General features: G+C 44.4%; 4 protein-coding genes, 1 long non-coding RNA gene and 2 other non-coding genes across 12 annotated transcripts; 1 reads left to right on the plus strand and 6 right to left on the minus strand.

Annotated features, from left to right (window-relative positions):
• Positions 1 to 9,440: 9,440 nt before the first annotated feature.
• Positions 9,441 to 11,976, minus strand: irf2bp2a (interferon regulatory factor 2 binding protein 2a). Its single transcript, XM_056435435.1, has 2 exons — positions 10,873 to 11,976; positions 9,441 to 10,560 (listed from the first exon to the last, which is right to left on the minus strand). The coding sequence occupies exons 1-2, from the start codon at positions 11,699 to 11,701 to the stop codon at positions 9,842 to 9,844; spliced, it is 1,548 nt and encodes a 515-aa protein (XP_056291410.1). The 5' UTR covers positions 11,702 to 11,976; the 3' UTR covers positions 9,441 to 9,841.
• Positions 11,977 to 12,955: 979 nt separating this feature from the next.
• On the minus strand, positions 12,956 to 26,082 carry LOC130207048 (uncharacterized). Its single transcript, XR_008834225.1, has 2 exons — positions 25,714 to 26,082; positions 12,956 to 13,250 (listed from the first exon to the last, which is right to left on the minus strand). It is a non-coding gene; the product is annotated as an uncharacterized LOC130207048 (long non-coding RNA).
• Positions 26,083 to 39,113: 13,031 nt separating this feature from the next.
• tomm20a (translocase of outer mitochondrial membrane 20) lies at positions 39,114 to 41,506 on the minus strand. Its single transcript, XM_056435439.1, has 6 exons — positions 41,338 to 41,506; positions 40,949 to 40,995; positions 40,782 to 40,863; positions 40,332 to 40,474; positions 39,945 to 40,015; positions 39,114 to 39,650 (listed from the first exon to the last, which is right to left on the minus strand). The coding sequence occupies exons 1-5, from the start codon at positions 41,459 to 41,461 to the stop codon at positions 39,971 to 39,973; spliced, it is 441 nt and encodes a 146-aa protein (XP_056291414.1). The 5' UTR covers positions 41,462 to 41,506; the 3' UTR covers positions 39,114 to 39,650; positions 39,945 to 39,970.
• On the minus strand, positions 39,780 to 39,911 carry LOC130207672 (small nucleolar RNA SNORA14). Its single transcript, XR_008834321.1, has one exon. It is a non-coding gene; the product is annotated as a small nucleolar RNA SNORA14 (small nucleolar RNA).
• On the minus strand, positions 40,138 to 40,269 carry LOC130207673 (small nucleolar RNA SNORA14). The gene has a single exon (XR_008834322.1). It is a non-coding gene; the product is annotated as a small nucleolar RNA SNORA14 (small nucleolar RNA).
• A 1,138-nt stretch (positions 41,507 to 42,644) lies between the features above and the next one.
• arid4b (AT-rich interaction domain 4B) lies at positions 42,645 to 99,631 on the minus strand. 5 transcript variants are annotated; one of them, XM_056435430.1, is made up of 24 exons: positions 99,610 to 99,631; positions 96,546 to 96,594; positions 77,246 to 77,356; positions 67,910 to 67,975; positions 67,227 to 67,317; positions 66,410 to 66,489; positions 65,933 to 66,024; positions 63,408 to 63,546; positions 62,135 to 62,214; positions 55,511 to 55,587; positions 53,825 to 53,967; positions 53,625 to 53,697; positions 52,825 to 52,919; positions 52,619 to 52,716; positions 52,108 to 52,306; positions 51,767 to 52,005; positions 48,766 to 48,948; positions 47,684 to 47,768; positions 47,387 to 47,594; positions 46,001 to 47,260; positions 45,740 to 45,850; positions 45,353 to 45,595; positions 45,045 to 45,191; positions 42,645 to 44,888 (listed from the first exon to the last, which is right to left on the minus strand). In XM_056435430.1, the coding sequence occupies exons 2-24, from the start codon at positions 96,549 to 96,551 to the stop codon at positions 44,743 to 44,745; spliced, it is 3,972 nt and encodes a 1,323-aa protein (XP_056291405.1). In that variant the 5' UTR covers positions 96,552 to 96,594; positions 99,610 to 99,631; the 3' UTR covers positions 42,645 to 44,742. The 5 variants fall into 5 exon arrangements, with proteins under 5 accessions (XP_056291405.1, XP_056291407.1, XP_056291404.1 ...); XM_056435432.1 differs by lacking the exon at positions 99,610 to 99,631 and adding an exon at positions 98,722 to 98,824 and having other exon boundaries at positions 47,459 to 47,594; XM_056435429.1 differs by lacking the exon at positions 99,610 to 99,631 and adding an exon at positions 98,722 to 98,824.
• Positions 98,990 to 121,459, plus strand: ggps1 (geranylgeranyl diphosphate synthase 1). 2 transcript variants are annotated; one of them, XR_008834221.1, is made up of 5 exons: positions 98,990 to 99,549; positions 102,145 to 102,237; positions 106,212 to 106,282; positions 114,329 to 115,201; positions 120,932 to 121,459. XR_008834221.1 is itself a non-coding variant. In XM_056435438.1 (4 exons), the coding sequence occupies exons 2-4, from the start codon at positions 102,165 to 102,167 to the stop codon at positions 115,130 to 115,132; spliced, it is 948 nt and encodes a 315-aa protein (XP_056291413.1). In that variant the 5' UTR covers positions 98,990 to 99,549; positions 102,145 to 102,164; the 3' UTR covers positions 115,133 to 115,872. The 2 variants fall into 2 exon arrangements, 1 of the variants encoding a protein (XP_056291413.1); XM_056435438.1 differs by lacking the exon at positions 120,932 to 121,459 and having other exon boundaries at positions 114,329 to 115,872.
• Positions 121,460 to 121,896: the final 437 nt, after the last annotated feature.

Below are 121,896 nucleotides of genomic sequence, written 5' to 3' on the forward strand. Positions count from 1 at the left end.
CGACAATCATCAGAGACATCAATCTCAGTGCTCATGTCTGTGCCCATCGCTCAGCCTGTTACTGTCAGCAATTCCACACTCCCTCAGGATTCCCACCGCGCCATGTGGCAATGAGGGTCACATTGCATTCTGGGAGAAACTCTCAGCTTAGATCCCCTCTGGGCACGGCCCCGCCTCCACACAACCCCGACAATCTTGCCCGGTCTCCCAAAAATGCCTTGGCCTCCAGGGCACCACACAACCCAAAATAACAGGTCACATCAGCACTTTCATCTGCGTCCCCGAGCAAGCTCAGACACTGCAGCAGCTGTTAGGCCACTCACAGGCACAGATAGAGTTATGAAAAGTACTAAGGCGGTATAGTTGGCACACCCCCTTCCCCCTCCAGTGATACGAGCACAGACGGAGCCAGACTTGGATAAGAGTGCCAGGTTAGGTGTGGCTGGCTGAGGTGTCCTTTAGCTGTCCTTCAGCTACGCAGAAACCCAAAGGAAAAAGGAAACAATTTACCTTCATTGTATCGTAATCAGACTATCATGCGGTTATTTTTAAGCTAATCACTGGCATTGAAGGTCATATGATCAAACCTATTAACATGTTACATGTTGTGTCGTCATTCATTTAAATGATGGCCTATGAATAAAACCCGGAATATAGGCATAGCTGGGGACAAGTAGAGCGATAAAGGGTGAGCAATTTCTTGCTGAGGTCACTGTAAACAGCTTATATTACAAAGTATATGCCTTAAACAGAGCACAATACAGGCTGTTCCAGAGTGACAGATTGCATCACAGCACTAAGGAAACATTAAGATAAATATGTTTCTCTTTCACTGTTAAATGGATGGGGAAAGCAGTATTGTGTCCGCAAAGAGATAGAGAAGCTACTCTGATCAAGGTCACAGCTTGAGACAGACTGATTAGGTTTCTGAGGCACTTTGTGGCTCAACAGACTAAAACGCATGACTTATGTTGCAAGTTGTGACTTTGCAACAGAGCCACCGCTCTGCTTGATGTATCTGAGGTCATTCATTCACAATGCCTGATGGAGGAGTATACCCCCGCCAGTAATAACTCACAGCCAAGCTGTTTGCTGCAGGATACAATCATCGACCTGATAACATGTGCAGTGAGGGCGACACAATTCACACCCTGCAGAGCCCATGAAGGACATATTTTAAAAAGACAAGGCAAAATTCATTTATTTATTCTCTCAAATACATGATTACATTTTCTTTTTAAAGAAAAATGCGTGAAGTAAGTCTTCATGACCACCAACAATAACCTTGATCCAACTCTTCTTCTCTGCTAGTAAACCAGCTCCTGTGTGCTGCAATACCTGTAAGTGTCGTTTCACGCAAATTAGTAGCATTACTGGGCTTGATCACCTGTGAGATTGGCCAGGTTCTTGTTTGGGAAGCCATTGAGGGATTGTGCCCATGTTGTTGCATTATGAGCAACACTCCTTCTGGCTGAGGCCCCTGTTTCAGAGAGGGGCCCTGAACTCTGTGTGATGCTCCTCGCTGGACAGGAGAGCAGGATCATTTCGTTGAGCATTTTTAATCAAAAGGGAAAAGGGAACAATGTACAGACATGGTGTTCTCTTGGCTGTGTTGCTGTGGGTGCTCTCCTTGTTTCCCTGGCAACGGACACATTGGCATGCTGCAGTGCTGCTGCTGTAAGTTGGCAGGCGGCCAGGAAGCACCCTGCCTCCACACAATCTCACATTCTATCTGTTGCCAGCACTATCACTCCGTCTTCATGCAATTCCCATCTCACTTTTGGGTTCACCATCTTTGTGGGTTTCTGAGACCAGCTGAATGCCAACATGAAAACGAATGACTCGGGTGGACTGCGCTGTGCGTGTGAGGGAAAGAAAGACAACACGTTGGGGAGGGGGGGAGGGCGAAAACCAGAGAAAAACATGGAGGAGGGAGGGGCGGCGGCTGTGCCATGAAGTGCTCGCATGTTAAGATGAATTGAGGGAAAGGCGAGCCTCGTGTTATGTTACGAGAACATAGTAGTGGCTGGGGGGTTGGGCTCCACATCAACAGATGGATAAACCCGGGGGAGGAATTTGTGCCAAGCGCCAAATGTATCAGCGGCTTGCTGGGGCATGAAAATGTCAGGTGTCAGCGGCGAGCCACGCGGTCGCTACTATTCATACAATCCACCATGTGCTGGTTGTACACATAAGGCCTTGTGAATGAGGATGACGGGGGTTAAGGGTAAGGCGGCTGCCAGGGAGAGCAGGATGGATGAGCGGGTGACTCACCTCTTTACCAGCTATGGATACAGTCAACTCGAGCGGAGCCTCCGTGGCTTTATGTGCTCAGACAGGTCGGGCAGGGAAATGTCAACACCGGGGAGGCTTGATCATGGATAACAACCTCATGAGGGCTAGCATTATCTCATCTGCAGAAAGGCTGTACTTAGACTCAGGAGTGTTGACAGCGAAGCATGCCAGCGAGTGTGCGCCTTCGCTTTGCTGCCACTGTCTTCACATAAATGACACACGCCGACAATTCAGAGGTTTCTTCTACACTACAATTAGTGATTGGCTGGTGAACAAGTAACCCCATCAAAACACATCAGTTGGCATTTCATTGCACAGCCTTTTCCAAAGCCCTCGAGGTCGATGTCAACTGCGTACTTGTCCAGACAAAGCCTTCTAAACCCGGGATTTCATTTCCACATTGTGCCCCGGTGTCCCCCTCATTGTTGATTTTTCCACTATGTGCAAGGCCTGTTAGGCCCACGTCAAAAGAAAAAGTATCCGCCGTTGACGGCTCGGCCATTCTTGTTATTCATGTCATGCCTGGTGGTTTAGTAGGGCAGGGTGCAGAATTTTCCAGAAGCAGCTGTGTGCTCGTGAAGCTGACAATGCACCAGCCCAAAAGGGTTTCTATCTCTCTCCTTTCTCGCTCCAAAACCCTCCTACCCCTCCCTCCCCCTCCATCGGCATGCTTGGCTTGTTGCCGGGACTTACTCAAGCTCACACTCAACCAGAAATATCCGCTTCCCTCCCCCCCCCCACCCACACCTCCTCCTTCTCCCCCTATCCTCCTCCTATTCCCTGAACATATCCCTCTGGCTCAACAGAGAAGCTTCCATCACTCCAGATGACATTGGATCATTTTTCATCTCCCTGCACATTCTAGCCGAAGAGGAGGACAAGGGAGGGTTGAGGTTTCTGCTCTGTGATTATATCATGACAGAGCAGCAGACATGTATACAGTATATCGAGCGCAACCTGTCATTAGCATACTTTATTTGATCATGGCTAATTCCAAGTGTGCTTTTGTTGAATCCAGCCAACGGAATGGCCTTCGTGCCAATACATTTGGGAATGCTTTCTCTTTCTCCAAGCGCTCCAAATTTGAGATCCACCTTGAGCTATAAAAACCCTTATTCACTGTACCATTATCCCACCGACACCTGTTGTGACACGCTCTGCCCGAGTTATCAGATACTCCGAAGGCTCTGCGAGCGGTCTAAATAAACCAGCCCGAGCGACACAGTTGTGTAATACACTCGAAGTCACCGGCTCCAATAATAGCACACACCTGTCAAACACAGGCCTGGCTTGTTCTCTATGTTGACCTGACCTTCTCTCGCTCCTTAACTCCAACTCAAATGTTCCATGGTTGGGAGACAGCGTAAACACTTCTCGAGAAAATTATTTCCAACACGCGCAGACACAAAGAGAGGGAGGAACAAGAGGCGCAGGTAAAGGCAAGAGAATAGAACATTTTGACAGGCAAGGGAGGGTGAACAAAGGCGATAAATGCTTTACTCTGCCTCTGCAGAGAGTGTGCACTGGCTGCCACTATAAAGCCCTGATTGACAACAACATTAGCACTCAGAGGAGAAATTGCTCCCACTCACAGTTATGTAACATACAAAGAATATAAAGCGAGATTGTGGATGTGCTTCTATGTGTGTGTATGTGTGTGTGTGTGTATACACCCGTCATATTTGCAGATAAATACAGAATAACCGAAAGTGGTGTTCTTATCTTCTGACAACTGTATGCCTTCAAGGAGATAAAAGATGAAGTAAACACACTGAGGATCTCTCAGGAATCCTGGCTATATGCAGCACATACAAATTGTCCCAGACCATTTTTGTGACTCTTTGTTGTTTGGCAACGCTGCGGCAAAAGTGTAATAGTGCGGTTGTGATGGAGGCAGCTGATCTCGTTGCGCACACACACTGAGCTGCTGACCTGCTGATAATTGCCCGTGGCCCTACGGAGGAGCGAGGGGAAAACAGACAGGGACTCGAGGAAATGAGCATCCCGTAACACATCGCCATGGAAGCCGAGGCGGTCATCTCTTCCTCTTCCCAGGCCAGCAAAGCAAAGACAGTTTGCCTTCACATGGATCTCTGCACCAGCACGTTGTTTGAAATGGTGTGCTTATCCTTCGTGTGGTGGCGTCAGGCGCATTCTGCGTTACCCTACATGGACTTTGTGTCATTATTCATCTTACATGGCTTTGCACATATATGGTCATCACATCCATTTGAGTCGAGGCTCTCAGATGACTAAACAAACACCTCGGGAGTCACCTGCTACCCCCTTTACACACACACACGCACACACGCAGTCAATCACTATGGTTGCGTCTGTGTTTTTGAAAGGGTCTGGCCCACTGTATTTCTTTAAATGCACGCGGCAGGTTGGGGAACCGTGATTAATTTGCGATTTGCCAAAGCAGTGAAAGTGCCGAGCAGCACAGAGCAGAGCTGTGTTATAGCTGCTGTTTACTTTTAGTGCGGCTCAGATTGATGGCTGAATCTAACTTTAGCACGCCGTGTCAGAGGTGGCAACAAGCATCTTACTCCTGTGACTGGCATGCCCCTACCCTCTGTCTGGAAGGTAGAGCTGACTTAGTTTTACACAATTGGATATCTGCAAGGTTATTTTTTACATTTAAAATGTCCTACAGTTAGTCCTGGGCTTTATTCTACAGCCATACATCTCGATTGCAGGAGATAACACTCTGCCTCTCTCGCCTCCCATTTTTCATTTGGCATAGTAGCAGCACGCCATCTTATCAGCTGATCCTGAGCCAGAAGCTTAGGAGTAGTTGCTCAGCAGAAACAGGAGAGATTGTGCTGGGCTCAGCTATAATATGAGAAAAAGCCCAAATGCTCTTGGATCAGTCCCATGCTTTGTCCTCATCTCCACGTTGCCTCTTTCCCTTGTTCATTTTTCATCCTCTCTCCTTTCATCTTTTTGTGCTGCGCCCCCTCTCCTTCCTCTGCATTCTGCTCACTCTCTATCTCCACCTCACTCTCTCTCTCTCTCTCTCTCTGCTCCACTTATACGATTTGGCAGCACTCCAAGATCTGAGAAAAACATTGGAGGCATAGCCTCGTTTAGATGTCTGGTAGAAGAGGGAGGCTGAGAATGAGCGAGCGAGAGAGTCCTCATTTCCATTTCACAGACTTGATTCATAGCAACACCACAGCAGAGAGGAGAATATTGAGAGTGTGAGCGTAACCGCGGCAAGGAAGGACAAAGGAGGGGAGACAGATCTAGATATGCAAGAAAAATATGGAGAATTTGATTGACAGGGTATGGCGACGGTGTGTATAAAGATGTGTAGGGGCAAACAAGTGCGTGGGTCGTGGAAGAAAGAGACCAAAATATCTTAGAGGTATATCTTAAAACATGCATTTTGTTGGTGTGACCTCTTAAAGACACCGTTTTTTGTTTCTCGCTGATACTCAACATAGAAAAAGGCAGCTAGACAAAAAAAGATTCAAGCTCATTGAACTCCAGCACAACAATTCACAAAGGCCGTTTGCAGTAATTGGGCCTCGTACCAGTCTGAGAGCAAACCAATTTGGCACTTAGCACTGTAATCAGGCCTTCATGGTAACCAAGCCGGACCAGTCAGATGTAAAAAAATAAATTAAAAAAATTCAATAAAAAACTCTGGGGGCCAAGCCAAGAGTCAGAAGGGGAATTTTACACATCTTGCGGATTCAGCCGTGCTCCTCCTAATTGCTGGTTGGAGCTCCAGCTTCTCCCCCGGTGCCGAGAAGAGAAACTGTCATTACTAGTCTCGCAGGAGCCCGAGCCCGACTCCAAAGGGAAACTTTGATTGATGAGTAGGAAAAAAAAGAGGCAGAGAGGAGCGTGTCCTCGATACAACATTTGCTGTGACCTTGTTTTCCCTGACAGGTCTAAAATTAACACCGTGGATCAGTTATACTGGGAGGGGAGAAATGTGGACCAGATTCTGCTTTTGGCTTGTCCCTGTCTCCGCTCGCTTTCAGGGGATTACGGCAGCACGAGCATGCCTCTTGATTTATTGTGCTAAACATAGATTCATTAGTGAAACAGCTGGCTACACCGAGTGCTTCACTGTCTCTCACACATCCCCTCCCTCCACCCACCGACTGGGCCGTGTTCAATGTCTTAATGTAAAATAGTTGCCCCCGGGTTTCCAATGCACTTCAATGTAGGTGCTGTCAGCGCAAGTGCCATGTTCTTTCTAACTAAATGGATGTCTACAAATGTGATTTGTAAACATTTCGAAAGTATTAACATCAAATATTAAACCAGAGTAATTGAGCCCGAAACATCAAACACATGCTTATCTGAGCGGGCTAGACAACCAATATGAACTCTGTCCAACCCAGTTATGGCTTCACTATCACATCAACATCTTCGTGTAACACTGCATGCCAACCTACAGTTTAGTCAACCATTAAAAGGAGAGGCGGGGAGGCAACAGACTCTCTGCGTCACTTCTCTATTATTGCCTGTAACACTTAGTTTGATTAGCAAGACTGTGTCTCGTGAATCAATCCGGTCAAAGCGGTCAATGTGGAATTTTATGACCATTGATTAGGCTGCGTGTTGCAGCAGATTGATAAAGAACATCTGGGTCGGGCACCTTGCTTAGATCTATGCTAACTTTATGACTAAGCTAAACCCTCGAGCCGCTTCAGACAAAAGCGACGATAGTAAAGCAGCAGGAGGAGGAATCTAAATTAATCTTTGCCTCAGGTGATACTAGTTTCACTTGGACTTCACCTGGGTCCATCTCAGATGCTATGTCTTACAAGGTTTATCGTAAAATGGTTCCACGGTAAGAGCATATCAGAATCGAACAATGCTTGTCTCATAAGCTAGGAGCTTAAACATGAAAAAACCCTCAGGTTTTCAGAGATAGAAAACAAAAAGAAAAGCCTGTGAGTCAATAAACACACACGGTTGCTGCATGATTATACTGACAACAGAGGAGAGTAGTCATATAAACAAATATAAATATATATGGTCATAAATATTCAAGTTGAACTTCATGCCATCAACTCTGTGTGACCTTGTCTTCGCGTGACGGTTGTTTACTGAAATCACTCCATAATGTTCCCTCCTGCATATAAATCGACAGGCGGCACCGGAGCATCTGCTAGCTGTGTGCCGTTTCTCTGGTAACCATGCAACACCAGAGCATTGTGTTATGACAGAGCCACTTCCAGGGACACATTATCACTGTATTAGATACGGCGCAGGCTATTTTAGTCGGCACTGAACAAACAGGTATTGGCTCATATAAATCTTTACGGGAAGAGAGAGAGAGAGAAAGAGAGAGAAAGAGAGAGGGAGAAAGGATCTCTTGTGCGTCGTTGCATCATACTAGCCCGGCAACTAAAACCGTCCTTCCTTGGATGTGGCAATTTCAATTTGGCTCCCAGCAATACTGTCATAACAACAAGTAGGTCAAAGTGCCGCCAGAAAATCCCTGAGAACAGTATGTGCGATGGAATATGGAGTGGGTGTGTTGTCGGTGAGCACGTTGAAGTGTGAACCTTTATCTGCGTTCAAAGTCCAGCTGATAAGATAACCCTCCAAAGAACGGAAAAGGGACCATAAACAAACAGATGCCTTCGAAAAAGCATACTCGTGGAAAACAGGTTTCTGGCGGTCAAAAGCTCCTCAGCCTCAAGTGACATTGGGAAAGCTGTTATTTGCTCTAAATGTCTGGCTCAGTCAATCGGGGGACAAGAATCGCCCGCGCCCCTCACAGTAGTGTGCAAAGGCTATGTTTTCATTCAACGTTATGAATCAATCGGTTAATCAGGACACCATGCAGCTAATTACAGAGCGGGTAATCCCTGTTAAGACTCTGAGGTGCTGACCAAAATACATTTGAAACACAGTGAGGTCAATGAATCCCGAATCGAGGAGCAGGTTCGTGGGCACCAATGGCACTGGAGCACCAAAAGAGAAAAAAGCATCAACGTAAGAGCCTTCTATGGGCATTTTATCACCAAGAAATCTGTGAGACATTGCTGAATTTCGGGGGATGCACTGACGGATCGGTTAAAAAAAACGCAGGATGTCTGAAAAAACTACGCTCCTGCTTACAACACCAATCCCCCCTCCTCCGCCCTCTGCTAGATATGAATCTCCATGTCAGTGTCCGCTTGCTGCAGTGTCAGCAGCGAGGGAGTGAGATTTCTTTGTCTGAGGGAGCGAAAACAGTCTTGAGATTGCTTCTCCTCTGCAGACACAGTAACTGCAGTTTGGCACATAACGACCCCACGAGGGGAGTCTGGCTGCCTACTTGCTTTTACGGAGACAGAATTGCTGTTTTTATAGCCGTGCGGCCATGAATCTGCAACGATTAAATTTGCATCTGAAGAGATGCAGGCCGTGGTTGGTATGTAGGGCAGCAGCAGCGATATTGTTTACTCTGAAAGAGCACACGTTGCATACCGAGGCAGAAATATGCTCCGAGCTTCGTGAAGGCATGTCGTAGCCTCGGTGACGTTGGAGGTTGCTGCAGTGCTAGTGTAGCCAATTCATGCTCGGAATGTAGTTTGAAATGCTGATTTTATTCACGCATTGTGGTTTTGTAAACTGCTCTGCGAATCAAAAAGTTGTATCACGGATAACCAGTTTTAACTTTTTTTTTTTTTTAAACACGTTGATAACGTCAAACACAATTTAGCACACAAGCTTGAAAAAATGTGGCACTTGGTTTGGAAGCTCAGAATGTTATTCAGGGTGGTACATTTCATCTGTATGGTGGCACTACGTGGATACACTATGGTATCACGTTGAAAATCACGCACTGACTCAACAGATTTCAGCTGACTGAACATGACGTGGCACCCATTTGTGTACACTGCCATCAATTACAGGGATGCACACACTGGACAAAATGTGGGACGGAATGGTACTTATTTTGGTGGATTGAATATAATTATTACCATGAATAATGAAAAAGGCATGTGTGCAGAAAAGGCTGCCATCCCTGCAGCTTGAAACTGTAGCCGACTTAATGTTGTGCAGCGTAAATCAAGTCTCCTGAGGCGTCACAACAAGCCTGCAGAGCAGAGAGCCCCCGACCTCGCCATCTGTCCACAGGTCGCGTGTAACTTATTCACTCAAATGAAGCAAGCTCAGACAATAAGTTCATACAAGATCAGAAATTGTATTTGGCAATTTTTAAACAAGTGCATACAAGTACAGCTAAAAGCATTTCAGTTTTGCCAAGTGCTCGTAGAGTAGCATTAGTCACATTCTACGTTAAACAGGAACTGCCACCAGACCTAGAAGTACATCAAGAATTTTGTTAAACATCAACAAAGAGGAACGTAGTCCATTATAATGAGTACATACCTTTATCTTCAAAAATATAGAAACACAATGTATTCAAAAATCAAAAATTATACAACCATGTTTACGAAGTATACTCTTCCCTTGGGTCCAATATGTACAAGTCCGTTAGTTTGTTTGAATGGTATGTATGTGATATTTATATATTTATACTCATATTTTTGCATCCCCTCCCCAAAGAAGTGTTCAAACAAAATCATGGGTCCCTCTCCTTTTTTACTTTGACGTCTCCTGCAAGGATGGTGGCGATTTCTCCTTGCATGAAAGCCCACGGTACGTTCGAGCCAACCAGGGGACATTTCTCTCCACTTGGACAGTACACTTCACCCGTGGCACCTTGCTGCTTTATGCTTTCCCTCGAGCACGGGAAGCAGAACTTGTGCGAGGGCACAGACGGGCACTGAACAAAGTGTGTGTCCTCCAAACGCTCGTGGCACAGCGTGCAGCACAGGGGTATGCTGCCGGGTACCGAGGAGTCCGGAATGCTTTGGGGGTGCACTTGGTCCATGCCTGGCACGTGGGGTGTACCTGCACCAGATGCATCTCTCTGCTGCAGCCGCCTCTGGTTCATGGAGGACGGTGACAGGGGGCTGTTGCTGTTCCTCCGAGTGGTGGAGTGGACTTGGTTGGAGTCCTTGGGGGAGCTGTTCCCACCTGCATTATCCGCCGCCATGATGAGAGCCGCCATGGGGGACTGGCCGTTCTGGGCCGCCTCCGGTGGGGTGGTGCGGGAGTGGGGGGATATCGTGGAAGGGGGAGCGGCGAAGCTCGGCGGGGGAACTGGAGGCATTTTCAGGCCGTCAGTAGGTGGTGGTAACCACTGCTGTCCTTCTCCGTTGAGCTTGGCAGCTGTCCCCTCTCCGTCTGGTTCAGGAGAGGCTTTTCTCTTCATGCTCCGGGGGTGCTTTCCTCTGTCTGGAGGTGGGAAAGGGTTAAACAAAAGTAGTTGAGGTGCACTGCTCAGACATGGCTCAACAATTACACGGGTGGAGAGCAGTTTTGCTGTTCCCTGCTGCACCACAGGCTGCAAAACCATAATAACCTAAATATTTCAAATATATGTGTTATGCACCTTGCATTGTTGCAGACCTACTACTAGAATTATAATTGTGCACGTTATAAACCCATTCTATGTGCACGACTGAGTCATGGAAGATAATTGAAAATAGAAAATTGCACGAAATGACAACAATATGTTTTGATATTTCAACATCACTGGACGCCTACCTGACTTGGAAGCCGGGGCGCTGGTCTCATAGCCCATAACCCTTTGTTGCATGGCCGCATGGTCCTTCTTGAACCTGTTGTCGAACGTGTGCAGAGCCATCAGGTCCCTCACCGTTTTGCCCTTCCCCATCCAGTCCGGGTCAGCCCGGTTTTTGTGGCTGTCGGAGAGCTCCGGCGTGAGACTGTCCGGCCTGTGCTTCTCCTTCCCGTCTCTGTCGTGCTCGGTGCTGGAGACCGAGGCGGGTCTCTTGCCCATGTCGGAGGGACTACCGCCCGCCAGTGCGGAGGGAAGCCCCATCTGGCCCGGTCTGCCGTTGACTGCGTGCACGGGGGGCATGTTCCCGTTAACCAAAGGCACTAGATTTGGGGGCACCGTGCTATTCCTGCGCGGGTTGGGGCTCTGGCGGTTCAGCTCTGGCGGCTCGTCGGGCTTAGGAAATCCATTGGGGACGGGGATGCCGTTCGCCTGCCTGCTAGACTGGTACTCTGGACCCAGCCGGGGCGGGCGGTCGGAGGAGAGCGGGTAGCGGTCCAGTGGCTGCGGCGGCCGGGGGTCTCCCGCCGCGGCGTGGTTGATCGCCTGCATCTCTTTGCCGGGGAGCTGCGACTTCCCCGGCCCGGGAGACCTGCCCTCCTGAAACCCGTGAGCCCTCTTGAGCTGCCGCGCCGTGTCGATGACAAACTCAATGCGGTCCGCTCCCTCGTAGTTGACACATCCCCTGCAGACGGGCTCGGTAAAATCCCAGATCATGGCCCACGGCATGCGGGGCAAGTCGCATAAATAACACGACTGCCTCCTGGAAGAAGCTGCGACCGCCGCGGACGACATAGCGCTCGTCGTCGACCCCCCGAAAAGAAACCCAAAATGATTTTCCCTTTCCCTGCTTTTCCTCCGAGCTCCCTTTTTAAAAGCCAACCAAAGAGCACGTTCCGGGTCGTCGGAAAAAAAAAATTACAAACGCGTCTTCTCCCCACTTTTAGAGCAACAAGGTAGAAGTTTTAGAGGGAGAAGTTCATGTCGGTGTGTACTTTACTACGGCGCTCCTCTATCTATCTCCACCGACTCTCTACTACTGGCTCAATGTGGAGCAGTGACGTCACCGCGGAGCTCTAAACGCCTGCTTCCACTTCAGTTTCTATTGACTTGATTTCTTCGACAGACCCCCCCCCCCCCTCTCTCACACACACACATCCTCCTCCCCCCACAGTTTACTGCAGCCTCTGTCAGTCGCTTCTTTTATTTTTTATTTTAATTTCATCACTTGAACATCGGCCAAAACTGCACCCAGTTCAGTCTCACCGCCGCCTCCGACTGGAGGGAATAACCCACAGCTCCTGTTATTATGATCAAACCTGCACAAATATGGCACCGTCGATATCAGCCTGCCTGCAGCGAGGGAGATTTTTTTTTTTTTATGAACAAACGTGGCTGTAGGTTAGCAGTAGACCGCCAGGGGATACATACAAAATATATAAAAAGAGAGTCGCCAGCTCCTCCAGTTGACTGCTGCTTTGTCCTAAATTCAGAGCATTATCCGGTTGAGGCTGCAGCTTGTTTTTCTCACTCCTCAGCGCCTCGACGCCATGAGCTGCTGCTGCTGTGAAAGGGATGAGGTGGGTCGACCCTCGGGAAAACAAGTGTAACCCAATGTAAAATTCTAGAAATATACATTGAACCTCGAAAATGTTGTGCAGCAAAAATTAACCGTGTTTGGTTTGTTTGTTAAAGCAACACATACTATTTATTAAGCATATTTTTAGAATTATAATTTGTATTTTTTTGTGGCCATTTTTTCGTGTCCGTGTACCAATATGAACTCAACACGTAGCCTACTGACTTGAGTTTTTATCACCGGTTAGACAATAATTTGCTGCCCTGTTAATAAAAAAAGAGAAAAATCCGCCTCCGTTAGCCAGTAACCAGGAAGCTCTGTCATGAGGTGGGGATTTCCAGCCAGTGCGTTGTAAGCTTCAATGGATCAGGGTTACACATGAATATAGCTCTGCCCACATGCGCCGAGGAGTCACTCATCCAAATCTGCCACCACTAAATGAAATTACACAGGAATGAATCAGCCAGTCGTACTCCTTTTTGTTTTTATTTGTTTTTAACTAAGCTCATAATCAAACATACAATCCGCAGTATTAGTATAGAGTTCTAGCAAGATTAATGATTAGACTATTATGTTTTACATGATGGAATGAAGAAAAACTGTTTCTAGAAACGGGTCATATGCCAAAAAAAATCCCCTGTTGTAAAAGTGTATGTTTGAACTGGAGGAGTGTCCCAGCAGTTCAGATTCCTCCCTCTCATCTGGGCTCATTCCAACTCATTGCAGCTTAGCCTCGGGCTTTGGGTGAGGCAATGCGTCTGTAACCTGCAGACACAAAGCAGGATATGTTTGTGCAGGTCCATGTGACTTTGGAAAGAGGAAGCAAGATGTTTAGTCACGTACCCTCATCAGCCTCACCCATCTACGGGACTTCAAGCCGATTGGCTGTGAACAGAGCAGCACGAGTGGCCACCAAGCAAATACAATGGCGGTGCCATATGATTTAATGGGATTGTTTTGTCACACTGAACAATGCAACACAATAATATCCCAGCGCTCTCAAGTTTTGAAGACAGGCAAGAGTGACATTTCCATCAGCACCCATCAGCACCTGGGGGGGTGGGGGGTGGGGGGGGGTGCTAGTGAGAGTGTGCTCACCTGTGCGCGCATCACGGCTGGGCGTTGCGCGCGCCGGCATCGAGCCGAGAAGAGTTGTTGACTGGGGACGGGGGGGGGGGGGGGGTGAGCTCTGCGGCGACCGCGATCGACATATTGAGCACCCCTGCATTCAAACATTAAATAGCCGAGTTTTTTTCAGCGTGAGAAATACGATGTGTGGCGGGAGTGCGTGAGTTAAGACCGAAATGCGTGAGTCTCACGCTCAATGCGTGACACTTGAGAGCCCTGATATCCCCTTTAGGACATCACATGGTTTGAGTGGCGTCAGTTTCTCTGACTGTAAACTACTGTATAAACACACTGTTTCCCATCGCCGCTTTCTCTGAATCCTTGTTGGGTGAACAACACCAGGAAGTGTTGCAACGCTTTATGACACAGTACGCAAATTACTGTTTGTGAGGGGCAAAATAAACAAATTCCTTCCTTGAGATTGGTGGGAAACCGTTGCCTAATGCTTTGATCCTCTGGTTTCCACTCAGCCGATTGTTGTGCAAGCAAATAGCGACACACTATTATGCAAGACGGAGGCATGCTGGGATTCAATTAAATCCTAAATGACCCACTTCTATAATGGGAAGATCTGTTGATTTAAAATAAAAGCTGCAGCAGAGGCACCGTTGTACTGAGCGGAGAGGAAGTCAGACATGGACAGATGGCTCTGACTGACAATATAAAGCACGTATACAGACGGCCATCGCATGTGAGCCACTCAGCCAGGTAGCGTACATCTGTAATGCTGTTTTAAACTATTTATTTTTCCGAGGGGTATGTCAAATGAAGAGCGAAAGGTCGGTGACGGCCAGGGGAATACCCAACATGTGACAGCATTGCAGACCTGATGAGATGATGCTATTTTTCTTCTATCCCTTTCTGAGCCTGTTGAATTTTATATTGGCCATCTTTTATTCATGGGAGTGAATCATTACAAATTATTTTTGAAGTTTTCTGCCTAATCCAAACACAGCACTGGATGTTTTCTTCGTCCTTTTCGTCCCTGTTTTTGTCCTCCATGAGAACAGCATTTGTTTTATATAACCCTCTTTCAACACAATTGCTGCAGAGAGCACCAAACTCCATTGTAGCATGTTGCACAGACATAACAAAGGGAGGTCAATGCGAGACGTGTAAGGACGTATTACTGCAGTTTAGCAGTTGTTGTAGGGACCCACCTTGCAGATTAATATAGCTGCACAGTGGCAGAGGGTGGAGGATGTCAAGAGGGTGAATGTAAGGACTAATGTGCATGAATTACTGAGCTCCTGAATGTCACAGAGACAGGTAACCATGGAGATTATCACAGTACCCCAACTACCATATATATCCTGTTCACACTGCTATTTTTAGCCACAGATTTGCTCAGCAAGGATTAGAGTGCAGATAGAATTTGGGGAGCTGTGACGGATAACGCCACAACATCAATCTGTCAAATTAGCTGCATCCTGTATTTCAATGTTAACTGGAACTTGTTTTATTGATTTGTCTGAATGGATTAACACCAGATCCTGGGCGCACGTCGTAGAAAAACGATGTGCAACGTAAGGCGCAGAAACACAATTTGGACATTTTGAAGGAGTCTGTTTTGATTTAGGTTTAAAATGGTGGAATTCAAATAAAATGGAGGGTCGACGGCGAAAGTGAAAAATGTGCTGGGCGGCTGGAATCTGGGGGCTGGAGGCTGCAGAGGTGATGTCATTGGACCAGAGCAAGAGGCGAGTGAAAAACAAGTCTCTCTCTTTATTCTGATCCTCTTTGCAGTCCCGGGGGGGGGGGGCTTGGCAGTCGGCCAAGGCAAGGGCTGCTGGGAAATGGCAAAGGATGCCAAGCAGGCCCCACCGCCAACATTAGAAGCTCACATCTTTGTTCTCAGAAACCTGGTGTGCTGCCAAAGGCCTCATTTCGGCTCCATGGCATGATTACACTGGATGTAGGCCAACTACTGAGAGCTTGCTCGCTCGCTCTCCCTCCCTCCCTCCCTCCCTTTCTCACTCTCTTTATGCACCCTCCCTAGGCTCTCTCTCTCTCTCTCTTGCTCCCTCTCTCTCTTTTTCCACTGCCTTCAAAAGCTTTCTGCCAAACATGCAGCAGTTGCCATGGCTGCAGAGAAAGGAACATAAAAAAGTGAGTAATGAATCAGGCTTGGACCCAGATGTGCCACATGTGTATCCATTTAGAAAAAAAAAAGATGGTAACATATCCCCTTAATCTGCCGAGCTCGTCGGGGACAGACAACTCAGTAAATAGCAGAGGGTAGGGGAGGAAATAATCCCCAAAGAAAAATGTAAATGAACATTGTTTTCACATCCATTTTTAAACCGAAGGTAGTTGCAGAGTCTGCTTTGGCCAACAGGAACAGAAAGATCTGAACTTTGCTTCTGTAATGCTTAAGTAAACTTGCTTGCATTGTGAGCTGACGACATAACTTCCCATCCAGTGGAAACCCCCGAAATATTTCCAGACATTGATGTAAACAAACCTCCCCCGGCCTCTTGTTGCAAAATCAGCACATCGTTAGAACTGGTCGAACCCGTATTTGAGATTAGATGGGCCAATTCACGAGCTACTGTCAGAATATGTAACACCTGCATATTTAAATAGCTTCTCACTTATTGCCCTTAAAAGGCGGTTTCCCTCCTGACTCATGGTTGTTATGTTTAGCTTAGTGAGCTGAGCTGTGCAATCATTCCAGCTTTGTGAGCGACTCAGTCCAAATGTTAAAGATGTCATTCTGCTGTAGGCGCAGATACACACGTCACGTACTATCTTTGAGGACAGGCATGGACACAATGCGTTCCCCAACCCCTTAACCTAACTGTAACCATCACAACTAAATGCCTGACATCAACCCCACACAAATGTCCTCACTTTCCATAAATGTCCTTGCTCTGAAGGTTTACAACTCAAACTGGTCCTCACAAAGATAGATGTACAAGTACACACACATATATATATATATATATATATATATATATATATATATATATATATATAAATGGACTATAGTAGCACTGCACTAGTTTCTGCATGGCAGGTTTGTTCTTACACCTTGATAGATCCTTATGCAAACCCCCCGAGAGATGCATCCAACTTAATTATGAGCACCGTCACAGTAAATACGGCAGTATGAATATGTATGTTCAGTCGGTGCCTGAATGCGTTTAAATGTGTTACAGGAACGTTTATATTTGGACACATAGCTTTTTTCCCCTCCAGCTTCGTTTCTTGACAAAGGTTACATTTCTTTCTTTTTCTTCTTCTTATTGCGCCAAAAAACAAAAGAGGTGTATTTCCCGTGTGTTATGTAACCTCTTCCTCTGAGCCAAATAAAAAACTTTCCCAAAGTACGCTTATTTATTATCGGAGCTCCAGTCTGTTTTTGAGCAGCCATGCTAGAAAATGAACTCTGACATTCCTCGGCACAGAAGTTCGCAACAGTGGACCCGGGTGTTGTATAATTCACTTGTCTTTTTCACATCTCTACCTTTTCTGTCAATAGTTTGAACTCCCATGTGATTTGTATTTACCTCTTTGCATGTATTTATTCAGTTGGATAAAACTCTGGTGAATAATACCTACAAAATATGTGCGAACATGCATATGTATTACTCCTTTATTTAGAAGATATTTCAGGGTTGCGACTGGAAGAAGATCAAAGTAACATTTGCCTTGAAAGCAGAAGGGTATGCAGAAAAATGTCTGTGATGTATAGAAAACAAAATAGCATGACTGAGAGCAAAGGAAACTAAAAATAGCAAATACTGACCCAATTGAAAAACCTTGAGTCTCGTAATTTTGGGGGAAATGGTTCATAGATAGCACGTAGCTTATCCAGATCGGGAAAGTAGGATAAGTAAGATCATGGGGAAATGTGGCTGTGATGCATCGTTACCTTCGCATTCTGCGGAAGGTTATATTTTGATCGCTGTGTATTTATTTATTTGTATGTGTGTGTGTGTGTTATTCGCATAACTCAAAAAGTATTGAACCGAATCGCATGCAATTTGGTGGGATGATTGGTTATTATCCGGGGACCATTTGATTAGATTTTGGGATCGATCGGGTCAAAGGTCAAGGTCATGAAAAAGTCAAAATCTTCTTTTTACCATCAAATGTTCATACATAATTCTTTTGTGATGTTTACCACAATATCCGGTATCAAGTTACATCAATTTACAGTTCCCCACACTCTCATGCCAAGTACCAAAAAAGTGGCTACGGCGAAGGTATGCGCTCTACCGAGTGCCCGTTCTAGTTTACTTATGTTGTGGTTGCACTTGGACAATGATCTCTCTTCAGTTTTCCCGCAATTAAATTCTAAACACATTTACTTTAAAACAGCCCTTTTTTGGTCGTGGTCATAAATCTTTCCTGCCCTCCCTTTGATTGTCTGGTGGTTTATGGAGGATGTTTCATCATGTGCTGCGAGCGTCCGTGCAAGAAATGTCCTTCCTCCCCTATCCATAAAAGTGCAAGTTGTCACGATGGTGTGGCATTCATTATCCGCCTGTGGTTTCGCGAGCCTGGCCCCTAAGCAGCTGGGCAGCATCGGTTGTCACATTCAGCCTCCCGCCGCGGTGAGAGGTGGGAGGGCAGAAGATGAGCGCTGTCCTCCTGTCTGTGTGATGAAGCCCCCTTAACCACAGTGTCTGGGCATCTGGGCGCACGACGCCTCACCTCCCTCATCCACATCAAAGCCTCGTCTCAGAAAACAGCTCGCTGTGAGGAACTGGAAGAGAAAGTAGAGCTGGAATGACGAGTGCAACCGTGTGCGTGTGAATTCACAGTGGAGGATAATCACGGTGTATTCCAACTTGGGTCTTATTTTTTTTCTAGCTTTGGCCATTAATTGCCTTCGGTAGCCTGAGGTTGTGTTTTCAGTTCGGTTTGTCAGCAGGAAGTACGAGAAAAGAAAAAAAACACTGGCCCGTTTTTTTTATCTTGAGCCTCGGAGAAAGGGAGTCGCATGGGCCAAGGACGAACCCATTACACGTTGCCGCGGATCCGGAATCACAGGGCGGTAACGCAAAAGAGTCTTCACTTTTGTTAACATTGCGAGATAGGACATCTGTCCTTGTCTTCTATAACATTTTCCTCACAGCATGCTTCGTTTAAATCTGGAACATGTCCACGTAGCAACAACAACATCTAACAAAGCAAAAAAGGGAAAGTCAGATCTGTTGCGTCCTGGTGATGTCTGCTGTGATCTCTTTCAGCCGACACACAGGAAAACTCGTATGCAGGGATATGATAGGTCAATCAAGAACCCGGCCTGTAAACTGTGATGGATGTTCACAAGCAACAGTTGGGGTAATAATATTCCCATTCATCCAACCGGGCATTGGTTTAAAACTACAGGGGCTGTGACAACTGTGGCTGCCCTGTAAGTAAATGAGGCTAATGTTGTCTTTGCTAGCAAAAGATGGCAAAAAAATAGCGAGCCATGCTGAACAAATGGCTAATCACAACAAAGTGTTCGAGGAGTAATGCGACGCAATTGTATTCAACACCGTAGATGGAAGCATTGCCCATCGAGGCTGCGAGGCTGTATTTTTATTATTATTATTGTTTGGAAATGAAAGTGATGACAGCTTCATTCACCGCAAGCGATCTGTGACAAACCGGCTTTGCATCAAATATGAAAGATGTTGTCATACATGTGTTGTATTACTCCCAACAGGCTCATAGTGGATAGTCCAGTCATAGTCACCACAACAGGCTCAGCCATAGTAACACTGTGGGAAGCACATGGGATTAATAGCAGAGCCTTGACGCAACAGTTAAGTCCCACGAGCGAAGGCAGCGCTGTGGGAAAGTTCAGCGTCCTTGAAGGAGCCAGATAAGCCGGAGGTGATATGAACCCCGCGTGTTTGTGTTGTGCACATTTGTAACGACTACGAGCTCGCTGCTGATAGAGAGCCGTCTTACGCCATGTGTTCACAGAAAAACCCGCCTGTCTAAAGGTCACGTGGAGCTGCCTGGGTGTGGTGAGCGCTATCTGTGTGCTCTCAGTCGGTGATGGTAACAGAACTCTGGGTGCTTTACACTGTTGACATACAGGTTTGGACAGAGGCTGTTTTCAAAACAGTTTTTTAGAAGAGATCGTTACGTCTGCCCCTCCTTATGGTGAGTGGATGTGATCCACATTGTTCAGCGAGCTCACAGATGTGTAACTTGACCTTGCTCTATGCGAATCACTTTAAAGTTCTCTCTCTCTCTCTCTCTCTCTCGGAACAAAGAGGGATAAAGTTCACCTCCAGCACGTTGCCACACAATGGCAAGGAGGAGCCAGACGGCCTTGATGCGGAAATGGTTTCCCACTGACTGACACATCTGGCTACACCCAGGGTTGCCCTGAAGAACAATCCTCCCCCCCCCCCCCCCCCCATTCAAGACTCATATTTTCTCTCATCAACAAACAACTTTGCAAAGACTTCATTCCAGCCTTCATTCTTCTGCTTTCTCCTCTCCTGATAGGAAGAAGACGAAGAAGAAAACAGCACTCTCATCGATAGAAAATGTCGTTGCCTCACGACAAGACGAGCAAAGTTCACCTCCCATGTGACCGCAGCACTCTCACATGATCCTCGCCAAGTTAACCATTTACAGCGAGGGGGAAGAGGAGAGGCTCATTCTGGGTAAACGGGGCGCTGCGTGTGTTCTGTTTGAACGCGTTAACCCGGCCATCCCCTGCCTCGCCCCTCCGCTCGTTAACACACAACATGCAGCAACATGAAACTCGTCGGTCTGCAAGTCATCCTCCAGCGAGACAAAAGCTGCTTCCTCCTGCCACTGAACAATGCGTGCGGGGCGGTCAGAGCAGTGCTCCCATTATGAAACCGCTCTGTCACAAGACGAGCGGCTCACAGGAATGCTGTTGTGACACCTGCACTCTGTTGACTCAAGGGTTAAACATTAGACCGCTTATACACACACACACACACACACACACACACACACACACACACACACACACACACACACACACACACACACACACACACACACACACACACACACACAGACAGACTTTAGCTGGCAAAAGGGCGGGAGCTTTAACGGCTTCAGTCGGCAGTTGTGTATTTATCTTTCCACTTTGGGCTTGCTGCATCCTCCGCCACCTCCCAACAGTCATCCGGCTTATCAAAGGAGAATTCCTCTCTCTAACTGCAGCCAGGTGCGCCTCGGTGTAATGATTCACACAGATGCAACACTCGACTCGTATGATCGGAGATCGGTCACGTGTGTGTTGAACGTCATGCACTGATCTTTGGCTCGGTGCTGGTGCAGAGGGTTCAGCAGGAGTTCAGCACGGATTCATTATTCACGGGTTCCGGATGGCCTCCTCCCTCTGAAAAGGTCCAAGTGCTTCGATGTTCTTCCACTGGTTATCACCCAGTTACATTTCATTTCATTTTTCTTTGGATGTGGAGCAACAGAACTTGAGAGGAGGTTTATGTATTCATGCGCTCAGTGGGGCCAGTGTTTAACGTTAGCGCAGGAAACGCATCGGTGTCGTTCTTTACAGAATGGTGTAGGCTACTCGGTTTAACGTGTTGGCACCGCTTTGAAAAAATAAAAATTCTAGGAAAGCCGAGCCACTTGGAAATCGCATGACTTCCTGAATCTAAATCCAGGCCGAGTCATCAGACTGAGTCTGACTAGCAGCTTTCATTGAGGGGTGTAAACACTGAATGTCAGGCATGTTTGCCAGAGCCGGTGTTGAATCAGGCATTAGCACTCATGTAATGCCTGCAGTGAACTCAAATACCCCGGCAAAGCCCCGATTATATTTTTCTCCCTGTCCTTTCATAGTACGCTGTGAACTGGCGGGACTCGTGAAAGGGCCTTTGCACACTCTCCACGCTCTATTATTGTTGTTTTCCAATGCAGTCTGCATTTCCCTCCAACCATACAATAACAGGTGGTAGCTTCAGGCTTTTGGTAACCTGCAATTGTGAGCGGAAGTGCGCACACAGCAAACAGGAAAAACCGAGCAAAGGTACGACACCAACAAGGGGGGAGAATCCAGAACAAAATCCCCTCTCATGTCACTTCAAGCTCTGTTGGCGGACCGTGACCTCATCCAGAGTTTACACGCAGCCGCCTCATGCTGCTTTGTTATCTTCAAAACTTGCAGAGCGGCACATTCCAGTCCTCGGCGACAACGGAAAAAATAAATAGCGTGCAAATCCTGCTGCGCTTTGAGAAACGCAAGAAATGAATACTTCACCAAGTGCGCACTGTATTTCAAAAAGCACAAAAAACAACATCACACATGCATATGCAAACACTTTTACAAGCTCAAGTGCAAAGACGTATGTTAGGTCAGTTGTGGACTCTGATTGGAGCTTTGCATGTCTGCTTACTCAGCAGCCTGCACCTAGCTCAGCTCGCTTTCAGTCTTTTTTTAAACAGACCACAGGGTAGTAAATAGCTACGAGGAGGATCACAGCCTTCACAGCTGATTGGCTTGATGCTCGCCCGACATAAACAGGAAGCCGGCCGTGCGAGTCAGACAAAGACGAAAGGACCAGAGACGAGCAGAATGCGGTGGCAAGACAAAGAGAGCATGTGTAGAAGGAGCCTGACTGGTTTAGACGAAGAAAATAAAAGGTATTTCTCTCTGCACCGTGTGGCTCATTGGGGAATGCTACTGTCATTCAGCTCTCTGCGTCGTCAGCAGGCAGCGTGCAATGATAATGGCGATGACGTGTATTTGCAACAATAAGGACAGGAGACCATAACATGCCACTCATAAGCTGCAATATATTCATTCTGTGGTGTCCTATCATTACTCATTACATGTTTTTGCGTGCACTTTGTCGAACTGGAAGAGTGTGAATGAGATCAACTTGACATCAGACTGCTGCTATGAATTTAGAGACCACGCTCCTGCATTTATTTTCACTTTTTCAGAAAACGATTGTTGGACTTCAGTTTCAATTAAATTTAGTTTTAAATTACATCTATTTATTTATATATATATATATATTTATATATTTCAGTTTCAATTAAATCCCATTTATTTATATTTACAGTTTCAATTAAATCTGTACACATAGACATCCCTGCCCCAAAACCTCACATCGGACCAGGAAAAACTCCCAAATAACCCTTCAGGGGGAAAAAAATGGAAGAAACCTTCAGGAGAGCAACAGAGGAGGATCCCTCTCCAGGATGGACAGATGCAATAGATGTAATGTGTACAGAAGGACAGGTTGCACAACTTCTGTATTCTGCAAGTGAAGCACACAATGACTAAAACAATTTCACTTCCCAGTAATTCAGCATTTTCGGTTAAACACGACACAGGTTCCGGTTTTACATCGGCTCATAAATGTGAGTATTTTCAGATAATGTCAAGAATATACACATAATTAAGAGCCGTCGCCGACAGGAGTTGATAACGTCCGCTGATTGCGTTGAATTCTGTTATCTCATGTTAATAGCTAACTATTGTGTAGCCTCTGCCAGCGCTGCGTGCACAGCGCTGTGCTGTTGCATGCTAGTCAGAGGGCACAGGGTGGAAATAATGAGTGACATATCAGCACTGCTACCCAAAGAGCTTTTAGATAAACACCCCCCTCCTCCTCCCTCCCTCCCCCGCCAACCTACTGTCCCCCACGCCTTGCTTTGAAGGTCAGATGAGAAACAAGAGAGAGCGCCAGCGCCACCTCCAACTGACTGGTTCAAACAGGCCCTGAGAGGAAGGGGGGGGGGGGGCGACGTGTGTGTGGGGCGTGGCCCACTGAGCATGCCCAGTGAGGAGGAATGCCATGTGATGGCAACACAGTGGGCTCTCCCATCTGCTGATGCAGTGTGCACTTCTCGCCCCGGGCCCTTTTCCATCCAGTCTAGTGAGCAGCCAGATCAATTTACTGGGGAATGAACACAAAGTCAGCGGCTGACACACATAGCCACACATTCTTCATGTACGACAACAGCTCAGCGACGCAGGGCCCTGCACTGCAGCAGCCAGTGGAGCACGCATAGGAATTTACTCATGCATACCAAAAATAATAATAATATAGTGAGCTTGAATCAAAAGGATGATATATTATTCAGGGAACTTCCTCTCTGCACAATGTTTTAATCTCGCTGCACGCAAAGCTCAAAAACCAGGAGAGTCAATATTCTCTCTCCTCCATCCAAATTACGGTAACATCCTGCTGACTCATTCGGTCCACACAGGCGGTGAGGTGCCTTCATTTATCATCGTGGCGGATGTTGATGGCCGCTGATGGCGTTTACGGGATGAATGGCGCTGACTGACATTTTCATTGTTGAGCCGTGTGCCATTTCGTCACTCCCCTGTTGCGCTAAAATGCCACAACAAGAAGCATCAGTTGTGGGGAATGCTATCATCTGTCTCCCCACACACACACACACACACACACACACAGTAAGACCACATGTGTGTTTTCCCTCTTATGAATAATTGAGGAGCCCTGCATTGTGTCGTTGAGCAGGCGCTGACTAAGCACTCAGGGTGGCACTCTTAACTACTGTGACAAAACGGTGTGGTGTTAAAAGTGACATTTAAGGCTTATTGACGCTAAGGCGTATTGTTAGGCTACTTAGTTGCCTTGTGTACAATAAAGCCGACGCACACACGGCCGGCTCCAGGAAAGCTTCCAAAATGTGAGCTGGTGTGTTCGAGTGAGAGCTCACGAAATGCTAATTCCCTCAGCTGAATGCAAATCAAGGTGCGATTCGCTTCTATCTGCTCGCTCTGACATTGTATGAATAATCGAAACATATTGTGGTGGTGATCTAATGTGTTCTTTTATTTGCAGAGTCACGCCCGTGCTTTCTGATATGCTAATGCACTTCCCCTTGAGTAATTGAGCTGTGCTTTAGAAAATCAGGCCAGGCCTAATGGCGCATTGTCCGTATGATGATCAAAACGCAGCCGGGGCGAGAATGAGATGTTCTCCGATGATCCACCGGCGACGGCGATAATGAGGCACTTGAAGGGGTTTTCAGGCGTGACGGACACTGCGGACCGGTTCAGTCACGAATCCGCCCAGGGAAGCAGGCGAATTTCATCTCCGGCTTTCGTCCCCTGAACCCACAATTGGATGAGAATGTTTTATCGGAGCGAAATGTCCTCCGCAGACACGTCCTTCATCTCCCTCCCCCTCTTTGACCCTCAGCCCCAAACCATTACAGCCCCCTCCAGACTGAGCGCTGCCCTTTGCCAACCCCACCCCTCCTCATCTCTTCCTCTTGCTTGAGGGTTTCTAAATTAGGAACATCTGACATACTTGCCACCAACTCGAGTGTCTCTCTGCAACTCCCCGTGACCTCGATCCACCCTCTCACAGTGGAATATTGTACACACTAATCTTCCTCTAACACTTTATAGCTTTACAGCCCTATGTTCAACACAACCCGTGACCACATGTACACGCAGACACTGCCAACAAAAGACCGACAGCTGCAGTTCAAAGCTCAGCAGCAGCTGCGTTCCATTGTCTACCCGGGAGCTGACTGACATTTGAAGCTGGCGATGGCCGCCTTCAAATGCTTCTATTCTTTCTCTCGCCTTCCCTCTTTTTTGCTCCATCCGCCCATCTTTGTCCTTCGCCGCCAAACACTTCTCATTCCTGTGATGTTTGTGGTATCGCTGAGGTCTGCCTAGACGCCGCAGTGTTTCGGATTCTGAAACGGTAACCAGGGAAGCGCAGAATATGCTCCTTATTTGCCTCCCACAGGGGGCAGACACTCAATCCAACCTCCTCACTGTCAAAAAGGAGTTGGAGATATACTTGGCAAGCTGTGTTTTGAGGCCCCCCCCCCCCTTTCCTCACCCCCATTGCGTGTATGTATGTATCTTTCGAGCCCTTCATTTCCCAGAAAGGAGCCCAGGATTTACGAGTGCATGAGCCGCCGCAAGCAACATCTCCAGAGAAGGATGAGTGTTTCCTGCAAACAGTTGGGAGGGGAGGGAGGCGCTGCTGTGGGTGTGGGGGTGGACAGCTCCCATAGAAACACGATCCAGTAACACTTGAAGAGCGTCATCAAGTGTGTGTGTGTGTGTGTGTGAGAGTGTGGGGCGTCTTTCTGAGAAAAAGCCCATGAGGCCTGCAGAGCTGTGATTGACAGTTACCTCTGCTGATTATTGCCTCTCCGGGACCGGCTCTCGACGACAGCTGCATGCTTCATACTCACCCTGAACTGTTCCTAACTTCAGGTTCACTAAATATATGTCCAAAACTCGGTTGACAGCTTAAGCATCGGGTCCAAATCCCTCTCGCTCCCTGTCTTTGTTTCTAGGAACAGAAATCTGACACCATTGCCCAACAATCCAATCAGCTGAACCGACATGTATTTGCAAAGTAACCGAGCCCTTCGTCGTTCCTCTGTCTTTGGGTGCGGACGTGAGGAGCAACGGTGACCTCATGGTGAGTTGTGTAAGAGCGCGGGGAGAGGCTTGGAAACCGAGCCATGTGAGACAAATGAAAGTGCTGATGCGCCCGAAAAGTGAGCCAGAGCTTCTGGAGGCATGCAGATACAAAAACCCCGGCAGAAGTCAGATGTCAGAGGACACACCGGGACTCATCGAAGCGCTGTGGACGCTGCGTGGTGAAGGGCCAGATATGGAGGGGGGGGAGGATCTATTCCAGTCGAGAGAGAAAGGTCACAGTGTAAGCTGATAAAGGCAGAAGGCAGAGCTCGGGGCTTCTTCCAGGCCAGCTAGTCAGCTGACGCCTGCAGCTGTGTTTGGAACATCAATATGAGCCTTGTTCCCCCCATCCCCCTCCCTTCCTCTAAAACTCTCTTTCTCCCTCCCTCCCTCTCCTACTCACTCGACATCCCTTCTTCCCTCCGCCACCTCCTCCTCCTCCTCCTCTCCCTTCATGCCATTTCCTTTTTTTTCCCAGCTCTGATTTATGAAAGTAGGGCATGTGCCCATAACTGCTGCATCAAGGCACATGGCTGAGCCTCCAGAGGCACTGAGGCTCTGGAGGCCCAGACAACTGCACCGCATTGCACAATCGCCACAAGCAAGCTCTGTTATATAAAGATGGGGCCACGTTGGCTCCGTTGTTTTTGTTTTTCCGGTTCACCCTATCTCCACCTGTAGTTCCTGAACCGCACAAATTCGGAAAGACACGCTGTCCTCTGATCTTTGATGTCAGTTAGCGTGACCTTTACCCGAGGACTGAATGCGTCAGCCTAAGCGTCCAATTTCACAGGCTGGGAATTCATCGAGCATATTTGGAGCGGTTTGGGACCGTCTCCAGGAACTTCAATAGCTGTTTTGTTTTGTGGAGTTTGTTGTTTTCAGATTATTTCACTCATTCCTGCGCGGGACTTTTTTTGTGGGGAGGTGGGGGCTTTGTGTGAGAGGTTTATTGTTGAGAAGTATTGGAGCATGAGAATAATGTAACAAAGAGGGCGACAAATGCTTTGATTTCAGCAGCGAGTGTGAGTATGTTGTTTGGGGATGACAATTAGTCCAAAATGAAGCACCAAGGCACTTCACGATCAGTTTCCATGGCAACAAATCAGACTGCTCAGTCGGGGGAAGACAGAAAAATGTGTTCTTATTGAGCGCGAACAAAAGCATTTTGAGCCACAAGAGACAACATATGACAGTAAAAAAATGCATAATCATGTTGCGGGTAAGAGGGAGGAGTTTGAGGCAGACTCAAGGTCGGGAGGATTCACGAGAGCATCCGTGCGAGTGAACAGCTTAGAGGGGTAGGTGCAGGCACGTGCACAGATAGAGATAGTGGTGCTCAAGCACCAGCCCCTTTGGCCTGGATGAGAAAAGTGCCCTTTTTGCTGGAGCCACTTTTTTAATTCTTCAGTATTTAAGAATAAAAGTTACTCTCTCTGTCATCAAGTCCCCCCAAATGTGTTTTAATATCCGACGGGGCATTTATTTGAGTTATTGTGAGAATTTCGCCCCGACATGCTCCGCGACGCTCACGAGCCCCCCCCCCCTCTCTTCCCCACGCCGCGCCCCACCCTCCTCTTCCTCCTCCTCCACTTCCTCCTTCGCGCAGTGCTCCTCGCACCACCAAACGGGTGCACCTCCTTCTCCTCTGACCCGCAGCACCAGACAAACACAGGGCTCTCAAGTTTTGAAGACAGGCAAGAGTGAGAGTTATATAACACAGATGATCGTTGAAGTATTGATTGAATACACATTGCTAATGACTCTTTCCTTTTAGCGTTTTTTTCAGCGTGATAAATACGATATGTGGCGGGAGTGTGTGACTTAAGACTGAAATGCGTGACTGTCACGCTCAATGCATGACACTTGAGAGCCCTGCAAACAGGTCATGACGGTGTTTGTCCCATGACGGTGTTTTGTGATAAATCAACCACAACATTAGCGCTGCTGAAAACATGATGTCACAACTGGTCCGACGTTTCCTAAAAAAATAAACAAACAAAAACTCACGAAATCCGTGATTTCAAAGCCTTGTCCAGCTGTTTACTGACGTTAGTTAGTTGGAGAGAGAAGAGATAGAGAGAGAGAGTGGGCCTTAATTTGAGGACCACTACTCTTGGCTGTCTATCAATATCGCTCATTTTGAAAATGACGTAAGAGGGCAATACGGATCCGTATCAGACCAGCGAGGAGGGCAATACGTGGCTGGCATGACGACCCATTAGCCAATCAGAACGCTTGTTGTTGCTATATAATAATTCATCTTTATTCAAAAAGAGAATGTAAGCTAGCGGTCTGATGCTGCCAGAGGAAACGTAGGTCGAGGACAGCATCATCAGTGTAATGCTGCTTGTGCTTCAACTCTGTCACCATTTTTTTTTGGCATTGGGTGCCCTTTTTTTGGGTTTGAGCACCTGCCCCCCAAAAGGTCTGTGCACGTGCCTGGGTAGGTGGAGAGTCATTTTTAATCATCTCACACACAGGTGGGGTTTTGTGTGTGTGTGTCGCCTTATTTTGAAAGATCCAAATGGCCCAGACAGCCTATTGGACTACAGGACAAATCTCCACAGGGCACACATGAACCTGGGCTCAGACGTGAGTTCAGCTTAACCTCCCCTGTCCCTTCGCTAAACCTTTGCTGACTCGACAACGGGCCTGAGCCCCCGACACGCCATCATTTCCAGCTGAGGGCTTTGGAGCTGGACGTTGTCCGATATTTCTGCCTCCTTGCGAGTCACCGCAGGCGGCACGCCCTCTATGTGGTCGGTGCAGCCGGCCCTGCGCATGGTACGACACTCATTACTACAAATGTTCTGTTCTTAAAAGGGATCATCAGAGCTGCTGCTGTTTAGTATTGGGCACATCACTTATGTTGCTGGATTCTTTTGTTTGCGTCTTTTCTAGAGACTAGAGCTGCTTTGTGTTACTATTCTCGGTCAGGAAGGTGCTCAGATAAATGGAAAACATCTTTTCAATCCAAACCTGAATAAATGTGTTTTTTTATCTTTTTTTTTCACCATCAGATATCCCCCCCCCAGCCGGATTCTCTCGCTGTCTTTGTCGAGGTCCTCGTATCTTCGACGCTCCCTCCCTCCACCCTCCTAACACCCACGCTCCTGTCCTCCACTTTCATATCTCAGCTGTTACTTGGCAACTGGTCCCAGCTGGACCCAGCATCCGCTGCGTTGCCACGGCAACGGAACACACACATACACACATACACACACACACACACACGGTAAACATATTGTTTTTTGGAAGCCTGCATGCACAACAGAGCTCACATGTGTATTCAGCTCTCGCTCGGTGCTGTAACAGCCGTCAAAGAAGCAGCGCCCCGAATAATCTATGTGGGAATGATTGCCAATATAATCTCATGCATCTGCAGCACTTTACACCTGCGTTCGAGGGGAAATAAAAAAGGGAGAGAAAAATAGATTTGGTATTGTACAACGTGAAGTGATGGCTTGTTGATTCGACAGAGTGATTTCCTCCACCTGGCTGCATAAATCTACCTTTTTTAATATTTTCAGTTTTCACATCCTTTATTAGTCACGTCTCGCGTCACCATACAATTACAGCCAAGATCCACTCCCAGCCTTCAGCGTATGGATCTGGGAAACAAACCTCTACTCCACACTCTGGATAACACTGCATCTGTCGTCATGGCAACCTGATCCGTCATCTGCGGGGGGGATCAATTGATTCATTATTAAGTGAGGCGCAGCCCTCCTTCTCTGCTTCCAGTTCACGTCTCCTTTCTCTGCCTTCAAGCGACCATTATTGCCCACTCTGGGCTGAGGAATAGAGAGCTGTCAAATCGTCCTCCTAGAGATATAATTCAGATTCCACCATGAATCTGAAAAACAGTGCGCACGTTGGCCGGCATGAAAGGCTCAGGGCCGCACGGCGTGAGGCGGGTAGAAAATGCAAATTGTACGAGATGTTCCATTCATTCTGTCGCGCGTCATAACAAAATCAGAATTGATCCGATCGGATCACAGGATAAATGCAGAGAGCTGACCTTAAAATCAGCCAGAGGCCATTTCCCACATGTGGTCGGGATTTTGAATGAGGTGGAGGAATGAGGGCGCGAGGGTCTTTGTTGTATAGACAAGATGAATTAGCATCAACTGAAGCTTCGAAGAAGGGGGAGACAAATGTAACGCGACACACATCGCCTGTTCAAAACACCGCTTTGAGGAGCAGAGCATTTATATCTGTGGGGGAAGGCACGCTTTGATGATATCCCTTCTCATTCCGGTCTGTCCTCCATTGTGTCGTGTGGCTGCACACCTAAGTAGAGCCTGGAGGCTCTGGGATGGGTGGGGAGCTCCAGTTTCTAGGAAGAGAAGCTAAGGGGAAAAAAGAAAAAGGAAGACAAATGTACATTATTGGAAAATGTGCGCTAAATGGATGATGTCAGCTGCGGCACTTTGACATGTTAATGTCATCTCTGAGGGAATTACATCATTAGACCTCTTTCCTGGCCTGGCTCAATGCTGGGAAACCTCCTAATGGATGTCAACAAGCTGTCCCTCTGGAAGAATGGAGCAGGGGGATGGATGGAGGTGGTGGGGGAAGGGGGCCGCTTTCACTGAGCTATATGAGAGCGAGGCCTCACACCGAGCGTCATCTGCGCGAAAAGCCCACGGTGCATTTCTCTCCACAAGATGAACTCGATCTGTGTTGCAATCGCCTGCGAGCTCCACCCAAACGACGTCGCCGTGCCGCTGGACCCCACACGACCCGACGTGTAGCGACCTCCGCAGGCGGAGTTGTTTGTTAATTATTTCATGCATGTATAATTACAGGAACACATCGTGTTGGCAGCGTGCGAGCCTCCACAACGATTGTGCTTCTTTCAATTTGAAAAGCTGTCAACGGTCGCGCCAATGCAGCCGCCCAGAGATCAGATGCTGTACCCAATAATTGATTCATTAATCATCTACAAGCCCATTAAATTCAAATCAAGTCCAGCAATGCAGGCTTTCTGGGAGAAACCAAAATCTCTCCAATTGACTCTTCCCTGTGAAATCATTTATGGCGAGAAATAGCTCAAAACCAGATAAGGATATTCAAAAGAAGCCTTTTATATGCTAATGAAAGTAGTAGTGTGGTTGGAAAGCAAACATGAATCGCTCATATTTTATAATAATAATATCAAATCATCACAGAAGCTGCAAATAGAACTCCAACCAAACATGGAGGGAGATCAAGGCGGTTGTGTAAAATAGGTCAGATGGAGGATATTGATGTCGCTCAGCTGAATCTCAAAGTGAACCGGGGCTGCGTCGCTGTGAGCTCACATGGTGCTCTGTTGACATGAATCAACAGGGTTTGCGGAGGACTGAAATAAAAGGGGTAAAGTGGGGAAGTAAATTGCGGGACCGGTCCAATCAATGTCAGTTAGGTAATCAGAGGGAGAGAACAGAGGAACGAGGGGTTTCTTCCGCTGTTTGCTGCGACCGTCTTATATATTGACAGTGAGTTCAGCTGCATGGCGGATCATCTCAGCCTTGAAGAGGATTTGGCGGTGAGAGAAAAGCCGAAGGATGGGAAAGAGCGGCGTGGCCGCAGCTTAGGATCACTGATCAATTGCAAGGCCGACCGGTATTGCAAAAGCATTGGGGGCACAGGAGCATCATATTTCCAGAAGGACACAAGCAGAGCTGGCGTGAGAATCGTTGCGTCCGACGTGGCTCAATTATCCTCCTCGCCCTCTTGAGGACTTCCATTTGCGAGTGGAAGCCCGACTCTCCGTTATTATCTCACTGGCGATGAGCCTAATCTCCCTCGCCAGTTCTGAAAGAAAAGCAGATTTGATGTGACAAATCCAGGGCCCCCGATGACAAATAAGTCAGGAATTTGCTGTGATAAGTACCACTCACTTCATGGTGCGCCTCGCTTATAGACGGGGAATGTGGGGATATCTGCTTCGCCCCATTCCGCTCCCCCTCTCGCTGAGACGTGAATTAACATCATAGCATGACCCAGAAAAACTAACGACCAGCCAGACTCGTGATCCGCTTTTAATTGTAAGTTACAAACGATGCCTTTTGAATGTATGCAGAGACACTTTTCACACATCCCACAAAAGCAACCAGTGCTTCCTGTCTCTCAAGTTGAGAAGTTACTGTCCTGTCATTTCGGAGCGTGTACCAAACTGAGGGTTACATAAACAGCGGAGCATTTGAAATAGTTCTGAATACACGGGCTGTCATAAAAATAGTATGCATGAATGAATAACATGAAACGAGTGGGGCAGATAAGCTACCCCCTTATGTGCTCGCCTCAGACTCAAATTTAGCTTTTGCGAAGGGAATTGACGAGACACAGAGCTCAAAGCCAGAGTCTTCAAAGGCCACGGTTACACAAGATGCAAGGCGTCAAACGCACTTTGTAGTTCTCGGGTGAACGAGTGGGTTGTAGCTGCCGAGCTGCGCTGGGTGATACGGCGACAGATTTCTGCAAGCCCAAGAAAAGATGATAAAATACCAAAGTTACACCAAGGTTACATCGCGTGTAAAAGCCACCTTTTTGTTTTTCTTAGGTTTTGCAGTTTTTCAGTCGATTGTAGTTGTGGGAGTTGGAGTTGCTCTATCATGCTTCAAGGTTAAGATCCCCTTTATCGTTGCCATAAAAAACCCAGCAGGTGTGGGAGAAAGGGAAATAGAAAGTCGAGGGAGCGCCAGGGGGAAATGAGCAGAGAACGACACGGAGAGATAAGGGGAGGAATCCGGGGATGATGGTATTATAGTGCAAGCGAGCGGTTTCATCACACTCGACGCCCGCTGAGGGAGGGGAGCCATAAAGGAAAAATGCATCGTTTTTTTAAAGAAAATGCAATTATTGGCATTCCTAATGCGACTCCTAATACCAGTTTATGTCGGTACGCTCAATATGAATCTACCGCCAGCAGCAGTTAGCTTAGCAAAAAGACGAGAAACAACTAGTCAGGATCCGCCCCAAAAGTTGGCTTACCAGCACCAGGGGCTCAAGATTTGAGAACAGCCAAAGCACACATGAGAATTGGCATGTGAACACTTCGCTTGATGTCTTCATTCGCGAGTCGAACTGAGTGCGAGTTCATACAGAACACAAAGCATTCTGTCAATGGAGAGACACAATTAGAAGCGGCGCAAATTGACGCCTTGGTGCAAGCTGCAAATGTTTTCGCTTGAGCGAAAAATGTGCACGTTGGAATCTGTTCAATAAACCGAGAGATGAATGGAGTTCCAGCGGAAGGTTTAAATCGGACGCCTTTACAGCCGCACATTTACTGTTTGGGGCGGATGAACATACACGCAGAAATGTTCTTTGGCTTTGTTTATGATCACACTTTGAGGGGCTGAAGGTGGATGTTCTCCGTCTAACAGAGCCAGGCGAGAGGTTTCTTCCCGTTTCCAATCTTTATGCTAAGCCAACTGACTGAAACATTCTTGTTTCAGTCAGTTGCTCCTCCCTAGAAAGCGTTTGAATCCCACCCGGCCCCGAGGCCTGTTGTGAAATCACATCGCCACAGTTCTTCACATCGCATTCCTAATGGCAGTCTGCTGCAGCAAGCCATTTGTCTTGGTAACACAGAGAGCACGAAGCGGAAGTAGAGGATTGCCACATTCTTACGGAGGCCCCACATTCCCCAGAGCACCGCAGGGTTCTCGGAGCTGGTACAGTTCTTCTTCTGCTACAGTTCTTCTTCTGCTACACCGCCCCCCCCCTCCCCCCCACACACACACACACACACACACCCCACCTCTCCCCCTCCAGCATCCAGCTTCCTGTGCAGCGGCATGGCCATTCAACCGTTTCCTTCCTCGCACCGAGCTCGGCCAAGCTCCAGCTCCCTGTAGCCCGCAGCTCCAAATACATTATTTACACTCCCCCTCCCCTCCCCTCAGCTCGGCTTAAAAGAATCAGGGCAGAGGGAAATAACACCGCTGCTTAACCCTCCCTCCCTCCACCAGCACCACCCCACCTGCTCGCTCTTTTCTCACTCTGCGGGATGGAAATACAGTGCAGGACTGGGCTGCGACAATGGGAAACTCTGTGAGGCCCCAGCCCTCCCACTAATCCCCTCTGACATGCCTCCCGAGGGCAGGGATTTGCTACAAGTCAATGCAGGAGAGCTACAGTATGCAAAACAAGCCTGTCTGACTCTCATGCTTTTCAAAGCCACTGCACTGCCTGTGAGACAGGAAGGCAGATCAGAGAGGGAGGGGGGGGGTGGTAACTGTGCACACAGTCTGCTTAGTTAACCCTTTCTTCACCCTCTGGTTCAGTGCACGTGTCACTTCCCTCTTTTAGTTTAACTACTAGCCTAGATTGCAGAGATAATGCTGATGACAGATGACAGGACGAGAACTGAGGCAGATTTTTCTTCTTCTTCTTCTTCTTCTTTTTTCTCCCGCTCAGCCGTGCCGCTGTTATCCTCTTTGTCTCTCCACGACAGAGAGGCGTGTAGCCAGACGAGAATATGAACAGCACCAGTGGCGGCTGGTGAAATTTTTTTTTGGGGGGGGGGGGGGGCGCAGTTTAAATAGCACTCAACAATGAGAAGAAAAGAGGTTTTGAGTAGAATATTGTAAAAAAACAAAGCTTTTTTTCAAGAAAACAAGTGACTTTTTTTCGTCCCGATGTGCGTGCACACGCCGGCATCCGAGCTCTGCGGCGCGCGAGGCGGAGATCGGAGTCGTGTTAACGCGACACGTAGAGACAGAATGACATGCTGCTGGTTCGAGACCACCAACAACAGACGGATTGGAAGCTCATTCTGCGCATGTGTTAAATGCGTTTAAAAAAACAAACTAATTAATCCTGTAATTTAATTAACTGAGTTAACGCGTTATTTTTCTCAGCACTAGAAATTATTGAGCTTGAGTATTTCATTGGGTAATAATTTGTTTTGAATGTTGAAAGTGAGCATTGATCTCTTTCCAGTAAATGTTGATTACATTCACTTTGCACCTTAAATTGAAATGTATAAAAAACAGATGCAATCTCCAGGTTTAATAAATTACATTGCGTGTCCAAATGCTCCTGGCCCGGCCCCTCTGTCACATTTTAGAACCGATTGTGGCCCGCAGGTCAAAAAGTTTGCCCACCCCTGGAGTAGACCCACTACTGTAAAGAAAAGTAGCCTCCTCTCTTTAAAGTAGTCAAACTTCTCAATAACTCTGGTTAAAGTCAATCATGTCTGTAACCAGCCTGTTTCCATTATTCTTGAGGGAATGTGTCTGTTTTTCAGAACTTCTTCGTTGTGTTTTCGATGCCAGTTCGGTCTCCTTCTGCTGCTCTGCAAACAGGGTTAGCTTCATGCTGTTAGCGAGTTAGCTCCATGCTCTTAGCTAGATAACTGCGGCAAGATTCGTGCTTTACACTTGTCTGCAGCTCTTTAGATCCCTCACCCCGTTGTAGTCCAGAGAGTTTCAGTCCCAGGACTTTGGAACAACAGACAGGGGAATCTAAACAGTGCATTACTCACTGAGCCTCCAGCTGACCAGCTCCGTTAGCAACCTGCTCCCGTAGCTCCGTGGAGCTCTCTGGCTGAGGGAACATACGTCTCTGATCTGCTGAATAGTCCAGTCACGTGAAATAATAAAACGATGTCATTGGCCAATGAGCGCACATTTTTGTGCCCCAAGATTCACGTTTCATCCGCCAATGAGAAGCCGTCCTTGCCGAAACGACTGTGAAATGTTTGCTTGCTCCCGCACACACACGTTTGGCCGGTGTCCCGAAAATGGGGCGGGGCTTCTCTCCGTGATCATGAGTGGCGATATATTATATTTTTTCACATTAACTTAAGTGGTTGTTGACAGGCTGACGGTCTCCCACACACATTTAGCGCGTCAACACGGTATATTTACTCTTTAAATGATTTGGCATATAATGTTTTTTGACAGGATGTATTTTTTTTCTTTATTTTTTTTCTTCATCTCAACATTTTAAGAGGGGCGGCGCCCTAGCGCCCCCTATGGACGCACCGCCACTGAAAAGCACCCAACGTGAACAGGAATCCACGGGTCGGTGACGCACTCACTGTTCTCGGGCGGAGCACTGCGATTTAATTTCCACCTTATCAGGAATCTAGTGATGAGGAGATAGGTGGAGGCTGGATGGGGATGACATTAGAGAGTGTTGGGGGGGGGTCGTCTGTCCACACCCTGCAGCTCACACTCACTGGGAATGTAAACAACAGAGCTGAACAGACAGGCTGGGTTTACACATGGAGGGGGGCAGAAACCTGAAGAAACCTGCATGGAGGAAGGGCAGCAGAGTGAGAGCAGCTGAGAAACGGGAAAAACAGTTCAAAGTGAGACACAGAGGAATAGAAATCCTCCAGGATTTGTAGCCTGCTTTAGCTTTAGCTTCACGTGATTGGCTCCACTGTTGCCCCCCCCCCCCCATATCCCATCCCCTTCCACCCTCCTTTTTTTCCACCAGTCCTTTGAGATGGAAAAATGGGTCATTTGTGTGGAAGTTAATACTCTGAGCACGTACAGTGCTGCTTTATTTTAAGGATGTGCCTGGGAAATGTTTCTTCTGCGTTTCCTCGCCGGTGAATGACACAGAGAAGGTTCTGGGTAATTAATAGCCCGCGTGTTGCTGCCGTGCTCACAAGTGGCAGTGCGGGAGAGAGCGGCGGCCTTCATTATAGCTGCTGGCACAGCACGGACGCATCTCATATTTCTCCCCCGAAGCCGGCCCTCCTCCGTGACAACGTACAGTAGGCTGCAGACTCTGTGTGTGTGTGTGTGGTGGGGGGGGGGGGAGAAAGAAAACACATGTTCCAAAACACAATCTGGGCCTCTGTGGACGCCTCCACCTCGCAGTCAGTGATCAGAAGGCGACGGACAGCAAATACCTCCCTGGGAGGCTGCTGCTCTCCATTGTGCTCCGGCTTTGCAAGAGAGCTATGTGAAGATGCCATAGCAACCGCATACAACAGAGTTATTTCTGTCTGCCTTAAACTCCCAAACACAGCTGCTCCTACATAACCAGACATCTCCACCGGCCAGATACCCAATCTGTGTATGTATGGCTCTCGCTATTTCAGAGCAGTAATCAAGCTTTGACATTCAAGCTGACAAACTGGAATAACACAGCAAAGGTAATTACCGCTGTGGATAATTTGTTGACGGGATCTCCAGTAATGAGTTGTGGAGCTCAAAGCGATTTTAAAATTCCCAATACGACATTTGACATACGATCGGAATCCATGCAAACAAATTACAACGGCAGTCAGACTGCTTGGGTTTGCTCCCCTATGCCCTTATCCTGGGATCTTAATGTTGCCCTCAATAACAGGTTATTTCCTGCGTCTGTAATGAAGGAACAGGCCGCATTTGTCATCGTGAGCACATTAGGAAAAAGGATTGCAAACTGTAAAGAAGAAAAAAGAAAAAGCACCCCTCCCGAGCACATGGTCTCAGTGCTGCAGGCACCGCCATTGTTATTGCTGTCAACTGGAACTGTTTTGCTCTCCACTCCCTCCATTCAGTCGTCCTTCAGTGAAACCACAGACGTCTGCACGCACACAGACTGCCTGGAGCAACAGTTCCCCCTACTGCACAAGCAGAGGGAGTTTCTTCATTTCTATTCTTTGTTTTCATTCCCTCGTCGGCTTCATCAGATTAAGAGCTGACTCATAATCCATTCATGCAGACTCAAAATAGAGCAGTCCCGCAACAAAAGGAATTACATCCAATTAGAAGAACACCTCGTGGATTGAGGCAGACTTTGTTTTTAATAAACTAAAGATGTGCTGCGTCACACTGAACTCATGTCAAGACTTGTTTCGCTTCGTATATTTTCTGATGGCATGGGTCCACAGCAGGCAGTACTGGTATCCTGCATTGACCCCTCAGCTGCGTCCTGGTGGCTGTGTGTGTGCGTGTGTGTGTGCGTGCGTGTGCGCGCGTGTGCTCGACCTCCACCACAGACTGTTGTTTTTCTCCTCTGCCGCCCCAAAGGACAGATTAACAACGAGTCACTTCTTGTGCCAGACAGGCTTCTCCTTTTCCACTGAATGGCAAAATAAGCAGGAGTGCTGCAGGAAAGACTGCGGAGTGAGCAGCACACGAGTTCATGGAAAATGGAACACCGGCTACTATTTAGTCTTAAATCGACATTTCTGGGCCGCCGTTCAATTTTCATTCCTAATGTCGAAAAACCATTTCCCCCTGCTCTTGTTTCCTGGCAACCTCCAGGCCCGCGCTGCTCTCTGGCCGGAGCCCGGAGGGGGGGAAACAGCAGACGGGGATAAAAATAATCTCGGTTGTGTGTCTTCCAAGAGACACACACTTTAAACCAGACGCACTCCGACCTGCTCCGCTGCACGCACAATGAAGCCATTCAAACAAAGACACTGCGGCTCGATGCACTCGCACATGTGGTGGAAACCGCACCACTGAACTCTTAACCCTTGTGTTGCCTTAGGGTAATTTTGACCCGAATCAATATTACACCCTCCCCCCGCTTTAGGATTAATTTGACCCCATTCAATGTTTAATGTCGGTGTTCTTTCGGTTGTCAACAAACAAACATAAAGTGCCTCACACTTAAACTTGGAAAACAATATTAATTCTAATAATTTTCTGGAGGTTTTAATTGCTGGCGTCAAATTGAACCCAAAGGGTAATATGTTAGTAAATATAAAGGTAACAGGAGGGTGAAACATTGAATCGGGTCAAAATGACCCAAAGGCGGGGGGAGGGTGAAATATTGATTCGGGTCAAAATGACCCTAAGGCAACACAAGGGTTAAGAGAACCGAGCCGTGCTCCTGCAGTGGGCCTTGTATTTGCCTTCAGCAATCCACCAACGCGTTGTCTTCTGGCTTTATTCAACACATCTAGATGTACGGATCCTGCAGCTTAGCCCCATGAGCATGCATTATATTACCAAACCTGTGTTCATTCAGCCTTTTTGTGGTATTTTCTGTAAATCTTGGAAGAAAATGTATCCTCGAGTTCTGCACATAATTTCTATTCATCAAAATTAACCTCCAGCTTTCCGAGGGACAAAAGACGGACACATTTCGAGAGTGTAAAAGCGTGTTCGTGTGCATTGCTAGTGCCATCTACTGGTGAGCCCAGAAACTCCAGTGTTTTTATGTTTTATTGCAGGATTTTACACAATATTTCCAGATGCAATAAGACCGGAACAAAAAAATATATATATTACAGACAGTGGAAACAAATATTTTGAACTCAACAATAATCCACAAACAAATGTTTTGCTTAGTTTAGGCACTCTTAAACACACTTCATGTCAGCCGCAATATGCAACAAATAATTTACATAACATTGCTTTATATTAAGTACACGTATGAATCCAAATTAAGCAAAACATTACACTTGAGAAATATTAATAGAACAAACGGATGAATATGATTAGAAAGATGGAATGTGTTTATCCCACAGTTTGGTTTTTAAACAGTGCCTCGACAGAGGAATCGTTGTCGCCTGACATCCAAAGGTCGAGCTCTGCCCGTATCACTCACACTGCAGTCACAACCAGACAAGTGCACTAATATCAGTGTCTGAAATAATCAAGACAGTCTGAGCGATAGCGGTTTTCCATCTCACCCACAATCACACATTCATTTGTTGACATCTTCTTTCAGCTGACAGTTCTCTGAAAAAATAGAACATTATGTCGTTCAGAGGTTGTGGCCAAAAGTGTATCAGAGCACAAGTTACAGAACAGTTTAACTGGAGGATAACGTTGTTTCTCAAAATGACCAGTTCATTGTAATGTTAGCATTTCTGTCTTAGAGGTGAAATAACCCAGAGCTACGGACACAAGGCTCTTGGCTTTGGATTCTAAGGTTGATCTTGCACCCATTCTTGTCCCAGAGACCACAAAAGGCAACCAGGGGGTTTACTAAGGATGCTCTGCAGGGGGGGGCGGGATGCAGGAACTCCTCACCTTTCAGATTTCCATCTCACACACATTCATTCAACGTCATCTTCCGTTAAAGGCTGAGAGCTGATGATTCGCTGAAAAAAGAAAACATTTTTCAGAGATTTGGCACAAAAGAAAGAGCACAAAATATAGAATGGCTGAACTTGCTCTCAGAAAGCACACATGAAAGTAACTATGAGCTACTTTTAACATTTGTGTTTGTCTTGGAGGTGAAATAACCCAGAGCTACTGACACAAGGCTCTCAGCTTTGGATTCCAAGGTTGATCTTGCACCCTTTCTTGTCCCAGAGACCACACATGGCAACCAGGGGGTTTACTAAGGATGCTCTTCAAAACAAACTAGTCACACACAGACTTGGATTGTTAATGGGGTGTAGTGGGAATTCTCACCTGGCTGATTGAGGGCAGTTTGGTGAGCAGCATTTGGAAGACTGGAGGCGGCAGCGTCTGCTGGAGCACCTGAAGAAGCTGCTGAGGTTGACCACAGACTGCAATAGCATTGGTCAGGTGGTCCACACCATTCTCAAAGTCATCTGGAATTAGAGTCAGAATGTTTAGAAAACAAATAAAGTAGGTCCACAGGTTAGGAAAAAGTTTTTATTTTTATAAACGGAGTTAATTAGCGATCATTCTAGTGTTTGGAGACATTTGACTTTCATTGAAACTTTCTACCAATACGTATTTGGGTGAAAGTGTAGAAACATGACAGGCTGTGTCCTTGAATGATGAACACGTGTATGCATTATTTGCTGCAGTGCTCTTTGAAGTATCCAAGTGTGCATCATGCACATAAGTGAACGTGTTTTATGCATGAAGAAACTGTGCAGGCACGTGACTAACCTTGAGCAAGGAGCTCCTCTCCCAGCTGGATTTCCTCCAAAAAGAATTTCTGAACAGCTTCCGGGTCCTTCAAGTCAGGCAGCTTCAATGTCAAAGGAAAGAAAGTGGTCAGAAATGCACATTTAGGCCCCAGGCGAGACACAAGAATCTGAAATGGATTATCCTACCCTTGCCAATCCAGACTCTTCACTAGAAACGTTTTTCTTTCTTCTACCTGCGAAACAAAAGCGACTTGAGACTGTGCGGGTGCTTTCGGTTTGCTGTTAACCGAACGCACAAGCTAACGTTACAAGTCTCGAGGGCCACAAGTTGAGCCTTTACCCACCGGGTGTCTCTTTAATTTATTAACGTTATCTATCCTGCGACGTAGCCGAATAAGATTAAGTCAGACCTAACCGCGACGTGTTAACGCTTTCTACGCTGCGAGTACAAATATATAAAGCTTTCTCTAGAAAAACGCGTGTGTCTTTCTTGTGTCTTTTCCGGGCACATGGGAGCTAACCTTGCGAGTTAAGCTAACGCTGACTGCGTCCTTCCAGCTCAACAACATACTTACGTTCAAGTAGCTTTTCCTTGAAGCGAGGGTCGCTCCGTCGCTTTCTATCAAAATAAATGCAGTATGCGAGGAAAAAGGCGCCACACGCCCCGACAACCACCGCACTCGTCCGTCCGTCCACCATGTCTGAAACTCTTCAGCTGCCGCGCACGAGGCTCTCGAGCTGGCTAGCAGCTAGCCCGTTGCTAAGGAAGTGCGGAGAGGAAGTACGTCATGACGCATTCATGACTTTTCCGAGTTTAGTTTTACTAGTGCCAATAAACAACTTATCCAAGACTGTAATGACAAAGTGTGAAATGCTCTTCTACATGTAACTTACATAACACAATAACCTGCTTAATGTACTTTAAGTCGCAAAAACAAAAGTAGGTATAATGCCGAAAGCTTTCACGTGAAAGCATTTTAATGTTTATTTGAGCCACTTTAAAAATAAAGTTCCCGTAGGTATACTGTTGGGTAGTTAATATTCAGTGCACCATATTTTCTAAGCTTTAAATGTATTAACTATTGCAAAAATAACTACTGACAGTACATCTGTCAAATGCATGTAGTGGGGAACAAAATAAACATGGGTTAAAAATAAAATTGTTCCCTCTGAAGTTGAGTAATAGTGTTATACATACCTGCAAACTTGTCACCTTTAATTTTATTACTACTGTTGACAAGTATACCAGTTTCGTATTTATGGTATATCGTATTTATGGTATAGTATTGAATTCTGGTATCGGGTATCATGATATTTATGGCAGGCATCGTATGGAAGTTATAATTTTAGGATCGTGACAACCAGGTAGAGGAAAAAACATACTCATGGAATAGACCAACAGAACAGACTCACGGAACAGACTCATGGAACAGACCACCGGAACAGAATCATGGAACAGACTCAAAGCTCAGCCGAGCACACCAGTAAAAAAAAAAAAGGAAGTTGGTTCATGACTGGCTTTAACCATATTATATATAATGACAATGTAAAGTTGTTATTACTATTATTAGGGCCCGATCACTGAATTATTCAGAGGACCTTTTTTCTTTAAATGTTTGTTATTATTATTTAGATTTGCAGTCAGAACAATCAAAAGACCGTAGTTATAAAAGCTTTGAGGTGTCATCATACGATGTGGTGTGGCGACAAAAAAAGTCACCTGCACACCCCCCTGTTGTCACCCGTTTCACCCCTCATGAGTTTGCAGGTATGGTTATAAACTAGATATGATCAAGTAAAGTAGCAGCGCCTCAAAAAATATATTTCACAAATAAGTTACCCGAAAAGTTTGTCCACCACTGAATCCCAGAGACGCACTGAATACTTCACAAACTATGGCATTTATTTCAAACAGAGGCTTCTGCTTTGCTTACATTTTTACAATAAATTACACAATGATCATCTTTAGATGAGCCTAATAAATACTATTTAGCATTTTTCAACAAGCTCCATTACTTTCTCTTACGTTATGATCCAGACTATTTTCCATATACAGGTTCATACAGCTGAAGCTTCCAGCCATGTACAGGTTCCCACACCACCATTCTTCTCTTATAAGCACAAGCTATAGAAAAATAAAATAAGAAAAACTAAAGAAAAACATAACAGAAAAAAATGACAAAGTATTCAAACTGATGAAAAGAGGCAGAACAAAACATAAATATACTCAAATGAATTTGTTCCTACAAGAGAACAACAATGAGGACAAACATGCTGTAACCCTCAGTATTTACACTTAAACTGCAGTTAAAACCGTAAAACTGTCTGTACAGAAAGGTACGTTATTCACAGTGCAAGATATTAAATAGCTTGACTCAAAACACTTCTCAATATACAAATGTATAACAAAAGCATACAATGACATACAAGTGCCAAACAAATTGTAACTTCAATTTATCATACAGTAGGGGGTCTATACAAAGGAAACAATGGAGATGTATTCAGAAATGTATACACATACGTCACTATGATATAAATGTACATTTACAATATCTTTAACTTTAATCTCGTCATAGTACAGGAAACCGAGCCAAACCTTTTTTGGTAGGGATGAGTGTGAGAGAAAATGACATGTCATTTTTGATCATGAGTACAATTAGAAAGATGCCAAAAGACTATGCGTTGCTTTATTTAACGAAGCAAAAATGCACATAATTGAATACCTTCATTTTTGTTGAAAACCCTGCAAAATGTGAGATTCAGCTTCATTCGTGTGTTTTGCAGTACCGAGTACATGCTGGAAATACCTCCTACACTGCCTTCATGTTAACTTGATCCAGTTGCAAATCTTGAGTGAAGACAATGGGACAGAGGGGATTACATGGGTGATGGAAACATAATCAAATAAAGCAGATGGGCATTTAAAAAGGCTGAAGAACTGGAATAATGTGACCATTTGATTCACCACCTCCATCATTGCACATTTTATACTGCCAAACGTGACAGTTGCACCCAACCTGGATGATAATTCAGTAGTAGATTACAGGTTCTCCAAGTATACAAGATCTGATTTTACAATTATACTTCTTAAATATCACCATACGCTGATTAGAACCATTGTTATCCATCAGACTCATCCCTTTACTGCCTGCACACTCATGGGGCATTTCTCAGTCTTTTGTCAGGGACACCTTATTCCAGCTGACCCTCTGATTTGAGAAGAGGATCAGGGTAAAAAAAGTGCGGTCCTTTCTCAAAGTGCCCCATGGAGAAGAACAAAAAGGCACTACAGTATCATTCCATATTCATCCACTGAGGCCATCAGTGGACCTATGATGGTCTGAAACCCTACCCGCCAACACCTACACGACTCAATGCAAGCATGTACAGCACCACGCGCCTGTACGCGTGGAGAGCGTCGTCAACCACTTGGGGTTCAACCACATGAAGACCGATATAATGAGGGACGACAGAGAAACGTGGCAAAGTTACATTTGGTACACTCTTGATGCCAATGTGGCAATGTGTTCCTCTCGACTCACCGGACCCACATGGCGAGCACAGGCCGTACCGCGTTGAGCTACAAGGACAGAGCACCGAGGGGGGTCTTCACTGGAAATCATCACTTACCAATCACAACTTTTATCAAACGGAAACAATTATTGCTTGCAAAAACTATTCTTATAAATGTTCAATTAATGAGAGCGTTAAAGACAATTTTCTTATTTTTGTTTGGACAAATGTTATCCCCCTACACAATCTTCATAAAAGTGCACTTAAGTGCCGTTAGCTTGCCAAGGAAACAATTGTCAATAGAAAATAGTGCTCGTTTCTTGTTTGTTTGTCTCTGGTCTGGTTTTTGGGCCCCAGTAGTTACAGTATGTAGGTTGACTTGTCCGCCTGTTGGATGGGAGTGGGGGCAGTGACCCCAGGGTGCTGGTTAAGTGCTTAGTGCGGTGGATTTTCGCTGGTTCGTCCTGTCACCTGCACTCCACTGACACCCCAGAGTTCTGCGAAGAGGACGATGAGGATGACACCGGCGGGTCAGCCAGCGTCAGCATGACTGCCGCAGTCAGTGAGCTGGAGGACGGGGACGAGGAGGACGAAGAGGAAGCCGCCACTGTGCCTTCAGAACAAACAGGAGGAGGATTTGGTTAAGGTCAGTTTAGAGGCACGTATGGGTGCCAGCGTGTAACCAGATCTTCACACACAAACTTAAGAAAGGCTGGTGCAACACAAGCCTGGTAATCAGCGCTGCCGAGGTCACAAAGAGCTTACTCACTTTCCCGTTCCTTCTTCTTCATGCGTTTCCGCCGTCTGTCGATGGAGGCCACCTCGGACTTGAGGGAGAGGTAGTGGTTCCTGATGTCCTGCAGCTTCTCCTGAAGGAACGAAATTCTCTCCAGACTGCTCATCTTTTCCAGGTCAGCTAAGTGGAGCAAAAATAACGCATTTTATGACTTCAGAGGCAACAGAGCACAGACAAACGCATATAAAACTCAACTTTAATAAATATAACACAAAATAGTTGATGAATTACAGAACAAGTTCATCCAAATCCCAAAAACAACTAAATTGTGCGACACTTACCCATCTGGAAGCTCCACTTGTACACGCGTGACGATCTTCCATGGTTGTCTCGGTGCTGGCTGTGGTCGGCGTCACCCTGCTTGTGGTACTTATGGCTCGAAGGGGGAGATCGTACGTGACACTTGGGCGAAGTGGCAGCCTTCACCTGTGGGGGGCTGTTCTTTGAGGCAGTTGATTTGGCAGTGCCCTCAACAACAGACTGGTCTTCACTGTCACTGCTGTTGGCTGGAGGAGAAGAGACAGCTAATGTGGGAAAAAAGGAACAATGATCAGGCAAAATCTCATTCGTAGAAAATTCTACAGCTGATAAAAAGTGCTGCTGGCTTTTGAAATAAAAAAAAAAGCAAGCAGGGCGTCAGCGATTCTTGCATCTACAGCTCCTCTTACCCGTTTTCCTATTCTTTTTGGGAGGCACACCGAGGCTCTTGCGGTTTGGCTTGTGTTTCTTCGAGGGTACACTTGTCTGTGCTTCCTTCTGCCGCTTCTGACTCACAGAGGCTACAAATATAATGCGAGAAGACGGTGAGGAAGCGAGCAGACTGCGAAATGAGTCGTCAGCATGTATCTATTTAGTATTTCATCTTCAAGAAAATTACCGAATTCTGTCAAGAAAAAAAAGACTCGAGCAAAATGTGCTCGGACTTGTACCTTTGGACTTCTGCTCGATCTCCAGTTGGCTGCTGCTGCTCAGCTCTAGACTGCCGCTGCTGCTGCTGTTGCAGGAGAGGCTGACGTCGAACACCTTCGAGGGGGAACCTGCCCCCTCATCCTGAGGGAGGTCTTGCAGCTCCCCGCCCAGACTCTCCACTTCCACTGTGCTGCTGTCCGTCTCACTGCGCCCGCCTGCCGCTTCCTCGTGCCTCGGTCCTGAGGGAAGAGCGTCAGAAACCGGCTCTGAAGGCAAGACGGGCGCTACGGACGGCGGCGGGGAGGAGGAGGGCTGCGCTGGACCGGAGTCTTCCACAACACTGCCTCCCCCTGAGGGCGACTCGGGCGTTGTTGGTGGTGTGTTGAGTACAGAGTTACTGCCACTGCTTGGAAACTCCTGCAGTTTGTCGTTCTCCATCTGCTCCTCGGAGGCTTCGTCCTCAGGTCCAGCATCCTGTTCGATACTCGGCTCCTCCAGACACGGGGGCACAGGCGGAGGAGGAGAATTGGCGGCCTCGGTGTCTGAGTCAGAGAACAACTCTTTAAGAGTCTGCTTCGGCCATTGGGCCTGGATGCTGGACCACACATCCTTTTGGCCTTTAGAGCGGACAGCTGGCCTTTCCTCGGCGTTCCCAGCCATTTTGGCCCTCTTTTCAGGAATCTCCCAGAATCCAGCTGGTCTGCCACCTTTGGTCTTCTCCTTCATCCCGTTGTACTTCTTGGAAGATGAACCTTTGGGTTTTGGCCGGCTTCGCTCACTTTCCTCCGCTTGGGACTCGGCCAGTGATGCATCCTCGTCATCTGAACTGCTGCTGGACGAGGCCCCCCTCTCCTCCCCGGGACAAGCAGCTCTCTCCTCCATTTTCCTGGGAGAGGCTCCAGGCAGCCAGTCGGCACTCCTGGTGCTCCGGGTCTTCGCTGTAGAGTGGCCTTTCTGGGTCCTCTCCGCTGCACCGTCAGATTTTCTCTTCCTGTTGCTCTGCTCTCCTTCAAACTCCGGTTGGCTTCTGCGCTTCCCAACATCTGCGCTCTCTGAACCGACTCCTGATTCCTGGCTCTTTCCTGAGCCTGGAGACGGTTTGGATGCTTCCGGAGGGGTCCCGCTCTCCAAGCACTCTGATGTTTGCGGGGGCTCTGGTGGGGCCTTTCTCGGGCTGCCTCTGCAACCAGGGCGATCTCCCTCGTTATGCTCGCCCTCCTCATCATTATTATCATCGTCATCGTCGTCGTGCTCACTTTCATCTGTGGATATCTCCGAGGCTGAGGTAAACGAGAAAGAACTTGTGTTAATTTCAGCAGGATATCAACAGCATAATTAAACCACTTCAGAGTGTCCCAAGCTGCAGTAAGTGTGCATAAGGACTACAGGCTATTGAGTGTTGCTACCTTGCAGGCCATTGAGGATAGAAGTAATTTCTATAGACTTGACTGGAGACTGCTGAGTCCCTTTGTCCTCACCCTCGTCCATCTTGGAAAAGACATCCTGACTCAGGCCACACTTGGAGCGTGAGAGGCGGTTAGCGTGGGGCGAAGGGCCAAGGACTTCTCTGTCATTGAGCCTCTCCAACCTGTCTCTCTCCCTCTCAGCTTTGTTCTGTCAGGAATGATGAACACAGTCAGTGATTCTGTTCATGACATCAAACCAGGCTGAAGTTGAAAAGGGATCCCTCCCCAGTCTCGTACCTTTATCTTTTTGCGGTGCTTTATTTTTGGTACATTCTTATTGGCTGGGCGCACAATCTTGTCTGCCTTGATCCATTCATCATATCTAAAATCAAGTGCAAAGACAAGAGACAATTTCATCATTCAGATCTTTGAGGAGAGCGAAGAATTATCCTCTCACACCACCCACCACACAGACACCTCTACTGTCTGACCCCAACATGTTGCTGTGACACAATAAGCCTCAACAGCAAAGGAAGAATACCCATGGTGTTATGTGGAAAAAGACAAACCGTTACGATGAAGAAAGAAACAATATTAACACCGACCACCACACAAATCATATTCAACAAAGTTCCCAACAGTACCAAGTTTGCTACGTGGGTTGTATAAGGAAAATGAAAAGTTTCACGACATCGCACACGACAGACACAATGCAGAGAACATCCCACTGTCTTATATAGAGTGCTAGAGGATCACACAACAACATTGAGACAATGAAATGCTGGTTGGACTAGTTAACCTCTGTGTCATGGTACCCTAACACTCTACTTAACACTGCATTAACCCTGACCCGCTGGGGATGGGGGAGAGGGTTGAGAGGTATAGGTGAGTGTAGCAGCACTTTGGTTGGCCTTTCAGAGTTCCAAAGGGTAACTCACATTAAAATCATGTCATCTTGTAGATCTAAAATAAATTGTTTAACTAAAAACCACTGGTTGGCAATGCCCAGAGTCCAATTGGTTCAAATTCAGCCTGTCTGCAGATTTAGTTGAGAGACAGACAGCTGGGAGGGACAGACAGACAGGGGATTCAGTCAAAACTGAGTGAGGGAAGCTGAGGAGTGATCCACATCAACCCAAAATGTAATTCTGCTCATGCCACTAGATGGCCCAGTGTTCTTCATAATCAGACTACTGACCATGGGACTGGATAAGTGAAGCAGAATTGTGAGGAAAGGATGTATCTGTTACTACTGAGGGGACACCCATGTAGCGGTGATCCCTTGCGCAGAATTGAAAGTTAAGAGATGTATTTTATTTAATTTATTTATTTAGGGTGAATATAGACGTTAGGTGATTTCTCCCCAGGTCCTGTCTTACCTGACGTTCCAGCCACAGTAGTGCACCAGGTAGAGCACCTCTCCCCCCTCCACGTCTGCCTCTTTCACAGTGGCCTCGTACGTCTTCAGATTGCGGGCTCGCCCGTACCTCACCTGCACCTTCATCCCCGGGGGGTAACACTCAAACTCCTCCCCTTCCTCCCCCTCCTGACTGCTGTCATCCCTGCAAGAAAAACAGTTCAGCACTTCCTGGCCCTAGGCTGCCCCAATGAGCACCACAGAACCCCACCCACAGTCACCCGCCCCAACTCTGCTTCCTGCTGCAAGGAAGCCTGTTGTCTAATTAATATCCTCCACCCTTGCCTTTCCTGTCCCATTACAACACTAGGCCCTCACTTACACAGAAACATAAACTTCCCATTGCTGTCCTTCCTTAACTGTAGTCCAGTGTAACCTACAGCAAACTGCAGTAATAAACAACTGTTCATTTAAAGTATACCAGTCAAAGAACAGGACATGGGAGTGTACAGTAAATACAAATAAAATTCTTTCATGGCTAAAATCAATCATCTTGCATGGGAAATAACACTAATGTAAAGCTATCTAACCCTATATCCACACACAGCAACATACTTGGAATTCTCACACTCTCTCTCACACACACACACACACACACACACGTACACACGCGCCCACTGTAAGAAACAAAACAGCCACAAGGAGGAGCTAGTGGGAACAGTCAGGAGATGTCGGAGCTGGAGGGTATACGGCGGTGCAGGAATGCCAGTAAGTGGTTTAGGCGCAGGGGCCACAGGGGCCACAGGGGCAGGTTAGCACAGCAAAGCACAACTTGGCAGGCAGCGCAGCAACTTAAAGCAAGACTACAGCGCTGAGAGGAAGCACGACGACCAGATCCAATTTGGCCTGCTGCCTCAGAACAGCAGCAACACAGTACGCCACACAATCCCTCTCATTCCTAACTGCTCAGAGCACGTGCCTTCTGCTGGCAGCTAGTTCTCAACACACCACAATGAAGAAGATGCACTTCTTTGTGCAGCAGTCCTCGGGCCACAGCCCGAAGGAGCCGTCACCGACTGGGGACACGCTGGAAATGCCAAATGATTTAAAAAGAACACGCTGCACACGAATCAATTCCGAAGACCTTTTCCACCCCTCGGTGATGAATATGGTCACGAAACACAAACAAGCACAGGTATCACTGAGATGCAACACATTAAGAGCTGCAACAATTGGTTGAATATTCAGTTGGTCAACCCACGGAAAATAATGAGCATGTATTTGGAATAGAAAAAATGCCACGCATTGGTTCAGTCCGTCCAGTTTTGTTCTTCTTCTCGTTCTTAAATTATAGTGAATGAATATGTTGGGAGTTTGCAATCAAGACATTTAATGACGTCACCTCGGACTTGAGGAGCTTGCGATGGGCATCGTTCACCGTGTTCTTATATGGTTCAGAACAAACGATTAATCCCAAAACTGCCGGCCCCGAATCAAATGAGATTTTCCAAAAGCATCACTTGTGTCAGGAATCGTAATTTCCTCAAACCTGCAGAGGTTTCAACTTCAGTCGATGTGCACGGTATTATGCAGTCTAACATCAGCAAAGAAAGTCCGGAGCACACGTTTCAACAGAGTAGTTGATAAGTTTCATTAAGGAAAAAAAGGTAAATAGTATTTAAGCAGTTACTTAACAACCCCTGTTGAGTTTACTTTTATATAATCACTTGCTCTTCCCCCCAAATGTCTCATTGAGAGTCATTGTAAACCAGTTCTCGTTGGCTGCACATGGTCGGTGCTGCTGGAATGAAAACGTGAACCACACACACACACACGCACACACACACGCACACACACACACTGCAAGTCCACTGTGCAGATTTCAGGCTGTAAACGCCGAACAGGTCTGATATCATCAGGAAAGATGAGATCGGCCTGCAGGTTGTCTGCTGTGTGTGTCTGGAAACCTCACACTACCACATAATCTGCAGGGACCGATGATCCAGACAAAACAAAGGGCTCGGGAACATCTCAATCGTCAGATAATCCACTCGTAATGGTAATTACCACGATCGCACATGAGAACCATCCTCAGAGCAACAGTGTGGGATAAGAAATGGTGCGATCCCTTCAACCGAATCGCACAAAAAAAACGTGGTTTCTAGCCCGTCCGCAGCAGACCGTACAACCATAACACAAATGTCAAAGGTGGGTGGTGGAAGGTGAACAAACAGGAGTATGATCTCGATGCTCTGGAAAGGAAACAATCGCTAACTGAGACCAAACCACACACGTTTCCCTTTCCCTCTAGAAAGGTTACTTCCTCTGAAAGCACTATATTGCATCTAGTGTGCTAATGCATCAGTGACAACACTCACACACATGGAACATTTAATAAAGCGGAACATCGAAAAGCCAAAAAAATTAAGGACAGAGAGAAAGAGAGAGATCAGCGAGGGGTAGAAATAAGAGCACAGCCAAGTTGTGTGCACTGAGAGGCTGGCTGCTGTCAAAAAACATCCCAGCCAGCAAAGGAGAGAGAGAAGGAGAGAGAGAGAGAGAGAGAGAGATAATGAGAATGAGAGAGCACAGCATGACATGCCAGGTGAAACATAGCAATCCGGCTTTGGTGCTCCAAGATGTCTCTGCCAGCTGATGCCGACCGAGCCACGAGAAATAATAATAGCACAGAAGGACAGTGGGTAAGAGCTTAGTTAGAGAGAGAGGAGAGTTTCCCTCTCTGGTTAGCAGGTAGAGGTGGATTGTGGGTATACTGGGTATTAGTGTCATTAAGGTCGGAAGGGTCGCTGCTCCTCATCTGCTAATGGTCTTTTAGATTTCTACTGCCACCAAGGAAGGTGAATGCCTCAGGTCCTTTAGTCTGGTGAAACGTTTAGGTATTTAAGGTCCGATTGAATGTTAACACAGCTTCACCATGCAGAAGCCCTGCACGGAGCTTGTGTTTATGCCATGAGGATATTTTTACCACCCTGGTGGAGGGACCATCCTTTCAGACCACCTACCCAGAGTTGTCTTTGCTCTCCTGCTCCTCGTCGCGCTCCTCCTTCATGTTCTCCGCTCCGAGGCGGGCCGTCGACGAGCCCTCGTCTGCGTCTCCCTTGAGGGGGCCTTCTTCCTCGGGGTCGAGGTCTTCATTGTCGTCATTGTCGTCATTGTCCTCGTCGTCGTCCCCGCTGTCCTTCTCCTCAGTAATTAAGGGTTCAGGTTCCGTTTTGTTTCGTGACAAATCCGGCTTCTCGTCCTTTGAGAGAGGAATGATTCCATTATAAATCTACAAGGGAGGCCTGGAGGTAATGAATCTAACAACAAAGAGTTGAATCAGAAAGTAGTTTGGGGAATGCACCTTGCAGACGATAGACTGTGTGCTACAAGGGTCTCCATCCACCTGGACTTTCTGCTCCTCCGAGCTGGAGGAGGTGACAGGTGCTCCCCCTGCCTGGCCCTCAGACTTCACCTCCACCTTGGGAGCCTGCTTCAAAGGGAGGTCCATCCGGAAGGTGATGGCGGTGGAGGTGCAGTATTCCTCAAATCCATTGAGGTACCTGGGCGAAACAAAACATCGTCAACATATCCTGAAAAGACTAATTTCTCTGCTCCTCTCAAAGACGTGCATCTTACATCACTGATGGCACTACTGAAACGTAATCTTGCAAAATATAAAAGTTGAATTTATTCTTGAGGAACTTGTGTAAGTAGAACAAGCGATATCCAGATGAACATTTAAAGAATAAAACAGACAAGATTGCTTGTCAGTCTTGGGGGAAAAAAATACAAATAACTAGAGAATCAAAAGCTGCTTCTGCCCAACAGATGTAAAAGCTTTGAGCAGCTGTGGAGGCAGACTCTGCACGTACTTGCGGTAAGCACATTTGACATTGTAGCCAGCGGCTGAGTTGAGCACCGGGATTCCCAGGTTCTGATAGACTTGCTTCCAAATGGAGCCGCTTTCAATCTGCTCAAACACGGACAACAAGGGAAGACAGATCCAGAGTCAGTCGACATCAAGCGAGACAGGTGCACGACGTCCTGCTACATGGCGAGCCGTCACGGTGGCACTCACCTTGTCGAAGCCTCCCAGTTTGTGCACCAGCCTGTAGAGCTTGAACAGGTTCAGGTTCCTGTAGCCCAACACAGGCCGTTTGTTGATGGGAGTTCCTGAGGAGGAGAAACACATCACGGTTGAGATGGTGGACACAACTATAAATGTCAGTAAAAGAAAACCTCCTGAAAACAGTCTGGTAACGCGAGTCTGCATCACATTGCATTTGTAAAGCTACGTGGAATTGGTATTCAAAATATAAAATAAAAGTACCAATACCGCAAAATACAAATACTCCAATGATAAGTTAAGGTCCTGCATTAAAAAAGTCACTTAAGTAAAAACCTCATTAGGACAATGTACCATGAGTAGTAAGTTTCCATGGTGCAGAACGAATGCGTCCTCTTGAGTGTTGTGCTCATTTGTACTATTTTATATACTTTTAAGTTGTTTAATGAACTTTAATAACAGCACATCATACGTTATAAGCTGATCATATTTGTTGGTGTAAAATCTAGATCTGATGGGAGCTAAAGTTGTCAAATAAAAGACTGGAGAGCAAATGTGACAAAGGTATTGGGCAATAAAGAGAAAGATAATTAATCTAGGTTTGGGATTACAAGAGGGAGATTTTAAAAAGGTATAAAATACTGAAATTGTGTTTCTTATTATTGTGTTCAGGTAAATGTGAGCTCTCCCTTGACCTTAAAGTGGGAAGGCTGTTTCACAAAGTATACAAACGGCTGCTTAAACCTTAGAAATAAAATGCTTGTTTTGAAGAAACCCGTAAAACCTAAATGGTATCTGCCCTCTGGATTCACCTCTGTCCTCCATGAACTTGTAGAGCTGCTGTAGAAAGTTCTCCCGCTCCTCGGGGAACGGCTCCACTTCCTCCTGCAGACAGGAAGCAAAAAATGTTGAGTGTCATTTTTCGTCTTCTTCCTTTTTTTCCTTCTTTAAAAAAAACAAAAAACTTGTGAGGTTGTGAGGCTAAGAGAATGTGCAGGGTTTCCCCCCTTACCTCCTCATCTTCACCACTGGCATCTTCATCCTGCCCTTCCTCTTCCTCCTCATCCTCGCTGCTTGAACTTTCTTCCTTCACTTCTGTCTTCCAGCTGCTCGGCACGACAAACTGCTGCAGGAACTCCAAGGCTGCATCCAGTGCTGTCAAACACACAACGTAATATTACATGCACACCATAATAACCACACCCGATGAGCGCTGGCTAGCATTCTCTGCTGCTTGCAAGATAAATCATTCAAAGAACATTTTGTCATGCCCTACGAACAGAGATAATAAATTATGTTTTAATAAAATTGCTCTTTAAGTCTTGTAGATTAAGCAAAGGTGATTCTTCAAATGGAAAGAATATCATGAATCAACAGAAACAAGGTGAGTAAACAATCCTTCTTTGACTTAAAGCTCATAACATCTGGCACATCTGTTTGGAGCGTATGAGGATGCTGGTTGTGCATGTATACGAGTGTCTGCATATACACATGCATCCCAAATGGATTTAAGTGATTCATCGGATTAAATGAGTTGGTCCTTTTATGAAATCATCTTTCATTAATTAATTCAACTCTCCCTTAGTGTACGACAATTGGGAGAAACAAGTTTTTGGACTGCGGTGACTGTTGTTTTCAAAAGGATTGAAGCAGAATATTTTGTGAAATAAAAACACGTTGTGAATTTTGGATACGATTACATCTTATTTCTTGCAATAGATTTATACTTTTGGACTCGTCAACGCTCTGGGGGTTATTGGAAATGCTTGGATGACACGAGAGACACAATCCGATGCAGCCACCTGAGGAATGTGGTTATACAAAAAATATAGTAATAACAATATTAATGGAGCCTGATCTTTATCTGCAACTTTGCAGAAATGCCAGGTTTAAACAGAATGAATAAACGTGCAAATAAACTGCACTCCATTCAAATGTTGATTTAGAATTTAAATGTCAACGTTATGAATGAAACCTTTTCTATTTTATTCAGTACAGAATATTTTTGTACTCAGGCAATCAAACTGTGTATTATACTAAATGAAGCCAGAGCATCTTCAGACAACATACTAACTGACAATAGATTTTGATTTACAAAAACTACTTTGCTCAAAAAAACATTAGTTATATAACCGTTATTACCATCTTATAATAATAGACCCCTACCCCAAAAAAGAATTTGACATGAACATGACAACAAGCAGCCATAGGAGAAAAAAGAGAAGCAGAATGAAAATCTGTCGGACATATTCGCAGAGCAGCCGAGGCATTCAGCCACAATCTCACAGGTGGGTTTAAGTAGCATCAAGTAACCACCGTGGCAGACGCTTGTAATATGTTTGTAATGTCGAAGATATAACAGTTGTGAGTCAACCACCTGTGAACACCAAGACTGGGATCATACGAAGCTGTTTCTTTATTGTAATTACGAACGAGTGAGAGCTCTGCAGCAGAAAATCGGGGGCACGATATAAAAAGCCTGGTGAGGACTTCAAATAAAAATAGACTTGCCAGTGACAGGAGCTCTCAGCCGCTGCATTCCCCAGAACAAAAGAACTAAACCTCTCTTGGCCCCGTCTGTCTCTCGCTGCAGCTCGCTCTTTGGGCGCTTACTGCCAAATGTGTCAAAATACAGGCCAGCCCACAGATGTCGAGGTTCCTTGAGATTCACCTCTTGAAAGCTTTAGTTTCAACTCACCTGGTTTGAGTCCTGCGTCGGCTTTTGGAGGAAAGTCACTGTTCATCTCGCGGACGTCTTTCCGTATCACCGTGTAGCTGCGAAACACAGCAACTCTTGATTAATGTGTGTGTGCAGCAACAAGTGTGTCAACATCAAGATTTAGCCATATGGTGGGACTCTACGTTAAGTAAGTCGGACTATGAAAACAACCCCACGGTCCTGTTAACTAAACCACTGGCAGGGAGACATTTTCCATCTTACAGCGACGCCGAATATGTCGAAATCTGAGCAGACGTGACTGCATTCACATGCATACTTTCTCACAATATCCCCACAGAAGCTGGGCAAAGTGTTGGTGATTCGGCAGATATATGGATCCGTGGAGCTCGTAAGCTGAAAACAGTCAGAGGCTTGGCGAGCGTGCCAGAGAGACGATGTGCCGTGGTATCTGTAGGCAGCTGAGCTGATCCAATGACTAGATTTGTCATGGAGGGACTACAAATAAAACATTTTTAAAAATCAAGACAAAATATTCAGACAATTCATGTTGTTCAGGGATTTCAGTCATGACCGACGGACTAACATTTCCATCCCTAAAGCTGAAACACTAGAATGGCTGAAAATAAAAGGCATCACCTAACCCTTTGGTTGTTTGTTTATACAAAACCTGATGTGTTTATGTCAATTCAAATGAAACTAGGACTGGCCGATATAGCCGTCATTCCATATCTCGATAACGGTATGTATCCCGATATAGCATGTTTTCTTGTGGTTCAATAAATAAATATGAAATAACCAGTATTTTTTTAAATTTTGCACACAAATACACAGTAATGTGTGTGCATGCGTGTTATTATCAATTCAGATGATGTAATATTAAATCAAGATATATCAATATACTATCTGAAACTGCTACATATCAATGGTTGATCTGAAGCAAGTCAATTATATCATAAATGTTAGGTTCCAAATGCTTTATGAAATACAATATTTACAATGTACACCTCTACCTAGTTTCTTCTTGGAATATTTGAAGAACCGTTTTCAAATCAGGTATTTTGCTCATTCAAAAATATATTCTGGGATATCAAAGCACAGTAATATATTTTATAATATAGCATATTTTATAGTATATACAGTAACTATACAGTACACACACATTGGGTTGCACGGTGTACCGACACCAAAAAGGTGCCGCGGTACCCAAACGTTCAAAACGATACGGTTTTGCATATTTTTAGTATAGATACTTTATTAAAATAGCGATTGATCAGAGTGCATTCACTGCTCCGCTCCCTGTCACGCTGCCTCCAGAGGGGCGGGGCTACTCAGCGCGTTCACACAGGCAGCGCTGTGAGCGACCGCAAAGCTGGGGAGACCACATGGAGTGCAGGAGCTTTTGCCGAGTGAAGGAAGGAAAGCCCACTGACATACAGACAGTGAAGGAAAGCCCACTGACACACAGACAGTGAAGGAAAGCCCACTGACATACAGACAGTGAAGGAAGGAAAGCCCACTGACATACAGACAGTGAAGGAAAGCCCACTGACACACAGACAGTGAAGGAAGGAAAGCCCACTGACACACAGACAGTGAAGGAAAGCCCACTGACACACAGACAGTGAAGGAAGGAAAGCCCACTGACACACAGACAGTGAAGGAAAGCCCACTGACATACAGACAGTGAAGGAAATCCCACTGACACACAGACAGTGAAGGAAGGAAAGCCCACTGACACACAGACAGTGAAGGAAAGCCCACTGACACACAGACAGTGAAGGAAGGAAAGCCCACTGACATACAGACGGTGAAGGAAAGCCCACTGACATACAGACGGTGAAGGAAAGCCCACTGACATACAGACGGTGAAGGAAAGACCAATGACATACAGACGGTGAAGGAAAGCCCACTGACATACAGACGGTGAAGGAAAGCCCACTGACATACAGACGGTGAAGGAAAGCCCACTGACATACAGACGGTGAAGGAAGGAAAGCCCACTGACACACAGACAGTGAAGGAAGGAAAGCCCACTGACACACAGACAGTGAAGGAAGGAAAGCCCACTGACACACAGACAGTGAAGGAAATCCCACTGACACACAGACAGTGAAGGAAAGCCCACTGACACACAGACAGTGAAGGAAAGCCCACTGACATACAGACAGTGAAGGAAAGCCCACTGACACACAGACAGTGAAGGAAAGCCCACTGACACACAGACAGTGAAGGAAGGAAAGCCCACTGACACACAGACAGTGAAGGAAGGAAAGCCCACTGACACACAGACAGTGAAGGAAAGCCCACTGACACACAGACAGTGAAGGAAAGCCCACTGACATACAGACAGTGAAGGAAAGCCCACTGACACACAGACAGTGAAGGAAGGAAAGCCCACTGACACACAGACAGTGAAGGAAAGCCCACTGACACACAGACAGTGAAGGAAAGCCCACTGACATACAGACAGTGAAGGAAAGCCCACTGACACACAGACAGTGAAGGAAGGAAAGCCCACTGACATACAGACAGTGAAGGAAAGCCCACTGACACACAGACGGTGAAGGAAAGCCCACTGACATACAGACGGTGAAGGAAAGCCCACTGACAAACAGACAGTGAAGGAAAGCCCACTGACATACAGACAGTGAAGGAAAGCCCACTGACAAACAGACAGTGAAGGAAAGCCCACTGACATACAGACAGTGAAGGAAAGCCCACTGACACACAGACAGTGAAGGAAAGCCCACTGACATACAGAGACCTGTTTGCTAAGCGTGTTTCAAAGCCACTCAGGGAGGCAACAAGTAAAACATGGCAAAGTACCTTTCAGACACCCCAAACTTTCCAAAGAACGACAGGTAAGCAATGTGATTATAAACAAGCTCACCCATATACAGCCCAACACGAGTAGCCTGAGCCTAGTTTGACGACAAGTCTATACAGGGCTCCAGACTAACTTTTTTAACTAGGAGCACAGTCGCTCCTAACTTAAAATGTTAGGGGCGCAAGCAGAAAATTTAGGGGCGCACTTTTTCCTGGGTCAAAATGGGTCTTGGGTGACATGAACCTGATGAACACAGTTGTTTTTTGTTTTTTCAACGCAGACTTTTTTTTGCGCTCGGGCTTGTCATGTCATGGGCGGAAAGCAGCAGGTGCTTGCGTAAGACTGCAGGAAAACCCTGACACACTATAAATCGACTTGCAAAGTTTTCCCATCATTTTTACTGTATTACTGATAAATAATTTGACAATATACAATCTTATGCCTGTTTGCCTTCATGAACTGCAAAACATTCACAACAGAGAACTCTTCAGAAGTTACTGTATTGAGTTTAAACATATTTGAAGAGAAAACATACCTTGAGCATGTGCATGTTGCACTTGATGTAGCCAATCAAAACATTTGTTGGTTTCTAGAGATGCACCGATCAGGTTTTGGTGCCGATCACCGATCACTGAAATCAGTATCTGCCGATCCGATAATACCAATCACCGATCACGGTGTTGATTGAAGCATTCTATTTATTGTGTAGCATTATTGCCTAGGACTATGAGGAAATACATATATAAAGCAACTCAAACATTAAAGAAATTACCGATTTCTTTAAACATTTAGAACTTTACTTTGAAAATTTCCTAATTGATACATTAAAATTGTTTGATTGCTATTGTAGGGATTTCAGATATGTATGGAACACATCTGCATCATTCATTTCCTGGAACTCTTGGGAAATCTATATACAGGACTTTTCTTAACATACAAAAGACTGACTAATTTTATAAACTCTTCCTTGGTACAGTAAACATTTTTAATGTTAGCATAATTTAAGCTAAATCTCAGAAACTATCTATAAAGATACAACATCAGTTCATTGTTTACTTTTATATGTTAGTGTATGATTTGTCGACATCTTATTTTGATAAACGGATGTTGTTTCACGTGGTTCTTTCCGCTAACTTTGCAAAACCGGATGTTGTCACTTAAATCCTTCCGCTAACGTTATCAAAACCCTCGCGCGTTCCAGATCGAATGCGTTTACCGTGAACATCAGTCTATAGGGGCAGACATGTGAGAGTCGGCTGAGTTGACCCAGAGATTCAACTCGGGGGACGGAATTCGGTGGTGAGGATCCTCGTGGACCTCTCACTCTGCGGCCCTCGCCCTCGTTGTGTCTCCGCTGCGGTGCGCCTCTTTTCACACATTAGCCCCCTCTCACACACAGGCCAGCCTTCTTCTTCTTCGGTTTTCGTCTCCTTTCTTCTTCTTCTGGAGTTAATGTCGGTTAGCAAACCAGTCATTCAGGCATTACCGCTAACTATAGTGGGCTGAAGTGTAGAACAAGTTTGTAAACAACAAAAATATTTAATAACAAAAAAAAGAAATCTGCTAATTTACTGGTCGCAATCACAGTTGATGAAAAATTTACTCGCACTGTGTCTAATTTTAGGCGCAAAATGCGACCATTTGGTCGCAGTCTGGAGCCCTGCTATACGATTATGAGGTCACAATACAAACACGTACTAAATTAAAAAAATTATGATTCCATGAATTAAGATAAAATATGAACTCTACAATTCTCATACTTATGGAAGGAACTAATGTATTCATCTGGTCAGATAGACAAAACACCTGCATAGCCGTGTATAATCAATGTTTTGATGGCACCATGTGGTTTTCATTAATATCTTGCTGCAGGTTTATACTAATATTAATGTCATTTGTTAAGTGTTAAAAAGCTGGACAGGAACCAGCTGGTATAAAGGGAAGTTTTATTTATGACTATTATAGGTACATATACCAGTATCGTATCGAATTCTGGTATCGTATTGTAAGGATCGAGTAACGTGGTATTTATGGCAGGTATCGTAGATCTCTCTCTCTCTCACACACACACACACACACACACACACACACACACACACACACACACACACACACACACACACACACACACACACACACACACACACACACACACACACACACACACACACACACACACACACACACACACACACACACATATATATATGGATGTGACCCCTCTTCATAAAAACAAGTTAGAATAACTCCGTAACAATAGATGAAAAGAGGCTGACATGAATGGTGAAATGCACCATAACAAACAGTGACAAGAGGAGCGCTTGTTTTGAAAGAAAGGAACAAGAAACTGTGCGGCATTGAAACAGCCGTCGTGTTTCTGAAAAGAGGGTACAGTCTGGATCTGGTGGTGTTGCGTGTGATATTTTTTATTTTATTGTCATATGCAGTTAACAGACTTACTTTGCTTGGTCCTCCTTTGCAGGACGTCAGCAATGACTACAAGTGACTCTGTCCTCGTAAAAACAAAGACAGGATTCGACCGGTGCTGTGCACTTCTCGTCTTTGCTATTCCAGCCACATCGAAGCAAAAAGGATTGGAGGGAAACAACTTGAAAATCTCATTTAGGATGATATAGATTTTCTGACTTCTTACATTACTATTTGTTGCGTGTACCCGTGGATACACTGTGCTGAATCAGGTTTCATCACAGGGTGCCATGTTTAGAGAGGAAATACTTTTGACTTGACTTGTGTTTGACTTCCAGGTCCCCTCTGATTCTCTTATCTTATCCCTCATCAGCTCGACTCGCCACCCAACTATTAGCCAAAATATGAATTATAAGAGGGAGTCTTCACACTAGGTTTACTGCAAATGTGTCTTCAGCTGCAGATTAAGGAACGCGCTGATGAGTTACGCCGGGAATCCATTAAGGAATGCGGGCTGGAGGCTGCTCCGTCACCAACGGAGTTCAGACAGACAGAAAAGTAGACGTTGGAACAGCGGGCAGAGACCAGATTAATTTATGTAGAGTGGAGACAGACAGACAGAAGACAGGGCAGATTCATCTTTCTCTCATTGCCACAGACAAAGCAATCTGGCTGTGTGGTTCCACACCAAGGGCAGGCTGCGGGGGAGCTACACTATATTAGCTTACCAGTAACTCAGTAACTCACAGCCTTAGCACAAATACAAACAGCACAGCCAGGCAAGCACCGGCAGGGAAGGCACACAGGTTATATTCTAATAAAGGTGTCATTTAAACATGCACAATTAGCTGGTCAAGGTAAATACATTTCCTCTGGCACGGCTCCCTATAATTTGAGTGGAACGTTCAAAGCCCATGGCATTGAATAAACAAAAAAAGGCATGAAAAAGATTTTTAAAAAAGTAACTAAATTATTTGTAAGTAATATACTCATATTGTGCAGCCATATCTTACAATGTAGTAAGAGTTCACTGCATATATATCCAATTAAAATACTTTTACCCCCTGATGAGGATGTCTTACGAGATAATTAGTTGATTAACTGACTTTCAGAAAACAAATCAAGAGCGACTTAGAAAATGTATCAAGAGAAAATGGCAATCTTGTTTACTTCCTTGGTTTAACAATAATTTAATACCACTTATTTTTTGTCATTAATCAGTGAGCAGTGGTAAGGCCTCTGAAGAGACTTTGTGCAATGCCAATGACTTTTTGATTAAATGATTACTTCTAACCATAATCGATGGATTAAATGCTAAAAATGTCTGATTCGTTGCTACAGGTCTAATCCCCATAACGTGTGGTTTTCAGCAACTATTGATGACTCACAATTTTCCGTCCTTGAACGATCGGACGAAGATGTTGTCCTTCTTCACAGTCACGTCGTCATGGCAGTCTGGGGAGATGACCTTGTTGCACAGAAACAAGAGAAAGTCAAGAGGTCAGAAGATGTGGTATTATGCATGTGTGTGCATGTATGCACGTGTGAGACAGTGAAGCGGAGGTAGGGTGTCAGAGTTAATGACTAAAGTAATTTCAGGAAAAGGCCACGCTGATGGATTACAGGAAATGGCGTCTCCGAAAAACAAAGACAAAATAACCGCGTGCGACGAGGAGCGATGTGTAAGGGGGTGCGTGCCCACTCACAGCATGCGCTGCTGCTGTCTACCGGAGTCGAGAGGCGCAACAGAGTTGTTCCAGTGCCAGGGTCTAACCCACAGGAGGCAGCACTGACATTATGGAGATTTGATTTCCATCAGGAGGCTGCCTGCTTGCTCCGGGTGGATGCTTTCACTTCAACACCCGTGTCATTTCTCTTTGACACATGTGCTGCACTGCAGAGGTGCAAATGAAAGCATCCAACTCACACGTTTCTTCTGAATTTTATTTAATGGTGCCTCTGAGGAGCACATTGTTTGTCACAGCCATGCATCATCTGTTGCATGAAACATCTAGCGGTGTACTGCTCCACAGTGATGGGCCACCGTGTGACATACTTCTCCTGGCTGTCACAGGGAGGCAGCATTGAGCTCAGTCAACTGCAAGCCAAGAACAACATACCCTGGAGGCGGGGCCCTGCTGTCTACACAGTAAAAAAAAAAAAAAGGGACAGATTTCCCCCACCCTCTCCCATTCTTCCAGTTCTACATGCAACACTTACAAAAACAAACAACGCCTGTCACCATTTCACTGTATGCTAACGCTGGCTGAGGGTTATGGGTGGAAAGGACTAATAAACATCCCACCAGCGTTTGTACTGCATTGTTGCACACACCAGGGGGAACTTCTTTTTTTTTCTTACAAAATAAGAGCTGAATTATTTTTCTTTCTAAAATTCTTCAAACTACGGACAGCAGGCAGCTAATGAAAAAAGTTTGTCTCATTTGAAAGAAATTAGATATTTAACCACAGCATCGAGCACTTTTCCAATATTTGATGAGTGGCGTTACGCAAGAACATAATCCTGCTGAGGTTACATAACCGGGCGTTGAAATGAAATGGCACAATGCTGCGAGTGTACTGGAAGACCAGCCGCAGCGGTTCCTGTTTCTTCACAGCGATGGAGCAGAGAGCTGTAAATGAAGGGAGACTATGAGCTCACCAAAGCAGGATACCACGTGGTCTTCTTTTTTTCCCCGGTGGCGACCCCCTCCACACAGACCACTTTGCCAAACAGATCCTCATTCTGCCGCTTGTTGCTCTCCTCTTCGCTGGACGATGAAGACAATTCTTCTTCTTGGCTGTGGGAGAGATAAGGGCGGTTATACTCACGGTAGGTACAATGAGCATCACATTTGATTGAGAAAATGTGACGCGGTCAATTTGTCTGCTTTTTAAAATAAAAGTGTTGCAATGCCAGGGCTCCAGACTGCGACCACATGGTCGCATTTTGCGCCTAAAATTAGACACAGTGCGAGTACATTTTTCATCAACTCGCGCATGCGCGACCAGTAAATTAGCAGATTTTTTATTTTTTTGTTATTAAATATTTTTGTTGCTGACAAACTTGTCACTCTTGCCACTCTTGCCTGTCTTCAAAACTTGAGCCCTGCGAATTGCTATTGAAGTTTAACACGCCGTATTTCATTGCCAAAGAAGAACACTTTGCAAGTCGATTTATAGTGTGCGCCCCTACATTTTCTGCTTGCGCCCCGAACATTTTAAGTTAGGGGCCACTGTGCTCCTAGTAAAAAAAGTTAGTCTGGAGTCCTGAATGCCATTTAAAACTTAGAAATAGCTTCTGGTTGCCGGTAGCGCCCGAAAAGATGGTGGCATTTCTTATTAAATCAAGACGTCACAAAATCATTGTTTGTGCTGGTCTCATTAAATACAGCTCACCAATCATCTTTCCACATAAAAAAAAGTCTCCAACCAGCAATCCATAGCACAACGGATCCTTTCTGCTTGTGCCGCAGTGTAGCAGGGTGAAACTTAAAGCCAGCTTTAGATAGATAGATAGATATATACTTTATTAATCCCCAAGGGGAAATTTGTCGTGACAGTAGCAGCAACACACAAGAGTAAAAACAAAACACAAAATATAAGAAACAGGGATGAAAGATATAGAAGTATACAAGTAAAATAAAAGTAAAATACAAAACAAAATATATATGTAAATATACAACACACATGCATACACAACACACAACAACACTGACAAATCAAATACACAAAATATTTATGACGAGCTCCCTCATTGGGATCAATATATGAGCCGGCTCGTTCTTTGCTGACAGTCTTTCTGACTAAACTGGCCAGCAGATAGTCGGCCATGGCTCAGTGAGCATGCAAGCAGCACCAGCAGGAAAACAGATCCTGTGACCTCTTTTTATACCTCTCCGAGCACAACTCTGTGGTTGTGCGCACGCACACGCACACAGAGAATTTGGCACGAGTCAAGAGTAGTAAGTAAATCAGTGAGCCTGTTACTACTACTACGACAACTGAGCAGTGAATCAAAGTTCTAAACAAAGCACTTTAGCCACTCAATGAGGAACACTTCCAACAAATTATGTTGGAAAAGGTTTGGGGATGACGGTTACCCTTAATTTAAAGAGAAAAGGTTTTCCTTCTTAGCTTTCTTAGTTTAGCACAGAGACTATAAACAGGGGTCATCAGCTAGTCGAGTTATGTGTAACAAGAATAAATTGTCAAAACAGTGCTTCGTGGTTTTATCGGGCTGGGAGCAGTAACTTCTCCCTGCTTCCCTGGAAACCTCCCACAAAAAGCCCAAATGAGATGTAATGTTTTAATTGTGAGATTTCAGGTGCCAGTCGGATGAGTTGTCTAACTCTGAACAAAGCCAGGCTCGATTTTTTTCCTGTTTACAGTTTCTACGCTTAACTAAGCTAATCGCTCGCTGGCTGTAGCTTCAAATTTAGGCATAAAGCATCTCATCTAAACCCGAACAAGAAAGCAAATACCCGCGCTGTTCGAAAATGTTTAACTATTTAAATTACAAATAGTAATTAAGAAGAAATTATTTTAAAAAAATTTAGCAGTCTTATTTTTCCAGTAAATGTCAATCTCCTCTGCGTTTTTCAATCCTTGTGATTTAAGGATTAATACACTATTAGAGCGCAGCAAGACAACAGGTCCACGGTGTTAATGTGCAGCTGGGACTGACCCAAGTCAATATTACATCAATGTTTAGAGTAATATTGACTTTTCTCTGAGTGCCATTAGCAAGGGGTGTCAGAGAATGAGATTACGTAGCAGAGTGTCCTTTTTATAACAGAGGAGCCACAATTATATCCGGCAGTTCCTATTCCCCGATGAAAACTCAGCAGTCTCCCATGAGTGGGCGCAGAAAACACCCACTGAAACATTTGAGTCAATGAAGGGGTGGGCATAAAAAAGATTATATTCAGCAGGACCGTGCGGTGCCAACGCAGCCTCTACATCCCGGCGTGATTAAGGAGCTGGAGGAGGAGAGCAGGCTCTCTAGTTTCAGGTCTCGGGCGCTGTTTATAGGGGGACGGGGGGGGGGGGGGGGATCTTTCATTTCAACTGCCAGCAGCACACTTAGATTGGGGGAGCCTGTTACGGATGTCTGTGAATTGGTATAGAAAATCCCTCGCCGATATGAGCCCTGCATGACGTACAGGGACGGAGGGTGATACTCACACAGGGTTTGATCGTCTACCGCGGTTGCCCTTCTTGCCGATGACAGGTGTGCCGAAGTGCTCAGGGTTGGTGAGAGGGAGTCTGTCGAGTGTCTGCAGGGGAGACAAACAACCGCGATGAGCCTCAGTGTGTTACCCCTTGTCAGACACCAAATTGCAAGACAAAAGATGAAGCTTGTATACCTCGAAGAAACTCTCTTCATGGGATCTAATCAGGTGCAAACGGGAGGGAGTTTTATATCTTGGCAAATTTGCTGTGGTATCAGTTTATGTTTCCTGGAAATGTATCGCAGCTAAAACTCTGAATGCCAACGTGGTACCATTTGTAAGCAGCGTTTCAATTTGAGCCTCATGAGCAAATATGTGTGACTGTTGATGGCAACATTGGATTCAATGAAAAGTAAAAATGAGCTTTGCTTCTATAGAAAGCCGAAGGATGGAGGCTGATATAAAGACTGCAGGACAGCACAATACTTGCCTCGCTCTCTGCAAAGTGACGCGCTCCTTTCAGGCAGAGAGAGGAACGCCTCAGGGTCTTCTCGTCGCCATCGTCAAACACTGCAGAGATGAGAGGCTGTTAGACTGCTGTATGTGGGACGGGAGTCCACAAAACGCCGGTCTCGGTAACAAAACTCCTGCTTGTTTTCAGATATGTTAAAAAGGTGCAAATGTTTTCTAGACTTTGATAGATCCTCCAGCAGGCCGCTCACTGTTTTATTACCACTACGAGGACCCTCTGATAGACGCGGAGTATACATATGGTAAAACAAAACAGATGGAAGGGAAGTGTCTGAGGAGTTACTGATTGCATTTGTTTATTTACCGATATCAAATCACCCAAGACATAATATACTAGAACTAAAGGAACATTCCTTTTGCTTTCAGAAGTCACAACGCTCAAGAAAAGTGTAAATCATTCAATCCCATTAGGCATTAGTTGTTCAAATTTACTTGGCGATAACAATGAAATAAAAACACTTGAGTTGCACCCCTACATGCAGCATTTACCAGCACTGCTTAATTGATACATTATATATTTATATAAAGACATACATACTAACACACCTAGATATATCTAAATATTTGGACACGTAAAGCAACTTTTAAGTATTCCTGCTGTACTGTGAGAAATCACTAAATTCTTATGAACTTATTAAAGATGGTTCTTACTCCAAAGGTTCAGTATAACACTCTAAAGGGAAAATAGAAACCCTGAAAACCTTTCTATCACGCAAAATGTGTTGAAAGATAGCTGCAGGGAGAGCACACAGACAAACAGTTTGATATTGACTTACCAACAGTATATATACTAGCATCGTTCAGCTTATTGATCGTGGCCTCCTGGTAAACTCCATCTTGATTCTTAGCCTCGACAACAGCACCCACCTGTGGGATGGATACACGGTCGTTATGTGGCTAATGTGCTACAAATGATGAACGGAATGTGTTTCTAATTAATGAGACAAGACCATCGCTAATACAAGAATCATAACTGACTGACATGAAATTGTAATGCATCTACACTCCCTGGCCGATGGTCTCATCATCTGAGCCAAAAAAAGACAAAAACTAAGTGATCAGATCAGATTCAAATTCAGATTACATTTTATTGTCATTGCACAGAGTACAAGTACTGAGACAACGAAATGTATTGAGCATCTGACCACAGTGCAAAAGAGAAGCAGTAATAAAGTGCAATGCAGTATGGTGAATAAATACAATGTCGGACAATATAAACAGTCTATATATACATACATACATATCCATATATATATATATACATACACACATATGTATATATATATACATACACATATATATACATATATATATATATACATACACATATACAAATGGGAAGGTGTCAGGTGTGTGGGGGTGGGGTTGGTGTGTGATAATTAACTACAATGTGCGCATTATGCAATGTTTCCAGCAGACTGTTGGATGACATCAGCCTCCTCCAGCTGTCCTGCCTTACCTTTAGAGGTCCTTTGATGTTTTCATCATGAACCTCAGCTGTGGTCAGATCTGGTTTAAAGGTCACCTGGAAACAGGGGAAGGACAATCAGTAACAAGGAGGAACAAACGATTCCCCAAAGGCCTGACCAGGCCACATCATCCTCCCTCCCACAGTAATACTGCCGGACTACATAACGCACGTATTGGGCTCTTTCACGCAGGTTTGTTGCTTTAGATCGGTGTGGTTTGAGATAAAATACGAGCAAATACTTCATGGTGTCAGTAGGCAAGCAGCAGTGTGTGAATATTTAATGCAATGGCTCATTTCTGGCACCGTAGAGTGACAGACCCCCAGTTGATTCCTGCTGCGATTGCTCGGGCTACACTAACCGACCCGCCCCTTCTGCAACTGCGGCCTCCCCTAAGTGAGCCACAGTAGATCATAATCTGATCATGCTGTGGAAATCTTGCATCTGAATGGCGATCTGTCAACACTGACTGGTCGCCAAGACCACAAGGCAGACAGACAAGCACATTATCCAAGGAGCGTGTTGCAAAATGTGCCAAAGCAGCCAGAATCTGTTTAGAATAACAAATGCCTCTCCCAGCTTGATATATCAATAGTTTCATGTGCTTCCTTCTCTGAGAATTTTTTCGAGGACACATGCAAGTAAAATAGTAACATCAATTTAATGGAAAACTGGCTTCGCTTTAGTTTAGAATCATCTGCCATTCAATGGCAGAAAAAGATGTTAATCGCCCCATGTCAGAAAACAAGCCTGCAGGTAAAACATTCAGACAAAGCTCTCACCGGTCGGTTTCATAACAGCAGCGGAAACGGCAATCAAAGAGTCACTATGAAAGCGTAATCAACACAATGACTGAAGAAAATACAATAGTAAGATGCTGTTAAATCGTCATCTTAGAAAATTAGATGGCAGAGAAAGGATTAAAAAAGCTTCCTGAGGCTGAATTTCACTTATGGAGATAACAGCATTTCTGCTCAGTGGAAAACTCCCCCTTCTTCTCAGGGACGAGCAGCTTCAGAGACGGAGGGAGGATGTCTCTCGCTGTCAAACACTTTAGCTAGAGAGCATCAATAACACCGAGTCGTCCTAGAACTTAGTACTTGTATTAGCTCAAGAACTAGGTCAGGTGTGTAGGATCACGAGGGTACGCTGGCTGCCGCTCCTCTTGACACTTTGTTATCGCTTATATGATTTATGTGACTTTTTATAGCTATTTTATTCAACCGCCTCTCGTGTTGGAAGACACGAGGAATACGGCGGACCTTTGATTGATCAGTGAAACTGAGAGCCTACCTGCTCTACTGGAGTCCTTTTTTTTGTGATGATTATTGGTGTGCTTTTTGAACCGTTGGCATCTGGGAGGGGTGGCGTTGCCCCGGCTGGAGCTGGGGTTGGACGGCGTGTGGTCGTTGCCAGACGGCGCGGTTTGTTTTGTGCTCCGTTTTTGACATCGGTGCTGGCAATGATTTCCTACACCGTCCCGCAGCTACGGCGTTTTCGCAGCTTAATGGTTCCATCCGACAAGGGGTTTACAGCCCTCTGTCAAGAGTGTGGGGTTCTGAAGAACAGACCTCGCTACATCCATAGAGGTTCCAACGTGGAATCAGGAAGCAAAACCAACCTGGGAGTCATCGTCGGAAACATCACGAGACTAACCAATACTAGGCACAATGGAAAACACGGAGTGGATCGCAGTGTATTACGGAGCTTGCAGAGACTTCCACCCCCCTGCTCTGTCTCCTGCCATCATGGAGCTGCTAAACACTCAATCCCTCACTAAAAAATCCCTCCTCATATACGACCATATTCTGGACAAAGGGCTTGACTTCATGTGCCTAACAGAGACCTGGCATAAACCAGGGGACTACTCCGTGCTTAATGAAGCATGTCCCCCTGGCTATAGCTACATGGAGAAGGCCCACAGCTCTGGTCGTGGTGGTGGATTAGACATCATGCACCGGGCTGAACTAAAACTGTCCCCTCTGCCAATGCCTGATCTTTCCTCTATGTAATGCCTGGCCTTCAAATGCAAATCTCCATACTCCATGACAGTGCTTCTCATATACCGTCCTCCAAAACCAAACCCATCTTTTCTACCTGAGATAAGTGATCTCCTCACCTCACTCTGCACTATGTCAACTAATATTGTCATTGTTGGTGATTTAAATATCCATGTCGACAGCCCCTCCTGTCAGTTTGCAGCAGATTTCCTGGGTGTGCTTGAGGGTCTTGGCCTGCAGCAGCATGTTGAGGTTCCTACGCACACCAAGGGGCACACTCTGGATCTGGTTATCACTGACTCTGCTTCCATCAGTAACCTACAGGTTTATGATCTCGGTGTGTCCGACCACAACGTGGTCTCAGTGGCCTTGACTTTTATGCTACCTACCATTAGTCCGAAGCGTCAAATGTCTTTTCGGAACTGGAAAAACATTGACCCAGCCACTATGACTATGGATCTCCAGCTCATCACCTGCCCAGCCTCTGCATCAATGGATGAATTAGTGGAGCACTATAATACATCCTTGAGCAGTGTTTTTGATCTCCATGCCCCTGTCAAATCACGCGAGGTCAACTTCTCACGCTCCGCTCCCTGGTTCACACATGAGCTGCGGAAAATATAAACAGCTGGGCGTGCCATAGAACGACGCTTCAGACACTCTGGGCTCACTGTCCATAAACTGGCCTTCCGTGAGCATCAAAGGGCCTACTCCGACTCCCTTAAGGATGCTCGCTCACGGTTCTATTCCAGCGTAATCAATAAAAACCCTGGAAACTCTAAACAGCTTTTTTCTACAATAAATCATCTCCTGAAGCCACAACCATCCTCTTCAACTGAGGCTACAGAGGAGCAATGCAACAGCTTCATTGACTTCTTCAGAACAAAGGTCAACAACATCTGCTCTACGATGTCCAGCTCTCCATCTCTGCTTCTCTCTGACACCAACACCTTATCTGCAAGTGTGCCGTCTCCTCTAGATCTCGCTGAGGTTCAGGAGAGCCATGTCGAGAAAATCCTCAGAAATATGAAATCCTGTCCCTGTACCCTGGACCCCATTCCCACTGCTCTGCTCAAGTCACATATCCCCACTCTCAGTCCTTTCATCACCAAAGTTGTTAACCTTTCCCTTCGCTCTGGCTGTGTCCCACCTGCTCTCAAGGTTGCTGTCATCCGTCCCATTCTGAAGAAGCCCACCCTGGACCCGGAGGTTCTAGCCAACTACAGTCCTATCTCCAACCTTGCCTTCCTGTCCAAGGTGTTGGAGAAGGTAGTTGCTTCTCAACTTCAAGACCATCTCAAAAACAACAACTTATTTGAAAAATTCCAGTCAGGATTTCGTTCAGCCCACAGCACTGAAACAGCTTTACTAAAGGTGACAAATGACCTGCTGATGTCAGCCGATGCAGGATCACCCTCACTCCTCATCCTCCTGGATCTGACTGCTGCATTTGATACAGTGGATCACACCATCCTCCTAGAGCGCCTCCACACCACCATTGGACTATCAGACTCTGCACTCCAGTGGTTCCAGTCCTACCTTTCTGGCAGAACTGAATAGGTTTCACTGGGAAGACGCAGGTCCAGACGGCTCCCAGTCTCCTGTGGTGTTCCACAAGGGTCGGTGCTCGGACCAATCCTCTTCATTATCTACATGCTCCCCCTCGGCCGTGTCGTCAGCAGACATAGGATGTCCTTCCATTGTTATGCTGACGACACACAGCTTTACATCAAAACTGCCCCAAACCCCTCTGCAGCCATGTCATGTGTCACCGCCTGTCTTGGGGAGATAAAGGCGTGGATGAGCAACAACTTTCTCCAGCTAAACAGCAGCAAAACTGAAGCCCTCCTTGTTGGCACTCCACACCAGGTTCAGACATCATCCATCTCACCTTTGACAGTCAGGTCATACCCCTCTCCTCCACAATCACCAATCTGGGAGTTCAGTTTGACCCCCACCTGACCTTTACTGACCATATAAAATTCCTGTGCAAAACCTCCTTTTATCATCTAAAAAACATCTCCAAACTCCGCCCCACTTTAACCCCGTCAGACGCAGAGAAGCTCGTCCACGCCTTTATCTCCTCAAGACTGGACTACTGCAACTCACTCTACACTGACAAGAACATCACCAAACTACAATATATCCAAAACAGCGCTGCCAGGGTCCTGAGGGGAGTCCGGAAATATGACCACATATCACCCATTCTCCAATCGCTGCACTGGCTCCCTGTTTCATTCCGGATTAACTACAAGGTCCTAGTACTCACATATAAATGCATCAACGGACATGCACCCCCCTACCTACAAGAACTTATCACTCCCCTAACCTCCACCCGCACCCTCAGATCCACAGGCCGCTCGCTCCTTCGGGTCCCCAACACCAAGCTCCGCACCATGGGCGACCGGGCCTTTTGCTCGGCAGCGCCACGCTTGTGGAACGGTCTCCCTGACCACCTGAGGGCAACTCAGACACTGAACTCTTTTAAGACTGGCCTAAAAACCTTTTTATTCAGGAAGGCATTTTTTACCTTGAGTTAATTTATTGTCAGCTATTACATTCTTATTTTTTTTATTTTTATGGGTTGTGTTAAGTTGTAATAGATTATTTTGATAACATCTGCAGAGGTCTTATGTTTTAAATTAATACATATAGAAAGATATTATAATAGAAAATATTAGGGAGAATATTGATATTGTTATTAATGTATTATGAAGCATAGGGGTAATGTTTACTCTATGCAAATGTAAATGGCAAGAATTAATGTATATTGCATGAGAGTGACTGTATGTTAGTATTATAGATTGACGAGGCCGGTTGAATTCCGTGAAGTGACTTACAATAACGGACTTTTATTGTGAAAGTGACTAATGCGGACAATAACAAGACGGGACTCTTATTGTGAAAGCGACTGGACCGGAAGTGACGTTTCGACCGGGGCCAGTGAGATGAAACTCCGGGTTTTAGAGAAATCGTTCTTCTTCTACAGGTATCGCCGAGGCCGCAAGGCTGAGCTCCCGGAGGAGCCGGGAGCCAGGAAGAGCGCCTTGAATGTTTGTTCTACACTTCCTGCCATTAAATGTTGATAACTTAATTCACGCGCGTCCGGAAGCCTGTTTTCCATCATCTGCGAAGTGCCCAATTTCAGAATACTCTACAGTTGCTTTAACTATGTTTAAATCGATTTTATTTGTTTTCACTATATGTGTGGCACTCTGAGATTCTTTGAAGGAAGAGTGCGATAAAAATGAAATGCATTATTATTATTATTATTAGAAAACCCCTAACTGTGAGCATGGCTGCCGCACGGTTCAACAGAAGTCTTTAACCGTTTACACACACACAAAGTGTACAACCACTTAGACCAGACATCAAATATTGGAATAAGATATGAAACCATAGTTCTGATCAAATAGAGCCTCTAGCAAAAGTATGATGTGACGTGAATAGTTTTGTCAGGAGCTCACGGTATTATGTTAAAAAATCCTTTTTATCCAATAAGCCGTGACATGTTACTGAGCTGCATGCAGTCTCAATGTACTAAACTCAGAGTGGGAAGTAAAAATTCTCCCAATTTGAAAAGGCTCAGAGTTAAAGGACATGATCCCCAGCTAACCACAAACACAGACTGTGTGTGCGACTGCTCAGAAAAACGTAACGGCAACTTCAGTTGTTCCGGTTATTCTCCTGGACACAATCTCTCCCCTTTCTGCTCCTGAATAATCTAGCATTTGGCCAAAGGGATATTTCTAACTTTAGCGTGTTCACCGTCACTTTGTATCCTCGTAAAACTGCATCTCCTCACCTCTATACATGCATTTCCATTGATTTTGTATGCATTATTTATGCCTCCAATTAGTGCTTTTGGCCACAAAGTATAATGCAACTTAAAGGGGGGGAAATCCCTGAATTTACAGTGTGAATATAACTTTTGTAAGGGGTCCGGTGGTGAAGAACAAAACTGTATTGGTTAGCCAGTGCTTTGAGAGAGGACATCGGTGCTGTAAAAAAATAATGTATGCAACTTTTTGAATTTAAGAGATTCCTTTGTTTGCATTCTGCAGTGAAATCTATAATAAAAACTTCAAAAAATGTACTATGAACGTTGAATATATAATATTCTTGACCACTTGTTACTGTACCATAGTCTTGACTGATTAAATGTGTGCTGGTGAGTGATACTGAAATGGTGCTCATTATAGTGCAGCTCACAATCATAAATAATATTTCCAGACTGATCTTTTACTAGGCTTTAAGAATCTGTGAAATGACACCAGCGCCATAAGCTGCCGCCATCAACTTTGTTAAACAAGCACACAGAGATTAAGACCCCGTTTACACGATGGGAAAACGCATATATTTTATCACGGAGAACCATCATTTCTAAAAACTCCGGCCAAAGTGGAGATTTCTGAAAACTCCGTTTTTGTGTTTGCGTGTGAACTAGGTCAAACGGAGTTTTAGGTTGTCAAACGTCACAGTATGCGACTAAAAATGCTTCACGTCATGTGAGCGTCCTATGTTTACAGTTAGTTTGGCCGCTCCTACGTCCAGTGTCGACTGCATTCCGGTGCTTTCCTCTGACTGCCTTCATTTTCGTTGTCAGGCGCGCCCGAGTTATTTCCTCCTTGACATGAGGATACTCCTCGGAGGTCTCGGACGGGTACTGTTCCAAGAACAATGCCAACATATCCCTATATTTAGTTTGGCATGATTCCCAATCCACATTATCGAGTGCTTTATTTGCCTTATAATCTAAAGCGACTCGAAGCAGCAGCTCCACTTCGCTGTCTGTCCATACAAATGAACCTCGCGCCATATTTACTCTCGAAAGGAAAAGGAAGTTGATCGTGTTTTTCGTAGTTGTTGTTGGTTTTGAGAATTCTGATTGGTTTGCATGTCTTTATCCTTCTCGTTACACTGCCGACTACAGGTTTGGCATAGTTATGATGGCGCCCGGGGGCGTATTTATGCGGGTTCATATAAACAGAAACTTTTTTGAAAACGACCTTGTGTGTACAACGTTATTTTTGAAAACGGAGGAGCAGAAATATTCGTTTCTGTAAATACTATGTGTAAATGTGGCCTAAATCAACCAAAGAGCTAAAGAGGAATCCATTACAGTGATATTTTCAAATTCACAACAAACGCTGAATAATTGCCATGTTTTTCGTTTGTGTAACCAAGCCACATAGTCATATTACACTACAGACACCCAAAAACAAACCCACGCTCGGCCAATTAGTATGGTCATTTATTTACAAGATGAGGCTACCCTATTAGCTTCATTTTAGTCCACGATATCTAAATTAAGAACATCCTATGGTCTACGTTGGCACGTCACTGCTGGAGCACCAGTGCTGGGAAACTACAGTGCATTGACACAGTGAAAAAGGCAGTATCTAATCTTTGTTCCACACACACACGCAGAATAAGAGACAAGCGATCCGTCTCTCTTGTATTAACCAGATGCTTTTGCCCCACTGGGAAATGAGACACTGTACTACGTCCATAATAACATGCCTTCATCAGCAAGGCCTAAAACCAATGGGGAAATGGCAATCGCTCCATCCCTGCAACAATGAAAGCAATGGCTCCCGGAGGGGACACCTGTGGCTGGGACGGGTACCTGGTGGGCCAGGCCAAACCCAGCATCTGTCACATCTGGGGCCCTGATCGGTGTTTCAGCTATATGAGCAGTACTAACAATCTAAAACAGGTGGGGGATCTCGAGCATGTAAGAAACACAGCTGGCTTCTGTGCAGCAGCAGAGACAAGAGCGCCATTTGAATGCTCAGACCAAGACTCTAAGACGAGAACTTTCTAATCATGCTTTGGACCTTTTAATTGTGACAATCTCCAATTCAATCCACTCTGGATGTACACTACCGTTCAAAAGTTTGGGATCACCCAGACAATTTCGTGTCTTCCATGAAAAATCACACTTTTATTTATCAAATGAATATAAAATATAGTCAAGACATTGACAAGGTTAGAAATAATGATTAATATTTGAAATATTAATTTTGTTCTACAAACTTCAAGCTCAAAGTAAGGCCAGTTGTATAGCTTATATCACCAGCATAACTGTTTTCAGCTGTGCTAACATAATTGCACGGGTTTTCTAATCAGACATTAGTCTTCTAAGGCGATTAGCAAACACAATGTACCATTAGAACACTGGAGTGATAGTTGATGGAAATGGGCCTCTATACACCTATGGAGATATTTCATTAGAAACCAGACGTTTCCACCTAGAATACCGTATTTTTTGCACTATAGGGCGCACTTAAAAGCCTTTAATTTTCTCAAAAAACGACAGTGCGCCTTATAATCCGAAGCGCCGTATATATGGATTAATTCTGGTTTTGTTTACTGACCTCTAAGCGATTTTGTGTGGTACAAGGCGCTCACGGCGCTAAGTCAAAATGTTTTAGTACGACTTTGGTAAACTACAAAGCCGCACCGCTTGCAGCATTACGGCTACCGTAGCCAGGAGCGTCGCGGAGTAATACATACTGTAGCGACCCTGGGTCAGGAACTCTACGAGACGTGGATGGCTTATAGGGTGTTTATTCAAGGAACATAGAACAAGCTCCTGTTGGCGTAGCCTACGCCAAAACAACAACAAACCGCCGTGAAACCTCAAAACCAGCTTCACGTCTGCTCCGGGTCATAGCTCCGCCCCGAACCCGCGGAACACAACACACACACAACAACATCACTCGCTGTCCAATCACAGACACGCCTCACAGCTACCAGCTCGTGAGACGTTCACTTACATCCGGACATAACATTTCCCTCAGTCCGTTACAATACTGTGCTTCACCATAATATTACAGTGTGTGTATAAGGATCCCAAAATACAACTGAATAAGGTTGGTAGTTATTGTGAATACGCTCATTAACGTTTGAATAATGTTGAGAATTATTGTGAACGCGTTTAATAAAGTTTGATCGACTGACTTATCTGACTGTTTTTTTTCCGCTTAATGCGCCTTATAGTCCGGTGCGCTTTATAAATGAAAAAAAAATCGAAAATAGACCATTCATTGACAGTGCGCCTTATAATCTAGTGCGCCCTATAGTGCAAAAAATACGGTAGTCATTTACCACATTAACAATGTAGAGAGTGTATTTCTGATTAATTTAATGTTATCTTTATTGAAAAAACAGTGCTTTTCTTTGAAAAATAAAGTCATTTCTAAGTGATCCCAAACTTTTGAACGGTAGTGTACATAAAAGCAGAGTTGTGTGATCTTGATCGTTGCACAAAGACACACACACACGCACACAAACGCATACAGAGAGAGAAATGTGACTTACCTTGGCCTTGACTAGCCTCTTGGCCATCTTAATCTTGGCCTCACAGAAAGCCCCTCGGTACTTGGCACTAACATCCGTCCCTACTGTCAAGTAGGGGGGCTCGTCAAGAGTCTGAGGAAATAAAAATAAGAAACCAGTGAATTCAAAAGATGTTTTCTTTTTATATATAGTTTACTGACAGGTGTATTCTCACAGCTACAGATCCACATAGTGAAGGCCAGCGATACGAAACCCACCCGCCTCAGTGATTCATCCACGGAAAACACATAACATCTGCTCTGGGCATTGGAAAACAAGCCTCTAGGGGAGCAAGCAAACAGGCCACTTCACTACTGCTTTGATGGTGACAAAGAATAAGCTATTCGAAAAACAAACAGCACCATCCTGTGTCATCATTGGATATTTATCAAACTATATATTTTTTTTAGCCCCTCAAGAACAGATTTGCGGAGGTTCGGGTACACAGAGAAAACACACTTTCTGTGTGTGGATGAGGATAGATGTTTGTAGTTCATGTAGTGTAGAGATGGATTTACTGAGGGTGCTTCTCTGAAGCTCAACTGAAACTGCCTCACCGTCAGTGTTGGGCAAGTTACTGAAAATTAGTAATTAGTTAGTTACTAGTTACTTCTTTTAAAAGTAATTTAATTACTTTACTAGTTACTGTATATCAAAAGTAATTAGTTACTAGGGAAAGTAACTTTTAAGTTACTTTTATGTCTGCTTTTTTAATGTAATGAACAGTACTGAACAGTCAAACACACTAAACATATGTTGTAGACCTATTTATTGCAATCAACAGGGCAACAGGCCTTCAAATCAAGCAGTAGTACAAAAGTCCCTTTTAATACTTAACACAAAATAACTGTCTCAGTCATTTAACAGTGTTTTTTTTACCACATTAGGCCCAATGAAATAAAAGTGATTGGCCTACAGTATTAACACTAATTAAAAGAGAAAATAAAGGTGCCTTGAGGTGCTGCATATAATTGAGGGGGGGGGGGGGGGGTGCTAGTGAGAGTGCAGGGTTTTTCCTGGGTCAAAATGGGTCTTCGGTGCTCCCCAAAAGAAAATGTGCGCGCTGTGCGCGCACACCATCTGTTCATGCACGTCGGGCTGTTGAATAAGTGATCAGCAACTGGCCGCTCTGTCAAATCGCGCACCTCACAGTTGCGTATTGATCAGACAAGAAGACACGCTTATCAACTCCAGTGTTTCCCCTACCATTATAACAGGGTGAAATCTGACCACCCGTCAACCTGTAATTTTCATCTACCCCGTGTTCTCTTCACATCTCGCGCGACTCTGGCGTCTGCAGCGCGATACACACCACAAACAAACAACAAACCTTGCTGGAGATCTTCAAGCCACCGTTCATATACATTTCGGCGATTACGATTGTGTAAGTGAGCAGTGCATCACAGCCACGGATGAAGAAATACATTTTCGAAAAAATAAAAATAAAAAGATCGCCCGACCTGGTTTCGATCTCTTTCACGCAAAAGGAGACTGCACTCAAAGACGCGGAGTCTGTGCACTGCACCACCAGATATTAGTTTCAAGTCAAGTAATTTATATATTGATCCATTAAGTCACATTTCTTATGTTTTCATGGGAACAGTTTGGTCGAAGGGATCTGAAACAACTGGTTACCTTGAGCGGATATGTACACTTTGAAACATGTTTAGCGATGCTTGTTCGCAACGCAACAACCACACAATACCAACGCATTTTGACAACAACTAATTGACTTATTCAGCGATGCTTTTATAAATAATATTCAGACTATCATAATACAAAAATTTTATTGATAAACTTTATTTACATATTCCACGAGTTTAGCAAATGCTTCACAGACCTCAAATCTGAAAATAAGCCGTCCAATTGCAAATCATGTAATCAGAATCAATTAATAACTTAGCGACATCAGTATAAATGGAAAAAGTTGCAGACACTGGACTTCTGCTGTCCAGCATGTTTTCTTTCACTGTCTATCTTGGCCGTTGTGTTATATTATTTGTATTGTGTGGTTGTTGCGTTGCGAACAAGCATCGCTAAACATGTTTCAAAGTGTACATATCCGCTCAAGGTAATCAGTTGTTTCAGATCCCTTCGACCAAACTGTTCCTATGAAAACATAAGAAATGTGACTTAATGGATCAATATATAAATTACTTGACTTGAAACTAATATCTGGTGGCGCAGCGCACAGACTGCGCGTCTTTGAGTGCAGTCTCCTTTTGCGTGAAAGAGATCGAAACCAGGTCGGGCGATCTTTTTATTTTTATTTTTCGAAAATGTATTTCTTCATCCGTGGCTGTGATGCACTGCTCACTTATACAATCGTAATCGCCGAAATGGATATGAACGGTGGCTTGAAGATCTCCAGCAATATGTTTGTGAATGTGTGACGAATCTGGTGAGCGAGACAGAGCCCCGCTGCAGATGTGAAGAGAACACAACGCACGCGCAGGGAAACCAGTAGGGGTGTAACACCGGCATCGAAGCTTTGCCGTGATGCGCGCACATATCCGCGCACCCCCACTCAACAACTCTTCTCGGCTCGCGCGCGCCAGAGCTCCGATGCCGGCGCGCCTCGCTCAGCTGTGATGCGCGCACACAGGTGAGCACACCTCAGGGTTAAAGCTCTAAACTTAGGGAAAACACTGAACTCGATTACTATTGATCCAAACAGAACGAGGGTTCGGCTGTAGCCTCCTTGAAACATACTATTGAGAATATATTCGCTGACATGCACCTAATGAACACAGTTTTTTTTTTCTTCATCGCAGACTTTTTTTTGCCTTAGGCGCTCGGGATTTGTCATAGGCGCTCGGGAAATGGCGTAGGCGCGCGCCCAAATGTTCTCTATGCAGGAAAAACCCTGGAGTGTGCTCACCTGTGTGCGCGGATGTGTCGGCGTGCACGTGCTGATCTGGAGTCAGTTTGGTAGGATGTGGGTATAAATAAATTATTTCATTTAAAATATGGATTTTTATTTCAAGATATTCATGTAATTTGCATGCAAAATAGGTCTACCCGAACCAGCGGACAAAAAAATTCAACCCGCGGCAACACTTCAGAAGTAGCCCAATTCCGCGGGAAAACCGCGGACCTGGCAACACTGGAAGTGGCTGTCAATCACAGTGTGGCACCGTGCATGCTGGTCGAGGGGGCGTGCCTGTGATTGGCGGAGTAGAGGGGAGGCGGGGTTAACCTGTCGGAAAACGGGAGTTAAGGGTGGTTGACGGGAACCGTTGTTGTTGACGTTCGAGCTGCTGAGCGGAGAGGAGCACGCTGTCTGTGTTGGTGGATGCCCAATAAAGGGAGGAATAATAACGTCGTCCCGTCTCCGTGTCATCAGTCCATAACGTCCGAGACGTTACAATATCATTGCGCCACCAAGGTCCTGCGATGTCAGATCAGAAGCAGCTAAAGTAGGCCTAGCTTGTCTTCTTGTCTGCAAGTGTTCATTTTTCACGAAAGAGAGTAACGCGACTAACAAACTCATTTAAATTTCAGTAATTGTAACTGCGTTAGTTGATTTAAAAAAATACTTTGTTACATGCTCGTTACCGCTAAAAGTAGTGGAATTACAGTAACGCGTTACTCCCAACACTGCTCACCGCACAGAGATATATTTAGACATCTTTCTCTTATAAAACCTAATGGGTGGGCACGCTTCCTGTTGACAGAACACATCAAGACCAAATGCAAGATGTCATATTTGCAATTCACTTGGCCAATAGTTTACGGTGTTACTTGAGGAAACCATCAGCTGATCACCTAATGTGCAAAACTACAAATGTATCTTTTTTTTTTTGTGGTAAGGATGCACTGATACTTTGGGTACAAGCCGATAGCGAGTACCGGTCTGATACCAGTGTAGACGTGAATCGGATCATTCTTTTATGTGTCAGGCAGCATCAGGCTTAATTTGAAAATGGTTTCACTTTGTAAAACAAATTGTAATACATTGTTGTTTGTCATAAAAGTAATAATAAAGCGTACACCAGCAACAAACATCATCAACATTAAGAGGAATTATAATTAGAAAGTGTAACACTTTTAATGCAGTAAAAAGAAAATTGGTCCAAACATAAATAGAAGTTAAGATATAGTATACTATATAATATATAACTGTGCTAGATGAGCCCTATTGTCACCAATATCAGATTCAGCTATTCGGGTCATTATTGACCTAATATCAGTTATGGTGCAGCCATGTCTTTTTTTTTTTTATAGCAAAAACACATTTTTTTAAAACACATTATTTTCGAAATGGATGAATTAAATGTACTCCTGTGAGGGAAATAAACAAGCTACCTAACAATTCAACTGGCTGCTGGACTCACAATAGAAAGACGCTTTTCATTTAGCACAATAGTCTTCAAACACGTTGTGCATATTGAATTTCACACTGCAAGTTAATTACTCGTACCGACTCAATTAGATACATTTCTTAAACACACTTTGAGAGATAAATATTAAATAAATAAATCATATGTATTCCTAAGCACAACAGCTGTTCGTTGTTGCCACTCCAACTACAAACTACACCAGCGAAGTGAGAACGTAACACTGAAACCAGCTGCTGCAGGGCTTCTTGGCACGGCCGTACCACTTTAAGGACTGAAATGGTGAAAAAGTCGACATCTGTAAATATGAGACCTTTGACTTGCTTTAACTGTTTGTAGGGCAGAACATGTCCATTAAGGACACAAGTGTATTGGATTCATGTATGTACAGTATGTCTACATCAGAAGTAGCTGCACAGCTGTTTTATCTTAAAAATATATATAAATATTAAAATCAGGATTGGAACGTGGCAGATATTTAACGTTAAATGACTATCAAGGTTGTTCAGGGTCACATAAACAAGATGAGGAATCTTGTTTCATCCCCGAACTGATAATAATGTGCAGTGAAATGTGCCACAGATACATGAGCAACATGTTGTTCTGATGACAAAAGAGTAACAGGTGAAACCGAAATAAGGCTAAATATTCCCACTGTCCAATTATCCAAATTAACAAAAAGGGTTTCATATCCCTCTTCAATGTATTTGTTACCGGAGGCTAAATCTGACATCATCTTAATTGAAGTGATTCTGGGCCACAAACTAGTTTCCGAGACATTAACAGAGGTGAAGATTATCTGGATCGGCAGACTAGAAAACTTTGGGTTCTGAATCCCTGGTCCTTTGAGAACAGAGTGCAGTTCGTCACTACAGGACCCACTTTAATTTAATGTTTTTAAATTAACCATCATTACAAGTCATCATGCAGAATAACCAGCGTGTGGCAAATAGCATGCTCCAATTGATAAAGAAGACATATAGTGTATACTACAGATAAGCAGGGTGTTTTGCCAAGTGTAACAACACAGTCTGGCTTTGTAAGGATGCTCAGTTGAATTAAAGTAGTGTTTCACAAATTAAGGCTGTAACGGTATGTCTCTTGGCCACAGGACGTTCAGTTTGCTATGCCACCCTTGGTTTGGCATGCCCCCTTTACGTCTGCTCCTCGCAGAAATTATACTCGGGAGTTGTACGCGGAAAAGTCAGTTCACATCAGCCTGTACCTAACGGGTTGTGCACCGTTACACCCCTAGTCTCCTTTCCTTTTTAAAAACCTCGTATTGTGAAGAAACCTTTTACACAAAACTCTCACTGATGCACCGAGGTTAACATAGAGATTGGAAGGTGCAATAAAATTAAACAAAAAAAAATACTGCAATACAAAAATAGACAAGAAACAAGATTGCTAACAGATGGACTGATTGCATCTTCCGTGTGAAGAAGGCCATGGAGCAGTCAAGCCAGGACAGTGAGCCTCTTCTCAGGTGTCTCATGGATTCTGACAGATGGGATTCAGGGGCAGAGTCCGGAGCATTTCAGCCTGCCCAACTCTCAGATAAACACCTCATTAGTCTCCAGTGCAGTCTGGCCTCAGCACCAGCTGCCCCCGCCAACACCAGGTTGACATGACGTGGAAGCCATTTCAACGAGCTGACCAACTCTCTCGTCAGCCGTGGTGGCAACACAAAGCTGAAGCGTTACTTCTGTCCACCACTTTTTCTCCTCCTTCATACCAATACTTCTCATATTCGTCTAATACGTCTCCTTTTTGCTTCCCTTACTCCAAGCCTGTTCCTTTTCCTCTTCTCAGAGGAAGTCATGCTACTGACTCAGAGGGCAGCTCGGGTTATCTCGACAGCTGTGGCTGCCAAGCCACCGCATTATAACAAGGCAGGAGTGATAACACTCTACTGAGGCCAGATTTATATTTGTCGCGCTTACATGGCAACACAAACAGAGTTTGATTTAAACTAAAATCATCCATGGATTAGATCAGAGATCTGGAGAAAAACACATAGTCCTTTTTTTCCCCCCCCATCCCTAATGACAGAAAGCTCAGAAGAACCACCAATATAAGCTGACTAAGCTCAGAGAGGCGGAATTCCTCTTCCTTTGTGAGGTGTAACATCCTTTCACCTAAAAATGAGCTATTAAAAAAAAAAACACGCCTCACCGGAGCTGCTCTCATCCAAGATTCTATCACAGAAACAGCAGAGCAGTATTCATCAGAAGCGCTGCTTCAGCTTCTGCATGCAATAGCCACCGTAATGGTAATAACAGTGCCACGATCAAAAAACTGCTCTGTGGCTATTCAACTATTGCCACTGATATTGGAAACACTCTCCAGGCACATGTACTTCATCAAACACATACGAATGGGATTGACAAGGGGTGAGAAAACGCACCTGTGGCTGGCTTGGAGAGACACCAAACTAAAGCGTTCACAGAACTGCAGCCCGACTGGAGGACGATCTACTTCAGACGATACGTCAGACGATCCGTCAGACGCACACGGATGTCTCATTAGATAACAACTTGTAATACTTGAATAAATATCCATGCATTAAAAGCCTCCCACCCCATCCACAAAGGAACAATTTAAAGTAAATACTAGAAGTGACGGTTGCTGTTGTTGGCCATAAGGTACTTCTGTCCTGGCTGTTGAATCATCACCGACTACTAGTGATTTGAAGGCGACTCCGTATTTAAGTCTTTCTACTCGGGGAACACAGCAAATAACCCTGCTACATTAAGTCAGAGCTTTGACATCATTCAAAACTAAATGTACTAGGGTGACACTGACAACAGTAGAATGAGATCAGTTTCGGCTCAATAAAGACTCAGGTCATGAAAAATTTAACAGCCAACTACAAATAGCGCCGGTAGAAAATAAGATGCTGCTACTGCTGCTGCTTAGAGTGCATTTCTTGGACAGCTTGAAGGACGACAGCAATTTTATTCTACAGCTCAGTAAAAAAAGACCCTCAGCAGAGGGAGAAAAAAATAAATAGTGAAAGCACATTTGTGTGATGATACATGCAACCTGCGGACTGTAACTTACTATAGTGAATATAGTCAATCATATCAGTCATCAGGGAGGGGCACAAGGCACCCCTTGTCAACATCAACAGACCACAGGCTATGTATGTTCAATGGAAGCAGAAACCAATTACTAATTTATTAAGACACACTTGCACCAGTCTTTACAAACATCCCCCCCCCCCCTACACTGATCTACAATTAAAGCCATAGTGGTGGTTGCATTCAAGAACGTGTTTCAGATTCTGATTGGCTGCAGATTCAAGAGTAAAAGTTCACCTTTGCTGAACTTTGACCTTACGTCTTCATAGTCAGCCAATGCGCTGCAAGGAGTTGTGTTTTGGAGAGTGCAACAGCTCCATGTTGTCCACCATCATAGACTCCGTTGGACGGCCAATAATTAATATTTCCAAAGAATCTACACCCAACCTGTTAAATCTCCCTTTTGGTGAAAAGGACAGGACATTACACTACGGGATGGTATCGGTTTTTATCTTTTAAAACGATACTGGTGCCTGGACCGATACTTAAAACAAGGGGTGGCGGAGAGCACAAAATGACGATTGGCAATGACGACATTAAAAACCTCTTCGGCCATATTCCCTGTAAAGGCCGTTCTCAAGGCCGCAATAACAAAAAACGGTGATCAGATTGTCGCGCTCGGAGCTAGCTTGAACAAGGTTATAATGCCTAATTTATTATTTTTTGGTCCATTTATAAATGCAAGACTTGAAATCAACGTTACGGTACTAATCTGAGTTACGGCTGCTCTTGACATCGGTCTCCACGTTTTGCAGCGGGACCGGTCTCCCCATCGCAGGTGCCAGGGAGCTCCAAGCCTGACCGCTGATGTCCTCGGCAGTCAAACACGGTGCATGCCTCCGCTTTCAAATGGATGGCATGCGTTGCCAGATGCTTCATTAAATTTGACGTGTTCCCACCTCTACACACAATTATTTTGTTGCATTTTCTCCATGTCGCACAGCTACACTTTTGACCGTTTACCTTTCTCACTAGCTACTGTAGCTCTATAAATGATAGGCTATCGTAACCTGCTGTTAGGGCGGAGTCGCCAGAGAAGGAAAAAAAAGAAAGAATTCAATTTCAATCCGCTCGAGCACCGAAAGGAAGCACCCAAATGTGCCTTGCGTTTCGTTATGGTCGTTTAGGTGCCATATTTGCACCGGTTTTCGGTACCCAACCCTAAGAGAATCCATATTGCTGATGCACGCATTTTGGAAAGTGAAGTGACGTCAACAACTCCACTCACATGCCACCATTGGTTAATTGTTGGTAGCAATGTGTAACTAACTACATTAAGTTGAGTCATACTTCAGGACAATTTACTGAAGTATTTCCATGTTGTTCAATTTTTTATTACTTCTAATTTACTACAGTTGAAATGAAAGGCAAACCTGCGATCAACAATTTACTGTTGACGTTTTCTGACCAATTCCCATCATCACTCATACAACAAAACAGCAACTGTGTGTCTAAATGAATCATCGAACCGTTTGGTTGGAATCTATTGTTACGGCAAAGGGAATCCAGTCACATTACCTTGTGTGATCTCCACTTAGTGATCACCTCGCTCTCATTCTATCAACAATTTCAAAGGAAATCAGAGTTTTTAGGTCACTACAGTTGCCCAGAATTTAATGCAGATTTGTTTCCCCGTCTTAAAGGTAAACTGACACGTTTTGTTGTTAGGACCGATGTGTCACTATTGTATGTTGGTATGTTTCAAGTCACACAACAGTGAAAAATGACATTAGGAACATAAACTGGTTCACATTCAGCGATACCGGGCGAGGGTGGTGTAAACACAGGGTGACATAACTTTCTGCTCTTTAAATCAAATCAAGTGTAGATAAGTGAACTAAAGCAATGATATCCCATTCTCTGAATTACAAAGTATGGCGTTTGCAAAAGCATACAGAAATGCACCTAAGAAAATCTGGGCACTAATCAGCACGAGTGAAATATCATAAACGATGGTTTCATACTCATTCTATTGTAGCATAATGAATAGGCGTGTAGGCCGAACAGAGGAACGTGCAAGAGGCATGCAGGAAAGTATTAAGCTCCCACCCGGCCTCACTCACACATACAATAATCCTGCTGTGAATCACCTCTTTGTCCCAAGCAAAGTCACCACAGTTCCATTGGTGCTTTGGCAGGAGTTGCCTTGGCAATCTCATGGCAGCTTTAAACAAGAAAGAACTATCTTTATACCTTTTATGCATCCACTTTTCCCACAAAAGGTAGACCTTCCAAGCAGATCCACTCCTCCAGTGTAACAATCAAAAACCAAGCACTCCTCTAACATGTTACATTTAAACATTAGAACTCTGCTAATAAATCACTGATACATGTAATCTCAAAGCAACCTATTCCCCTGACCCCTCTGTGAACATGAGGACTCTTGATTTTCCCAGCTGCTCATGAACGCATCATCTCACTCTTCCGGTAAGCTCCGGTTGCCAGCTCAGCAGCGAGCATGATTTCTTCTTCTCTCCCTCCCGCTCCCTCTTGCTCAGTGTGTCTCATGTATAGTTATCCCACTGCCTCCCTTAATGATAACGATACATGCAACAAGTGTAGTTTATTTGCTAGGTTGGAGGCAGGTCTAAGTGGGTTAGATGCACGGCTCCGCGCCATCGAAGCTCAGACAGCTATGCTAGTTAGCCCGCCCTCTCCCGTAGCCGGCGCGGAGCTACAGTTAGCTGCTAGCTGTTCCCCGGTGGTGCCCGATCAGCCGGGATCGTGGGTAACTGTTCGCAGGAGTAGTAAGTCTACACAGAAGCTCGCTGTGCACCAACCACTTCACGTTTCCAACCGGTTTTCCCTGCTCAGCGACGCACCCGCTGAGGAGCACACCCTGGTTATCGGGAGCTCGATAGTCAGGAACGTGAAAATAGCGAAGCCGCGGACCACAGTCGTGTGCCTCCCGGGGGCCAGAGCGGGCGACGTGGAGTCTTGTTTGAAACTGCTGGCTAAGGACAAGCAGAGATACAGTCAGATTGTAATACACGCCGGTGGTAATGACGCCCGAGCCCGTCGGTCGGAAGTCACTAAAATTAATGTGGAATCGGTGTGTGCTTATGCCAAGACGATGTCGGACACCGTCGTTTTCTCTGGCCCTCTCCCAAATTTGCAGACAGACGAATTGTTTAGCCGAATGTCGTCTTTCAACCGCTGGCTGTCGAGGTTGTGCCCAGCGAATAATGTGGGCTACGTAGACAACTGGAAGACTTTCTGGGGAAAACCTGATCTGATGAGGAGAGACGGCATCCATCCCACGTTGGACGGAGCGCGTCTCGTTTCTGCAAACATAACCAAGTTGATCAACGGACAGCCATATCTGTGACAACGCAGGGTTAATGTCATAAAGCAGAAACAGAGTAGCCACGCCCTGTCATCCCTGTCACCCAGTGTCCCCATAGCACATCCCTCCCGGGGCATCCGCCCCTCTCACCCAGTCCCTCCCAGAGCTCCATAGAGACTGTGTCTGTCCCACGGCCACTTAAACTTAAATTAATTCTATCAAAAGAAAGCAGAAGAGGAGTCGTACACAATAACCTTATTCAAGTTAACACCATTATTTCAGCAGTGCAACAAAACAGGACTGTTAAATGTGGTCTCCTAAATATTAGATCTGTCATCTAAAGCTGTGTTACTAAATGATTTAATATCAGATAATCACATTGATTTATGTTGTCTAACTGAAACCTGGCTGAGCCATGAAGAATATGTCTGCCTGAATGAATCGACTCCTCCAAGTCATATTAATACTCACATCCCTCGAGGCACCGGTCAAGGAGGTGGAGTAGCAGCCATTTTTGAATCGAGCCTATTAATTAATCCTAAACCAAAATTACACTACACCTCATTTGAAAGCCTTGTTCTTAGTCTTTCACATCCAACCTGGAAAACACTACAGCCAATTCTATTTGTGATTCTGTACCGGCCACCAGGTCCATATTCAGAGTTTATATCTGAATTCTCAGAATTTATATCAAGTTTGATTCTTAAAACTGATAAAGTTATTATTGTAGGAGATTTTAATATCCATGTGGATGTTGATAATGATTGCCTTAGTGCTGCATTCATCTCATTGTTGGACTCGATTGGCTTCTGCCAGAGAGTACAGAAACCCACTCACAGCTTTGGCCACACGCTTGATCTTGTTCTTACTTATGGCGTTGACATTGAGCATTTGAAGGTCTTCCCACAGAATCCTCTTCTGTCAGACCACAACCTCATAACTTTTGAATTTATACTACCGGAGTGTACTCCGTTAGTTAAAAGTTTCTACACCAGATGTCTAACTGACAGTGCTGTAGCTAAATTTAAAGCGATTCCTTCTGTATTTGATTCGATACCACGTCTCAATATAACAGAGGACTCCTGGTCTAACTTTAGTCCGTCCCAGATTGATCATCTTGTTGACAGTGCCATAGGCTCTCTGAGAATGACACTGGACTCGATAGCCCCTCTGAAGAAGAAGACAGTGAGGAAGAGGAGGTTTGCTCCCTGGTATAACCCTCAGACCCGCAAACTAAAGCAAACGTCACGAAAGCTTGAAAGCATATGGCGTTCAACTAATCTGGAAGAATCCCGCTTAGTTTGGCGAGATAGTCTTAAAATTTATAAGAAGGCCCTCCGTAATGCCAGAGCAGCCTATTACTCATCAGTAATAGAAAAATAAGAACAACCCCAGGTTTCTCTTCAGCACTGTAGCCAGGCTGACAGAGAGTCACAGCTCTGTGGAGCCGAGTATTCCTATAGACCTCAGTGGTAATGACTTTATGAACTTCTTTAATGAAAAGATTTTAACTATTAGGGACAAGATTAATAATCTCTTGCCCTTAACCAGTGCCAATCTGTCCTCAAGTGGAATGGCCTTGGAAACCGCTGTATGCCCTGGTGTATATTTGGAGGGCTTTTCTCCCATCAACCGTGACCAATTATCTTCAATGGTTTCTACTTCGAACACGTCTACCTGTCTCTTGGACCCCATCCCGACGAGGCTGCTTAAAGATGTTTTGCCTTTAATTGGCAGCTCTCTATTAGATATTATCAATGTGTCTCTGCTAACAGGCCACGTACCACACTCCTTCAAAGTGGCTGTTATTAAACCTCTCCTGAAGAAGCCCACTCTGGATCCGGAGGTGTTGGCTAACTACAGACCGATCTCTAACCTCCCCTTCCTCTCCAAGATCCTTGAGAAAGTGGTCGCAAATCAGTTGTGCGACTTTCTACATCATAATAGTTTATTTGAGAAATTTCAATCAGGATTTAGAAAACACCACAGCACCGAGACGGCACTGGTGAAATTTACAAATGACCTCTTAATGGCAGCAGATAAAGGACTCCTCTCTGTCCTGGTCTTGTTAGACCGTAGTGCTGCATTCGACACCATTGACCATGACATCCTATTACAGAGACTGGAGCAGTCGATTGGCATTTCAGGCAAGGCACTAATTTGGTTTAAATCCTATTTATCAGATCGATCTCAGTTTGTATTTGTAAACGATGACGCCTCGATAATCACCAACGTTAATCACGGAGTTCCACAAGGTTCTGTGCTTGGACCAATTTTATTTACCTTATACATGCTTCCTTTGGGCAATATTATCAGGAAACATTCCATAAACTTTAATTGTTATGCAGATGATACTCAACTATATCGATCGATAAAACCAGAGGAGAGCAACCAACTAAGTAAAATTCAAGCATGTCTTAAAGACATAAAAACATGGATGACCTGCAACTTCTTGATGTTAAACTCAGACAAAACCGAAGTAATTTTAATCGGCCCTGAGCACCTCAGAGATCAATTATCTGGTGATGTGGTTTCTGTAGACGGCATTGCCCTGGCATCCAACACCACTGTAAAGAATCTTGGCGTTATCTTTGATCGGGACTTGTCCTTTAACTCCCACGTAAAGCAAATCTCAAGGACTGCATTCTTTCATCTACGTAATATTTCAAAAATCAGGCACATCTTGTCTCAAAAAGATGCAGAAAAATTGGTTCACGCATTCGTTACTTCGAGACTGGATTACTGCAACTCCTTATTATCAGGCTGCTCTAATAAGTCTCTTATGTCCCTCCAGTTGATCCAGAATGCTGCAGCTCGTGTTCTCACTAAAACTAAGAAAATAGATCACATCACTCCTGCACTAGCTGCTCTGCACTGGCTCCCAGTAAAATCAAGAATCACTTTAAAAATTATTCTCTTAACCTACAAAGCCTTGATTGGTGATGCACCATCATATCTTAAGGAGCTTGTAGTACCATATTGCCCCACTAGAGAGCTACGCTCACTAAATGCGGGACTACTTGTAGTTCCTAGAGTCTTAAAAGGTAGAATGGGAGCCAGAGCCTTTAGTTATCAAGCTCCTCTTTTATGGAACCAGCTTCCACCTTCAGTCCGGGAGGCAGACACAGTCACAACATTTAAGAGTCGACTTAAGACTTTCCTCTTTGACAGAGCTCATAGTTAGGGCTGAATCAGGTTCACCTGGTCCAGCCCCTTGATATGCTGCTATAGGCTTATAGCTGCCGGGGGACGTTTTAGGATGCACTGAGTACCTATCACCTCTTTTTTCTCTCCTTAGGGATGAATTTTCATCTCTCAATCACACGTTACTAACTCTGCTTTCTCCCCGGAGTCCTTTTGACTTCACGTCTCATGGGGTCATCGGACCCTATGAGACGACATAGATACTATCTGCCTGATGGATCATCGAGGTCTGGGTCGTGGAATTCCTGCTCCTGACTACGCCACTGTCCTGTTGAGACTCCGCCCACTCCTCCTCCCCACCGCCATCTGCCTGATGGATCGTGGAGGTCTCCATCGTGGAATATGCCTACTATGAACTATTCATACACTCTGTCACATTCATTGAATGTATTTAAACTCTAAATCTGTCCTTCTGTACACATTACATCTATTGCATCTGTCCATCCTGGAGAGGGATCCTCCTCTGTTGCTCTCCTGAAGGTTTCTTCCCTTTTTTTTTTCCCCTGAAGGGTTATTTGGGAGTTTTTCCTGGTCCGATGTGAGGTTTTGGGGCAGGGATGTCTATGTGTACAGATTGTAAAGCACTCTGAGACAAATTTGTAATTTGTGAAATTGGGCTATACAAATAAACTGAATTGAATTGAATTGAAAGTATGGACAACTACAAAGTGCAAAATTGCAATGTTTGCATATGCCTGCTGAATGATTTGTAGCATTCTCTTAAGCTTTGCAAACATGGCCTCTGTGGCCATATAATGCAGATATTATACACATACATTCAATGAGTGCAAAAGAAATACCTCCTTAAAGCCCTTGACAGCTCTACAAAGTAGAATGCTTACGTACTCTACACTTTACTCATGCCGAGTCAGGATGGCGTTATCAGCCGCAACCACCGTGCACGAGCAGTGCAGAGCAGCCATGAGCTAATCATTGGGGCTCGCTCACGTGCACTAACATGCACTAAAAGCAAGCACGGCTGGCAAGGAGAAGCTCTGATCACAACACCCAGAGAAGGAGAGCAACTTAATTCTCCACTCGGGTAGAAAGTACCCCAGTATATCTTCACATAGCATCACAGTTGTTTGCTGCTCCGTCAATGTTTAGACCTGTAAATACGGCTCCTTTAACAATGTACTCGGTTCCCAGGCACATACACCACCTCCAGCAGCCGACTGCACCTGATGTGCAAAGTGTCTCCTCCCAAATGCTTAAGTATATACCATATCACCACGTGCCGTTACCTCATCTAAATGCAGGATTGACTTAACTAAACACATTTTACTCCCACAGCAGTGCAATTCTAGGTTTTGACACATTAGAGCAACTTTGGACAGACAATTACACTTAAAAAAAGCACCCGAGCAATTTAGTAATGCACTTCCAGAAAGTTGGTGGGTCTCTCGCAAGAAACCGATTTCAAACATGAGGGTCAAAAATGTAAGCAGTAGGGGACATACATCATAAGACTTAGTCATCAAACAGACTGAATCCTACATTTACCTAAATGCAACCCAATAGCTTGTGTCACTAGACCTCCCACGCCTCCTAAATGCCTACTTAGTACAAACCCAGCAATTCCAGTTGTTAAATGCATGCATTCCTTATGTAATACATATCATATTACATGATGTATGTATATGAGAGTGGTCCTTTACCTTCAATCTGCAGTAAATAGTCATACATACGGTTATCAAGGTTATTGTTGGAGCTATTTAATTTGACATTTGTATTTAGGTTTTATTGTAAAGTAAGTAATATTGATTATTTATTGCTTATGTAGGTTATATTTTGATAGGTTAGTTGTTTCTTATGATAGTTGTAGTTTAGTTTAATATATTTAGTTTTAGGTTCACTGATTGGGTAACACCGGGCACCTGTGGTTATATGTAGAGGTGGGTAGGCACAGGACCAGCATGCACCAGGGGGGCCAATGGTTTTTTACCACAGCACAGAGAGGAAGTGTCAACATTTTGTTTGTTCTTTTTTGTTGGTTTAAGAAATAAATGATCAGAATACTAACAGGCGGAAATGGACAGTACTTTCTTTTGCATGCGTCAACACCGAAACCCACGTTGCATCAGTGGCGGTTTGATTTATAGTTTTGTTTGATTTTGTACGACAAATGTCCACTACAGTTATATTTTACAAGCATGTCAAAGGCATATGAACTACATCATTGATCTTAAATCTGTTATGGTAACATATTTTGTTTTCTTATTAAGCTGCATCTTGGTTACAGAGGTCATGGACAAAGTGCATTCGCCGAGTACATCCGTAGATGCTCGAGCCATTCACGTTTAAGCAACGGGCATTTACAGGATATTTACAAATTAAGTTAGTTCAGAATTCAAACAATTCTCCAACACGTTTGTCGACTCTTAAGATAAGTCATGTTTATCGAAGTGTTAAAGCACTGTGTGTGCGTGTGTGTGTGAAGGCATCGAGCAGATGCTACCAGTACACAGAGCAGTAAAAAGAAAGAAAGGAAAAGATTAAGCCGCACTACGAAACAACAAATGCTACAACATTAAAGCAGAAATGTCAACATGAAAACATCGCTTCCATCAGCAGTGTAAACATAATCATCATAACAGGCTACTGATATTCAGCAGGATAAAATAATAGCTGCAAAATGGTCATGGGCTCTACCGGCAACAGTTTAATGAACATATTTAGCTCCCCCCCCCCCCCCCCCAAGTTAACTCTCACTGAAGCTGGCCTACGGTGTGAATTAAGTTATATCTGCTGACCCCATTGGTTGCTACGTAATGTGTGCCATGATGCTCTCTGTTCACTGGAATGCATTTCTCATCATGATAATCAGAACACAATTGTCTTCCTGTGGCACAAACTTTTTCTTACATAACCACAAATCATCATGCAGTTGAAGTAAGCACTACTAGTTAGACAAGTATGAATGCAGGCAACATAAATGCTTCGAAAAGCAGAGACAAAGCTTGGTACCAGATCTAAAATGATTTCCTTGTCTTTTTTGTTTACCAAATTGAATGAATAAATAAACACCCAATGATGTTGTTGGTTGCATTTTTATTGGACTGCTTGGAGTGGGCACAACATCATTGGGCAGGGCTCCAGACTGCGACCAAATGGTCGCATTTTGCGCCTAAAATTAGACAGTGCGAGTAAATTTTTCATCAACTCGCGCATGCGCGACCAGTAAATTAGCAGATTTTTTGTTGTTGTTATTAAATATTTGTGTTGCTGACAAACTTGTTCTACACTTCAGCCCACTATAGTTAGCGGTAATGCCTGAATGACTGGTTTGCTAACCGACATTAACTCCAGAAGAAGAAAGGAGACGAAAACCGAAGAAGAAGGCTGGCCTGTGTGTGAGAGCGGGGGGGGGGGGGGGGGATGACCACGGTTATAGGCTAATGTGTAAAAAGAGGCGCATCGCAACGGAGACGATGCGCCCGGCGAGGGCCGCAGAGTGCAGAGGTCCACGAGGGGATCCTCACGCACCGAGCGGCGTCCCCATCCCCCGAGTTGAATCTCTGGGTCAACTCAGCCGCCTCTCACATGTCTGCCCCTATAGACTGATGCTCATGGTAAACACATTCGATCGGGAGCGCGCGAGGGTTTTGATAAAGTTAGCGGAAGGATTTAAGTGACAACATCCGGTTTTGCAAAGTTAGCTGAAAGAACCACGTGAAACAACATCCGTTTTTCAAAATAAGATGTCGACAAATCATACACGAACATATAAAAGTAAAGAATGATCTGATTTTGTATCTTTAGAGATCGTTTCTGAGATTTAGCTTAAATTATGCTAACATTAAAACATTTTTACTGTACCAAGGAAGAGTTTATAAAAATAAGTCAGACTTTTGTATGTTAAGAAAAGTCCTGTATATAGATTTTCCCAAGAGTTCCAGGAAATGAATGATGCAGATGTGTTCCATACATATCTGAAATCCCCTACAATAGCAATCAAACAATTTTAATGTATCAATTAGGACATTTTCCAAAGTAAAAGTCCTAAATGTTTAAAGAAATCGGTAATTTCTTTAATGTTTGAGGTGCTTTATATCTGTATTTCCTCATAGTCCTAGGCAATAATGCTACACAATAAATAGAATGCTTCAATCAACACCGTGATCGGTGATTGGTATTATCAGATCGGCAGATACTGATTTCAGTGATCGGTATTATCGGTGATCGGCAGATACTGATTTCAGTGATCGGTGATCGGCACCAAAAACCTGATCGGTGCATCTCTAGAAACCAATAAATGTTTTGATTGGCCACATCGAAGTGCAACATGCACATGCTCAAGGTATGTTTTCTCTTAAAATATGTTTAAACTCAATACAGTAACTTCTGAAGAGTTCTCTGTTGTGAATGTTTTGCAGTTCATGAAGGCAAACAGGCATAAGATTGTATATTGTCAAATTATTTATCAGTAATACAGTAAAAATGATGGGAAAACTTTGCAAGTCGATTTATAGTGTGCGCCCCTACATTTTCTGCTTGCGCCCCTACAATTTTAAGTTAGGGGCCACTGTGCTCCTAGTTAAAAAAGTTTGTCTGGAGCCCTGTTGGGACAGACTACAAATCATTACCCGACCAGCTATAAATTTGTCAACCACCAACTCTCCAAATCACAAAGCGCTCACATCCTGTATTTGCTTTGTTCTTTCCCCATAATCCTGTTACAGACTCCTCTCAAAGTTTCTGCGTGTCAGGAATTTAATAAAAGAGTGAAACACACATCCATGTTATGGCTCTACGTTTGGCTTACATGGTAACACATGACACAACAGCCTGCAGGCATAACAACAGCCACAACTTTTGTTGATCCATTGGAAGTATAAGAAAGCTGGCGCCGCAGCCTATTTACCAAACCATTAAGGATGTGACTTTTTCCATTTTAAAAAGGGACGAAAACAATGGCAGAGCTTTAGATGATTAGTAAACCTCAAAGCTCATTTATAGATCATTGGTCGCCACACCTTTAGCTTGTTTTTTATAAGATGCTCTCTGATAGTTTATCAAATAAAATTCACATTTCACATATATCCCTAAATGTCCATCTCAGCATGGGATTCAACAGCACTGCATAACAAAGCAACACCTAAATGAAATGTCCAAATATGTGTTTGAGTTTCTAAGTGTCTCCAGCTGTATTTGCAATGTCATGCTTATAAAATAAACGTTTTATTTTGGCCCATGTCCAAGACACTTGTCTCACTGTGTACGAAGGACACCAAACAAGACATGTAGTTCGCACTGGCTTTACTCATGAGAACAAAAAGGGTGACAGCATGCGTATGAAATATTGCTATTACACTTCTCATTTCACGTTTGATGTGGCTGATTAAAGCAAGAAAACGCAGCGAACATACCTTCATCTCTCGATGAGTCCTCTGGGTGACCGGTGCGATGAATCGGAGGCTGAAACAGAGGTTGAAGAAGCCGTTTAAACATCACGGAGAGTGCCAACTAAAGTCTGTGCCACGACAAGGCACGGTAATGTTATGATGACATCACTTCTTCCGCTGCTCCTACAGTGCTGGATGCCTTGATCAAAATAATAAAAAATAATAATAAAAACTGGGCGGCATGAACCGCTCACACTTTACATCGCTTGGAGAAACACACCGTCTCCAAATTAGATCTCCTTTTTTAGGGACCGCGGGCTTCATTCTGAATTGAGGCTGTAATTGATTTGAGAAAAAGTTTTTAACTTGCGCAAATAATCCTGGCCAAAGCATGGCGTTGATGGTGTGTGTGTGTGTGTGTAACTGCTCGAGCAACATTCCCAAACGGCATCAGTGTTGCAAAGTAGAACCGTGGCAGGCTGCTGATGGAGCCCCGGAAGCCGTTTATGTAATGCCCAGCGCGCCGTCGTCTGCAGCGGGGCGAGTGAAACACAAAGTAACTCGCCTGCGCGGATGATGAAGTCTTTTCGGACAAAGTGATAGATACAGTTTAACAAATAATAATAATAAAATGGCTTTCCGCGTACGGCAGCATGGTGTGCCCGCTGCACTGCACTGACTGAACCAACACCACAGCAGAGGATGACGCCATTTCTGTAGCGGACAGTCGGCAAAAAAGGCACTTCAGCGGACAAACATTGAACATATAGCGGGGACCGTCTGCGCCATTCGCCCGCCAGAGACCTCTCTTTCTTATTTGTTGTTGTTTTTTTTGTTTATTCAGACAAACTGCCCCGAGAACGTTCATTTTCGTTTTCGCTCGTCTCGCGCACCGCTCTCTGCCGAGAGCAGCTCGCACTCCACACGGCGGAGAGAGGGCGACACGAAACACGGCTCGTGGGCACCAAACCAGCCCGTTAGAGAAACGTCGCGTAAACCGCTTTGAGTTGCACAAAGTGAGACTCGGTCGCGCGGCCCTCCTGAAACTCACTTTTTCCCCCTTCAACATGAAGGGTTCTGTCTGAGGGTGGGCTGCTCTGGCATTTCGCTGAGTAAAATATGCTCTTTTCCTTTGACAAAGACCCAAGTCGACAAAACGGCTCGCAATAAGGTCAGACTCGAGGGAGGCATCGCGTCGATAGCAACTCGGGTTTATTGTTAAATCGGAAGCCAAGGTCGCTGCCCTTGTTTTGAGGGCTCTTGGTCGCAGAGGATACAAAGTCATCAACCCAGACGCTTTGGTCCACCAGCCGCTGTAAGTCAATGATTGCCCACCACCAGAAAAAGATAGATAATATAAATGCACAAACACCGCCTGGGCTTTCGCCGTATTTTCACCTGTTCTTCAACCCGACGGCGTAGTTAACCACCGCCTCGAGTCCATTTAAACCTCCGCACTAACGATCCTGCACAGACAGTTTGTCAGCGATGAGATTGCCAGTTACGGAAATGTGCTAAATACTTGTCACGCACACAAACACACTGGGAATAGCGTTCGTCCTATCCAGCAGGGGGACTAGTCCACATCGCATCTGGTCTAAAAACTGATCAAATGGGTGAATTCGTCCGTGCAAGATAGTCCATCTGGTTCGACCTCCACTGGGCGAGTAAATGGTGAGAAGCTGACGACGCTGGTGGCACAAAAGAAAAGCCTGACGTCGCAATGTACCTGTTAAACTACGCCGTTTGCTCGATGGTCGACTAAATCACATCCTGCAGCGATGTCAAACGGAGCTGATGGTGTCGTGAAATATCACTTTTGACACCATGACAGACGCTGCTCGACGACAAACCTCTCCGAGGATTCCTCCGCGCAGCAACACAACAGTCCGGTGTTTGTCCAGCAGGCTGCAAACTACTCAGCCCGGAGCAGCGCAACCTTTCACTGCGCCCATCGGCTTCATTTGGCTGCAGCACAACTTTATTATCCAGCTGATTAAGTTTGTTTGTTAATCTCGACGGTCGGCTTGATCGAGTCGCATAATTCATTCATTCCATAACCCCCACTAAACATATCGCAGCATTAGTTAACAAGTTACGTTAGCTCACGTCAAGGTTGGCTTGGAGGCAGCAGGGAAGCGAGCTAGGAGAAAGAAATGTTCCAAATAGCGATGGCTAAGCCGAACAAAAGCCGACTTACCTATGATGCCAAATTGAGAAACACCTCTGTTTGTCGACGAAAGCGTATTATTAATCCATAGGAATATTTAAGTGAGGAATCTGACAAAAAAAACAGTTGGCCCCTGGTTGGTGTTGGATGCGGAGCGCTGCTATTTGCCTTGTTGAGTAGCTCTAGCTCTTTCTGGGATCCTTTCCCCGCCCCCTGAGAAGGTTTGACAGGCATTTAGTCCCGCCTCTCCCCGAAGTACGCTCGCCCATTGGGTTGCTCGTCGAGAGGAACCGCCTGAGAAGCTTGGGATTGGCTGAGCGAGGAGAAAAATATCCACATTAAGCTCCACAAAGTTGTCTTACTGGTTTGTATAAAAAAAACTACAACCCCCAGCTCGCGAACACATGTATGTTCGATATTCATCACAGGCTGTCCTGGTGAGACGTATGTGTTCCTCTCCAATTTCGTGACAGGCCGGAAGCTTTTACCGGGCAATGTGGAAATACAACGGCAACACCCAGTGCGCGACGCAGCCCACCTCCTCTGCGCCTGCTCTGTAACGACTCCATATATAGGTCGCTCAGTGTGTACGGTGCGGAGTAATAGCGGTGTTAGCTTAGTGTAGTATCCGGTGATCGGCCAGTAACACACGGACCTAAACATGGTGTGAAAGTGTTTGTTTGTTATTCATATCGTGTGCCGTAGTCATCCAGCGTTGGAAGTAGACGTTTTTATTTTGAAAAAGAGAAATAAATGCTCAGCTGTGGTTTATGTTAGCCTGCTAATGCTAGCTAACTAGCAGGTTGGCTAACCGGAAAACAGGACCGGCGTATCGGCAGACGGACGGGCGGCGACAAGGTGGGTGGAGTTAAGAGATCTGGAGTGGACATTCAGGGAATGTATTTACGTTGAACATACCTGCAAACTTGTTACCTTTCGGCGAAATTCGTGAATAGTCATCCACGTGAATAGTGTAGATCCAAAGAGTTTTTGTTTTGGGGGGCAACTGGCCGGCCGGCGTTAATGAGATTAGAGGGAGACACGGAGAACATGTGATGTGGTTATCTTCGCAATAAAACATCTTGATGGGACGTGTCGAGTCTTGGCCAATCAGCGTTAAGATGTCTACAGCGTTTGGGGGTTCGGGTTAGCTTGAATGTCAGCCTGCTACATCTACTGCTGTCATGTTACACGGTGTATCGACACTAACAAAGTACCCGTACCGTAAAAATATATGATGTTGCATATTTTTACCACCGATACTTCATTAAGAGAGCGCGCGATCAGAGCGCACGCGCTGCTCGGCTCCGTTAAATGCTGTCTGCACGCAATGCGCTGCGCAGTCTCACAGCGAGTGGCGTTAAGTTGCGGAGCTTTTGAGACCGTCTTCGGCTTTAAAAAATGTTTTTTATTTTATTACTACTGTAGATAAATATACCAGTATCGTATTCATGGTATATCTTATTTATGGTATTGTATTGAATTCTGGTATCGGGTATCATAATATTTATGGCAAGTATCGTATAAAAGTTATAATTTTAGGATCGTGACAACCAGGTAGAGGAAAGAACAGAATCATGGAACGGAACAGGCTCACGGAACAGAATCATGGAACAGACTCATGGAACAGGCTCAAAGCTCAGCAGAGCACATCAGTAAAAAAAAAAAGGAAGTTTGTTCATGAATGACTTTAACCATATTATATATAATGACAATGTAAAGTTGTTATTACTATGAGTAGGGCCCGATCACTGAATTATATAGAGCACCTTTTTTCTTAAAATGTTTGTTATTATTATTTAGATTTGAGTTTTCAAGCTCCGCTATGTATAATATGGTTCACTGTGTAAATCAATTAATGTTGTCTTTTAAGATCCCAACTTGCATATTGTCAACATGATTGGAGAACTTGCTCAATATTTTTTCTTTCATTTTTTTTAAAATTAACTTACTTGTTTGGTTGAATTTCATTATAACAATTTGAAGTGCAAGTATGAAATATATTTAAAAGGTGAAATTGACGGATTAGATTGAGAAATTACATAGCATATTACAATTCTAGTGAGGCTTGTTGCAGACAAGATTACGAAAGTGTTGACTTAATATATTTGTTTTCCACTGAACATCAAATAATGTAAAGGATGGCATTTTACTGTCCACATAATTAACAGTTTCGGGGCTGTGTTAGATAGTACAGTACCAAGCTTGTAACTATCCACATACTGTGGTGTCGGCTTTAAACAAACCATAATGACTTAGTAAATCCTATGTGAGAAGACGTCTTCCTAATAGACTATTGCACCGTCTTGGTTGAAATGGATTGCAGCATTGTGTTATATGACAAAGTGTTTGCAGTCTGATCATTTGATTTATAATGTGAGCCATCACATCAGCTAGTGGAGGTCCAGTGAATGTTAAAAGTTTTTTAACTGACTTTTTTGATAGATATCCCTGATGTGACATGATCTAGTCTGCCCTTTTCTGAAATTAAACCTCAACTACTGTCTCATGCAATGAATAAGTCATTTTTATTTGAGTGATTTCTTCTTACGGTGATTTCTAGATGTCACAGACAACCTAATGTTTCTATTTTTTCGCTACATCGCGAGTTTCTGTGCTTCACCAGTAATTTATTGTTTTAACTTATCCAATCATGTGATAAGTGTGTCACCATGCATACGTGAATTATAGCACATGCGTCTGACACATTGCATACATCATTAATCTTAATTTTCTTTCTTTGATTTGTCAAAACCATGAATTTTCTTGTTTTGTTCATGAGTTAGAGCATTTCTTATGTAAAGCTCCACAAACATTATTTGAGCATTCATCTTTGCATTTCCTGTTCCTCAATCCTGTGCGAATATAAAGGAAACGTGTGAAATAAAAGGGCAAAACTATAACGTACTAATAAATAACCAAACACTTCCTGTATATTAAGCTGCTAAGTGTGTAGAAGCTTTTTTGAAGTTGTGACTCCAAGATGCCTTCAAGTCTGACATTGTTTCTGTCATATTAACGCACTCTGGGCAACTGGCAGGGTCGTCCTTCATTCAGATAATCGGCGGTTCAATCCTCGCCTCCGCTAGCCCATGTCGATGTGTCCTTGGGCAAGACACTTAACCCCAAAATTGCTCCTTTAGCTCTGCCTAAGGTGTGTGAATGTCAGTTAGTCCTGATGGGCAGGTAGAACATTAGCTCCACCCATCAGTGTATGGATGAGTGTGAATGGGTGAATGATGTCATGTAGTGTTAAAAGCGCTTTGAGTGGTAGGAGATGAGAAAAGTGCTGTATGAGTTCAGGTCCATTTACTCCTTTCTGCAATATTGTCAGTTGAGAGCTAGATTTAATTTGGTTCTAGTGTGATTGTAGACGTGCACCAAGCCTTTTAACTTTCAAAAACAATGTCACAAATTATTTAACTTTGTAATGCTCTTTTTCCTCCAATACAGATTTGTGTAAGGCAGAAGAAATGGATGGCAACTCGGACACCGCCTCTGAGCGAATTCTGCTGGAACCATACAAGTACTTGTTGCAACTCCCAGGTGAGTGTTGTCCATGCCAGTGACTGCAGAGTGGTGGGAAAGACATATGGAGGCATGCAGACATGCAGCTAAAAGGTCATTGAAAGCAATATACAGGTGATTAGTCCGAGAGCTACACTGAGCCTTGACCTACTCACTGACTGTTAATCATATAGCAACATCAATATGATGAAAAGCTTCAGACATAAACTGCAGTGCATGAAATATGAAGGTTTTAAATCGCATTGATCAATTCTAATACCTGGGCCCAATTTCTCATAGCCGGCTAACGTAGTTAGCGGGATCATTTTGAGGGTGAGATTACACAAGCGAGGCTTTTTGGTTCGACAAAGCAAGTTTGAAAAATCACCATAGCAACAAATCAACAAATTTGAACCTGCTCCTGCGCAGACATTCAGTCTAGCTGGATAATCTGGACACGCCCCCGTAAAAAAATCGAGCTCACTTCCTCATTGATAAAGCAGCGATATTAGTTAGATTCATGTTTTATAGAGAGAGAGTTCTTATCACGTCATGATGAATTCCTATACAAGCGCTATCCATTCTGCACATAAAGAATAATTTATTCTCGAGCCACATTGAACGCCAAATGCCGCAGCCGGCATTAATTGTCTCAGACTGTATGCAGAGCCTTGTGGTACATTGTGGTACAGGGTCAGCGATCATCAGGAAAGCCGCTGTATGCCGAGCTGCTCATAAAGTTTATTTAGCACTTGAGAAACTTCTGGATGTGTTCATTACGTTCCCTGACCCGTACACAGATTTATACACACATATTCAAACTCCTATTCTATATATGTGTGTATCCACATATATATTATCTACTTGAGCCATTAAGCTGGCTGCCAGCAGGCACATTTAAAGGAATATGATATGATTGATTGGGGCGATGAGGCACTTAAAATTAGCTGATTCATTTTCCCAACAATTATGCTGCGTTCACATCAAACAGATTTGTGTGTGTGTGTGTGTGTGTGTGTGTGTGTGTGTGTGTGTGTGTGTGTGTGTGTGTGTGTGTGTGTGTGTGTGTGTGTGTGTGTGTGTGTGTGTGTGTGTGTGTGTGTGTGTGTGTGTGTGTGTGTGTGTGTGTGTGTGTGTGTGTGTGTGTGTGTGTGTGTGTGTGTGTGTGTGAAAAATTAGATCTACGATACCTGCCATAAATACCACGTTACTCGATACTTACGATACCAGATATCGATACGATACTGGTATATGTATCTATAATAGTAAGAAATAAAACATCTGTATAGTTCCCTCTATACCAGCTGGTTCTTGTCCAGCTTTTTAACACTTAACAAATGACATTAGTATTAGCCTACAGCAAGATATTAATGAAAACCACATGGTGCCATCAAAACATTGATTATACACGGCTATGCGTGTGTGTGTGTGTCTCTTGAGAATTGACGTCTGGTTCAAATTAGCGAGACAGTTTGAGGGTGGATCAGCCTTTTAAGAAACCGAGATAGCGGGATAATCGGACATTTGATCGACTTTGTTGAGCCACGTATGAGAAATCGTTCCCTGGTGTGTTTATGTTTTACTTCTGTGCAAAGTAGCCTCGAACCTCAAATGTATTTCATTGGTCCATTGTGATGTATTCGATTCAGTTTTTAACCAAACTACTTTATGTTTTACATGGTGCATTTTGAACATAATCTCAACAACTGAGCAATATAGTACTTATATTACAAATTAGTCATTTGGGAGCCACATATGTTCTCACTCTGTTAAAGTGGCTAAATTCAATATTGAGATCCGAGGGATTGCCTCCCACGGCTTCAACATGGCGATGGCAGCGCGGTGCAAACCGCTGCCACAGAGCAAACAGTGTTTACCTGAAGGGGAACTCTATCTTTACAGAGCAACTATTTGTTGGCAGCTATATTAATGCTCTGAATATCGTATAGAGGATTTAAAAAGAGCTGAGGCTACGTCGTTCATGTTGAAATAATATGGTTTCCAATTTACTGCAGATTTGGTCCGCAATGGTTTTGAACATTTGTCATATTTATGGCACCTCATGGTAATAAAATGAAACTGTCTTTTGAATTTGAATACTCAGAAATCAGCAAGTTGTGCATGTTTAATTTGAAATGTCTCGTAAGCGAGTGTCCACTCTCTGCAGTTTAGGACACTAATTTATTTGGTTCACCAGTTTTGATTGGTCACTTTTTTGTCAGTGGTGAAGGGACTGACCTAACGGGAGTATAATTCTGGGTAAATGGGACAAGTCCTACGGGTCTCCGTAAATTGGGATGTTTTCTCTTTTTCAGTGTTACTGTGTCATTCAGGCTCATAAGATATTTCATTATTTAAGTCTTGTGCCATACAATGGTGGACTGGTGACCTGTCCAGGGTGTACCCTGTCTTCGCCAATATCAGCTGGGATCGTCTCCAGCGCTCCGCGACCCTAAAGAAGGATAAGCGGTTTGGATAATGGAAAGGAATGGAACCATACAATGGACTATTCCAGTGTTTAAAACTGTGGTGATTTTTCTTTAGTTTTGGCAAACATATCTACAATAAGGTTTACATCACATTTCACTCACCCTGTCACGGTTTAGATTGTGAGCTCTCTGCTGAAAACAGCTTCACAACAAAGTCCAATGGGTTCAAAGAAAAACAAGCTCTTTTGTTGAGGACCTGTACTATGAGGCGTGTTTTGGCGAAAGTAAGGTCAGTTCACGGTTAACTCTGGGCTTGCAGTCCTCCAACGGTGGTTCACTTCTTACTGGGGCAGATCACCATGGTAACAGATGCTGAACACCTCACATTCTCCAGCGCTGGTTATGCTCTAGATAAGTGAGCAATGCCTACAGACCCATCAAAGCTCAGTATTTGGATCTTTAGATAATGTTACACAAATGCAAAGAAGTTTGAGTCCTTATTCAGACTAAAGACACTGTTAAAACTGACAAATGCAGTTTAGAAATAGCAGACTGATTGTGTAAATCGACAGATTTAAAATATCACTTCCCATCTCGAGAATGATAGATCGGACTTCATTACATGTGTGTAATCTGTTAAATTAAGGTTTTTCTCAGAGGTATTCCTATGGTGTGTATGACAAAATAACGTATTATTGATTTTTACCTTTGCATTGAAAATGTGGAAGGTTATGTTTTGATCGCCGTGTATTTGTATGCGTGCGTGTTATTCGCGTAAGTCAAAAAGTATTAAGCCGAATCGTATGAAATTTGGTGGGATGATTGGTTATTATCCGGGGACCATTTGATTAGATTTTGGGATTGATCGGGTCAAAGGTCAAGGTCATGAAAAGGTCAAAATATTCTTTTTACCATAGCACGGTCAATTTGTATCCAATTGGCATGCAACTAATGCCAACATGTTCATAATTCAATGCCCAATCTTGTGATATGCGAAGGTATGCGCTCTACCGATTGCCCGTTCTAGTTAATTATATATTGATATTCATTTATAAAGCTTCCCGTGCTTCACTGAGCAGCAACAGAACTTTTCCTCTGTTTTTTGACTTGTCAGGTACTCGAGTCGGGTCACGTCCCACTTCCACTGTTGTGTGCCCCGGGTCAACCTACATGTTTCACACTGTTGGCTCTGCATGTATAATAAATACAGAGTTCATCTTTATCTAAACCTTTTAGATAACTGCCTGCAATAGGTGGGATTAAAATAGTTGTACAATCTGTATGAGGCTTCTTTAGTGTCATTGTCTCTTGCAGATGGCTGATTGAAGTTATACTGGAAGACATGTTGACAATAAAACACTGATTCTAAAACAATGTCGTTCATTAATATAGACTTCAACATGGTGTGCATTCAAATATGACATAAGCACTCAATCAATGTAAGTAAGGAAAGCAAGTAGAATGAGCGGATGATTTGCAAGAGTCGTAATCGTGAAGGAAGCGCTTTCTGTGCTTTTCCATACTCCAGTACACATGTCTTTGACAATTAAACTTCAACTTTTTGTTTCCCCGCACTCTCCTCAGGAAAGCAGGTGAGGACAAAACTATCACAAGCATTTAACCACTGGTTGAATGTTCCAGAGGACAAACTGCAGGTGAGAAATCATCCATTTCATGCCTCTTAATATTCAGACTAGTCTGCTCTGTATTGTTATAGAAGGGTCTAGGAACGTGAATAGATGCTATGCTCTTTCTGAATAGGCGAGTCATTTTGAAATGCAACTAGAGTTCCGTCAGATGAGTAGTTTCTAACTGAATGTAAACGTAGAGCTTAGAGCACCTATGATTTTATACAGAAGGTTGTTAATGCAGTTGAGTATTAAGTGGAATGAAAAGGGTGGACAATGCTTACAAAATTTAAAATCACCTATTTCTAAATTTGTTGGATCTGCATTTTTCCCTCTGCTGATTTATGAATTGTTGAAGTTGGATCAGTTTTATTTGGTGAAGTATGCATGTTCAAGGAATTTGTCTCACTAAGTATTTACACAAAAAATGGATAGTGCAAAGAAATAAATACAGATAGGGTGGATGATTATGTGCATTCTGTACAGGAACATATGTCTATATACTGAATATACAGTGTATATGACTCACTTATGGACATTGATAGATTATATGTACATTTTAAAAGGCAGATTATAAAATATGATCTATCACGGCAGCAGTGGATGTTTTGGTGTTAGAATTATTTCGCTGTGATGCAGATCGAAGAAGAGTTAATGGATATACATTGAATTAAATATTGTGTCTCCATTGTCACAAATACCTGATCAGTGCATCCCTATAAAACTATATTCATGTAAAAGTAAAAAAAGGAAAGTAAAATGCCAGCCAACAATGTCAGTTTGTTACAAAACAAACAATATGAAGTGCTGTAAGAAAAAAGGTGTTCATGAACCCCAGAAGATGGGAGACAGAATATTTCCAGATTATAGGAAATCTTCCACTTCGAGTCATGAGGTTTTTGCTTTGACTGCTTTGTTGTGTTTTGCTGTTTATAATATTGGTATTCGTTGAAAGTTTATCGTGTCCATAACTAAAATAATAATTTGTTTTGGGTTAGGGTCTTAGCCTAGCGACGGGTGCAAAATTATTTTTTAAATCTGTTTGTGTAACTGCTCAAATGTGTGTGGCCAAATTGACTGAACACACTTCACTGTATTTTCATTTAGATCAGCTCATGCTCAGGTTCCCAGAGTCACACGAGTTTTGCACTTTTGAGTTTGATCGACAAAGGAAGACACCAAATTGTTGGTCATCACTGCATAAAAAATTATATCATTTCTAATCCAGGGGTATCCAGTGGGTATAATGGGGCTAGTTACCAGGAGAGATTGTTAATTTTTATATATTATTACGTTATAAAATGCATTTATGATGTGTGGTGATGGCGCTACAGTGAGGATTAGGATCTGTCTAGTATTCAGTTTCAGCTCATGGTAGCAATCTTATTTTGTATTTTTTACTGAACAGCGTATTCCAGATATTGGGGTAAATGGAAGTGAGGAGGGAATTTTCTGCAGCATTTAGGGATTGTTTGTTTGTGTATGTTAAAACATAAAGCCTGTACCCAGTGGGACTACCTTCTTTCCAGCTTCATGTGTCCCTGAACACCTCTGTGAGCAAAGGATTCAAATATGCCTCCACTCCTCCACCCATTACTAGGGTTGGGTACCGAAACCCGGTGCCAATGTGGTACCGGTTCCAATACAACCGGTATTACCCGGACCGAAACGCAACGCACATTTCGGTGCTTCTTTCCGGTGCCTGAGCCGATTGAAATTGAAAAAAACTATTGTTGTGAACTTCTCTGGTGACTCCGCCCTGTCAGCAGGTTACGACAGCCTATCATTTAACTTTGACAGCGGAGGCTGCGCCGTGTGTGACTACGTGAACCCGTGTCGAGCACACCAGCGTCAGGCTGGACGCGACGGGGAGACCGTCACCGGTCCCCCTGAACACGTGGAGACCGATGATGACGAGCAGCCTTAACTCAGATTAGTACCGTATTGTTGATTGCAAGTTTTGCATTCATAAAAGTAGGCCAAGAAATAATAAATTAGCCATTATAACCATGCTTAAGCTAGCTCGTAGCTAGCGCTAGCTACGAGCTACGAGCGTGACAGTCTGCTAGCAGATGTGTTGATGTCCAGCGGTCCCGGCTGTATACCCGGTGTTACCGGGAATATAATGACGGAGGAATAAAGACCGTGGGGCGTCACTTTGTTTCAGTGGACCTCTCGCTGTCAGAAGCAACACTTTATGTGTCACGTGTCATCTTCAGTCCCTCTGATTGGTTGTTCTCTTTGCCCATCAACACAGTGACAGGATTAACCCTATAAGGTCTGCACATGACAATACATATCACATCATGTAATGGAGAACATGTGTTGTGTATGTTAACAGTCTGATATCCGTTGTGTGTCGGTGCTCCATGATAACGGCTTCTACAGGGAATATGGCCAAAGAGGTTTTTAATGTCCTCATTGTGCGTTTAAAAAAAAAAAGTATCGGTTCAGGCACCGTTTAGGCACCGGTATCGTTTTAAAAGTACCGGTTTAGCACCGGTATCGGAAAAAACCCAAACGATACCCATCCCTACCCATTACAGTGTGGTTGTAACACATTGGTTTGATTCCAACAGACGTATTGAAGTGAGTTTACAGACAGCGGCCTGCGTTTCCTCAGTCAGATTAATTTCTTATGAGCCCTTTCGGATCTTTTGCTTGTATTGAGCAGCATCCACGCCAGTGTCTCCTCAGGGAGAGCAGGCCGCTGACCTTATTCTACTGATGACATTTCAATTGTAGGGTCTGACGACTCGTCCTGTGTCCAGTAATGAAAAGACGGAGACGGTATTTTCTGAATCTACATGCCTGTTGCAGTGCAGAATGCTAAGTGCCGAGCCTGTCGGGTCTCATTAGGGTCGTTCTTCAACAGGTTTCTCTTTGTCCTGAATGTTTTATAAACCCTCCCCGAGCAAAAGAATCATAGTTCTGCAGCAGAGCTCGGAGGTCATACTTTGTCTCCGGTGGTCATTTCATCTCCTTGTGCAAAATAAAAGTCCTCACCCTGTGTGATGACTGGTTCCAGTCCTCAGGAAAAAAGACTAGGCTCATGCGTGTGAGTAACAAAGTCTGACGAATTATTGGAGAAAATGTGGTGCTCTCATGTTTGCCTCGCAACTTGCATGAGTAGATATGTATTCAATCACAGCCGTCACTCTGCTACCAATACAGTGAGCCATCTCCTAATGAATTAATTCAACATGCAAAATGAATAAAAAGAGCGATTTGATTTATTTTTGCTACGTTTCTTCTCTGTAAAGTGCTGACATCTTGAGGCGCTTTGACTGATCAGTGTCTGATTTGTTGAGTTGGCGATGAGCCGCCAGTTCATTTGGCCAATACTCGTGTGCAGATAGTAACCAAATCCAAAAATCAATTCAACTTCGGACATAATGTACTTGTTTGGCATATCAAAGCCCCCCCCCCCTCTACGTAGCAGCTCTGTAAACTCCCGCTGAACCCATCATGCCGACTGAGAGCACTCCTCTTGTCATCATTAGCACACTGCTGCCAAGAAGTCGCCGCCATGGAAACAACCAGGCCTTCGGATAGATGGAGGCAGCAGCAGTGTGCCACACTGTCTCAGTCATTTGACAATTATTATTTGTGTCATCAATGCCCCACATGCACTTCGCCATAGAACGGTTTGGGAGTGGCCCTGCGACCTTTAGCGGACTGGCTTCCTTCTGTTCTCTGTGACAATGTGGAAAGGTTAGCTTTTATATTCTGCCCTCTGTCTTTTACCGCCAACACGCCTCTCATCGACGAGTCGGCTACCCCAGGCTTGAAGTAGTTTTGTTTTGTTGTTTTTATTCTCTGTGAAATCATATAATCCATTGCAGTTTGCATGAACATAACATACAAATAAGTGAAACGCAAATGAAATAGAAAAGTAAGAACCTTTACATCCACATTTATATCTGTCTTTGAGGGGCTTGAGGGTTAGTCGCAGTTATCTCGACATGAACGAGCCCGTCGATCGCTAGAGGTATCGATGCTTCAGTCGGGCCACGAGGTCGGTGAAGATAATCACTGCATTCAGCTCATAACATGACTATCTTTTAACACGTTTAGTCTTTTGTAACCTTACAGGGGAGGTTATCTGCTCCATCTCCACTTTGGGGTCCACTCGATTTAAGAATTGATAGAATAGTTACTCACAGTCTATGCTGTTGTTTTCAGCATTTGCAGCGAATTACGTGCTGCATTTCCTCTCTGTGCCTTTTGGATTGTTACACACTGGCGTGGAATACCTCTCTGAGAGCTCAATGTACTTCTTCCCAGAACACTCTCAGTTTAGAGCATAGCCAGAATATGTGTGGCTGCTTTCATATTTGTGCTCCACAATGTCCCCAAACATGTGTGTGTGTGTTGGGGAAATCTGTGGGGTTTGAAAATATCTGGCAATAACTTTCTTTTTGAATTCCCAGCACGTGTTTGAGCTCATTAACAAGTGTGCTTCAGAGCATGTTACATTCCAGTCCTCATGTTGCATCTCAGCCTCCCATCTTTTTTTCATTTGTCATGAATTATTTGGGTTCATAAGAAAAACTAGTAATAAAAGCAAGAGATTACCCTTTCCAAAAGTAAAGGATTGAGATCGTATTCATTTATATGAAAACAGCTGTAGGCTACTAGGGGTGCATGTCACAGCCCCTCACAAAGCATGCTTTGACAATAACTCATCTTTCAGTGGACATAATAAGGTGGTTGAGGGCTTTATTACATTTTGAGGGAGAGCATATTTTGACATTCATATGAGGGACCTGGAGTATAAGCCAGTGTTTTTAGTGAGCATTGTAACTGCTTCAAGTAAACATGAGACATGAGAGTGAGACACGATACATGAGAGAGAGACATGAGAGTAAGACACGAGAGTGAGACATGAGAGAAAGACACGAGAGTGAGACATGAGAGAGAGACACAATACATGAGTGAGACAGGAGAGTGAGACATGAGAGTGAGACATGAGAGTGAGACATGAGAGTGAGACATGAGAGTGAGACAGGAGAGTGAGACATGAGAGTGAGACAGGAGAGTGAGACATGAGAGAGACACGATACATGAGAGAGACAGGAGAGTGAGACATGAGAGTGAGACATGAGAGTGAGACAGGAGAGTGAGACATGAGAGTGAGACATGAGAGTGAGACATGAGAGAGACACGATACATGAGAGACACGAGAGTGAGACATGAGAGAAAGACATGAGACATGAGAGAAAGACACGAGAGTGAGACATGAGAGAGACACGATACATGAGAGAGACACGAGAGTGAGACATGAGAGAAAGACATGAGACATGAGAGTGAGACATGAGAGAAAGACATGAGAGTGAGACACGAGAGTGAGACATGAGAGAGAGACATGAGACATGAAAGAGAGACACAATACACGAGAGTGAGACACGAGTGAGACACAAGAGACATGAGAGTGAGACACGAGAGTGAGACATGAGAGAGAGACATGAGACATGAAAGAGACACAATACACGAGAGTGAGACACAAGAGTGAGACACAAGAGACATGAGAGTGAGACACGATAGTGAGACACGAGAGTGAGACACAAGAGTGAGAGACATGAGAGTGAGACACGAGACATGAGAGTGAGACACGAGAGAGACATGAGACACGAGAGTGAGACACGAGAGAGAGACGTGTAGAGCAGACCTGTGAGCTAAAGAAACACAGCGGCGCTGATGTCTCACTAAAAGAGACCCTGCTGGCATCGGCATGTCAAGCCACCGTGTATCCGTCAGATCCCACGCCCACTGTCAGCTTGTCGTTGCGCTGCCCTTTAGTAATATCTAAGAACCAGGGGAGCGCTAGTCCTCCGGCATTTTAGAGAAAGATGCAAAGTTTAGGTCCGATTCTTTGACATTTCGAGAAAAACAGTTGGTTCAATTGATCAAATGTAGATATTGGTATCTGAAACATTACCTTTTGAAACGGACAGAGCATTCCTAAAGGTTTTAGAGTGACTCTAATGTCGCTGCCTCCGTGAGAAAATAACGAGGGACTGTATTGTAGGTCAGCATTTCAAATAAGAAAGGGAGCAACTCATAACTGCTGGATAGCATGACACAAGTTATCCATGTTTTTAAAGCGGACAAATAACTGGATACAACCTGTGATGTGACGGTTATTATTAGACAAAGCAGATAAGAAGTTGTGTCAACAGTAGACAGTCTGGCAGTAAAACCTGGATCAGACGAGACGGCACAAAACAAAATATATATCTTCTTTATATTTTATGATAACCTTGAAGGTGGTGTTTAGTTTATTAAGGATCCCCATTAGTCTACACCGTAGTGGAGACTATTCTTTCTGGGGTCCAGGCAAAAAACATTACAATACAATACAAATACATAAAATGCAGTATAGCATGATCAATTATCACAAAAACACTTAGACTTTGAAAACAACATTTACATTAAAAGTAAAATAATAATACCCAAATACCTTAAATACCTAAAATAATAACCTAATCTACTATAATTTCCTTTCTGATTATTGCTGCCTTAAGTTTCCTTTTGAAATCACATTTATTTCTTGTGGTGGTGTTTGTTTCAGGTGTGGTGATAATCCAATGTTATAAAACACAGCCGGTAAACCCCATAATGTCAGTTAGTTAATTACGAACTGGATAAACGTGGAAAGGATCTTCAGCTGAGTGAGGCGGGTTCATGCGCGCATATTACTGGCTTGTCTGTTTCAGAGTTATTCGCCCTCGATATATTGGACTCGGTGCACTTGTTTGTTGTGAAGGAGTCCCGTCATTCTTAATGGATTACTGATTGTAGCTTTGGCAAACACAGTGAGTTTGTGCATCAGTTTCCTCTGGTGAGAGTCTTGCCGAGCTGTGAAGGCACTCGGCATGTAAATGGCGGCATTATAGAGTGACAGTCTGACAATTTCTATTTCTGAGAGACTCTCAAAGTCCAGAACTTAAAGTGTCGCCGTTTGTATTTGACAACCGTTGTATTTCTCTGAGGCTCTTTTTTCCTGACTGGAAATGTAAATTCATCGAGACCACTGTTTGCAATGAGCCGTTTTTGGCAATATTCCATGTTCTCCCTCATGTGTGCCTTCATTGTAGCTTTACCCACAACCCCCCTCTCTTGTAAGTGGCTCACTGAGGTTGCAGGGTGAGCGAGTGTCGGGACCCTGCCGAAGAAAAGGTTGTGTTTGGTGGATAAACTGCTCGACTGGCCCAAACCTTGGCCATCTGCCTGACCCACTGAGCCTCTCTTTGTGCTCCCCGGCCCCGTACCAGCAGCTTCCATTACCAGCCACACCACTTGTCTTTTGGATCAGCAGAGCCCTCCAGCAGCCTGCTCGGCCAGCTCAGGACGGCAGACGCGTGATGGCGACCACGGCTGTTTCGTGTCAAACAGACCTGAAACAAAGCCATTTTTTTGGATATTGAAAATGGCATCCTGCCGTTTCCCAATTTGTCCATTGTCCGTTTGGCCCTTGAGGGTCATACTGTAATAAAGTTTTTAGAGCTTGTCAAAACACTGAGCCCACATCGCTCTGTCTTTAGAGGAGGGGAAAGTGCTCAGTATTGTCACCTGTCATTTCTTAACTATGTGAATACATTTCCACTAAACTCATCGCTGCCGCCCTCTCTCCTGGGCAAATCAAATCCACCGCAGTCCTCCACTCTGAATCTGAAACCGCTCCAGTCTAGAGTTTATCTTTCTTCATTCTCTCCAATTGACTGCCTGCTTTGTTTCAGCACTTGTGTCTGCTGACAGACTCTCGCCGAGCAGAGCAGGAGTGTCGGCATGGCGCCCTCTGCTGTATGCAGGTTGTAATGCATCATTTAAACACAACTCCCAGAGAACCTGTCACCGTCTGTCTTCCTCTCAAGAGTAGCAACACAAAGTTTTATCAGCGTATGCATTGTTACAGTTCCTAAAAGTGTGTACAGCACAGCGTGAAGGCACGCATCACCATGAAAGGGAAAAGCTGATGCGATTGCACAATAAGTCTCCAACCATGCAATGTTTTCTTTTTCCTCTAAAATCGTACAGTGCAATGACCCGATTTTGTTTCCCCGTGTTCAGGGGATCATCCAGGTCACTGAAATGCTGCACAACGCCAGCTTGCTCATCGACGACATCGAGGACAGCTCCACGCTGCGGCGGGGCTTCCCGGTGGCCCACAGCATCTACGGCATTCCCTCCGTCATCAACTCCGCCAACTACGTCTACTTCCTGGGGTTGGAGAAGGTGCTGACCCTGGAGCACCCCGAGGCTGTCCGACTGTTTACCCGGCAGCTGCTGGAGCTGCACCGTGGTCAGGGCCTGGACATCCACTGGAGGGACACCTACACCTGCCCCACCGAGCAGGAGTACCGCAACATGGTGCTGCAGAAAACCGGAGGTCTCTTTGGTCTGGCGGTGGGCTTGATGCAGCTCTTCTCCGACTGGAAACAGGACCTGAAACCCCTCCTGGACACGCTGGGCCTGTTCTTCCAGATCCGCGACGACTACGCCAACCTGACCTCCCGCGAATACAGCGAGAGCAAGAGCTTCTGCGAGGACCTGACGGAGGGCAAGTTCTCGTTCCCCACCATTCACGCCATCTGGTCGCAACCCGAGAGCACCCAAGTGCAGAACATCCTGAGGCAGCGCACGGATAACGTGGACATCAAGCGCTACTGTGTGGACTACCTGGAGAAGGTGGGCTCGTTTGCCTACACCCGGCAGACTCTGCGGGACCTGGAGGCGGAGGTGTACCGCCTCATCGGGGAGTTTGGGGGAAACCCTCAACTGGAGAGCCTCGTCAAGCACCTCAGCAGAATGCACCGTGAGCCTGAAGCCACGGCCGAGTCCAGGATGGAGCCACGCTCGAGCCGCATCCACTGACCTCATCCACGGCGCTCCGCTCTGTGACTCCGCACGCGCACGGCTCACCGACACGCCGCACGCATACTGGTATGTTACATTCACCAACTCTGTCAGGATGAGTCATCAAACTGGTTGATGCGGGCAGACCTCGAAGCAAATGTTGCAGGACGGCATCTTTCAAGTGTTGCTGAACAAAGTACACGTCTCCACATTTTTGTATCTGAAGTGTAGCTGTTCAGTCAGTGGAATAAATAAATTCATAAATGAACTTACTTCTTCCATTGGTTTCCTGTCAGCTATTCTGAAGATTACAAGATGGCAACAAAGCTGCAACGCCTTCCGTTTGATGTTCACTGAAGGCCGTATAAATGTATTCTTTATGTATTGCCATTTGCCACCGAATGCAAATTGTTTATCTAGAGCCGAATGAATGCCGGGTGTTTTTTTTCTTCTGAAGTCCCTGTTTAACATGAGATGTCTCCAGTGTCCGATGTGCGATTTGGAGATCCTCAATCATGAAGCCTCCGGAGTGCCAATCCTGTAGAAAAGACCTCTGCAACTCAATTGTCTACTTGTTATGCAACATGCTGGCATTCTATGCAAAGCAGATGCTCGGCTTTCTATGCGTCCGGTTCAGATTCGGCACGGCTTTTCACACACATTATTAGGGGGTCTTCATTATATTTGTGGGTGGATGTTGTGCTGCAGACCTTTTTCTTTTCATCGATTGAATAAAGAAAAAAGCCTTAAAAAGATCACCTGTGACCTTCTCAGTCGAGGCTCGTTTAGTTTTCCTTGTTTCGAGCTGAACATGCAGCGAGAGGGGCCCGGGCTCGACGGCCCTTCTGTGTGGAGGCTGTTCTACCTGTGGCGGCGTGGGTTCTCTACGGGTTCTCCATCGTTCTCCCACAGGCTAAAGCGGTAAAAGATGATTGTTGAACTGGACATACTTTTGATGCAGGGGGGGGGGGGGGACCTGGGAGGGACTTGTCTAGAGATGAGCCCCATCTGCTGAGCTCACGGCTGTACTTTAAAATCAAGCTGTGTGTGTTTCAGTATAGTTCTGGGCTTATTCATACACAATGATGTCTCATTTCTAATCAGGCTCACAAACATTGACTTTATGCACAGGTAACACACATGGCTCTGCTATTGCAAAACACAAACCATCATCATCATCATCTGCAATATATTTAATAGTAATACGCCTCCCCCTGTTGCACCAGATGCATGTGTGTTGTTTCAACACGACTCATTTGTACAACTCCGTGCTGAATGGTGCGAGCCCGTGTCGTGCAGCTGCTGATGCAAGTTATGACTCAAGCCCCCTTTTGAGGAACCTTGGCTGGGCTCACAGGCCGGTTGCTATGCGCGTGTTGGTGCTTTCACTGCGAGTTTGGTCTGACATACAGGGCGCTATTTTAAATCCTGTATCAGCTGCTTCTGTTTAGTTTGTTCTTCTGCGGCATAAAAGGAAGCGCAGCCCCGGTGGACAGAGGCTATCTGTCCTTTTTAATGTCACTTGATCCATCGCATTAATAAAACGCTTCCTTCAGTTTACAATATTCATGCCAGTGTGGTTATCAAATGCATGTCACTTTACCCAGAATAACACATGTTCTCATGCATAATTCTTCCAGCACTCACCTGTTTGTAAAAACCTCAGTGACCCTCATGTCCCATTGGGGATAAAGAGGAATAACTAAGTACTCACTTGTTTCCACCTGCATGGAACTGTTTTCTTTGAGTTTAACATCTCAGATTAAAGTGGGAACACCAGCTAATTTTCACATTTAAATTCAGTTTGGGCATCATCGGGAGTAGAACGCCTGTAAAAACAGTTGTATTGTCTATGGCTCTGAAGGAAGCATTCTTTCTTTTAGGATATTTATATACAGGACTGTCTCAGAAAATTAGAATATTGTGATAAAGTTCTTTATTTTCTGTAATGCAATTAAAAAAACAAAAATGTCATGCATTCTGGATTCATTACAAATCAACTGAAATATTGCAAGCCTTTTATTCTGATTTATTGCTGATTATGGCTTACAGCTTAAGAAAACTCTAAAATCCTATCTCATAAAATTTTAATATTTCCTCAGACCAAGTAAAAAAAAAGATTTATAACAGCTGAGTGTTTGTCAAGGCTCAGGAAACCCTTGCAGGTGTTTCGAGTTAATTAGACAATTCAAGTGATTTGTTTAATACCCTACTAGTATACTTTTTCATGATATTCTAATATTTAGAGATAGGATATTTGAGTTTTCTTAAGCTGTAAGCCATAATCAGCAATAAATCAGAATAAAAGGCTTGCAATATTTCAGTTGATTTGTAATGAATCCAGAATGCATGACATTTTTGTTTTTTTAATTGCATTACAGAAAATAAAGAACTTCATCACAATATTCTAATTTTCTGAGACAGTCCTGTATATATATATCCTAAAAGAAGGACCGCTTCCTTCAGAGCCAGACAACTAGACAACTAATAAAAAAATGTATGAACCCTAATATATATATATATATTAGGGCTTATAAAATAATATATATATATACACTACCGTTCAAAAGTTTGGGATCACTTAGAAATGACTTTATTTTTCAAAGAAAAGCACTGTTTTTTCAATAAAGATAACATTAAATTAATCAGAAATACACTCTACATTGTTAATGTGGTAAATGACTATTCTAGGTGGAAGTGTCTGGTTTCTAATGACATATCTCCATAGGTGTATAGAGGCCCTTTTACAGCAACTATCACTCCAGTGTTCTAATGATACATTGTGTTTGCTAATCGCCTTAGAAGACTAATGTCTGATTAGAAAACCCTTGTGCAATTATGTTAGCACAGCTGAAAACAGTTATGCTGGTGATATAAGCTCTACAACTGGCCTTCCTTTGAGCTTGAAGTTTGTAGAACAAAATTAATATTTCAAATATTAATCATTATTTCTAACCTTGTCAATGTGTTGACTATATTTTATATTCATTTGATAAATAAAAGTGTGATTTTTCATGGAAGACACGAAATTGTCTGGGTGATCCCAAACTTTTGAACGGTAGTGTATATATATATTAGGGCTTGTACATTTTTTAAAATATTAGTCCAGCTGGAGGATGACAGGAAAGGGAGGTAGTGAGGGGGCATGTCATGCATCAAAGGGCAACCAGGACTCGGTCTACATGGGGGAGCTCTGTTCCTCTAGAGGTCGTCCCGCTGGAGGAACTTGCTAGGCTTATATTTAGTGATTCAAAATCAATAACAGAAATCCTGTACTGCAAACTGGGACATGGAGTTGAAAAGATGCAGACATTTACCAGGTATGTCGAACAAAAGGTGCTTTTGAGTTGCATTATGGGCGACGTAGGATCCAGCTTTTGTTTAATTTTTTACTTAACCCACAATAGGGAATAAAAAATCAAACTATCCCTGCCTCTGATGCACCCATTGTTACATTCTTCTTCAAATCCCTCTCTGACCGTGTGCAAGGTGAAAGGAGAATGAACTGAGAGCAACTGCATTCACTCAGCTGACATCCTGACTTTTCTTCTATATACGGTGTTGCATCAGGTATCAGATGAGTGAGCCTCTTCAAGAAGGAACGCCTGTCAGTATGGTTCAGTCATAACTGAATGACAAACAGCGGCATGGCGATTCTGGCGAGTTACCGCAGCAGGGCTCAAAAGGCCTCATGAAACTCCTCGATATACCCGGTATTTCCATCACTTTGTGTAATTATGTGTTCTGTCTAGCAGCCAACCTTCTACTGAATGTCATCTGCCAGATCCACAATGTCACACAGCTGTGTTCTGCAAATGTTTGCAAAAAGTGACAGCCGTAACCTCTGCAGGCTGACACACTGTAGCTGCTATAGAAGAGAGAGAGAGAGAGAGAGCGATTTACATTCAGAAATGTAAATGTTGCCCCATCAGGGCATAGTTGTGCGTCTAATAATATCGCCTCATTCCCGTGAATCAGAATCAGTCAGAACTACTGGTTGTAGATGCCGGGCATCATGAATAAATGATTCCCTTCTCGTTTTAGTGCACAGAGGAAGAGGGGAAGGGGTGTTAGAAAAAGAAGTGGCTGATTGACAGCAATGTGAAATGCTCCTCAAGAAAAGTCTAATAATCTGGAGTTGTTGGAATGATGCAGATGCGGACGACAAGCTCCTCTTTCAAAGATATGAGCTGAATGAGGGGCACTACCGGGAGTTTTATATTTAATCCATAATGTACTGTATGTTTGGGCTGTAAAATAAGACACATAAGTATCATGCATGGCCTCACTGTAATCTATAATGTATATATTTTGCTTGAATAGTTATTGATATTCCGACTGTTCTGCAACAGTGAATTTTTAACTGGGAGAGCGTAATTCACTGGGTGGACACATTGAACAACGACAGTTTAGTGAGTTTAATTTTGCTTTCGGCCAGATACTAAGATGTCTTCAATAACATCCTCTGGGACAACAGTGTGACTGATCAGGTATTGATTAATGGCAGATTGATTGATTTGTTCCACCACTGTGTCTAGTTGAAACAAGTTGTGTGTGCATGTCTCTCTCCTTGAGACAGCTACTCTCCTTTTCTTCTTTTAAGTGATCCAATTATTCAGAAAGTCAGACTGTTATTACCATAATTGTATCCACTTATGGCAAATGGAACAGAAATGGGTCATTTAGTGTTTCCTAAAAACACACTTTCATACAAGCTAATTGTATTTTAATGATTAATAATTAATGAATACATAGGATAATATTTGCCGTGAGCAGTGCAACGTGGTTCACCTTGAAATGAACACAGCTCAGAGGTCTGATTGTATTTACGTTGTTTCATCGTGCAGGCGGTGGCAGGTGAACTGATGAAGGGAAAACTCATCAGTCTGGTGAACACGTTGTGCTCTAGTTAAACATGCAATCATAAACACATTGATTGTATCTGATACGGCATTTCCATAGATGTGTAATTGGTTCACCTGCAACAATACGTGTTCCCTTTGCGTGTGAATACGTTCTGTGAGTGATCATTTCAACATCCAAGTTTCTGATGAACACGACTTAATGTGATTCAGACCCGCTTTAAAAATAACTCGATAGAAAAAGCCAACCTTCTCGCTGATGGTCTCGTTTACTTATGTAGGTCAAACAGAGGTATCAGAATTCAATGGGAATAGTTTGATAATATTAATATATATCACATAAACATGTATATTAATTAAATGTAAGTCCATTTTAAGAGCTGTGTTTGTTTGATCCATCTTCCAGGAAGAAGTGATGCAAACAGTGCGTTTCAAAGGTGTTGAACCACAATCTGTTATTGTAGCTGGAGAGAATTTATCTTTTTTAAATGTTGGTGTGAACGTTTCTCTTTTTCTGTCCAGACTGCTGATGAACAAAGAGACTTTGGGGGGTTGAGTGCTGGAGGGCATGAAGTAATAGTTTGAGTAGTACAGATAGTAAAGCAGTAGGATTGTAGAAGCTGTTGTAGTAACGTTTCTAGTTTTTATTTTTGGTCATAATAGTCATACTAGTTTAAAACTGCTCTATAATTGCAAAAATCCTGATTATTTTTGTCAAAATTAATACCACAATTATTTACCTGATTATTCATTGACTTTGGAAAAAAAAAATCATGATGTAGTATATTTTGTTTTAAGAATGTTATAGTAGCCATACAAAGTGGTATAGTATGATATATAAATAAATTTATAAATAAATAGGATTTTTTAAAACTTATTTTACCCATGGCATGCGTTATTTGGACTTGGTTCGATGTACTAAACTTGATTTTTTTTCCCCCCCACATACTGTTAGGCTGAAGCCACCAACGAGGCAAGGACTCAAAACACAACTCAAGACAGAACATTTAGAAAAAACACAAAAACGAGTCAACACCAGGTAATCCAGATCACAAGGATACATTTCTAGAGGTATGACGACAGAGGGGAGTTGAAGTAATTAACTAATTGAACAATAAATAGATGAAATAGTTCGCTGACAGTAAATATTTACAATACAGTTGTATGAACAAATACAATGATACACATCTTTATAGTGATTAATAACATTGTTTATAATCCATTCATATGAAGATATTTGGAACATGCAGTTCTGTTCATTGTTTTTAAACTCGTTTGATGAGCTGTTGGGGAACATTGGAACAAAAATAGATGTTTGCACACTTATTGGTTAGACACACAATTGTGTGTCGGCCAATGAAACCAGACATGAAGAATTTAGGACTTTAATTTGTAATGTCAACGTATTCTTGTCTTCAATCTGCAGAGCAATGAGTTTTAAGAAGTTGAGATGAAAAGGATTTTATAAATACAATTAAGTTGAGCAGCCAAGGTCTCTTGTTTGCTCAGCAGTACTCGTCACAGGCTAAATGGATAATTGCACATTCATGGCAAAGTCTTAGAGTGATAATAAGTCAGTGGTTCAGGGAATTGTGCTCCCGATGTTGACTGGAAAAGATTACACACTTGCTTAAGGGCAAACAATTCAAAACATGGGGTGGATATTTATATTAAACGTGGATGAATCAGATATTCTTACCAACTGAGCAAAGATATTTTCCTTATCCCTGTTGGTAGTCAAAATATGTTTCGGTTAGTTGTGATCACTCTTCAAACAATCAGCTTTGGGGGAGACTTCATGCTTCGAAATATTGATCTCACACAGAACAAAGTAATTATTGAGTGGTGTTGCCAATTCAGACCATTTAACTCTAGCTCGTGCCAATAACGGGACCATTTTTACTCCTCAAAATACAAGGC

The sequence above is a fragment of the Pseudoliparis swirei genome, chromosome 17 (assembly GCF_029220125.1).
Source record: "Pseudoliparis swirei isolate HS2019 ecotype Mariana Trench chromosome 17, NWPU_hadal_v1, whole genome shotgun sequence".
NCBI classification, from domain to species: domain Eukaryota; kingdom Metazoa; phylum Chordata; class Actinopteri; order Perciformes; family Liparidae; genus Pseudoliparis; species Pseudoliparis swirei.

Bases quoted from the DNA above. Each gene is read 5' to 3' on its own strand.
- ggps1 (XM_056435438.1), top strand. From the start codon at position 102,165: ATGGATGGCAACTCGGACACCGCCTCTGAGCGAATTCTGCTGGAACCA. The intron at 102,238-106,211 runs GTGAGTGTTGTC...CACTCTCCTCAG, and splicing joins GTACTTGTTGCAACTCCCAG to GAAAGCAGGTGAGGACAAAA. The intron at 106,283-114,328 runs GTGAGAAATCAT...CCCCGTGTTCAG, and splicing joins TTCCAGAGGACAAACTGCAG to GGGATCATCCAGGTCACTGA.
- arid4b (XM_056435430.1), bottom strand. The intron at 47,595-47,683 runs GTACGAGACTGG...CATTCCTGACAG, and splicing joins AGCACCGCAAAAAGATAAAG to AACAAAGCTGAGAGGGAGAG. The intron at 44,889-45,044 runs GTGAGTAAGCTC...TTTGTTCTGAAG, and splicing joins GAAGAAGAAGGAACGGGAAA to GCACAGTGGCGGCTTCCTCT.
- tomm20a (XM_056435439.1), bottom strand. From the start codon at position 41,461: ATGGTGGACGGACGGACGAGTGCGGTGGTTGTCGGGGCGTGTGGCGCC. The intron at 40,996-41,337 runs GTAAGTATGTTG...TTTGTTTCGCAG, and splicing joins CAAGGAAAAGCTACTTGAAC to GTAGAAGAAAGAAAAACGTT. The intron at 40,864-40,948 runs GTAGGATAATCC...TTGACATTGAAG, and splicing joins AAGAGTCTGGATTGGCAAGG to CTGCCTGACTTGAAGGACCC.
- irf2bp2a (XM_056435435.1), bottom strand. From the start codon at position 11,701: ATGTCGTCCGCGGCGGTCGCAGCTTCTTCCAGGAGGCAGTCGTGTTAT. The intron at 10,561-10,872 runs GTAGGCGTCCAG...TCCCACCTCCAG, and splicing joins CGCCCCGGCTTCCAAGTCAG to ACAGAGGAAAGCACCCCCGG.